We start from the raw sequence: 144179 nt of genomic DNA, 5'->3' as shown, positions 1-144179 counted from the left end.
TCACGCACAAACTTGACCATATCTTAGACCTCACTGTCATGTTTTTTCTTTATAGGCCTCTAATAACTTCTTTGCAATGTACTCTCGCATCTTCTTTCATTCACTAAACGTACTACTCTCCATTGCCACTGAGACTCTGATAACTTAAGCACAGATTATTAAGAAACTTGATTACAATTGACCCCTTGATACTACAGTCATCTAATTCTTTAACATCTAAAATCTCACCACTTCTCTCTTAGCAGATGGCCTCATTTCAGACTTTATTAAGGATATTGAACTCCCTAACTATCCTGCACCTCAGTTCTCCAAATGGTGACCATTATCTATATCTACTCATCCATTTTCACCTTCACAGGAACAGAAATCTTTCCTTTTATCTTACTGCTCCACCACAGTTATAAATCCCAACCCTTTTTAATTCCTGAGAAACGTTCCTTCCATATTTATCTAATTTTTCTTAGTAGCTCCAGTTTCTCCCTGTTCACTGGGTCCTCTCTCTTTCTTCAGGCTTACCTAAGTCTTCTCTCATCTTAAAAACAACTTTGCACTGAAATTATCCCTTCTATTCTAAAGCTCTCTCTCTCTCTCTCTTTCTCTCTCTCTCTCTCTCTCTCTGATCCTATGGAGGCATTTAGACACATACCATCTTGCATTGTGGCTTAAATTTTTTTTTTTTTTTTTTTTTTTAGTAATTGTTTCACTCTACATATTATCCCACCCACCACCACACACAGATACAAACATGAGGACACATATGTTCCTTAGGGTGCAAACTCTTTGCTTCAGTATTAGGAACAATTTTATTCACTCTGGACACATCCTTTCAGTATCAAAGACCTGGAAATATGAACTATTTACAACTCTTTCCTGGGTAATTTCCACTGCTTGCTAACTGAATTCTCTGTCTCTCGCCACTCTGACCTTCTTTATTTCTACAACACAAATATCTGTATTTCTCTGTTGCTATAAAACAAAGTTCATCTCTTTAGCCATGATATGCAGTCCTCTAGCATAGCATATAACCTCTCTCAAAAATGTAACCCGAACACTTCTTTCCAGTGTACTCCATGTCCTAGTCATATCAAGCTATTTGCTTTTTCTAAAAGCAACCTGCTATCTTTTTGTTTTATTTTCATGCTTTCTACAATCTGATCAATCTACCTGAATGTCCATTCTCATCTCTGCCAAGTAAGCTCCTATTCAGCCGTTAAGACCTCTCTCAACTATTATCTCCCTTGTGATTTTCATAGGCATTAAGGTAAATAGACACATTCTTGTTCCTTCTGTTCCCATGGCTCTCTGTTAGCATCCTATATTTCTGCTATCATAATGCTCATCACACTTTATAATAATTACCTAAAAATATATGCCTTACCTACCAGAATGCAAGCAGAGACAGTCTATCTTACTAACCATTGTATCATCAGCACCTCAGTCACTGCCTATCACATAACATGCAGTATAAGAAGACCATTTGGCTGAATAGAAGGAATAAATGAATTAGCTGTATTCATCTATATATGTCTTCCACTTCATCTACTACCTACAGAATTGTTCCAGAGCAATAGCTAGTGCTCTATAAAAGGTTGCTGAGTGGATAGAGGGGTGAATAAATGAATGAAATCTTCCACTTTCCTTTGTCTAGGTTTTATCAAACCACCTCCACCCTTACATTTTAATTTATCATTAATCATTAAAATTGGTAAGACATTGACCTCTCTTAGCTTTATGCACCCCTGACACATTTTAAAAATCTGTTAAATATCATTTATAATATATATATAAGTCTATTTTTAAGATAGTTTACTTTTTATTGTTATTATATCAGGGCATAGGAATAAATTAAGCATAATCTTTCACTTATGAACATTATCATCACTGGTCATTAATGCCCTTTCGAATTTTATTTATTTGCTTATTTACTGAATATAATTCTATGAACCCATCAAATCACCTAAGAACAGAATATTACCAGTAGCTCATATCTATCTCTGTATTACTTCTTATTCCACTCCTCCCATTCCCCACTCTGCCAGAGTAACCTCTATACTGAATTTTGTTTTTATCATTCCCTTGTTGGCTTTCTTCTAGTTTATCACATATAGATGTATACTTGCCTTTGAACTGTATAAAAAATATGTCGTATTGCATATATTCTGGGAATTCCTTTATTCCTTGAGAACTATACTATGAAAAATCAGCCAATTTCTGTTTTTCTTATAGTTATAATTTCTCCTGGAATGGTTAAAATCTATTGAATTGTAATTGTATTATCAGTTACAGGAAGGCAATGCCTCCTGTCTGAGAAGTCTGAGTCCTCTTAGACATGTGAGTTCTAAACACTTACACAGTGATACAATTAGTATATTTTTAGATTGAGATTTAAGAAATGATCTATCTAGGCTCTGAGCACATTGTCCATTGATTTATCTTTTTTTAAAAACGCATAAAATTTCAAGCATATGAGTCTGCAGCTAACTACCCACATACATCTGGGATTACTCTATGGCTCACTAACAAGAACACATTCTCTTCTTGTCTAATTTGTTCATTCAAGAAGCATTTATTTAGTCTACATACTGTGCTCCTAACACTGATTATAATACCAGTTACTCCTTCTGTTTGGTCATTTTCCTGACTTATCTTTTAAAAACCAATCACATAAAGCATAAACTTTTCTTATCAGAAACCCATGTGCAGTGGTTGGAATATAATTCTTACCAGCCAATAAAAAATCACTTTAGCATGAGACAAAAGCAGGGGAAGCAGGGGCAAATCTTGGTGAGGTGCAGTGAGATTAACTCCAAAGAGGTAGAAGGCAGATGAGTATAACAGGCTTTAGTACCTGGCTCTGCCATTTTTTTATCTGAGTATTTTTGAGCACATAACTGAAAACTCTCTGTACCTCCCTTTGTTCACCTGTATAATGAGACTAACAGGAGCACTGACTTCACCAGGTTGTTAAGAAGATGAAATGATTTAATATTTATACAGTTCTTAGAAAAATGTCTGTCACATAATACAAGCCATTATAAGTATTTGTTAGGTAAATAAATGATTTTACTGATATTTCATATTTGCTTACTTCTAACTTTAGCTGCATTTTGATTCCCTCTAATAAAAATAACCATAACAGTCTGCTGGCATTCTGTCTGTGAGAATCTTTTCTGTTGGAAACCATATACAACATGACAACTCTGATATAAGACCCTGTTCTAGGTAATTATGGGTTGGAATTTCATTTTGCATATATGCAAATTTCAGGTGAGGACATTATGCTGACCTAATTCATGCATGCAATTATGCAATGAATATTTATTGAAGTCTTTATGCAAGGAACTGTGCTAGGGCTTAAGCAAATATAAAGATAAATCAGACATGGGATTTGACTTTGAGCTGCTTACAATCTAGTAGCAGAAATGGCACATAGATGTCATAAGAAAAGTGAAGGTAAATTGTTACAAGAGTTCAAGAAAGGGAAATATTTTACCCAGATAGAGGTACCATGAACTTCTAAGGAGGATGAAATTTAGGTAGACCCTGAAGGGTGAGCAGAAGATGCAAAGCATAAGAGTATTCCATTGTGGTAGAACGCAGGATTGTATAGCTGGGTGGCAAGTTATTTAACTAAGTATGCATCTAGTATAGGCAGTAAGAATAAATAAGGCTAAAGGATAAACTAAGACTAAATTATGATAGTCTACCATTATTAAGGACACATTGTGTTCTGAATATGTAATTGTATTTAATCTTCTCAACGCCGTGAATAGATACTAATATTATCCTATTTTATAGATGAAGACACAGAAGATCATAGAAGCTAAGAAGAGCCCTAATTTCTCACAGAAGCAAGAAGGAGATCTGGGGTTTTGATCAGGTCAATCAGAGACTAAAATCTGAGCTGAAACCAATAAACTTACCATCTGGAATTAATTTTGAATTAAGATTTTTCATTTCAACTTTTCACTTGTGTTACAATTAAAGCCCAAGGTAGGAAAGATTTGGGTTCTAAATAAGTAAATATTAAAATTCCTGATATGCAAAGAAATGCTGTGTGGGAAAAGGCAGAAGGTCCATATAAAAGGAATGTGTATCTGAGATTCTTTAATTGCCGTGAACTCCTTGCAGACTCAGATGGAAGTTGCCATGCAGCATATTCCTATAAAGAGAGAATTCTTGACACTGATACCTGTGGAAGGGAAAGGAAGACAGGAGAACTGGGTAGAAGAAACTGTTCTATAATGAAGTCTCAGTAAAGTCCTCAGCCCTCCTCACAGGTGCTCTGCCACCGAGATGGCTTTTTACCTTTGAACCAGCTTGTTCACAAGTGATTGGATAAAATCCACTCCTACAAGGGAGTATGACCTTTGATAAGACAAAGCTGTTTAGTCCAGGCATCCTCAAAGATGGCTGATGTGGTGGGGGGCTGTCTGATAGCAGCATTCCCTAGGAATAAGTCCTTCATTTCTGAAGAAGGACCTTCTTGAAGAAGGATCATCACAGCTTCCACCAAAGGAGTAGATTAACCTCCAAATCTCAAAGACTTAATCCAAGAGAAGTTAATTTCTCTCTCACATAAAGTCAAGTTGATGTTGGGCATTGGGTGTTGCTCTGTTTATGCCAACATTCAGGAACCTAGGGTTATTCTACAGGTGGCCTCCATCACCTTTAAGGCCTCAGCACCCTCTTCATTCAACCAGCAGAAGGGAAAAGAGAGAGAATAGGATCACATAGAAGATTTCCATAAATCAAGGCTAGAAGTGACATCTATTGGTCTTGCCCACATTCCAAGGGACAAAATTCAGTCACTCGACCATACGTACCCAAGAGAAACTAGAAGTGTAGTTAATCTGTGGACTCAGGAAGAAAGAGAAACAAGTTCTGAAACAACTTGCCAGTCTTTGCCAAAAGAACTTAATAATACTAATTTTTCTGTTTATTGTATGAAGCAATGTGACTTCCAGTCCATTCAGTGTGGAATTCAGCATACATGGAATTCCTTAGTAGTGAGTTCCATCTCTGAGATCAGGCAGGCCTAAAATCTGACCCAGACTTAGACAGAACTTAGAAAATGTGCAAGTACATGATAACAGGGTCAAAATGATTGACCAAAGGTGTACCTTTATTGTTGTTGTTTATCTCAAGTCACTGTTTTTCTTTCCCCAACTTTCTCCCTCTAAAAAATAATACTTTAAAACATTCCATCTGTTTACAGTATTATTCTACTGCAAAGATAATCATATTTTTCTTCTTTTGGTTAGACTCTTTAGAGTTTGGGGCCAGGAGTCTAGAGGAAAACACCAGCAGTTCTTGCTGTTAGAAATTACAATATACACTATAGAGAATTCTTCAGTGAATAAAAAGCAAGTAGTGGTTTTCATGGCAAAAACATGGTAGATGCCACAATTTTATATTCATAAAATTTCAAGTTTTTAATAAACCTTCATCCTAAGCCCAGCAGGAAAACGAATGCATTACTTACTTTTTGGATTTATCTCAAACTCAGATAGGCTGGCGTATAATAATATATCATGTCTGTGTGCTTATTTTTTTGAGCTGTTCTATACAGCCTCTTCTCTCCCTCACTTACATTGCTATATTTCTAAAATAACATTCTGACACCTTTTATCCTCCATTTGTATCATTCTAGCACTTACCTTTTCCACCTGCAGCATGAAGTGTGTATTAACAAGTGTAAAACATCTGGGGATTGTTTCATACATGGGAACCAGCACTGCACTAAAAGCAACTTGAAAACCTCAAACTTATTACTGTTCTTTCTGTCTGACTAAGCTTTAAGGTCAAACACTTTAGGTTCATCTATTGCTAGCTTCTAAACCCTGAGTTTAGGGACAAATCATTTTACCTTTATACTTTTCAGTTTTTTTCATCTGTAGAATGGGGGTAATGGTAATGTGATATTGTGATTTATAATGAGAAATATATATGTGGTCTTTGTCCCTAAAGCTCCTAAAACCATTGGAATTTCCTGAGTGATGAGAGATATAAAGGTGTCTTTCGTCATGTTAATGAGGGGACCTTTGGAAAGCACCCAAGGATGCAGCCTGGTTGCCAGGCACACTGGGAAAGGGCAAAGAGGCTCAGTGCCCTTTCCCCATACATTGCCCTAGGTATCTCTTCCATCTGGATGTTCTTGGGTTATATCCTTCTATAATAAGCCAGTGAGCTAGTAAATAAAATGTTTCTCTGAGTTCTGTGAGCCACTCTAGCAAATTAATCAGAAAAGGGAGTCCTTGGAACCTCCAATCTATAGCCAGTCAGTGAGAAGCACAGGTGACAACCTGGACTTGAGAATGATGTCTGAAATGGACAGTCTTGTAAGACTGAGCCCTTAACCAGTGGAATCTGATGGTATCTCCTGGTAGATGGTGTCAGAATTGAGTTGAATTGTAGGACACTGAGCTGGTATTGAAGAAGTGCTATTTGGTCTGGGAAAAAAAAGAAAGAAAAGAACCCACAAAACAAAAACAAACAAACAAAAACCCTTCCCATGACTCAGAATTGGTAGCCAGGATCTTTTAGTTTAACCAGCCATCATACAGAGCTGTTGGGGATTATTGGTAATTAACACTCATTATGTGTTTGGTACTGTTCTTAGTGATTTATTTATTTAATTTTTACATACCAAAACTGCACGAGGTGAAGCAATTATCCTCTCCCACCTCTCCCATTTTATACATGAGAATGTGATTCATAGGAAATTTAAGCAAGATCTTACTGTTCGTATGGGTAGGGTGACAGAATCTGAATCCTGCCGGTCTGACTCCAGAAATTACACTTTCAACCAACACCCTATATACTGAGTATTGACTCAGGGTCACTTAAAACATCCCTGTTGGGCCAAAACCACTCTGCTTTACAGAATGGCAAGCTAAGTGACATTCATGAATTATTGATCCTAGACCTGTGCCTTTGCTTAATTCCTTGAGTTGATATCAGCAGTAGTAAATCTAAGTGTTCAAAATCCTTTAATTCTCCAAAAAAGATACTGATAATAACAATCCATACAACTAATATTTTACCAGCGGACTCAGTTTGTCCTCCTAGTAATTATTCTGTATGAATCCAACAGGTAATTTTAAGATTGCTTTCTTTAAAATTTAACTAACTTAGTGAAAACTATATAAATAATGCTGTAGGGATAACAAGCCAAATTAGTCACATTAAAAATCTCTTTTTTTTCAATGACATAAAGGAATCTTACAAGAACTGAAGTTTTGAGTGAGAGAATTATTTTTTGCAAAATACAATTTTATTTTCAAAGTACTCTTTGGGACTCCTAAGAAGTGAAAGATAAACTCCAACTCTTCATTTAAAAGTCATTTTTCAAAAATTAAGAAATTGGTGGTGTTATTTATTTTTGTTATTAAATAAATCATTCTTTAAAATAACTTTTTATATTTATATAGCTCACTTCTCTAAGATACTCAAACTAAAACACTCATACTAAATTACCCATGAAAAAGAACTTGAACATGTGACATGACAAAGTATTTAAATTTAGAATTTCACTGGCTAAATACCTCAGAGACTTTATGGGACTCCTTATTTGATGCTGGCTCTGGGGAAAATTGGAATGAAATATTGTACAGTAGTCACAAGGAGGAAAGAAACCCTGGCTCTGCTTGTTTTGAACACCTATGTGCTACATGGAACCCACTGCTCTAACCTGTAGGATTGGGACCAGGAGTTATTAAGGGAGAATATCTATCCTCTTGAGTGATGTACAGTGGCTCACCACAAACCTTAACTGCTGCTATGGATGTTGGCCACAAAGAAGTTGCTTTGCTGTCTTCAGATATCCTATAGCACTTTCATTCTTCATATTAAAATACTTACTGCATTCTGCATTCTATCATTGTTTGTGAGCCTCCTATATCTTCCCTACTACATTAGAAATTCCTGAAGAAAAGTGGTCAAGCCTTCTTTATCTTTGAGTCTCCACAACACCTAGTAGGTTCTCTTCATTTATTGAATGAATGAATGAGTGGATAGATGGATGGGTGGTCTGTGCACGCCTGTAGAGGAACAGTCCCTAAAACTCTACTCCAGTCAAGTTATGCATATATTTCCAATACATATGGAGTCAGTATATTCATGAGCTGGAGACTGTGAGCTGATTCCTGATAACCAGCACTAGATACCATTTATTGAGCAGCCCTATTGTGTCAGGCAATGTCTGGATAATCGTCACAAAATTCTTTCCAAATAAGAACATTATCCCCATTTTGCTAATGAAAAATAGATAAGAGGGTTAGGTAACTTGCTCACATACAACTGGTAAACAACAAACCATGGTCTAAATTCAAAGTTTGTGTGGTCTTAAAAAGTCATTTTAGGGAACAGTTTTTTCCTCAGAGTACATTATTAGTATCATCGTATTTTATAATGTTAATAGACATAATATACGCAGTGTCAGTGAGATACCTCCAGACAATAGGAAAATAAGTTCTATGATTCCAAACCATTCTTTTCTTATCTGCAATTAAAAAAAGTTTTTTTTCCTTTCTTTAATACTTTTCCTTTTTTCTCAGAACTCAGGGTATCACTTGTGACTCCTCCTTTCCAGAAATATATGCAGAAGTTTTACTAGCCAAATAAGAAAGTCTAACTTATCAAACTGTGCTGTATAAACTGTATTAACCAACTACAGTGTATAATGAGGCTTTTAGGCCTGAGGCTGAAGTGGGGTTTCCTGTCCCCCTCCTTAATTGAAAATAGACTCAAAGAACAGGCCCAACCTGACTTACCTGTCATTGCCAACAGAGCAGCTGACACTCAGAGGAAATTGCAGGGAAGATTCCACTGAGATATCTATCCTTCCTTTAAGCCAACCTAGAGAGCCTGCCATACCAGGGCTCAGGCAGTGAAGAGGGCTGTGGCAGAGTAATTCCCACTAGTAAACTTTATTTCAGTGAAATTCTTAAATCAGGAGGAATCCGATAAATCACTCCTTTTCCCTATGGAGAGGAGTAAGTAGGCGACAAAGAGGGAGGCTGTAGGTTTTGGTTTCAGTTCCTTCCTTCTGGGGCACAGGAATCAGAAAAGGGAATGAGAAGTTCACTCCCTACCCCAATGCACATAGCCTATAATACTAATATACAATCTGTTTTATAATTCGAATCTTGGTTTAGATGTCACCTACTCTGGGAGGCCTTCTCTGAATGCAAAATCTAAACCAGCTCTCACTCCAAATCACTATTGCATTGGCCCCATTTTATTTCCTTCATAGCATGAAGGAAATAAAATTATTTTGTTCATAACTTATTTTGTTCATATGTTTTTTCCTTTGCTTACTGTCTGATTTTTGTCATTAAAATATAACCTCCACAGAGTAGGAGTTTTTCTTCAGGGATTTTAACAGTGTCTGGCGTCTAATGAGTATTCAATAATTTTTTAATGAAAAAATGTGCTCTTACTCATATGCCTATATATTTGATCTCATCACTGAGACTGCTTGTTGTTTTATGGGTAAGAGCCATGTCTTAAACTTCTTTTAATGTACCAATAGAATTTGCCACTTGGTGAGAATTTAATAAACATTTGCTTTTGTTGATATATTTGTTCAAGTTTTTCCAACAACTTTTTTTGATGAATTCACAGAGTTTCTCCATTAACTACTAAACACTTTTCTTAATAAGAGAAATGTCTGATAATTTTCACTCAAACTGACAAGTCTGCAGTTAAAGCATAGATCACTGGAAATAAATGGATTTCCCCAGGCCACACAAGTCTTCTGGGAAGAAGGACATTATTGAGTTTCTCTTAAGAGAATAAATAGCATTTCATGACTTAATCTCACCTGTTATTATGAGATCATAGACCTATGAAACATCTCCCCAAACAACTAAAATGATTTTTTTTCTGATACGATCTAGGTGGGTTTTTTAAATTAATAAGCTTTATTTTTTTAGATTTACAGAAAAATTGGGCAGAAAGTATAGTTTCCATATATCCTCTACCCTATCCTTCTGTACAGTTTCCCCTTCTATTAACATCTTGCTTTGCAGTGCTGCAGTTCTTACAATTGATAAATCAATATTCATACAGTATTATTAACCAAAGCCCATAGTTTACATTAAGGTTCACTCTTTGTGTTGTATAGTTCTATGGGTTTCAATAAATGCACAGTATCACATATCCACTATTTGCAGTATCATACAGAAAGTTTCACTGCTCTGTAAAAATCCCCTGTGCTCTACCTATTCATCCCCCGCTCCTAGATAGAATCTAGGTTTTGAGTAATGTTTGTTCATAAAAATCTATTGTCAGCTGGCTTCTCCTTTCTTCCCTTGTGTTATCTTCCCTCAGGCAGGTCTATGGTCACAGGCTGCCCCATACTGCAGACATCTAAGCACCGATGTGTGGCACGGCCTGTACAGCAGAGCTCAGAGAAATCCTGGTAATCTTTAGGATATAAAAGCCACCTTGTATTCCATGCCTCTGTCCTTTCCTTGTGCTATATTTTGTTACATATGGACAAAAGTGGTACTCTTATCCCCCGGTATCTTAAAGAATCTTCAGTAAAATCACTTTTTCAGGTATTACTTGCTACACTTTCTCTCCCTAGTCTTGAAAGACAAGTCTCATGGGGAAAGAGTCCAGTGATAATTCTAAAGACCTTGACATACTGAGCAGCAATGGGGTTTGGTGCTAGAACTCAGGGCTCAGCAAAAGTTGTCTACAAAGGGCCAGAGAGTAAATATTTCAGGCTTTGTGAGCCTCATATGCCTGCTGTCACATATTCTTTGTTTTTGTTTTGTTCTGTTTTTCGACAACCACTTAGAAATGTACTAATGCTCTTAGTCTGAGTCCATAGAAAAACAGGCCACAAGCCATATTTGCCTGTAGTTTGCCAAACCCTGCTCTAGAGTCGGACCAATCTGTCGGGTCTGATTGCGGTTTGATTCTTTCTCTGTCACTAACTAAATATTTACCAGACACATGTCTTCCTAAGTTTCCTCATTTTTTAAAGATGGATAATAGTTCCTACCTTAATAGGATAGAAGGAAGATTAAGCAAGATAATGCTTATAGAGCTCTTAGCACTATGCCTGACACTTGGTAAGCATTCAATAAATGTTAATTACCGTTATTATCATTTCTCAGAAGGACATGTCCTCCCTGACTGCTAGGTCTTTATTACTGACCAAGACTGTCTGACTCCATCTGCCTTTAGGATAAATTCTCTTCTAGGACTTTCCTTGTTCCCTCATGCAAATTGAATCTGATAAATTCTCTTCTAGGACATTCCTTGTTCCCTCATGTAAATTGAATCTATATGGACCTTCCCATCCATCTGCCAAATATGGCCAGATATGTTTAGTTCCATGGAATGTGATAAGATATAGGCTAAGACCCCCTCCTACAAAAATGAAAGTAAATACTAATAGACAAGATGGATACCACCAATTAATACATGTGTGGCAAATTATCTAATAATGAACGGACTAGTTCAATTATGAATACCCCAACACTTGAATGAGCTAAGTAGCATAAATATCCAGGTGAGTTACAGTTAAATCTCATTACATTTTCTTGCTGAATTTAGGTACACCTAATCAGTTTCCAGAGAGAAAAAGACATTTTTTCATTTTTTCTTGGTACAAACTGCAGTTGTTCAATTCCACAAATATTTATTGGACATCGATTTTGTGAAAAGCATTGAGCCAGGCATTATAGGGGAAACAAAGATGAGCAAGACACAGATCTACCTGTAAGGAAGAAGAAAAAAAGGTGAGTGCACAGACAGGCATGATAAAAAGTGTCATAGAAGTACAGGACTGAGGTATAAGAGAACACGGTCAGGAGTTTGCATTGTTTCTCTGAGCAGTCAGAAATGGCTCCAAGTAACTTTTCAGCTGCATTTTAAAAGATGGATAGGATTTCAACAGGCTGAAATTAAATGATAGGAAGAATGGCTTTTGTTAGAAAATAACGAGAAGTACAACTGACCAAAGCACAGGGATCATGACGGAGAGTAGTGAGTGTGGAGACTAGAATTAGAACAACCTGAAAATGCGTGAGTGTTCATCCTGTCCTAACCCCTTACGTCACACATGAGGAAGCTGCATCTTAGAGATTAAGCACCTTTCCCATGTTGCACAGCTAATGGCTGAGCTGAGATGACCCTCAGCAGCCCAGCTTCCCAGGCTGGCTCACTTTCCATTACCTAATAGTTGAGAACACATAATGGATGAAATTAAATATCATACTCAGGGGCTTGGTTTTCCTCTGTTAGAAGTGACATGACACTGACAAATTTTGAGCAACAGAGTATCCTTGTCAGGGATGCAAAGGTCAGATTTAAGTAGCACTGTGAAAGGGGGGTTAGAGAGGAAGAGGCTGGAGGCAGGAAGACGGGCAAAACATCGCTGACATTGCTCCTGTCTGAACCAGGGTAGTGGCACTTGAATGCCTTGGATGGGACAGATAAGAGGGGTACTGTGAAAGGAGAATCAAACAATTGGGAGGAAAAGTAGAGCAGGGAAATGAGAGGAAGTACTAAAGAGCAATTGCTTCTGCCCTGAATCTCTGTGTTATTGTGTCACTACAAACCTAACACATTACCTGTTGGTACATGGAAGAGACAGAGGAAAGCTGAAATAATTCTGTACTCCATCCCAGACCTGCTGCCAACCCTTCACGGTGTCTAGCAAGTCACTTCTCTGAGTTCTCATTGTCCCATTCTGTAACAGGAGGCCTTATCTGGATGATGTCTGATGCCCCTTCCAACTCTCATGACAATGGTTCTAAATCTCAGATGCTAGAGGAAGCACAGGGGCCGAGGGTTGCCAGGCGGAAATATGCTTCCACCTGGAACAGAACTAGTGCACACGTCTTTAGAGTTGGAGAGGCACAGGTTTGAGGAAGAAGTTGCCCTCCTGTCTGAGCTCAAGGAGAATCCTGCTTGGTTGTTTGTCATCCTCCCTGAACTCTGAAATTGAACACATGGCTTGATGAGGTGGCAGAAGAGGCTCCAGAATGATGCACCTTAGCAGCTTGCCCCCATACAGCAGGGTCCAGAAATAGCACACTCCGTGCAGAAGGCTGCCCTGGCGCATGCCCTTCCTGATGGTTCACTCAGCAAGTCTCGGTCACCTGCTGTGGCAGGTAGTCAGGCTGGGAGCTGTCTGTCCCCAGCGCCCTGGAAAAGGCTGTCTGTGAGGATGCCTCACTGAGCACAAGGCTTTCTGAGTGCTGGGGAAGACCTTTTCCTTTTCACTCCTTTATGCGTAGATTGATGTCAGGAGCCTGTGACTAATCAATGCTTTACACCCAGCCCCCGTATCCACTCTGTCAAGTCACCAACCACAGCTCCAAAAACACATTCCCCCGAGTAGTTTTTCTGCTTCTGAGACAATGCAAGTGCCCTATGGCACAATATGACTGATATATCTTTCGATTTCAAATAATCAATTATGCAAAATGCTTCATTAACGACAACTACTAGAGTCAACGGCCAGGGTCATCGCAATGTGGTTCATCTGTGCTTGAATTCACTGACCCCTCCCACTCTCCTTGTCAAGAGATATCAAGGAACAGATTCATCAGGAATAATGGCCAGATGTTTGCTTGTTAATGATCCTACCATAATCAGAAATGCAATGACCACGGGACGCTTAATCTTGTCAATTTTTGTGACAGAAAGCATACTTAATTTATCATCAGCTTTGCAGAAAACAGAGCTTGTGTGCATCCAAACCAAACCAGAAAACAAAATAACTAGGATTTAGTCTTATTTACACTATGAGCCCAACATAAGCTTTGCCTAGTTTGGCCAAATTGCTAGTGTTTCTTGCACAGCCTAAAAGCTTAGCGTCTGGGACATGGACAAGCAGCTCCCATACCCCACTCTAAGTGCTAAGCTGAGCTGAGCCGAGCGTTATGCTAAAATGAGCTCTAATGGGATCGATGCCAGGCTCTTCAGTCTGGCCTGCGATCTCCATCAGTGCTCGGTCTCACCTGCATGGTGTGGAGATGCTTCACCTGCTCTGCTACTCTCAGTGCTCATAATCACTTCTGTGTGGAATCATGTCCTCCACTGTCTTCTCTGGCACCTAAACATCCCACAGACCATGAAGGTCCTCTCAAGGTGTGTGTGTGTGTGCATGTGTGTGTGTCCCCTCACAGGGTATTCTCAGCTAACACTAACCACAGTGCACTTCTCTTCTCCAAATATGAATGTGCCTACAGCCTACATCCTACCCAATCATGCTGTATGCTGCGTCATCAAGTCAATGTATACAGTGTCATCTGGTTGTTTCCTGTCGTATTTCCCCAGCTGAATCAGGCAGGGTCTAAGTGAAGGCCGTCTCATAACTTCCACAGTTGCTGAATTGAGTGAAGATGGAAGAAATCCTCATAGAAGCAATGAAAATTATAGAAAAGAAGTTAGAATCTGGAGTCCAGAACCATGTTTGAAATTATAACTCAGCCTTCTACCAGTTGTGCAACAGTGGGCAAATTATTAAACCTCTTTGAGCCTCAGGTTCTTTGTGTATAAAATGAAGTTCTTACAAGGACCAGGAAAAATAATACATGTAAAAAGTCTGGGACAGTGCCTGGTACGTAGTAAGGACCCAATAAATGTCAGTTCCCATTTCCTTTGTGAGTGATCCAATAAAGAGACCAGAACCTAGAATCTCAATCTCTCTCTCTCTCCATCTCTGTCTTACAAACTCTCGCGTGCTCTCTCTCTCTCTCTCTCAAACACAATCCCCAGCAGTTCATACCTATGTAAGAATACTGTGAAGGATAAAGAACCAACAGTTGTTGAATCCAACAACAATATAAAAAGTATACATTTGACCTAAGGAAATGTCTTATTTTAACATCATCTCAATCTTCTCAGTTCAGAAAGGAAGCAAACACACAAAATTGCTGGAGCCATGTTGTGTCTTAGTCAGCTCAGGCTGCTGTAAGAAAACACCATAGACTGGGTGATTTCAACAACATTTATTTCTCCCAGTCCTGGAGGTTGGAAGTCTGAGATCAGGGTGCCCGTGAGGTTGGGTTCTGATGAGCCGCTTTCTGACTTGTATACACCCACCTTGCAGTATGCTGACATGACATTAGTCCCATCATGGGGCCCTCAACCACATAACCTAACCTAACCCTAATTAACCCCAAAGGCCACACCTCCAAATACTACCATATTTGGAATTAGAGCTTCAACATATGGATTTGGGGGGGGACACGCTCTTTCCACAGCACACGTTATGTAGGTAACGCTCATAAAACTGCAAAATGTAGCCACCTCATTACATTTCATGACTCTGAAAGTGTTATATGGTTATTTTTAACAGTAAGCAGTCACTTTATTGGTTTATTATTTGTTAACAATATTGGTAATATTTTATCAATAAGAAGCAGAAGTTGTTTCTACAACCATAATTTATAAACTAATACCCAGGATGCCAAAGTTTTCTTTGCAGAGTCAAACAAATTAGGAGGCTCCTCTAATTTAGTTTTTTTTTTTTTTTTGCGGTACGCGGGCCTCTCACTGTTGTGGTCTCTCCCGTTGCGGAGCACAGGCTCTGGACGCGCAGGCTTAGCGGTCATGGCTCACGGGCCCAGCTGCTCCGCGGCATGTGGGATCTTCCCGGACCGGGGCACGAACCCATGTCCCCTGCATCGGCAGGCAGACTCTCAACCACTGCGCCACCAGGGAAGCCCTCTAATTTAGTTTTTTAACTAAGTTTCTGTTCCAGAAATAATAGGAACACAATAGACAAAGAGAGAAAAAGAGAAAAAATAGACTGAAAAAAATAATGCAGTTCCATGCTCTCTCATTACCTTTGGGCAATGATGTCAAAATACCTCAAAATGCCTCAAAATGCTATGGTCACTAGAACAGTTTGACTGAAGCAGCAGAAAAATAGCATTTTATCCCATGTGTACTCTGAGTATGAGATTATAGCAATGTTGAATGTTCTAGAGTTCTCCAACTTCTGAAAACGAGAAATGCCCCTTTTACTCTTCCCATTCAGTTTACCTAGCAAGCCACTGAGAAAGCCTCCTCTCCTCTTTAGCCTTATCTTTCACTGGCTGGTGCCTATTTAGTGCTCTAGTTTTATCCATCTTATTATTGTCTCCGATCAAGGCAGCTCTCATGGAAGTGTTATGATGAAGGGCTAGATGCTGTGAGAGAGACAAGGGGGAGAAGAAGGATGAGAAGGAAGAAGACAGAGAAATTGCTAAATACCAGAAAATATCTGTATGTGTAAAACATCAAAAACACTAGAACTGCAGCAGGGGTACATAAGAGGAAAGAGATTTTACACCAGAGATCTATTTATTTGGCAACTTATTATAAAATGTTATTATGAATTTTTTGATTATGCATTTCCAAGCTGAAATCAATGTTTCCATCAAATGACATTACCCTTAATGGATATCTACAAACCTTATCAACAGCAATGGTATTAACTCAACTAGCTCATCAGCAGTTGACACCTGTATCTGTCTACTTGCTCATGCCAAGACATCTGTGAGTCATCCTTGAGCCTTGCCTCTCTTTCATCCCGATCACCTCCAATTCCCCACCAATTCCTCTCACCTTTACCTTCCAAACATCTCTAATTCACTCAGATTTCCCATGTCTTCACTTTTACCAGCCAGGTCCATCACCCTTCACAAAGACTTGTCCAGTGAAAGTTTAACTTCTCTGTACATCTATTCTTTCCCCTCCAAATCCATTCTCCAACAATAGCCAGAATGACCTCTATAAAAGGCAAGTCTGATTATGTCACTCACTACACTCAAATCCCTTTAACTGCTTCTTGACATTTTTTAGAAAAAAAAATCAAAATTGTTAACAAAAACCTAGAAGTTTCTGCATAATCTAGCCACTACTTGCCTCTGCAACTTTTTCTTTTCTCTCACTCTTTTCCTCTCTCACTCGGCTTCTTCTCACTGACCTGCTCTCTTTTCCTCAAGCATGCCAAGTGAGTTCCTATATCAGTCCTTTGGTTCACACTGTTCTCTCTGTTTGAAGCACACACCACCAGCCCTAATCCCTTTTATTTGGCTAACTCCTACTGATTCTTAAGTTTTGTCTTAAATGTTACCTTTTCAGGGAGACCTTTCCTGACTCCGGAGTTTAGTTTAGGATCCCTCTTATATTCTCTCATGGCATTAGTTACATTTTCTTCAAGACACTTTAATTGTAGTCATATAGTCACATGTATGATTTATTTAATGTTTGTATCCACCACTCAAGTCTAAGCACCATGAGGGTAGAGACTGGCTCTTTTTTTGCCGTCGTACCCCAAGCTTAGCACAGCATCTAGTACATAGTGTCAGTGCTTTGTTTAATTAATTCATGAATAAATACAATTTACCTCTCTTTAATCAAGCAGCTATGTTCCCACACAGCCATACTTCTGTGCTAAACAATGGCTATCAGTTTTGAGCACTTACTTGTGTGCCAGGCATGTGCCAAGCATGTCACATACCTTCTGTTTATGGCAATTCCATAATGTAATGCAGTTATGATCCTCATTTTATAAATAGGACACTGAGCCACTCGAGGTCACAGATTAGTAAAACTGAGATTCAAAGCAAAGCCATTCAGGCTCCCCTGGTCAGTAGTGTTAACCAATTCACTATACTGTTCCTTTGCAAGAAGAGGTCAGTTAAACTTTGTGGGTGGGGAGAAGGATTGAGAAGCATATGTTTTGTCTTGCTCTCTGCTGTTACTGTTTCACACCAACCAAAGGATAAAGTTTTTCTCTGTGTTTGTCATTTCCATTGACAATTACTCTTAGCGTACCATTCTGCAGGGAGAAACTGTGCTTCCAGTTTCCAAAGGATATTAAGGCACAGGCAGGAATGAATTATAGCCTGTCTCTTCCAGCTATTTGAGTTTGCTTGTTTTAAATATGAACACATAGGATTTCTCCTTTACTACCCTCAACACTGGTTACCCTGCTTGGCATCCTTTTTGGCCAAAGATTGTGGATAACAGAAACAGCAGTATGCATGTGGCAGGATTCACACCAGGGAAAAGGAAATAGGGATATTTCCAAAGGAAATTAAACACACCTAGCTTGGCTTTAATCAAAATAGTGAATGTTGTTTAATTACTTTTGTAAAGAGCAACCAACTCTCCAAACATAGGATTATCTCAACCTGCAAATTTATGCATTAAAAATCCTGGAAATAGCCAACTCCTCTGTCTTATAAATATACCTTCAGGCCTTTGCTCCTCCAAAACTGTTCCCTTGGGGACAAGTCTGTTCCCTGGGTGATAACTGATGGATCCCTTCATGACGTCACTCAGATGATAGCTTTAATCTGAAGAAAGGCTTCAGTTTCTTCTGAGGCATTAAAAACAGGATGCAATCATGGCTCTCCCGAGGATGAAAAATGGAATTTTCTTGTAAGCAAGGAAAGGCCCCATTCTGTGCTAAAACTTCAGGAAAATGCCCGTAGAGTTGCTTTGGAGAAATATTTCCATGCTCTTGTCCATTCTGGCTAGTTCTGACCTATGTCTGAGCTCTCAGCAAGGAGGAGTGAAATGTCTGCATTGCCAGACCTGTCACTAGTGAGTGCAATTTACTTAGCCTCCTCTCATCACTGAAGTGACAGTATTTCATAGTCCTGGAGAGAATCTTAAGACAGCACATCCTGTTAAGCCAATTTATGGAAGAGAGCCTTATTTTTTCTGTTAATCTATTTTTGTGGGAGGCTTCAACAGCAGTCAATAATACTTTGGTGTTTCTTGTTTATTTCTAAAAATGTTTATTATCCCTGTACTTTTTCTGTCTATTAAATATCAGGTGTTTCAAGGGGAAAAATAAAGCAATTAAAAACTTTGAAGGAAGCCAAAATCATTTTTACAATGCAATTATTTTTCTCTGATTTCCTGCAGATGATAAAATAGCCTAGTCCACAGGGGAGGGAAAACAAAATTGATGTCCACCTAAAACTACTTAATGTTTTTCACAGGAATCATTAGGAGGCAACAAAATATCCTAATGCTACATGTCCATTTTGGTCACTGTTCTGAGAATCCTATCTTATTTTATTGAATATTTAGGTAGGAAGGCACCTGGTACATATGTTAGCTTTCTAACTTAAGCCTTTCAGATCACAGTTGAGATTTTAACAGCCTCTTTTAGATGCCTTGATGTAACTTCAATCATTACTGACATTAAAAACAGGATTTTAAGAGTTCATGAGTGCCATATTAAAATGTTAAATTTTAGTTATTACAAAAACTTATAATCTTATAGCCACAGATGAATATATAAATAGTCTACCCAATAAAGGTTTTAATACTCCCATTCCACTTGCATATCAAGACTGTTGACTATTCCAGGTTTGGGTTTTTTTTTTTTTCAAAATCCTGCAATAAGTAATTACCTGCCAACTTTCTCTTAGTGTCTTCTAAATGAATACTCCAGTGGGACAAAGAAATACAGGGACAAAGAAATATAGAGACATAGTGGCAATGGAAGGAGAATTGTGAATCCAGAAGTGAAAAAGAGAAGACCCTAAATTCTAACCCAGATTCTGTTTCTCATTTCTTTGGCCATTTTACTTTTAGCCATCAGGACTTGGCTGTCCCCAGATTATGCTGTGAGGGCTTTACTATCTTTTTTACTTTATCACTCTCTGGAATATCAATGCTAATATAATACTTTGACTATCCAATTGTGAAGACAATGACTTAGAAGCAATGTTTTGATAATCCCACATTATGAGGAAAGAATACGTTTTATCTTGGTTTTCACTCTGTTGATGTTCCCCAAAGTCACAACAGTTATTAATAGACAAGAATGATAAAGGCGACCAAGGAGAGCACACAGAGACATTCTTCATCATTTACTTACCATTAATAGGCATACAAGAGGTACCTAATAAAACCTTTACGAGTGAACATATAGAGTGGGAAGGGGGAAGGGGGTTTAAAACTATAAATGACTATGGCAACTTCCACCTCCTGAGAAACCAGCATCAATTCTCCCTGAAACATCACAAAACACATTGATGAGCCTTTTGGTTGTGGAGGAAAGAAAATCTTAGAGGGGAGAAATGAGAACTAAATGATTTCTGAATGATTAAGTACAAGCTTGGGTGTTTCCAGGAGGATGGGGAAAGTGGAACATATTGGCAGAGAGAAAGAGAGATGCTCAGCAAGGTATGAAAATTTGATCCGATTATGGGTGGGCCATGGGGAGTCACCCAGAGGAATTTTTACAATGTAGCAAAATCTCAATTTTAACTTATTTACATACGGCCTGCAATGTAATCATTGCCCACAAACTTCAGTGAATGGAGTTCGCTGCTAAACACATAGCCTTGGGTCACTGATAGCATGGGATGAGGAGGACCACAGTGTTAACCAGTTGTGGGGAGCTGCTGGAAAATAGCTGCAACATATTTGTGATGATGAGAGAACCCACAAATAAATGAATTCAATGGTGGCAGAAACCCGGAGCCACTAAGGGAAATGTAAACCACTCAAGTCATCTCATAGAAATAGAAAAAGACATTTCAAAAGTCAGGGTACTCCCACATATATCTGTGTTACTAGTTGTACCAACATCACTTTCTCCTCTTTTAAATATATTTCCAGCCTTCCAGACATTGGTAGCACAAGTGGTATGTAAACTACAAACATGAGAAGCAAGCCTGTACTACATAATTTTTGTTGGCTCTATTTAATTGTGGAGGTTTGGTGGTTGTTCAAAACTTTTTTGTCTGTTTGGTTTCATATATCTCTTGAACTGAATAACAATTTTTGAGCTCTGTGATCTCATTTAATACTCACAACAGGTCTATATAGTAGGTATCTGTAGCTCCATTTTTTTAACTGAAGTATAGTTGATTTACAATACTGTGTTATTTTCACGTATACAGCAAAGTGACTCAGTTATACACATATATGTTTCTATTTTTTTCAGATTCTTTTCCATTATAGGTTATTACAAGATATTGAATATAGTTCACTATGCTATATGGTAAATTCTTGTTTATCTATTTTATATATAATGTGTATCTGCAGCTCCATTTTACAAATGAGAAAAATGACGTTCAAAAGTTAAGTAACTTGTTCAGGAGTCACATAGATAATCAGAGACAGTGTCAGGGATTGAACCCATGCCTACCAGGCTCCAAGACCTAGGTTATCCTGTCTTTCGAAATGAGCTCAAAAGAAAGAGTTTTATCGTTCTGGAAAGAAAAACAATGATGTCCCCCTTGAATCAGTCTCTGGTGCTGAGAGGAAGTTGGTCTGTGAAAAAGAGACCTTGGTGCAGATCTGTCTTATGGGGGAAATTATGAGCCTCACTGGGGTCACAGATAAAGAACTCCAAGCCTCTTCTGTAATATCCAGGTTGCCAAAAACCAGTTGGAATAGCCCTAATGCATGTAAGATGGAAAGGAATTTAGCAATGTGGGCAAGATCACCTTTCACCAACCTTGAGGTTCACGGTGTAGGCCTCGTTCAGATCCGACTGCAGTATTCACTCCTCTGTGTCTGTTTCTTCATCTGAAAAATGGGTGTTGTAATAGTGTCTACCTCCCAGAGTGGTTGTGAGGATTAAAGGAAATAATGCAGCTAGGTTACCTGGCATATACGCATCAAATAAAGCTAACAATGAAGATGATGATGTATAACAACATCACTACTCCGGCTGAAATGAACAAAAGTGTCCTGGATCCTACTATATAGATTTTGCTTTCTTTTAATTAAAATTCCTTCTGATATGTTTGATCAGGAGTCTTTATAAGGAGATAACAAAAGACATTTTAGTAAGAACTTTGTTTCCGTATTTTCTATGATGGCTAAAGGCAAGGAAACCCAATGAAGAAAAAAACAGCAGTGGTTGAGGGCCCGCCTGCCAATGCAGGGGACACGGGTTCGTGCCCCAGTCTGGGAAGATCCCACATACCATGGAGCGGCTGGGCCCGTGAGCAATGGCCACTGAACCTGCGCGTCTGGAGCCTGTGCTCCGCAACGGGAGAGGCCACAACAGTGAGAGGCCCATGTACCGCAAACAAACAAACAAACAAACAACCCAATCCAAAAATGGGCAGAAGACCTAAATAGACATTTCTCCAAAGAAGATATACAGATTGCCAACAAACATATGAGAGGATGCTCAACATCACTAATCATTAGAGAAATGCAAATCAAAACTACAATGAGGTATCACCTCACACCGGTCAGAATAGCCATCATCAAAAAATCTACAAACAATAAATGCTGGAGAGGGTGTGGAGAAAAGGGAACCCTCTTGCACTGTAGGTGGGAATGTAAATAAATACAGCCACTATGGAGAACAGTTATGGAGGTTCCTTAAAAAACTAAAAATAGAACTACCATATGACCCAGCAATCCCACTACTGGGCATATACCCTGAGAAAACCATAATTCAAAAAGAGTCATGTACCACAATGTTCACTGCAGCTCTATTTACAATAGCCAGGACATGGAAGCAACTAAGTGTCCATCAACAGATGAGTGGATAAAGAAGATGTGGCACATATATACAATGGAATATTACTCAGCCATAAAAAGAAACGAAATTGAGTTATTTATAGTGAGGTGGATGGACATAGAGACTGTTATACAGAGTGAAGTAAGTCAGAAAGAGAAAAACAAATACCATATGCTAACACATATATATGGAATCTAAAAAATAAAAATAAAAAATGGTTCTGAAGAACCTAGGGGCAGGACAGGAATAAAGACATAGACTTAGAGAATGGACTTGAAGACATGAGAAGGAGGAAGGGTAAGCTGGGACGAAGTGACAGAGTAGCATGGACATATATACACTACCAAATGTAAAATAGATAGGTACTGGGAAGCAGCCGCATAGCACAAGGAGATCAGTTCGGTGTTTTATGACCATCTAGAGGAGTGGAATAGGCAGAGTGGGAGAGAGACACAAGACAGAGGAGATATGGTGGTGTATGTATGTATATGTATAGCTGATTCACTTGGTTATACAGCAGAAACTAACACACCATTATAAAGCAATTATACTCCAATAAAAATGTTAAAAATAAATAAATAAATAAATATCAACTGAGTCTTTCACATTCTACAGGTAATGGCAGCAAAAGGAGCAGGTTACTCTTAATTTTTATTATACCTTAGTGGTTTCAGTTGTACAACTGTTTGAAGAAAAATGTACTCCAAACACTGTAACTCTCAAAGGACCATGGACTTAGGAAGAAATGTTTCCTCAGTGAGTAGCATTGCTTTTGAGAGTTCTCTTTTGCCAACCTCGGAAAATCATAGCAAAATCCAAGCTAATTAATATAAAGAAAATAAATGAATATCTCTATATAAGTCATGAAGAGGATGAGAAAAATGACACCTATTTTCTATCTCACTGACAAAAACACTATAAAAAACTGCTGGCTTCTAGGTGTGTTTAATTAATTGGAAAAACACTGAATTTTGAACAGATTCCTCTGTCTGCTGAAGGCCACATTTTGCCACTTAGAAATATAGCTGCTAACGTGAATTCAAGCAATGCACTCAGGACTATCACAATACCTTGTAGAAGAGACACAGTGGTCGGTCTCTTTGACAGATGGACTCCAATTTAGCCATCACATTCCCAAAGGGTTAAACCACAGTGACATGTTAAAGGGGGGAAAAGGTACTTAGGAAATAATCAATTTTCACTGCTGCATGCCACTTCTAAAAGGTTGTTACTGTAATAAAATTAGGATGCCACTTTATTGTTGCAGTGAAAGTAATTTTATTTACTGTTTCAGTCAACACATACACAGAGGGCGGTGAGAGCAATCAGCTGCTGCACTTGTTAGCTCACTGATTAAATATGTTGTCACCTAACTCTGAACTAATTAAAGGAAATTGAAGTTGTTTGTGCATTAGCCAACATGGTATTAACTTTGTTAACTGAGGTTTTTGAGTTTGCTTACTCTTTTCTCTGCCATATTTTTTAAAATCACTTTTCTTTTTCACTAGCAATTTCACCCAGAGTTACCAAAACCTGTTAGAGCTATCTTTGAATCTTTGGGGTGTGTTATTTATAATAGCTATAACATCTCTTGCCATTTGATTGTGGAAGAAACTCCAAATAAAAAGCACTAGAGAACTATGGAAACCAGAAATATAAAATTAATTAATATGTTTTAACTATGTTTTTTCCTACAGGATGCCTCTATGTGTGAGTGGACCTATGAATTTCAATAGAAGCAAACTTACAGATGGACTTAAGGAAAATCATCAAGTAGCTGACCCTATGGATCAACCTGAATCCTGAGAGCTCTGTAACTCCACTCCCCTGGCATCTCAAATCCACTGCCTGAAAATATCATAGCCAGTGGTATTGCCACTGTTTATATTCAGTAACCCCATAATCTAGCTGTTCCAGTAACCTAAAGTTGATCTGTCTATTGCCAAAAGCAGATAGATTTCAGTAGGCTGTTTTTCCCAAAATGCCAGCTCTGCAATATTTATCCATTGCTTTGTTTATTCTTTATGCTGGTGGAAAAGCAACTTCGGGGCTTCATAGATACAAAAGAGAAAGTTTTTGAAGTGCTCTAAAGGAAGGGGACAGAAAAAAAGAAACAGAAAAATCTAGAACAAAAGTTGAACTACCTTGCTGTACCAAACCTGCTTCACTAAGTTTGCTTTCCCAAATGAGAAAATACCAGTACTGTACTTTGTATTTATATAATGCATTTTACTTTTTCAAAGTACTTTCACCTACATTATCCTGTGGAATCTAGGAGCTAACTTTTATAAATGGAAAGGACATAGTGATCCTAGGGTGCTTCTAGAAGTTCCAAAAAGCTGTCAGGTTTAATTAAAGGAAAAGTGTCCAGAAGAGAATCAAACCAGTGCTAATCAAGCAGCATGCAGGTTATCAGGAGAAGACAAAGCCTGTCCATTAAACGATTGTGAATTCAACAGCTTAAGTAATGTAATAGCAATTCCAAGCAGGACTAAATGTATGGGGATCAGCTGGAACCACTTTTAAGCCAAGATTGATTGATTTATTCTTCACAACACCAGCCAGCCAAACAAATAAACAAAGGTTTTTCAACTCCCACTGCTTATATGGATTTTAAATTCATTGTCTGTATCTTATCAGATTTTGAGAATTATAAAGCCGGGAGACAGACAACCTGGGAACAAAACTGGGGGAAGAAGGGGGTAATGGTTGTGGATTTTAAAATGCAAACTAAGCTACATACACAGTAAGAAATAGTAAGTGGAAAAAAAAATTAGTACAGAGCGTGAGCAAAACATCCTTCCCCTGCATCAGCAGACGGATTCTCAACCACTGCGCCACCAGGGAAGCCCTTAAGTTCATTTTTTTAAGAATTGCAAGTCTATGAATTAGAAAAGAAGTGCCTTGGGCAAGTCATTAGCCAAGATTTTTCTCTAAGATCTCTTGTAGCAATAATAGATTATGATTCTGTGAAGACACCTTGAAAACATGGTTTATCAGCATCTCCATCTATAGTAGCATGTAGTTGTTTACTTTGTTAGTCATTAACAGAAAACAAAATGACCAGTTTATTTAAAAAGAAAGAAAGCAAGAATATTCTCAGGGGCTATCAAATCCATTTCTAAACTTTCATTGGATCTAGACTCAGAATTTTCCATGAGTTTCCAGACACAGTCCCAATATACTCTGGTGGCTTGCCCTTGTTAGCTGCCAACTTAATCCATCAGCTGCTTTAACTGAAAGCCCTGGAGAGCTGAGGCAGCCAAAGGTATTGGACTCTCCCAGCACAACTGAGGAGACATCCCCTCAATAGCTATGGCGACATGGCCCAGGATTGCTTTTTCACTAAAAGGATGTAATTGCTAATGTAGTTATTGACTTGATGGATCTGTCCCAGCTTAGCTTATTTCATTAGGGCTGTTTCCTCAGCCATTTTAGGATGAAATTTCCTAGGTATCTTAGTACAAAGAAAATGTCTGTCTTCCTTTTCTCCTTTTTTTCAACATCTCATTATAATGAGATGTTGTTTTTTAAGGGCTCACAATGTAATAAGCACTATATAACATATGGTTATGATCCCTCAGCAGTTTATAACCTAAATATGCCCTACTGGTGAAAGAAGCCTTCATATGTGAGATCCCTCAGATGGCTACGAAAAGCTTTGTTGCTTTCATGAGTCAGTTATTTTGGGCCACTTATGGTTCATTGATCCTCTTAAACAGTTGCTTGATCATTTCCTTGTTCATCAAAATTTGGGCAACGCCACCAGAGAAGAAGTTGTAGCCAAAAGGCTTGGATTTTCCTCTTGCAGGGTATGAGTTTTGAAGTTATTTCTCAGTTTCAAATGAGAAGACCAAACCCTTTCATTTTCATCTGTTAGCCAAAGAAAGATCTCAGTGATAATAGTCATCAAAATTAGCTCATAAATCTAAGTCTAAAGTATGTTCACTGCAACAGCCTAGGAAGTTTGGTTTCTCCAGAGATGGCAGATTGCTTTGATCCAAATCTGAGGAATAAAACTACTCATTATAACTCTAAAGATAGTATTTCTTGGAAGGGGCAAAGAAACTGAAATAAAACAGAAGACTTGTACAAACTCAGTGATTTTGAAATCTACATTCTCTGGATTGAATGGCAGAGCCCACCTGCTTTGAAAAGGTGTGAAGTGGTGTGTGAGTGAGAGAGTTAATGCCATCCATGCTTCTCACCCTGGCCCTTGCCACACTGTAATTAAAGTGGTGTCAGCCATCCTTCCACTATAAACCTGTGGTATGATTTTCAGAGGTTTATGACTCAACCATAAAAATTCACTCTAGGCTGAAAACTGGCACAAGGCAGTGAAACTTGAGAACACAATTTTTGTAGAGAAAATCATTTTAGCTCTTTTAAGGTTATAGAAACTTTGTGGGGTTTTCTTTCTTTAGTTTTCATGCTCACATAATGAAAATAAATCTGCATTATATATACAAATTTTCTATGAGTTTACTGAATTTCAATAATCTATGGTGGTTAAAGCTCTACAATATTTATTTTTATACCTGTTCCTACCCCTGAATAGAATGATTTGATCAAGCAAGTGTTGGAACTTTGCAGAGTGTGAGTTGGAAGAAAACACAAGAGGGCATCAGATCTAATCCCTTTTCTCCATGCAGTTTCCCTGATGATGCTTCTTTTCTTCCTCTAACGTCCTTCTGCACATTACTGATAGGTTAAGACTAATTTCTTCCTTGGATTTCTCAATTATTTTTTCAAATCTGTAACACTTCCCAGAAGATGGCATTACCTATCCTAGTTGAAAACAAAAGGAAATTCTACTATTTTTATAAACTGTCTCTAGAAGAATCTGTGTTAGGGAGGGTAATGTGATGGCTGCCTCAAAGGCCATTGACCAAAAGAGTTGGTTGGCTATTATGGATGGTAGAAAACATCTCTCATTGGGAGGCAAGAATCTATCCTGAAGAATGGAATCAGAAGAATAGATGTATTTTTCAGATGTAGGAGTTACAAACCTATTCTTGTAGCAGTTTCTTTAGATAAAACCTTTTTCAAGTCACACATTATTAGATGGCATTTGCTTCATATAAGCTGTCATTTTAAAAAGATCCATTTATGAATTCAAAATCTCCTCCCTTGAAACAGCAAAGATTGTTATTAACAACAAAAAAAGACGAATTCATTGTTTAAGCATGTTTCTTTCTCTATTCTGATTGAAACTCTAAACACAGTAAAAATACTAGGCTTACACTATATACAGTATATTCTGCTTTTGTAACTTACTTTTCTATTTAATAATAGTAAACATCTTCCCATTCCATTAAAAAAAAAGCTGTAAACAAAGAAATCCAGTCCTAAATCTGTTCTCTGATGAACTGTACATCTTTCCATATTAATGCTATTTTAATTCCATTGATTTAAAATAATTTGGAAAGTAAAGAATATACTATGGAAATCCTTCAGAGAGAAAGAAAAATATTATTTTATTTACTTTAAAAGATGAATGAAAAAAAAAAGATGAATGAATTCGAAGAAATGAAATACAGTTACTATTTAATCAGCATCTATTTTGTGTCAGGCAGTTTGCTAGGCATTTTATGTTTATATATTGTGCTTAAGGAAGACAAAAAAATTCCAGTTGAAGCTGATGTTTTCTTTCTCCAAGAGGTTAAAAGAGCCTAAATCGAAGGGAGGATGGGGATGAATGAAAGCACCAGATCAGAGTAAAATTCAACAGTGCCTTTAAAAAATGCTCTTTCTTATATTCTGTGAGTATACATAACATATGAACCAAGGCCACAGGCAGAAAGCATGGACTGTCCTCAGAAAGCACACAGGAGAAATTAACCCCTATACTAAGTCAATCAAGCCGTAGGGCTTACAGTGATTTATACTCTCCCTATAAGTATGAGGGCAATGAAAGAAAGTGTTCTTACATTCTGGCTCCCTTTGTAAAAGCTGAATATCTCCAAATGGCAGAGTTCCATCCTGACTCATAATTTTTTAAGTTGAGCTTCCTCTCCCAGGAAAAGAATGGAATATTCCAGGTGACGAGAAGAATGACTAGAGGAAACTGAAGGTGTTTTTGCTTGTGTGCAGCAGGCAAGAAAAATGTTTCCAATGACCCAATTTAAAGGACTATAACCTTGTAGGACATAAAGAAGACACAACAGCCTGTAGGACAAGTAGGAGTTCTGTGATCAAAGGTGAAACAATTCAGTCTGACATCGCTCTGACTTTGAGGCCGAGACCACCAACAGAGCGTGCTTGGCAAGCTGCACTTAGGATGCTTGCTCAAAGAACAGGCTAGCCTGGAATCCAGAGCATGCAAAAATTGCTGATTGGCGGCTGTGATTTTCAGCCACATCAGCACACACAGGAAGGAACACTGTCAACTAGCCCCTCTCTAAATGCAATGAGCAGGGACGGAAAATGAACGTACCTTTAAAAACTAAGGGAAAATCCTTCCCAATGAAGAATCTTTGAATCGCAAAGATACTTTTTCCTCCCAGGATGGAGTTGGGCCTTTGTTTGTTGTAGTGTTTTTTTTTTTTTTAATGCACTTATAATAATTTGCCAAATGAGAATATAGACTTTACACTTTCACTTTCATATTATTTTTCTAATACAGAAATGTACTTGATCAAAGGCTGTATTTTGAGCACTTCTGGCTTTCATTTCAATCTGAAGGTTTGGACGGGACAGAATTGAGGTATAGGTATAGCCTCCTTGTATTCTGAATTTTTTCATCATTCCTGAAATTACATAATGTCTTTCAAGTAAATTATTTGTGAGATAATAGGCACTAATAGATCAAAAATACTTTTATATCTTTAAGGTCTTTTTTATTCATGGATCAATTTAGATTTTGGATCATAATTTATATTTTGGTGTTCAAACCATAATTAGGGCAGTTGCAAATTTGTAGAGGAGCTCTGAACTGATCTTTTTTTTATGGATACCAGCAAGAAGAAATTATCATTCAATTATTTGTGCCTGAAACTCTTCAGTTCACATTGACTGAAAAAGCTGCCCAAATTCCTAAACTATCTATTAACCCCACTTCCCTGAGTCTAATCTCTTCTCCCCATTTATGCTCACAATGTCTTACAAGCTGGAAAGCAAAAGTATGATGTTACGAGCATGATACTTTACCCTCTGTGATATTGTCCATTGTCTATGCTGAGCACTAAACCTGTGTGCTTCCTCTTCCCCATCATGGATCACAGACCCCCCTGCCCCCCCACCCCATACCTGGATCCCTGGCATTGAACTTCTCACCTCAGGCCAGGTTCCCTTTCTTGGTTTCTCTTTCCAATCCTTATCAAAACTTATTTTCTACAAGTTGTCACCTTGGAATAGACCAGAATAAGTAAATTATCACCTAACTAAGACTTACCCTTCAGGTCTCTCACTAAATTCCACCTGGAACCTTCCCATGAACTTCAGGTTGGATAAACTCTTCCTAGTGTACACATTTAAGAATTTTGTCCTTTGCAGTGTTCACGGCAATTATCATCATATAACTCTTTGTATAATCACCTGCTTATTGTCTATCTTTCCTACTCTTCTGTAAGTGCCTGAGAAAGGGAACTGGTGGCCACAGCTCCTGGCACAGTGCCTGGCAGATTGTAGGCCCTCCTGCAATATGCATCACTCCTGTAAAGTCAATAGTCACCGGAGATCTAATGTATTATTCCTCACATGGAGTATTTGTCTTTTAAAGGGAGAGAAGGGAAGCATATTTATTGAGTTCCTTCATGCACCAATACTATGATAGGCTCAAAAGCATCACCTCATTGGTCCTCTTAGTAACTCTGTGAGGAGTAGATTATTATTCTTATATAAATTCCTTATTCAAGGTCCCATAGCAGGCTAGTGTTTCAACCCAAATCTCCCTGACTCCTAAGTATTTTCACTACAACTTTCTTTTGTTCTCAAATAAAATAATCCCTGTGATAGAGTATACAACATTCCTTTCTGAAACTTCATTCACGTTACAGAGGTGATCTTTTATGTTATTTATGAGCTTTTAACTGGTCTCATTGCCTGCCCTCCTGCCTCCTAAAATCCTTTGTCTACAACCAGAGTAATCTTTTTAAAACATAGAAAAGGCATGCTACTCTCCTGCCTTAAATCTTCCAAGTTTTTCAGTTCACCTAGAATAAAGTCCAAATTCCTTGCAATGGGCAGCAAGGCCCTCTGTGATCTGGCCTCTGCCTACTTTTCAGGCCGCGTCTCTTACCACAACTCCGTTTGATCACTATGCCTCAGCCATGCTGGTCCTCAATTTTCCTAGACTACACCAAGCTCATTCCTGTCTTAGGACTTCTGTGCTCTTCTCTCCTGAAATTCTACCGTCCTGGCATTCTTATGGCTGCATCCTTCTTGCCAATCGGGTCCCAGCTCAAATTTATCTCCTCAGGAAAACTCCTCTGACCCCCAGTAAACTAGCACCACTACCAAGACCCCTATCACTCTCCACCATACTTCCCTGAGATATTTTGTCATCTTGCCAAGTCAAATCTTCACCAAGCTAACTCTTACCATCCAGGCTTCACCCTAAACGTCACTTCCTCAGAGAAGCCATACCTAAAACTTCAGAGAGGGCAGGTCCCCCAGCTGGAGGCTTTGAAAAAGCTGTACTTTTTTTCTTTGCTAAAATTATAATCAAATAATGGTGTTAACCCTTTTAACTAACTGATATTATCTTGCTTAATTTTTTGTGTGTGATTTCCCAAACATAACTATGAATGAAAGCTCCATAAGAATAGGGATCTTATGTGTCTTTTTTACTGAGGTATCTCCCAGAAATAAGTAAGTAGTCCTTTTTTGTAGAATTTAGAGTGTAGGAAACAGATTTCAAATAGTCACTTAAAGTAATTATTATTTTAAGTAATTATTATTATTATGTGTTATATATAATATATTGATAACATAATTTGTGTTATTTATCATAATTTATTTATAACTATATAAGTACAATTATTTTAAGTAAACATTTATTTAAGTGTTTTAATTATTTAAATACTTTAAATTAGTAATTTAAAGTGTGATGGGAATTACAAAAGATAAAGCACAAAGAAGCGTGGGGGCCTGAGAATAAAGGTACCTATTCTAGTCTAGATAGAGGAGAGGTCAAGAAAAGCCTTCCAACCAAGTGATGGTTATGCTGAGACCTGAAATGTAAGTGGGAGTTAGCCAGGCATGGAGTGGAAAGTGGGGTGGGATGCTGAAGGGAGAATGTAAGACTAGTCCAGGCATCTATAAGCAGATGTATGTCCTATACTCCAGCCCAGACATCCCCTTACTCTCTGTCCCATTGCCCTGTCCTCTCCTCCTCATAAAAATCACAACAATCTGAAAATACATTATTTTCTTTGTTTATGGTTTGTCTCTCTAAACCATTAAAAGAAAAGTTCCATGACAGCAAGGATTTTGTCAATCTTGGTTACCACTAACTATACTTGAGTGCTTAGGACAGTGGCCATCATTTAGGAGGTGATTGATGAGTGACTTTTAAATGAATATGTGAAGGTCTTGAAGCAGTAAAGGTAAAAACAAGGCACTAAAAGAAAAGCACTAAGTCTGTGACATAAGGCGGAAGGAGATAATAGCATCAGATAATCTGGGGTTGGGGGGCAGGTGGGTAAGCAGAGAGCAGAACTAATAAACATGTTAAGGAAGATGGACATTATCCAAAAGTAATGAAAAGATATACATTTTAAGCAGCTGTGTTATATGATCAGATATGTGATTTTGAAACATCACTGTAGCTAAAGTGTAGAGAAGGGATTGAAGAGGAGCAAAACTAGAAGGGCAGCCAGTATTGGAAAATTTTACAGTTGTCCACATGAGAAATGACAGTCTCTTGGACCAGGGTGGAGGCCATGGCATAGAGAAGAGCAATTGGATTTAAAAAGTATTTGAGTAATAGAATTGAATTGATGTAATAGATAATTGGATGTAGCAAGTGAAGAGAGAGAAGACAGCATTTATTCCCAGCCTTGAGTCATAGATGAATGATGGGCCATTGCCTAAATAGGAAAATCACTGGAGGAGGAACAAGCTTCATGCACAGGGTGAGAGCTCAGTGACTGTGCAGTGGATGGGACTCTGAGACTTCCTAGTGGGTGAGTCTAATAGGCAGGTGGACAGACATGTCTAGGGCTTAGGTAGGCAGGTCTGACTAAAGATAAACACATTCAAGAGTGATCTACATTATTGTTGGTTAATGGGTTGCTTTCGCTGTCGCTGGGTATCCATAAGGTTCTGCAACCAAACTGCCTGAATTAGAATCCTGGGTCCCCTCCACTTTTGTTCAGTGGTCTCGGCCAAGTTACTTCTGCAAGCCTCAGTTTTTTCATTTGCAAAATAAAGTTAATAAAAGGACCCACAGGTTGTTAATAAGCCAACCCTCACAGTGTTGTTTTGAAGGTAAAATGAGATAAAAGAGGTAATATGCATAAAACATAGCCTTGTATAGAGTGAGCTCTTAATAAATGTTAATGATCCGTAGCCATTATTAGCCTTTCTGGCATTATAAAGGCCACCAAGTTCGTGAAATTTTGTTAAACACTATAGACATATAATGCAAAGCCAACAGAGTCCTACAGGTTAAACATTTGCAGTCTTAATCTAAATATAGATCACACAGTTCAAATCTTCAACAATATTGATGCCTAAATTCCTATTTACAAGCTGATGCCTTTAACTGACACCACTTTTGACATGTACTATTCCATATTTATTCTGTTTTCAGATTATACTTTTTCATCTTTGGTAAGTAGTTACTGGACTATAAATACACATTACTTAAGTAAGGAATCATTGATAGGAATCAAAGCTACATATTCTAAATCTCTGTCATAATTATTTTTCCTGACTAATCAATGAAATAGTATTTAAAATGTAATATTATACTTCCTAGAGATACATGCCGAAATCTGCCTCTGAATAAGTGGTTCCCTTTTTACCTATAGTAGATAAGATATATCTAAAAACATAAGTAACTTTATCAGCTATCATTGTCTCGCTCCTGTTGTTCATCAGACACTATAGAATGGGATTGAAACTAAGTGTAAGTAGAGACAGAGATGTGTGTGTGTGTGTGTATACACACACACATTCTCATGCACATACCTATATACATATGTACAGAGTAAATTAAAATACAATGTGAGTTATAAAAATGGAATGATTTTTAGAAGATAATGAATCTTTGCCCTGGAAGGGACCCTAAAAATCACAGTCCAGAGGCCTCATCACACAGATTCAATATCTGAAGTCCAAAGAGTTGGATGAATTGCTTGAGATCAGGCAACGCTGTATGGCCTAGTCATGATAAAATGCTGATCTCCTAACCCCTAGCCCAGTATTAGTGCACTATTAACAGATTTACTATTGCATTTTATTTTAAATTGATTCTGATGGAATCATAAATACGTCTGTTGTGCTCACCATTCTGTATCTCTACTATAGTAGCTAAACAGACTCAACCCATAGTTAAACTGATTATCTCCATCTCCTTTATTTAGCCATATATTATAGTGTTAAAAATAAATAACCCAAGATAGACAATTAAAAGATTCATACAGCGAGTCATTGTCTACAAAAGACTTGAAAATAAGGCTGACATCTGTTACAAAGAAGGATTAATTATGTATTACTTTGATGAATTCTGGTTCCATTTCCCATGAGAACAGTTGGTAAATGTACTGTTCTAATTAGGGATTTGGATCAAAATATCATTTCCAATCATGAAGCTTATTAAGATTTTTATTAATACTATCAGTTTTACTAACTATGTGTACCACACAGGTATATATGATAAGCACAAATACTTTTCCTCTGGTGAAAAAACAATCTTATAAATGGTGTAACATTTATAATTGGGGGTTATTGATTTAGGGCTATACTGCAGCATTATAATTCCCTTTTATTATAGCATGCTTTCTTGATATGTTATTAAAGATATTATGTTATTAAAATCTCTTAAGATCCTACATAATGAGTGACATAAAAAGCAAGGCTATGCCAAGAGGTATGGCAGACAAGGCTTAAGTCATGGGCTTGTAGTCTACATGGAAGACTAGTTCCTCCAAAGCATTTTCAAAAGAAAGCACATGCCATGCACCCCACCTCTCATCTCCTATTTTCTTTTTACCACCTAAATCCACTCACGTGACTTGCCCCACCTCCTACAGTGCAGCATTGGGAAGGCAGTGTAAATAACAGGAAGAACACAGAAATTAGCATATGGAGTCCTGGGCTTAAATACTGCCTTTACTACTTACTAGCTCTGTCTTTAGGCTAGTTACTCAAGCCCTACACTCCTCCTATCTTCATTTTGTCATTTATCATACAGGGATAAATTATGATGATAATACACTCATTTCTCAAGTGTTGATGTAAGAATTATATGAGCTAATTTATGGGTATGGCATACAGTGTTACTCATTTAATACTTATCAAGTACCTCTCTTAGAGTTTGTGAATAGTTATTACACATTTTCAAAAAACGTACCAAGCCACTAACGGGTGGGAGGAAGTTAAAATAAAAACATATGTATTTATGGAAATAAATACTAAATTGCTTACAGATTTCAACTACATACTTATTTTTAATGAAAGTTTGATTATATTTTATGAAAAAATTATCTTAATCTTACTTAGAACAACCACAGAAAATTCTCTCTTTTTGAAATTTTCATTATAATGAGCAGGAAGTTAAAACACCTAATCATCCCACTAAATGATAGACATTTAGAAATGTTAGTTACATGGGGAAGTCTGCTGTCTTGTAAATGCATCCTCACTTCCACCACTGCATGTTGTCACCTCAAAGGACAAGACGGTATTGGTGGCTGAGATGGAGGGCTTAGATGGGAGAGTGGTATTTGCTGGATGGATTTTCATAGATGGAAAGGAGGGAGTCTTGCAGGAAGAACATGTTTGTGTTTCTGGATAGGAGGGTAATTAATAGTTCATCTTTAAAAAAAAATAATCTGTTGAATGTACATCTTAAGAGAGAGTAGTTTGTGAAAAGGGAAATAGGTTCAAAAAAAGTTTAAAAATTAGCTCCTTTACATATGTGTTCAATCTAACTTATATTCATATTTTGACTCATATTTTTAAATTTCTTAAAGCAAATTTGGAATATCTTTAACCCAGTAGGCCAGGCAAATATCCAAAGTATCAAGTGACAAGAAAGTTTCAGGAAGCAGCAAACGTTACTTGGCCTATCCCTTTAGAAATGTTACAAGTAAAGGCAGCTACCCCAAATCTATTACCTACTTGTCCTCTGAGCCTGTGGTTGTTTTTAACAGCTTCCATGCCCTCTGTCTCAGCAGTGAGCTAAATCTTTGCATGAGGACCAACTCAGAATAAAATTTTTAAAAGATGTATGTAAGACCCATTTTTATAATTCAAAATGAAGATAACTTTTATAGAAATCCATAAAGACATTTATTCTTACAGCTTAGATTACTTACTTTATTGAAGAGAAGAATGCCAATGACAAAAAGCGGCATTACATTTTAGCTACTAAAATCTTCATATCTAGACATATTTCAGAAGTAGCAATAAAGAAACAGGTCTTAGCCTTCAAACTGAACATACATTGCAGGACATATCTCAAAGGTAGTTAGGCTTATACCTTATACCATACAACTTATTGCTACAAAGTCTACATCAGTCTATTATCAAACGTCCCAAGCCCAACTAGCTACAATCACTCTCTAGCAAACTGCCATTGTTGTCCCCTTCTCACTCGCTTGAACTGCTCTGGCAAAAATCTAAGCTAAATTAACCTAGTTATCTGACTCTAGGCTGTACCCTTGAAGCTGAGCACCAGTGAAGAGATTAAAACAACTGAGTAGGGCTTCCCTGGTGGCTCAGTGGTTGAGAGTCCGCCTGCCGATGCAGGGGACACGGGTTCGTGCCCCAGTCCGGGAAGATCCCACATGCCGCGGAGTGGCTAGGCCCGTGAGCCACGGCCACTGAACCTGCGCGTCCGGAGCCTGTGCTCCGCAACGGGAGAGGCCACAACAGCGAGAGGCCCACCTACCGCAAAACAAACAAACAAAAAACAACTGAGTAAATTTGAATCACTGCATTTTTATGATCATTAACCTCTTCTCCTAACAGAGGCCTTCTGCTCCTATTCTGAATCCCAGGTTCTCTTGTTTTCTCAAGGAATTTACTTCTTTGGTTATTCTTTCTCTCTCCTTCATCTTAAACCTCTCCTCTTAATTGGAGTATTCCTAGTAACATACAATCATATTCTACTGTTTCTGATCTTGAATAAATAAATAGAAGCATCTCATCTCCCAACAGTTACTGATCTGTATTTCTCTTCCTCTTTGCATCCAAAACTTTTGAAGAATTTTCTTCTTGCCCTGGCTTTCCTGTTTACCTTTTTAACTCACTTGAACCTATCATCTGCCTGCAACACTGCATCTAACCCACGCTTGCTAAAGTTAACACTGACCTCTATAACGGATTTTTGAGCATCACCCAATTGGCCACAATTTCTCAAAACACAGACTTCATTGACTTCTTGGTGCCACATTTCCTCCTACTACTTTGGCAATTCTTTCTCAGTCTCCTTTGCTAGCTACTCTTCTTTAACTTTTTAGTGCTTGAATTCCTTGGGTTCAAACATTGTAGTTCTTTTCTTAGACTCTCTACCTAAGCGTTTCAACCATTCCCATGATTTTAAAAACTGTGTTCCTAATTGATATTGCCAGTTCTGAACCCCTGAATGACAGGCTCATATCCAGTTAAATACTTGACTCAGTCATTTACATGCCTCAAGGTTGTTGCCAACCAACTTGTTCAATACGGAACCCTCACTCTTCCTTCTACTATCCTTCTCAGTGGCTTTCCGTTTCACTTAGAATAAAATTCAATCTCTTTGGGCTTCCCTGGTGGCGCAGTGGTTGGGAGTCTGCCTGCCAATGCAGGGGACACGGGTTCAAGCCCTGGTCTGGGAGGATCCCACATGCCGCGGAGCAACTGGGCCCGTGAACCACAACTACTGAGCCTGCACATCTGGAGCCTGTGATCCGCAACAAGAGAGGCCACAATAGTGAGAGGCCCGCGCACTGCGATGAAGAGTGGCCCCCACTCGCCGCACCTAGAAAAAGCCCTCACACAGAAACACAGCAAAAATAAATAAATAAGTAAATAAATTTATTTTTAAAAATTCAATCTCTTTAACATGGCCCCAAGGACCTGCATGATTTGGCTTTTGTCAAGATCTTCAAACTCATCTCATGTTTCTGCATGGCAACCTCATTGAAATAGTTCCTAGAAAACGCCAACCTCTTGCCTGCCTCAGGTTTTGCAGGTGTTATTTCTTCTGTTTAGACAGCTCCTTCACTTCTCCCCACTCATCAGTCAATAGTCTTCACTTGACTAAAATCAACTCCTCTATTAGGGTTCAGTTCAAATATTATACCACGAACTCTCCAATCCAAGTTGGCTCTCATTCCCCAGCTGCTAATCTCTCTCATAGAATCCAGTTAATTTACTTCATAGAAGTCATCACAGTGTTTAATTATACAATCATGTATATGTTTATGCCCAACCCTCCTAGTAGATGATAAACTCCATGAAGCAGGGACACTTTCTGTTCTATTTACCATTGTAACATACTGCCTGGTCTATAGCCAGGGTTCAATATGTGTAAGTCCTTGAACCAAATGAATAAAAGTTCATTACTGGATACTTAAACAAATTAAGCTATTTAATCTCTGTAATGATTCTACATATAATGTCCATGTGTATTAGAAATATAAAATATTTAGTATTTATTTCTCATATAATATCTAAATTTACACAAGGTTTATGACATGATATAACTACCTAGAAAGTTTTCCGATTTGCAAAGTGTCTCTATTTTGTATTATCGTATTTGAACTTTCAGACATCACTTTTGTTAGCAGATAACACAACTGAGGCTTAGAAAAGTAAGAGACTTGCTAAAATTTACATTTCTAGTACGATGGCAGATCTTTATGTCAAATACTCTTCACATTATATTATATTATTACATAATTATATAGTAATTACATATTATATTATTGCTCCAAGACTAAAGTATAAATCTTTGGAGAAATGGGCAGAATCACAACTTTAATTTGCCATTTATCCCCTTGAAAGACAATCACAAAACACATTAACATTGATGCCATTAATAAGATTGTATAACCAAATTTACCATCACCCCCCATCCCTCAACAGAATACAATGCTAAATAACTTTGGGGTCAACATGAAAACATTCGAAATGATTCTATCTCGAGACAAACTATACCATCTTGGCTTCCTGGTTCCATCCACTGATTATTATAGGGTAATGTGGTACGAGAAGTATACCCCTAATTTTGAGGTAAGGAAGATGATAAGAATTAGAGCTGCCTAGACCTATCTATTAAAACACTGTCTTCCACAAACCCATCCTCTCATCAGTAATCCACATATTTATTTTAGTAGTTATTTTCCAAGTTTAAACATACAGGCAGCAAAATCCTATTCATATGGCAATGCAGGCAGGTTCTGTGACATTAGCAAACAGAGACTCACATGGAGCCATTTCTCAAAGAATTATTGCTTTATTTTTATTATCAATGAGAGCAATAATAGTAATAGATAACATTTACTGAGTACTTGCAGTGGTTAAAGCACTATTTTAGACTTTTTAAAGTACTACTCTATTTTATTCTCAAACCACTCTTTAAGGATATATACTAGTTTTGCCATTTTGTTGACAAAGTACTGAATCTCACAGATCATAAAAAACAGACTTCAAGATTGCTCAGCTGGTATGTTGTGGGCCTGGGATTTGAACTTAGGTTTACCTAGTTAAAAATCCATTTTCTTTACATGCTGGCAATATTGACCACACTTTGTCCTTTTTGATTAGCTAATCGTGGCTTCTTTATCTTCAAAGTAGTGATTATTGTTCCTTTTCTGGGTATCTAATGTTTTTCCTAAGAAACTTTTAAAACCTCCACTAAGAATGGGTGTGAAAGACAATAAAATGGTAATCATGTGAGGTGAAGGATGTGTTAACTAACCTTATTGCAGTAAACATCTCACAATATATACGTGTGTCAAATCATCATTGCACACCTTTAACCTTACACAATGTTATATGTAAATTATATCTCAATAAAGTTGGGGGAGGAAAGAAAAGAATGGGTAAGAGACATGAGCATGAAATCACAAAGAGCATGAAATCCCATTTTTTCACTTACCAGCTGTTGATCTTAGGCACATTATCTTACTTCAATAAGCCTCAATTTCCTTGTCTATAAAGTAAGAATAGAAATAATTATAAGCTAATTCATGGGATTCTCATGAGAAATAAATAATGCCTTTCATGAACCAAATATGCTCCCCAACCCATAGATATCTATAGGTTATAGTTCTTACCACATTTTAAAAAGTTTTTTTGCATATTACATTAGCATTTATTAACTGGGTGACTTTGAAAAGGTTCCATTTCCTCTTAACTAAAATGGGGATTATAATATTATCAACTGTAATCATGTTGTCCGAGTCAAGTTTTGTTCAAACTGGGATAGTTCAGAGAATGAAAAAAGGCTTTTCAATAATTTAAGTAATATAAATGTTGAGACAGTCAATAAAATTGGTTTCACTTATATTGGTAGATCTAGAAAATAGTTCCATACAAAAATACTTTATTTCTAAAAAATAAATAAAATATATCTGTGTACTTTAAAAGAAAATGAAATATTTATAATGGTTACCTGAGCATTAAAAATAACATCACAATAATTATTCTTCATATGGTGTCACATAATTTAAGCACTTCCTTAGCTACCTTTATCTCATATCACTGCTATTATTTCTAAAACATGTTTTTTAAATATTAATTTAGTTTTAGTTTTTCATTATATTATCTAGAATCTCGTTAAAATTACATATTGTGGTCAATAAATTTGATATTCATGGTACCTCCAATTGACTTTTCTATGTAGAATATAAGATTTGAAAAAAACATGAGAAAATATTCAGTCTGTGAGTGCTGAGGAATGTGGTATATTCAGAGCAAATTCTGCTAAATATAAGATAGTCTGAATTATATTTTTTGTATTAAATGTGGAAATATTTCAGCTCAAACATTTTCAGATACTATCTTTTGCCTCCATTCAAAGTAAAAATGTTCAACAAATTTTTTATAATTAAAACTTGTCAATGATTTGACTCATTTTGAATGTTTTACCAAATTTGCATTCTTCAAAATCATTGATCCTCTCAATTTCATTTTATTATAATACAGAATATAAATTTATTCAAGTAAAACCAGAAGCTTAATTCAAAGATTCTTCACACCAGGTCAGATATTCCAAAAATACAATTATGTATATTTACATTATCATCATTTAATTTGTTTAATTGTTTCTTCTGTAGGGATAAATTTCAGTGTCTACCTGTTTGCATGCTTTGTCTTTAATAGTTGAAGTTCCCTCCAAAGCTTCAAAACTTTAAATTCCACTCTTACTCTATGATTAAATATTTCCAATTGTCTTTTTAACAACATGAAATATTAGAGAACTTGACTACAAAAAAAAATCAATAGAATTGTAGGACAATTACACAATCATTTGTTATAGGCTCAGACATATCTAAAGTTAAATTTGTAATAGGCCATAAGAAGAGAAAAGACATATTGCCATGATGATGTATGTGTGTTCGATACCAGCCCCCAAATTTTGTAGTTCAGTTCTCTGTATGTATAGGATATTTGCAAATTTTGATAATTACAGCTTGTATTTCAAAAAATATTATTATCAAAAAGTGCAATACAGTAACTTGTTTGGATTATAAACTATGCATTACCGTAACAAATTTCCTGCACATGTCTGCACCATGAGTTTCTTAATTTGTGAGGAAGCCATTTTTTTACCATACATTATAGAGTAATGTAATATTTGTAGTCATATTATCACCATGAAAACAAACACATCTTCAGTGTTCACCTTTAGAAATCAATTAACAAAGGAGTTCAAAGTAATGTCAGATGTTTCACTTTCAATATAATGAGCTTTCTCTGATGGTCTAATGGGGGTGCCTGTGTGTGTGTGATAAGTTGTCTTTCTACTGCTGCTTTCAAATTTTTCTCTTTTTCTTTGACTTTTGTCAATTTAATTATAATGTGTTTTGGTTTAACTCTTTTAGGGTCCAACCTATTTGGGGTCTTTTGATCCTCATGAATCTGGATGTCCATTTCCTTCCTCAAGTTTGGGAAGTTTTCAGTCATTATTTCTTTAGATAGACTCTCAGTCCCTTTCTCTTTCTCTTTTCCTTCTAGGGTTACCATAATGCATACATTTATTCTATTTTGTTGGTATTCCATAAAACCCATAGGCTTTCTTCATAGTTTTTTTTTTTCTTTTTGCTCTCCTGACTGGATAATTTTCAATGGAAATTGGAAACAAATTTTTCCTTCTGCCTTTTCAAACTTGCTGTTGAAGCTCTCTTTTGAATTATTCAGTTCTGTCATTGCATTCTTCAGCTCTAGCATTTTCATTTGCTTTGTTTGATGGTTTTATTTCTTTGTTAAACTACTCATTTGTTCATGCATGTTTTTCCTAATTTTGTTTAGTTGTGTCTCTGTGTTTTTTGTACTTCGCTGAACTTCTTTGAGAGGGTTATTCTGAATTCTTTGCCAGACAATTCAATGGTCTCCATTTCTTTAGCATCAATTATGGGAGCTTAGTTTCCATTAGTGGTGTCACATTTACCTGATTCTTTGTGATTCTTGTAACCTTGTGTTGGTATCTGTGCATTTGAGTAAACAGTCTCCTCTTTCAGACTTTACAGGTTTTGCTTCAGCAGGTTAAGACCTTCTCCAGACAGCTTATCGTGGGGATGGGTCAGCTAGCAGTATCTGTCAACAGATGGAGCTTGCTATTGGGATCTCTAGTTGGGTGAAGTCACTGCATTTTACTCTTAGGCTGGGGGACAGGCTGCCACTGGCTGGGCTCCACAGTTGAGTAGGCCTTCTAGCTGGTTTTCATGTTCAACCAGTGCCTCTGGGTGAGTTCTCTAGTTGGACAGAGTTGTTGGCTGTCTTCCATGTTTGGATGTGGCCACTATCTGGGCTGTTCAGGTGGGGCCTCAGGCTGTCCTCCCCAACTGGGATTTAGGCAGGGCAGCAGGCTGGGCTTTATGGTTGGGTAGACCACTGGGTTTGTTCCACTGTTGGGAGAAGTTGTGGGCTGGATTTTCTGGTCAGGAGGGGCCATTAGCTGTACCCTCCAGTTGGGTGGGGCTGGTGACCTTGCTCTGGGGTTGAGCAGCATCACTGTCCTGGCTTCTTGGTCAGGTAGGGCCACAAGTTATGCTCTGTGATTGGGTGGGGTCGCTGACTGGGATCCCTGCTTGGGTGAGGCCACAGGTTGTTCGGCAGTCTCTCAAGGTCATATGCTCTGCTCCATGCTTGGTAGGGTTATAGGCTGATTTCTGCACCCTGGTGGTTCCATAGGCTGAGGTTTAAGCCTCCTCGGGGTCTTTTCAGGCCCCCTGGTTATGCAGGGCCAGAAAATATGCTTAACAGTTGGGCAGGGCTGTGGGTTTGGCTCCCTGCCTAGGAGGGCCAGAGATGTCTTCCATAGCTGCAGAGTGCTGTGGCCACGGTTTCCAGAGCAGTGGATCTGGATGCTATGCTTAACAGTTGGGCTGGACTGTAAATTTGCTCTCCCACCTGGGCATGGAATGTGCTCCAAGGAAGAATGGCCCTGTGCTGGAGATCCAAATCAGGCCAAACTGCCAACTGAGCTCACTGGCCTGACTGGTCATTGGCTCAGCTCTGCAGATCTGTGGAGCTGCTGGCTGGGATCTCTGCTCAGGCGCTGCTGCAAGCAGGAATGCATTCTGCCAGGATGTGCAGGTTATCTGCCTCTATCTGAATCCCAGTAATTGAGCTCTGCAGATTCTTCAGGTGATCCCTGTGAGGTAGGATCTAAGTGAGCCTGCCAGGAAGCGTCCCGTAATGCTGGGGAAGCTGGATATCCACCTAGTATTCTCTTTTTCTCACTGGAGAAGCATAGGCCCAGGGTGGGGCTTCTCAGTACAGCACTGTGCCCCCTCCCAGGAAGGGGTGATGTGGTCAAAGTGAAACTGTTCCTCTTGTTCTTCTAAGGCATTCATTCTCAGTCTTTGTTGTCCAGGAAGTGCTTCAGCCTCACCTGGGCTCTGCAGTTTCACAATGCAGTTTCACATATACACAAATAGAGTATATGTTGTTTTGTATCAGCTCATTTCCTTTTTTGAGGATGAAAATACCTTTCCTCCTTGTTCTGATTTTTGTTTTGCCATTGAAGTCAATATTGCTTTTGCTAATTCAGATTTTAAATCAAATTCTGATTTCATTTAAAGCATTCCACACAATATTCACGACTTCTTTCTCTTTTCATGTACTCTGTTAAAATGTCTAAAAGAACTGTGGTCTATGGCAAATGTTCAAACACTGGGAAATGATTATGAACATTACTGAGTTGTATTCAAGTACCATATTATTCAGATAGCCTAGCAAGGCAATAGCACTACATGGAATCACATGCCAAAACTACCAATTTAATGACTTATTTCGTTTTCAGAACTTGTTTCTTGGAATGCCACTTATATGTCTTAGAACACCACCCATGAATTTTGTGTAATGTATTTTATAAGTATAAACATAATTTTTATATTTTTTTGCAAGAATGGCTCACCATTAGCAGCAGACAGGGCCAAGAACATACACTTAAAAAATGGTAACAACTGCAAGCATGACTGACTGATGAGGTCATGACCATTTCTATCATGTTCCTGTCCCTTTTCCTTCAGGCTGAATGCCTGTCTTTCAAGTGTCCAGAATAGCAGATCTCTAACATCACTAATTCTCTGATTCTACGATTATCCAATGACCCATTTCAGTTAACACATTACACAAAGACACAGAAGTAAACATTAGCTAACTTGCCATCTTTCCTGAAACAAAGGATGAGATTATACATTTGATTACAGATTTATTCCACTTTCAGGGTAAACTCCAGAAGAGTTTGCTTAGGGAGACTACACATTAGTCTATTCTGGAGGTTTGAAAGACTGGATAAGGCCACCATTTGAATGCTTCTATATTGTATCAGGAAAGAAAACCAAATGACCTTGAAGCCACTTAGAGCCTTAAAATACTAAGGTTTTGATGCCAGAGATTAACCCATTAAGCCATCACCACTGGCTCTAAGCATTCTGATACTCTGAGGCTGTACTGCTTGTGGCTTAGTTACTGCAGAAAAAAGAAAAGTCAGATTAAGCTGTCATCCAAAACAAAAATTAACATATGCACCTAATTGGCTTAGGTTTTATCATTCTTGTAATTCATATAATTACAATCTTGTGTCTATAGAAAATATGGCCATTATTTTTAAATTACTATTTCAGAAAAGCAAGTTATCAAGATTGAAGTTGTGACAGAAGGGAAATTCATAAAGTGTACAGAAATTACAGATAAATTCAAAATGGGAAAATCAGAATATAAGTAGGAACATATTTTCAAGTTCTTGATATGCTTGGCCTCTATCCCATACCACTAATTATTTCTCAGCTCAAATGGGCAAAATTGTTAGCGATTTACTCAGCAATAGGTGAAAAGATATGTTTCTTTTTTTCTTTCCCTGTGGAAAATTGTCTGCATTGTACTGCAATGCTGAGCAAGTTCTTCTTAGCAGCATGTTTCCTCAGACATTTTATGGCAGCTTGGGGAATATTAAATGTATGATTAATAAATAATTACAACTATGCGTCCTATCTTCAACTCATATTCAAAAGGAATTTTGACTGTGTGAGGCATTTAAGAGTAGTTCTGAATACAATATATTTATACATTTTAATTTAGATTTATTCCAGAGATAAAGGACAAATATTTACATATCTCATACCTACTTTACATATAGAATTATTTTAACCATTATCAGTATACAGTCACCTCCAGGGAGAAATGCAGTAAAGAATTTAGCACCAGGAAAACATAGCAAACAACAATTTAGGACAGAAGGTAAAGACCATTGTGAACATGGAGGATCTGAAATTAGAAAAATAATTTTTTAAATTAGGTGGAACGTAATCACTCAGCTGGAATTTGTCTAGATTACCAGAACAGGAGCCTTTTGTTATTGCTGTGGAAAGTGCTTTCAGGTGCTTCATTAACAAACCAAGCAGAAAATCCCATTTCAGTCTTATTCACCACCTCTCTACCTGAGAATACAATACAATATGAGCTTAGTTTATCTATCATTGTGCAGTGATATGATACTGGAATGATTACATCACCGGCAGCAGGGTATAGTCATGGTGAGCCTAGGTCTTGAATTTTCTGGAAAAGTCCCAAATTCCTACTTGATCAATTCTCTGTGTTATCTTTAGGTTCCAAAATTATGATCACTGTGACTATGAAACCAAGAGCTGTGGCTGATGAGAAACCCTTCTAGCTCCAGCTCAACCACTCAATGTGTGCTGCAGAATGTTTCTTAAGCAACTTGGGTGGCAGTCCCTACCCCCCCCCTTTATGCAAAGGCATGAGTGGAAAAATGCCAAACAGCCACTCATTCCATGGCTTAACTAGCATTATGCAGGATGGCCTGGCAGTTAAAAACACACTGGTACCAGTGTAATTGGATTTGAATCCCAGCTCTGCTAATCTCAGTTCTGTGTGACTCCTGGCAAACTAATTAATCACTCTATGCCTCTGCTTCTTCATCTGTAAAATAGGCTGATGACAATAGCAATTTCTCATGGAGTTGTTATAGTGGGCTTTGATGAGTTGATATACATAAAATACCTACCAGGGGGTGGAGCGTGGGGGAAGGAAGGAATGGGAGTTTGGGATTAGCAGAGGCAAACTATCACATATAGGATGCATGAACAATAAGGTCCTACTGTATAGCATAGGGAACTATAGTCAATATCCTGTGACAAACCATAATGAAAAAGAATATGAAAGAGAATATATATATGTATAACTGAGTCACTTTGCTGTACAGAAGAAATTAACACAACATTGTAAATCAACTATACTTCAACAAATTTTTTTTAAAAAAAGCACCCAAGACAAGCACAGAACAGTAAATGTGATAAGCATAATGGTTAAACACATGTGAGAAAGGACTGCATATGTTCAAATCCTCTATTAATTCAGTTGTTCAGCAGTCATTCCCTCTTTGTACTCCAGCTCATAACACCTTCAAGAGATGGGTTTTGTTCTGTATAATTATGAGAAAGCAGATTAGAGAGGTTAAGAAACTTGCCCACAGTCTCATCTGACACCCAATATTTATATCCTTAATATGTCTGATTTCAAATCTGTGCTCTCTAAACTCTGCTTCCCCAGGGTCCTCAGAGATTTTGCAAGATGATTATTACCTTATTATAATATGTCTTGGTCCCAAGTTCACTGTCTGCAAAACTATGTAACAAGCATGATTTTTGGACATGGAGTGATTGAAAAGCAATGTGTCTGGTTTACTTTCTCACAATAGAGAATAGCAGTTAGAGAATCAGATTCTACAGCAAGACCTCCTGTGTTCATAATATCAGCTCTACCACTGTCTAGATGACCTCAGGCTTAACATCTCTGTGCTTCAGATTTCTCTTCTGTTAAATGAGAATAATAGTACCTAATTCAGAGGGTTATTTAATTAATTAATAAAAAATAAAGCATTAGAATAGTGCCTGACACATAGGAAGCAACATAGAAATGCTTCTCATTTATATACTTATCATTACTATTACTACTTGGGAGGGCTGGGATGAGTGGGAGAAGAGACAATTAATGGTACTATACCGATAAAATCATGGGTATATACACATATATACCCCACAGAAATGGGTAAATGTGTTTTCAGCTTTCATTCAAACAGAAAGTCACTCTTCTTGTCAAAGGGATTTAAACCTCCTTCCTCACAAACCATTGGTTTAGTGTGCAGAAGGACGTTGATTCCCAAAGAAGAGACACTTAAAATGCTCAGCTCAGATACAGACAGCTGGGGATTATACAGGTCCAACTAACAATAAACAAAAATATTGAAAGGAGGCAAAGCCTTCCACAGAAACTAGATGTTAAAGAGTCAGTATCTAACAACTATTCTTTGAGCAAGTACATAAACAAAAATCTCAAATTTAGTGGAATAGGTCCCACTGACCTGGATAAATGAGAACAATGCCATGTACAAAAGGAGGTGAAGACTGGCACAGAGGCATCCCCTTGGCTACCCCTGTTCAAAGCTTATCATAACCAATGAATGAAGAGGAAAAGGAAATTGATTCCAGAAACCTTGTAAAGCCTTGAAATTTTGTTGTAATGGATGTAAACAATATATAGTTCTTTGCACAGAATGTAGCCTTAATTTTTTTCCATATTTATAGAATTCTAAATATAAAAGTCCCTTCAGGGATTGTAAAAGAGAGTTGCCTGAAGTGGCTGGACCTCCACTCTGCTGTTAAATTTGAGAATCTGGTGTTCAGAGTGTACAAAATAAGTAGTACTTACAATATTTTCTCTTAATAAGTCTTATTTCTAAGTGAGGTCCTCTTAGATTTGTCTTGGTAGGGTTTTAGTTTTCCATTTGCTTTTTCCTTTGTTTTCAGTAGAGGGAAAAACTTGAACAGATTTGTTGAGAGCCTCAGTGAATGGGTCACTAAGAGGATTATAGATTTTAATAGACTCTTCTCTTGCCTTCCCACACAGCTAGCTATTTCCCAAAACCCTAAGTTTGAAGGATTTGAAATAGACCTTTAAATATTATAGAGCTGAATCATCAAAGGGTTTTAAACCTGCCACTGGATGAAGGACAGAAAGAAAGGACGATCTGATCTAAAGCCATGAAGTCTTAGCACTGAGGATGGTTCCCCTGGAGCAGAACAGAGAAAAACAGGAAAGGAAAATGCTTAATTGAACCAAAATAGGCTACTATGACATACATGAAAATCAAAGCTTTAAAATGACAAATTAAAATAAAGGGTAAAGAAAGTAAAAATGGTGTTAACTTTCTTTCCTGGAGGCTGCTAACTTATCTAGGGCAATGGATTTCAGATGCTAGAAAAAGTGCTAGTCCATAATGATGTTTTTAATGGTCCCCTACAAAGTGAGGACAATGTGGTGAGTTTTCTTATTAAGTGTACTTTTTTAAATTTAATGGATTAATCCTTATTCTGGGAATGTGTTCTACCTACATTTTTGTATTAAAATACACTTTAATTGGAAGAGATGGTGACAAAATATGGTAGTTTATTTGTTCATTTCAATGCCTTAAGGATTAAAATTAAAGCCCACCAACACTACATTACCCACCCACCACCCTCAAAAAAAAATCTGATCTGTGAAAAAAAAATGTCTGAGACCCAACAATCTGAGTCAGTTCTATTCTAAAGGGTGGATTAGAATTACGTTGGAAGGGGTTTCAAAACACTGGCCCTCCCTTGTGCTGTGAGCTCTCAGAAGGAAAGTGGAAGGAGTGAGAAGGGAGATGTGTATTCTCATATAAAATTCTGATACAGACCCTAATTGACATCCACAGTTCTGAAGTGAGAATACTCAACTATCATCCCTGGAAGACCCATATCATTTTACTTTTGTATTTTTCTTGAATTTATTCACCTCTGTGGACAAAAGACAAGCAGTTTACAATGGATTTTCCTAAATAAGAGGAATAATAGAAAACAAGTTTCTGTTTCCTTGTTTTCAGGAAACAAGTTTTTATGCTCCACGTATAAAAGATCCTTGAAGGAGAAACTTCAAGGAAACAGCAATTTCTTTTCATGAAGAAATCAGAATATTAAGGCTCTAGGGATATAACAAATATATTCTTGACTGTAGTGGCAAGCTAAATAAAGTCCTTGAGCTAATTTTAATGGAAAAATTTCAACATACAAACCGAATAAGTAGACATACTCTATAAATACATATTTCTTGAGTTCTAAAAAGCTACATGGAGGAATGCTAAAACACATATTCAAACTGTGCAAGATGGGTGTAAGTGTAAAAGTAAATCCAGATTTCTTTAACACTATGAAGCAAAATAAAATGTTTAAGATACTGAGTTCCTCTCTGTCCTTGAGGAGATCAGCCTAGTATAATCCTTTTGCTCCAATCCAGCTAATTTCCTCACTGACCTGTATATTAAAAACAAATTTACTTATTTAGTGATCAATTTCCATGAAAGGCTTTGCCTCCTTAGGATGTTATTGGAACTAATGTTATATACCCTTACCTTCCCCTCACTCCACCCTACTGCCAGCACAAAATATGTCTCAAGCTTCCTATGCAAATCCTACTCATGCTCTAAAGCCTATTCTGTTTATACAAGCACTGAACACTTAGCATGTGCCAGGCACTTGTGAGGCTCCAAAAGCCATAAAAAGCAATTAGAGGTTTTAAGGAGATTTGTGTTTTAGGTGAGGAATATGGGTTGGAAGAAGTCTTGAATAGAAACAGGGAGATTCTTTAGGAAGCTATTATAATAATCTAAGACAATGATTATCAGGGTGTGGTCTCCAAATCAACAAAATCAGAATCATCTGGCAACTTGTTAGAAATGCAAATTTTCATGCCCTATCCCAGACCTACCAAATCACAAACTATAGGCTTCATTCCAGCAATCTGCACTGTAGCAAGCCTTCCAGGTGTTGCTGATGCCCAATGAAGGGTGTGAACACTGGCTTAGAATAGCAGTGGGAGACAAGATTAGTGGCGATTGCTTTGGAGAGCAGAAAACACTATTTCCAGCTGTTACTTAACTGAAAGGCATGATAACTGACTGATTAGGTGACAAAGAAGAAGTGAAATAAAATTTCAAGGTTTATGATTTGTGTGATTGATGCCTAAGGGAACCTTTCAGAGATACATAAATATATGAAAATATCAGATGTGGGGTGGTCAGTATAGAAAATAAATGCTCATTTTACCTTAGGTTGTGTCAAATCTGAAATTTTAGACATTCAAATGGACATGTCCAGAATGGTAATATAATAGAGAGATCTGAATATAAGAAGAAGGATTAAGATAAAAGTGATCTTAGGAGTGTGATTGAAGTTGAAGAACTAATGAAAAACAAGGGAGCAGAGGAAGTCACCCAAGGAGATTATGAGAAGAGAAGGAAACTAAAGATGGAATCTGGAAAATGCTAACATGTAAAGAATAGATGGTGGCAGAACTTGGGAGAGAAAAAACATAATCATGGTATTTTAGAAATTCAACAAGGCAAGAGTTTTAAGAAGGAGGAATTAACAGTTTTAAATGTTGCAGAGAGATTAAGGTAAGGAGAGAAATATATGCATTAAATTTGGAAATGAAGACAATTGTGACTTTGCTAAGAGGAATTTCAATGGTGATGAAATGAGATTACAGTAGGAGAAAAAACTTAATGAATTAGGATTTCTGGTTTCAGCCACAACGTGTAAACTGTTTAGAATTCATTGCTCTTATCCTTACAACAACAACAAAAAAGTTGGACAAACTGAAAAGAAATGACTTTTCTTGGACCCATCAGAGAACTGACCACCACACCTAGTATCTGGAGAGAAGGTTCATCCAAGAAAAAAGAAGCCAGATATTCTTACCTGAAGTAGAAGCCATTGCAGACATAAACTGATAGGAACACTTAAAAGGTAATTTTGGCAGATTGCAGGAGGATGAGTATGGACTAGCGTGAGTGTGAGAAACTCCTAGGACCTTCCAGAATATCATATATGTTCCTTCCAGATGATGATCCAACAAAGATCCCTCCCTGAATCAGTCATGGAGAGTGTTTTGATCACTTCCTCTTCAACCCAGTGGTGAGGGAGGGATTCACTCTAGGATTATGGGAATGGCCAAACTCACAACAGCTGGCACTGGATAAATGAGCTTGACAGCAATTTATGAGTTACATATAGTCACAGCCCAAGAGAGGACACTACATGCAATGCAGGAATACATGGGGGTTTCACTTGGGAACAGAGTGAACAAGCAAGGACTGTGGGAGACAAGCTTTATAGTAGCAAGAGGATGAGGTGCACCTCAGTATCTACACGAAGATGTGATTGGCTTGTTTGAGTAATTCTGCAATCTGGCAGGGAACTGAAACCCACTACTCAGGGATAAACAGGACCTGTGTTTGGTCCATTTGATAAGGAGGGTTGCTAAGTAGGGGTTTTATCAAAGGGAGCAGAGTGAGGAGGATGTAATAACCAAGTTTTCTATTTTCTCTATTTGATGCTTTGACACCTGGGCCTTGCTGATTCTGGAAGGATTGCCTCTCCCAGACTAGCCAATTCCTAGAGATAAGAAAGGACTTGCCTGTGAGCATACCTTTCATTTGCAAACCAACAACGAATCCAGAGCCCACACTCCTCAATTCATTCTACTTCAGGCCATTATTCTCTTGCTCTAATCACCCCAGGACCAAGTACCAGACAATGAGGAATAGTCCCTATACACCCAAGTCTGCTGAAATTATTCAAAGTAATCAATTCTACTGTTTACCCTGCAACACCTGTTCCTTCCTGTGGAAACTACAATAAAGACTCTTGACAAGTTTTTTTCACTTGTTTTCTCTGTCTCCTGATCGACTCTGATGCTTCCCCATGTGGTCCTGTGTAGTGTGCTGTGCCTCCTGTTTCTAGGGATCTGTGAGTATAAAAAGTTCTTCCTTCATGACAGTCATGTCTGTGTCATGTGTTTATCATACTTGATTAAAACAAATCCCAGCTACCTTTAAAACATAGAGGAATTTGGGTTAAGACATTCAAGGTCCTCCTGGTTTTACCAAATACAAGACAGCACATAGTTTTAATTTTTGGCCTTACATCTCAAGCAGGGGAAAGAATAATCATTGTGAACTCTGTCCAAAGCCTTATCAGAGCAAATACTTATGCTCCAGAGGAAAATATTTGGCCAAAGCCTATCCCAGTTGGGGTAAAGGCATTTTCCAGTCCTATCTAGCCTTCCTATCTCATAAAAAGGGGGGAAAATTTTTCAACAGGAGTCAAGATTTGAAGAGAATAGATAGGGAAAGCTAAATCTAGAGAAAGGAGTAGGCAACAGAAGGAAAAACAAACAAAAAAAGCTATACCACTAGAGAAATTCTTGTAAAAGTCATAAACCTAAGACACAAATCCATTAAAACACCAAAACTTAATTGTATGATTATAGAATGCCTCTCTCCCCCATACTTCACCATCATACTAATAGGGCTCCAGTATAGAGACAGTGGATTACAGCTGAAAGAACTGCAAGATACAGGCTCTCTCTGAGAAGGAGGCATTAGGAAATCCCAAAGTCAAGAAGGAAGACAAAAATGGGTCACCAGAGAGGTTGAAGCCTCTGGCACCTATAGCTACAAAAAAACATTAAACACACCCCACTCCTAGCCAGATCATCATACATCCTCACACTGAAGTACCTCAATTCATATTACCTGATATGAGATGTCCAGCTTTGGGCAAAAAATTATAAGGCATGCCAAACACAGTAGAGAAAAACAAACAAACAAACCCAGAATGAAGAGACAAAGCAAATATCAGAACCAGACTTGTTATAACATAGATTTTAGAATCATCCCATAGAGAACTTAAAATAACTACAATTAATATGTTAAGGGATCTAATGGTGAAAGTAAACAAACAACTGGGTCATGCCATAGATGGAAACTCTTACGAAGGAATCAAAAGGAAAAGCTACAAATAAACTTTGTAACAAAATAAAGGGTGTTTTGATTGGCTCATCAGTAGATTCAACATCGCAGAGGAAAGAATCATTGACTGTGATGATAAGTCATCAGAAGCTTCCCACACTGAAATACAAAGAAAATAAAGGAACTTAAAAAATAGGACAGACATCTAAGAAATGCAGGACAATGTCTAAAAGTGTAACTTAGGCATAGCTGGAATATCAGAAGAAGAAGGAAATAAAGCAGTAATGTATTGTAACCCAGAGTATAAGGTAGAAACTAACACAACATTGTAAAACAATTATACTCCAATAAAGATGTTAAAAATAATAATAATAAAGATGAATATTTCAGGAAAAAATAAAGTAAATATCCATGAATCTATACTGATATGAATAAATAATTGAATAAATTAATAATTGGGGGGAAAAAAGATAATCTGTCCATGTAGAAGAATTCCAGATAATTGTATAGATACTCCAACCTCAGGATAATGGATCATAATACCTCAGTCCTTAAGAACTGGCTGTCCATTGAAACTTTCTTCCAAAGAGCACACATGTCAGTAGGATAAAACAGATTTTCTATAAATTGTGCTAACAATTGGATATTCATAAGCATTAAAATAAATTTTGATCCATGCCTTTCACCATATGCAAAAATAATTCAAAATGGATCTTACACTTGAATGTAACACCTAAAACTAGAAAACTTTCAGACAAAAACAGGAGAAAATTTTGTGACACTGGGTTAGGCAAAGTTTCTTAAATATGACACCAAAATCACAATCTATATAAAAAACATTTTATAATTTGTTTATAAATTCAAATTAAGAACTTTTGTTTTTCTAAAAATAACATTGAAAAATGGAAAGACAAGTCAGACTGGGAGAAAGTATTTGCAAATAATATAACTGTTGAAACACCTGTGTTCAGAATACACAAAAACTTATAATTCAATAGTAAGAAGAAAACACAATAGATTAAACTTGGTAAAAATATTTTGAATAAGCCCTTTACCAAGTTAGATATACAAATGACAAATAAGCACAGGAAATAATACTCAACGTCAAAATACACTCAATCACAAAAAATACCACTAAAAACCCACGAGAATGAATATAATCAAAAGGGCTCTCCAAAAGTCAGCAAGAATGTGGAGACACTGGAATTCTCATACACTTCTGTTAGAAATGTAAAAATGATACAACCGCTCTGGGAAAAATTTGGTAGTTCCCTTAAAAAGTTAAGCATAAACTTACCATACAACACAGCAATTCCACTCCTATGTATCTCTCAAGGTAAATGAAAAATATGGCCAAAGACTTGTACATGATGTTCATAGAAGCATTATTTTTGATAACCAAAACCTGGAAACAATCTAAATGTCTATCAGCAGATGAATAAACAAACTGTGGTATATCTGTACAGTAAAATACCTCTCACAAATAAAAAGGAACACACAAGCAAAATATGTAAAACAAGAAAGAATTCCTAAACACTATGCCATCTGAGAGAAGCTAGATACAAAACTACGTATTGTACACAGCCAATTATTTGGAATTTCTAGAAAATACAAATCTATGAAGAAAGTATCAGATCAGTGGTTGTCTGGGGCTGAGAATGAGAATAGGGTTAACTCTAAAAGGCATACAGGGGCTTTTCGGGGTGAGAGTATTCTAAAACTAAAATATGACTACTGTATATATTTAATAAAACTCAAAGAGAACTGTATACTTAAGATAGGTAAATTTTATGGTCTGTGAATTTTATCTCAATAAAGCTGTTTTTCTTTTTTTTTTTAATCTTTATTGCAGTATAATTGCTTTACAATGGTGTGCTAGTTTCTGCTTTATAACAAAGTGAATCAGTTATTCATATACATATGTTCCCATATCTCTTCCCTCTTGCATCTCCCTCCCTCCCACCCCTCTAGGTGGTCACAAAGCACCGAGCTGATCTCCCTGTGCTATGTGGCTGCTTCCCACTAGATACCTATTTTACGTTTGGTAGTGTATATATGTCCATACCACTCTCTCACTTTGTCACAGCTTACCATTCCCCCTCCCCATATCCTCAAGTCCATTCTCTAGTAGGTTTTTGATAGGGATTGCAGTGAATCTGTAGATTGCTTTGGGTAGTAGAGTCATTTTTACAATGTTGATTCTTCCAATCCAAGAACATGGTATATCGCTCCCTCTGTTTGTATCATCTTTAATTTCTTTCATCAGTGACTTATAATTTCCCACATTCAGGTCTTTTGTCACCTTAGGTAGCTTTATTCCGAGATGTTTTATTCTTTTTGTTGCAATGGTAAATGTGAGTGTTTTCTTCATTTCACTTTCAGATTTTTCATCATTAGTGTATAGGAATGCAGTAGATTTGTGCATTATTTTGTATCCTGCTACCTTGCCAAATTCATTGATTAGCTCTAGTAGTTTTCTGGTAGCATCTTTAGGATTCTCTCTTTAGTATCATGTCATCTGCAAACAGTGACAGCTTTACTTCTTTTTCGATTTGCATTCCTTTTATTTCCTTTTCTTCTCTGACTGCTGTGGCTAAAACTTCCAAAACTATGTTGAATAAGAGTGGTAATGGGCTTCCCTGGTGGCACAGTTGTTGAGAGTCCGCCTGCCGATGCAGGTGATACGGGTTCGTGCCCCAGTCTGGGAAGATCCCACATGCTGCGGAGCGGCTGGGCCCGTGAGCCATGGCCACTAAGCCTGCGAGTCCGCAGCCTGTGCTCCGTGATGGGAGAGGCCAAAACAGTGAGAGGTCTGCATACTGCAAAAAAAAAGAGTGGTGAGAATGGGCAACCTTGTATTGTTGCTGGTCTTAGTGGAAATGCTTTCAGTGTTTCACCATTGAGGATGATGTTGGCTGTGGGTTTCTCATATATCGCCTTTATTATGTTGAGGAAAGTTCCCTCTCGGCCTACTTTCTGCAGGGCTTTTATCATGAATGGATGTTGAATTAGTATTTTTAACTTCATTTATTGTGTTGTTCATTGTTGTTTGGTTCATTTTTAGTTCTTCTATGGCTTTGTTACATGTTTCTTGCATTTTGTTTATTCTCATTCCAAGATTTTGGATCATCTTTACTATCATTATTCTGAATTCTTTTTCAGGTAGACTGCCTATTTCCTCTTCATTTTTTTAGGTCTGGTAGGTTTCTATCTTGCTCCTTCATCTGCTGTGTGTTTTTCTGTCTTCTCATTTTGCTTATCTTACTGTGTTTGGGGTCTCCTTTTTGCAGGCTGCAGATTCGTAGTTCCCATTGTTTTTGGTGTCTGTCCCCAGTGGCTAAAGTTGTTTCAGTGGGTTGTATAGGCTTCCTGGTAGAGGGGACTAGTGCCTGTGTTTTGGTGGATGAGACTGGATCTTGTCTTTCTGGTGGGCAGGTCCATGTCTGGTGGTGTCTTTTGGGGTGTCTCTGGACTTTTTATAATTTTAGGCAGCCTCTCTCCTAAGGGGTGGGGTTGTGTTCCTGTCTTGCTAGTTGTTTGGCATAGAGTGTCCAGCACTGTAGCTTGCTGGTCGTTGAGTGAAGCTGGGTGCTTTTGTTGAGATGGAGATCTCTGGGAGATTTTCGCCGTTTGATATTATGTGGAGCTGGGAGGTCTCTTGTGGACCAGTGTCCTGAAGTTGGCTCTCCCACCCCAGAGGCACAGCACTGACTCCTGGCTGCAGCACCAAGAGCCTTTCATCCACACGGCTCAGAATAAAAGGGAGAAAAAGTAGAAAGGAAAGAAAGAAGGAAAGAAAGAAAGAAAGAAAGAAAGAAAGAAAGAAAGGAAAGGAAGGAAGGAAGGAAGAGAGAAAGAAAGAAAGAAAGAGGATAAAATAAAGTTATTAAAATAAAAAATAATTATTAAGAAAAAAATATTTTTTAAAGAAAAACAAAACAAACAAACATACAAAAAATGGACAGATAGAACCCTAGGACAAATGGTGAAAGCAAAGCTATTCAGACAAAATCTCACACAGAAGCATACACATACACACTCACAAAAAGAGGAAAAGGGGAAAAAATAATAACTCTCGCTCTCAAAGTCCACCTCCTCAATTTGGGATGATTCATTGTCTATTCATGTATCCCACAGATGCAGGGTACATCAAGTTGATTGTGGAGCTTTAATCCACTCTTCTGGGCTGCTGGGAGAGATTTCCCTTTCTCTTCTTTGTTCGGCCAGCTCCCAGGGTTCAGCTTTGGATTTGGCCCCGCCTCTGTGTGTAGGTCGCCTAAGGGCGTCTATTTTTCGCTCAGACAGGACGGGGTTAAAGGAGCAGCTGCTTCGAGGGCTCTGGCTCACTCAGGCCGGGGGGAGGGAGGGGTTCGGGTGCGGGGCAAGCCTGCGGTGGCTGAGGCCGGCGGGACGTTGCACCAGCCTGAGGCTCGCCGTGCATTCTCCCGGGGATGTTGTCCCTGGATATTGGGACCCCTGGCAGTGGCAGACTGCACAGTCTCCACGGAAGGGAGGTGTGGATAGTGACCTGTGCTCGCACACAGGCTTCTTGGTGGCGGCAGCAGCAGCCTTAGCGTCTCATGCCCGTCTCTGGGGTCCTCGCTGTTAGCCGCGGCTTGCACCCGTCTCTGGAGCTCCTTTAAGCACTGCTCTTAATCCCCTCTCCTCGCGCACCAGGAAACAAAGAGGCAAGAAAAAGTCTCTTGCCTCTTCGTCACGTCCAGACTTTTCCCCGGACTCCCTCCCAGCTAGCCGTGGTGCACTACCTCCCTGCAGGTTGTGTTCATGCCACCAACCCCAGTCCTCTCCCCTGCGCTCCGACAGAAGGCCGAGCCTCAGCTCCCAGCCCCGCCCACCGTGGCGGGTGAGCAGATAAGCCTCTCCGGCTGGTGAGTGCCGGTCGGCACTGATCCTCTGTGCGGGAATCTCTCTGCTTTTCCCTCCGCACCCTTGTTGCTGTGCTCTCCTCCGCGGCTCCGAAGCTTTCCCCCTCCACCACCCACAGTCTGCGCCCGTGAAGGGGCTTCCTAGTGTGTGGAAACCTTTCCTCCTTCACAGCTCCCTCCCACTAGTGCAGGTCCCATCCCTATCCTTTTGTCTCTGTTTATTCCTTTTTCTTTTGCCCTACCCAAGTACGTGGGGAGTTTCTTGCCTTTTGGGAGGTCTGAGGTCTTCTGTCAGCATTCAGTAGGTGTTCTGTAGGAGTTGCTCCACGTGTAAATGTATTTCTGGTGTATCTGTGGGGAGGAAGGTGATCTCCACGTCTTACTCTTCCGCCATCTTCCCGATTCCTCAAGCTGTTTTAAATATAGTGAATATTTGCTAAGGAAGCAGAGGTTGTACCACCTGAAAACTGACTATGAAAGGATAGAGATAAGGCATTAAATAATAAGTAAATAGGCTTGATAGGGATTTATTTTCCCTTATAAAAATGAGAACTATTTGAGCATACATAGTATAAAGGAGCCAGTAAAGAATGGGAGGTTAAAACGTAAGAAAAAAAATTATTGGATCCAGATCCTTGAAGAGCTTTCAAAAGCAAGTAGATGAATTTACTGAGGATAAAAATGATTATTTCATCCTCTGTGATGGGAGAGAAGCTGGAAAAGATGGATGAAGTTAAAGATAACAAATGGTGGTGATGGGGCAAAAAAACAGCAAATTAAGAGTTCTATCCTGGCAGAGTTAATTCTTACTTAGAATTAAATAGGAAGAATATATTCCTTTATTGCTCAGTTTCCTCCTAATGATTGTGAATTCTTCAATTAGCTAGTATGAATATGTAGTATTCTTTCTAGCTGAAATGTACTTATAGCTGTAGTTATAACAATAAAACTTAGCAAAAATAATCTTCAGCATCAATCAACTGAGAGGTGTCTACAACTGGGCATCTGCATATAGAAGAGTTTAGAAAAGCACCTGATAGCAATTGAAGAAGAAATTGATTAGGATCTATAGGATTGCTGGGAACTTGAGGCTCAGCTGACTTTGTTTTGTTTGTTTTTTTAAATTTATTATTTATTTGATTTATTTGATTTTTGGCTGTGTTGGGTCTTCATTGCTGCATGCGGGCTTTCCCTAGTTGCAGGGAGCAGGGGCTACTCTTTGTTGCAGTGCACGGACTTCTCATTGCAGTGGCTTCTCTTGTGTGAAGCACGGGCTCTAGAGCGCAGGCTCAGTAGATGTGGAGCACGAGCTTAGTTCCTCTGCATCATGTGGGATCTTCGCAGACCAGGGATCGAACCCATGTCCCCCTGCATTGGTAGGCGGATTCTTAACCACTGTACCACCAGGGAAGTCCCGTGATTCAGCTGACTTTGGAGGCAAAGAGTAAATAATTGCTTCCATCATTCTGTTAGGTATTTTCTTCAACTCTAACCCATAGCACAAGGTAGACAAGAAAAAGGTGGTGGTTAGGTGGATCCACTAATGCTCCTGCAATTTACCAAAAGATTTCTCTACAACTGCTTTAACTCTGGTTGATTGCTCTATCTTCCTCACCTTTCTCCCCAGCTGGCCCCCACTTCAATCTACCAGCTCCCAGTCCCACCTGCCACTATATTTTACTTTGAAATCCTCTACATCTCTCCTCTGTTGGGAGTATAGTGAGTAGGGAAGCAATATCTTAGGCTTCCTTGGAGTTCCTGCATTAGTGAGAGCATTTAGTCATGCTTAAGATTTGTTAAATGGGAAATAATTTAAAATTATTATGGAATGATTACCACTAAGCTATTTGGAAACAAAATATTTTCTAAAATATTAGTGATAACCATGTGTGTCTGATCTCATTTTTAATTTGGGTTCTTCCACCAAAGAGCTGGATGACATTGGACAACTGACTTAACATCTGTGAGCCTCCACTTTCTCATCTGTAAAATGAATGGGTTGGCTTAAATACTTTAAAAAATTAGCAAATTTTTTCAATTACAAGTGAACAAAAGGACTAATGCTAATTGTTCAAAAGCCAAAATAGGTAGACAGTTATACAAAGAAGAGAGTCATATTTGTTTATTCCTGGATCTACTATTGCAATTTCATGGCACAGAGAATCAGAGTTGTAACACTATTCTATAACTGGATTGTTCTTCTAATAATTGATTTTTAATGTAAGTTTTTGTAGCATTTGATGTTGTTGGAAAAGAAAACAGTTTCTAGGAGGAAAATGTCAATTTTAAAACGTGTACTGACAAAAAAATACATCAAAATCTGTATAATTTCCTATATCCTGTGAAATTGAAAATGACTACTTAGAAAGACAATTACACTCATGATAAATCTCTCTTTCACGTACATGAAAAAAATAAAATTTTCATATACCTCTCTAATATCTTAATTTTAACTCTTTTGTAGCTAAATTTAAATATGCTTTTTTACTTGATGTTGTAGCTAAAAATTATATATGGAATTAGGTTGTTTTTCTCTGAGAAAGATTGACCCAGGATGATAGTGAAAGATAAGGAAATCTTGTCCATAGTAGAAAAAGATTAAAGAAAATCTAGTGAACTGCTTGAAGAAGTAAAACCTAAGCTATAGTGTAGATAAAGGTGGAGGTAGTTGACTTATTTGAAGTGGAACCTAAAGCCAGAGGTAGAAATTATGGATATATAACATAAAGAATATTTTTTTCTAGTCTGCACTGTACCACAATGAAGCATATCATTTCAGGAAGGAAGTCAGCTTTGGGGACTGGGATTTGCAGACAAGAACTGTGAGACCAGCTACCAGAGAGATTTTAAAAGGGATTCTTATGGTAGACAGGAAGTTGCAGTTTCCTTTATAGAACTCTGATTAATGATAAAGTTCATGACTAGAAAACTACATAAAACCTAGTGATCGCATAAGATTGTAATATAAACTTTCTCTTTTTTTTGTACCAGAAACTAACCAATTGTTTCATCCAATAAGTGTTTAATAATTATTTACTATGGAAAAGTGAATTTTTTATAAATGTCATGTAGAGGATTGACATTAATATCTACTAAATCTTAACTCTTCACTACTTGCCAAGCACTGTTCTAATGCTATGGATTTACTAATTGAATCCTCACAACAACCATTTGAGGTATTACACTATCCTCTTTTTACAGCTGCAAAAACTAGGACCCAACGATATTAAGAAGTCCACATAACTAATAAATGGAAAGGCCAGAATTTGAATACCAATGGAATGATCATGTATCATAACTTCATTCATTATAGTCCTTTCATATAGTTTTTACTGGCCATCTTTTTTCTAATGATGTGTTTATTCTCACATGTGAAAGTAAAAAAGGGAGCAGGAAAAATTATCTCAGCATCTGGATCACTGTCTGCCAGCTCCTTTGACAAACTTCATTAATCTTTCAAAATCTTCCTCCTGGGTATAGGATTTTTCAATTAACTAACATGAATACAGAGAAGTGTCTTGACTAAATGAAGTTTATTTATACCTGCAGTGTTACAAAGCAGTATGGCAAGATGATCTTTAACATCAATCAACTCTAATCCCACAAAATAAAATATCATATCTACTAAGAAAGACCTTTTACAAACAAAAGTTGTCACTTTCCTTTGTTTCTAACAAAAAAAGACTGAACTGGTAATTACCTGTCTACTTCAAAAATCTATTTTAAAGAAATAATCAGAATTATGGACAAAGATTATGTAAAGTATATTATTTATAGTTGTAAAAATTCAAAATTATCTAAATGCCCCCATAGGAGGGTAAGGGTTAAATAAGGAATTGTGGATCTATAAATCGATTTTCATCTATCCATTGAAAATCATGTTTTGAAAAACAGTCAATGGCATCAAAAATCATTATATAATATTGGGGGGAAAGGATCCCAATACATACAAAAAATGAATTTGGAGCCTACATTCCAAAACATCATCAATGATTATATCTTGATTGTGTGATGATAGGTGATTTTAATATTCTTTTTAATGTTTCTGTTTTCCAAATAATCTAAAAATATACATACTAAGACTTTTGTAATAAAAAATCTATATTATAATAGAATTTCACAGTTGCTTTTTGAATAATAGGATGATATTTATACCTCATATATTTTCTGGAAATGAATATATGTATGGAGTATTTTATGCAAACATATTTTAACATGCTATTTCATTTAATTGTTAAAAGAAAACTATGGGTTTTCCACTTCCAGCCCAGATCAAATGACATATATTGGACTCACCCTCCTGCCTGAACCAAAAAGCTGGGTAAAATACATGAAATACTGTTTTTTTAAGACACTAGATATCAGGCAATGAAGGATATTGATCCCTGAGGGATAGGACTCAAATGAGGTTATCCATTAAATTTTCTCAGCTTAGTGCCTTGAGAGGTTTCCCAGCCATGACACAGGGTGGATAGGAGGAGCCCAGGTGAAAGACAATAATTTCCTGAGGTGAAAACATGGATTTGTGAGTCCAGGGCATACAAAACTTCACAGGACAGAGCACTTTAAAAATGCTACACAGAGCAGGAACTCTACAGACCTACAGTGTGTGAGAAAACTCCCTAAGCCCTAAGAAGGATTATAAGGGACAGTACCAAACTCACACAAGGTTGGATACTGCCTGTTCCCATGAGTCAAGCTGGAAAAACATCATAATTTATAGGGCATTGGAAGGAGTACTCATAAGGATTTTTTCCTCAGTAGTGGAGGAAAATTAGCCCTGAACTAAATGCTGAACTAAATGCTGCTCTATCTCCATACAACAAATCTTAAAAGCAAGACTGAAAGGATGAAACAGTTTCAAGTAATTTTATTGCACTCCAGAACACAACTTAAGAATATTTACAGTGATACAAAAATGTTCAGCACACAATGAGGTAGCATCTACAATGTCTGGAATCAATTTTTTTTTAAATAATAATGGCCTGCAAAGAGCCAGAGAAAAGAACTCATAATGAGGAGAAAAATTAATTAATCAAAACTGACCCAGAACTGATACAAATGTTAGAATTAACAAAGACATTAAAACAGTTATAATAACTGCATTCCACTTGTTCAAAATATTAAATAGGAAAATAGGAAATAATTAAAAGACTCAAAGTGAACTTATAGACATGAAAACTACAGTATTGATAAGAAAAATACACTGGATGGGATAATTGGCAGATTAGAAAGTAAAGACATAGCAACAAAACTATTCCTAATGAAACACACAGAGGAAAAATGAATTAAAAAGACTGAGTACAGAGTCACTAAGCTGTGGGAAAAATTCACATGACCTGATATACACATAATAGGAGTCTCAAAGCAAAAGACAGAGAGGGAGAGTTATAAAAAATTTCCCTCCAAAATGTCCAAAGTTTTCTAATTTTTTTGAAAATATCAATCCATAAATGCAGTCAATTCAGTGAAACTCAAGCACAAGAAATATGGAGAAAACTACACAAGGCACAAAATCTGATAAAGAGAGGTTAAAACAGTCAGAGAAAAATTACATACAGAAGAACAAAGAAAAAGATGGTAGCAGATTGCTCATCATAAACAATGCAAGACATGATTACATGAGTAGAGTTTATTATTTGAATATCTTGGAAATATAATTGAGAAAACAATGTGTTATGGGATTTATAATATACACAAAAGTAAAATTTATGACAAAAATAGCACAAAGGTCAGGATGGGATGAGTGGAACTATTCAATTGTAAGTTTCTTATATTCTATGTAAGGTGGTCTAATATCACTTGAAGATAACCAGTGACAAGTTAAATATGTATATATAAACCTATAAATCCTAGTGCAAACACTAAAATAAAAAAGAAGTATAGCTAATAAGCCAAAATAAATTAATACATAATGTTTACTTATTCAAAAAGAAGGAAAATTAGCAAAAAAAATAGAGGGAACAATAAAAAAAATATCCAGATGAAAAATTTAAACTTGATTGAAACAATAATTACAGTAAAAATAAATGTTTAAGTGCCTCAATTAAAAGGCAAAGATCTATGAAAATGATAAAAAATGTAGCAAGATTGATCAGGTACAAATAAGAAAAACTCATATTAACTATATCAGTATTGAGAGAAGTCACATCCACAACAAATTCTACAGATATTAAATGAATAATAAGTGAATATCATGAACATTGTATCAATAAATTCAACAAATTAACTCAAGGGATTTAAACAACCCCCAATTAAAAGACAAAAATTGTTAAATTGGATTTTTTAAAGCAAAACCCAACACACATCTTATGTATAAGAAACTCAGTTGAATATAAATAAATTAAAAGTAAATTTAAAAATAGATACCTTGGGGGCTTCCCTGGTGGCGCAGTGGTTGAGAGTCTGCCTGCCGATGCAGGGGACACGGGTTCGTGCCCCGGTCTGGGAGGATCCCACATGCCGCGGAGCGGCTGGGCCCGTGGGCCATGGCCACTGGGCCTGCGCGTCCAGAGCCTGTGCTCTGCGATGGGGGAGGCCACAACAGTGAGAGGCCCGCGTATCGCAAAAAAAAAAAAAAAAAAAAAAAAAAAAAAAAAAAAAAAAAAAAAAAAAAACTGGTCAATACAATCAGCATTCTTTCCTGCCTCTATCTTTTCCCTCTCTTCTTTTTCTTCTTTCCCTCTTTTCCTCCTCCCAAACCTCCAGACTTTGCTCGCACTCTGCGGGTGCCATCGCGTAGAATTCCCTTAGGGAGAAGAAAAGTATTAAGAAAAAAAAAAAAAAAAAAAAAAAAAAAAAAAATATTAAAAAAAAAGAATAGATACCTTGGTATAACTACTCAAAAGAAAAATGAAATGGCTATATTAACATCAGAAAAAATATACTTCAGAACAAAGAAAGATATCAAAAAGCACACAAATATTTGGAAACTAATATACACTTTAAAATAATCCATAGGTTAACAAAGAAATTAAAAGGGAAATTAGAAATTATTTTGAGCTGAATGAAACATCAAAATCGTGGGATGCTGACTATCTGGAGAGAAATTTATAGCACTAAACACCTATATCAGAAAAAAAGGGTTTTAACCAACTGCCTCAACCTCTACTTAAGAAAATGGAGAAACAGATAAAATAGATGAAAAGAAAGAAGATGAAATATAACAATGAACAGTGTGGAAAATAAATAAAATGGAACAAAATGACAAAGAAAAACCAATGAAACTAAAAGCTGGTTCTTTGAGAAGGTAGATAAAATTGATTAACCTATAGGTAAGCTGATCAGGATGAGGTGAGAGAGAGAGAGAACAAATTCTCAGTATCAGGAATAAAAGAGGTAACATTACCATAAATCTACAAATATAAGAAGAATAACAAGAAAGTGTTACAAAAATCATTTGGCCAATATATTTACAACTTGGATAACATAGACAAATTTCTTGAAATAAACTACACAAACAGACTCAAGAAGAAATAGATAACAAGTAATTCTATATCTATTAAATAAACTGTATTTGTAGTGAAAAACTTTCCAAAAAGAAAACTCCAGACCCACAAGTCTTCACTGGTATATTCTACCAAATATTTAATGAGGAAATAATATCAATTCTATACAAACTCTTCCAGAAAATCAAAGAGGAGGCAAAACTTCTAGAGTCTATGAGACCAACTTTTCCCTGATAACAAAACCTGCCAAGGATATCACAAGAAAATGAAACTGCAAAAAATACCCCCCATGAACATAGATGCAAAAATTCTAAACACAATATTAGCAAATCAAATATAATAATAATATATAAAGGATAATACATAATAATGGGGACATCCCTGGTGATCCAGTGGTTAAGATTTCACACTTCCAATGCAAAGGGCACAGGTTTGATCCCTGGTCAGGGAACTAAAATCCCACATGCAGCGTGGTGTGGCCAAGAAAATATAAAAATAAAAAACAAATAAACAGCTGTTTAAAAAAAATACATCATAATGAAATAGTTGTCCCAGGAATGCAAGGTTGGTTTCACTTTAGAAAACCAATCAATGTAATTCATCACATTAAACTATTTTTTTAATCCATATGATTATCTGTGGTAAGCCAATATGATGCTCCCCATGATCTGACCTCAAGAAATTCACCTCTGTGTGTAACCCCCTGACTTTGAGTGTGAGTAGGATCTGTGACTTGCTTCTGATGAATAGAAATATAGCAAAGGTGAAAGGATGGATGTGATTATTACAGGTGATTACATCACATACGATTGTAATATCAGTATTGCTGAAAGACACTCTTCCCTGCAGGCTTCAAAGGAGCAAACTGTCGTGTTGTGTGCTGCCATATGAAGAGGGCCATACAGAAAGCTGCTGAAAGTAGCTTCCATCCAACAGTCAGCAAGAAACTGAAGCCACCAGTCCTCCAACCTGCATGAAAATGAATGCTTCCAGCAAACATTTAAGTTTGGATCTGAATTTGAATACAGATCTCTCCTGAATCATGCTTCACATCAGACTGCAGCCCCGCCAATACCTTGACTGCAGTCTTGTGAGAGCCTGAAGCAGGACATTAAGCTTAGTAAGCGCTATCTGTGCTCCTGATTCACAAAAATTGTGAGAAAATAAATATGTGTTGTTCTAAGTCACTAACTTTGTGGTAATATTGTTAGACAGCAATAGATAAACAAAGCATTATCTCAATAGATGCAGGCAAATCATTTGACGAAAACCCAACACCATTGCTGATGCTTAAAATCTCAGCAAATTAAGAATAGAAAGCAATTTCTTCAACCTGGTAAAGGGTATCAACACAACACCTACAGATAGCATCATTCTCAATGGTGAAACACTGAAAAACAAGACTGTCCACTCTCATCACTTCTATTTAAGATTTTATTGGAAGTTCTACCCACTGCAACAAGACAAGAAAAAGAAATAAATGGCATCCAGATAGAAAAGGAAGAAGTAAAACTGTCTTTATTAACAATCAACATGATCATCAATATACACACAATACCACTTACATTATCATTCATAAAATGAAATGGATTTCAGTATAAATCTAATAAAATATGTACAAAATCTACATGAGGAAAACTATAAAACTCTGATAAAATAAATCAAAGAGAGATAATCCCCATTTATGAATAGGAAGACTTAATATTGCCAAAATGTCAGTTCTTCCAGGCATAATCTATAAATTCAATGCAATCCTAATCAGAATCTCAGCAAGCTATTTTGTGGCCATCAACAAACTGACTCCAAAGCTTACATGGAAAAGCAAAAGACCCATAATAACTACAGTAGTATTGAAAGAGAAGAACAAAGTTGGAAGACTGACACTACCTGACTTCAAGACTTACTATAATGCTACAGGAATCAGGATAGGATGGTATTAGCAAAAGAATAGACAAAATAGGTCAATGGAACAGAAAAGAGAGACTAGAAATAAACACATAGATCCACACAAGTATAGTCATAATATCAGTCAACTGTGACAAAGGAACAAAGGCAATAAAATGGAGCAAATATAACCTTTCAACAAATGGTACAGGAAGAACTGGACATCCATATGCAAATATATATATATATATACATAGACTCTAAACACAGGCTTTAAACTCTTTGCAAAAATTAATTTAAAATGGATCTACACCTAAATGTAAAACACAAAACTATAAAAATTCAAAAAGATAGTGTAGGAGAAAACCTAGATGGCCTGGGTATGACAATGGCTTTTTAGATACACCAAAGACAAGATTAATAAAAGAAGAAAATTAATAAGCTAAACTTTGTTAATATTAAAAGCCTCTGATATGAAAAGTACAGTCTCAAGAAAATGACAAGACACTACAGACTGGAAGAAAATATTTGGTAAGACATATCTGATAAAGAATTGTTGTCCGAAATATACAAAGAACTCTTAAAAGTCAACAATAAGATAAACCCATGCACCTATGGTCACCTAATCTATGACAAAAGAGGCCAGAATATACAATGGAGCAAAAACAGCCTCTTCAATAAGTGGTACTGGGAAAACTGGACAGCTACATGTAAAAGAATGAAATTAGAACACTCCCTAACACCATACACAAATATAAACTCAAAATGGATTAAAGATCTAATTGTAAGGCCAGACACTCTAAGACTCTTAGAAGAAAACATAGGCAGAACACTCTTTGACATAAATCTCAGCAAGATCTTTTTTAACCCACCTCCTAGAGAAATGGAAATAAAACCAAAAATAAACAAATGGGACTTAATGAAACTTAAAAGCTTTTGCACAGCAATGGAAACTATAAACAAGATGAAAAGACAACCCTCAGAATGGGAGAAAATATTTGCAAACAAAGCAACTGACAAAGGATTAATCTCCAAATTATACAAATAGCTCATGCAGCTCAATATCAAAAAGCAAGCAACCCAATCAAAAATTGGGTGGAGGACCTAAATAGACATTTCACCAAAAAGGACATACAGATGGCCAACAAACACATGGAAAGATGCTCAACATCACCAATTATTAAAGAAATGCAAATCAAAACTACAATGAGGTATCACCTCACACCAGTCAGAATGGCATCATTAGAAAATCTACAAACAACAAATGCTGGAGAGGGTTACAATGTCCCTCCTACACTCTTGTTGGAAATGTAAATTGATACAGCCATTATGGAGAACAGTATGGCAGTTCCTTAAAAAACTAAAAATAGGACTACCATGTGACAAAGCAATCCCACTACTGGGCCTATACCCAGAGAAAACCATAATTCAAAAAGACACATGCACCCCAATGTTCACTGCAGCACTATTTACAACAGCCAGGACATGGAAACAACCTAAATGTCCATCAACAGAGGGATGGATAAAGAAGATGTGGTACATATATACAATGAAATATTACTCAGCCATGAAAATGAATGAAATTGGGTCATTTGCAGAGACATGGATAGACCTAGAGTCTGTCATACAGAGTGAAGTAAGTCAGAAAGAGAAAAACAAATATATATTATAGCATATTTATGGAATCTGAAAAAGTTGGTATAGATGATCTTATTTACAAAGCAGAAATAGAGACAAGACATAGAGAACAAATGTACGGATACCAAGGGGGAAAGGGGGGTGGGATGAATTGGGATAGTGGGATTGACATATATACATTACTGATACTATGTATAAAATATATAACTAATGAGAACTTACTGTGTAGCACAGGGAACTCTACTCAATGCTCTGTGGTGACCTAAATGGGAAGGAAATCCAAAAAAGAGAGGATATATGTATATGTATAGCTGATTCACTTCACTATACTGTAGAAACTGATACAACATTGTAAAGCAACTATACTCCAATAAAAATTAAAAAAAAAAAGAAGAAAAGGAAAAAAACGAAATGGAGGCCCTGTCAATTTAAAATAAACTGCTTATGGACTTTTTTCATTTTTAAGATTTTAATTTTTAAGTAATCAAATGAGCCGACCTTTTATTTTATGGCTTCTATGTCTTGTGTTTTACTTATTAGCAGCCCTATCTCAAGTATTTTCATATATTCATAAATCATATCTTATTTCATCTGCGTATTATTATGTTTAAGAATACTCTGTAATGACCTATATGGGAATAGAATCTAAAAAAGAGTGGATATATGTATATGTATAACTGATTCACTTTGCTGTACAGCAGGAACTAACACAACGTGGTAAATCAATAATACTCCAATAAAATTTCATTAAAAAAATTTTAAAAAGAAAACAAGCAGCTCAATTTAAAAATGAGTGAAAGATCTGAACAGACACCTCACCAAAGAAGACGACATATACATATGAAAATATGCTCAACATAATATGTTTAGGTAATTGCAAATTAAAACAATATAATCCACAGAATGGGAGTAAATATTTGCAAATGATGTGACCAACAAGAGATTAATCTCTTAAATTTACAAACAGCTCATGCAGCTCAATATCAAAAAAAAAACAACCCAATCAAAAAATGGGCAGAAGACTGAAATAGACATTTCTCCAAAGAAGACATACAGATGGCCAAGAGGCACATGAAAAGATGCTCAACTTTACTAATTATTGGAGATATGCAAATCAAATCTACAATGAGATATCACCTCACACCAGTCAGAATGGCCATGATCAAAAAGTCTACAAACAATAAATGCTGGAGAAGGTATGGAGAGAAGGGAACGCTCTTGCACTGTTGGTGGGAATATAAATTGATGCAGCCACTATGGAGAACAATATGGAGGTTTCTTAAGAAACTAAAAATAGAGCTACCATATCCAGTGATCCCACTTCTTGGCATATATCCAGAGAAAACATAGTTCGAAAGGATATATGCACCTCAATGTTCATTGCAGTGCTATTTACAATAGCCAAGACATGAAAGCAACTTAAATGTCCATTGACAGAGGAATGAATAAAGAAGATGTGGTACACATATACAATGAAATATTATTCAGCCATTAAAAAAATGAAATAATGCCATTTGCAGCAACATGGATGGACCTGGAGATTATCATACTAAGTGAAGTAAGTCAGACAGAGAAAGACAAATGTCATATGACATAATTTATATGCAGAATCTAAAAAAAAATGATAAAAATGAACTTATTTGCAAAACAGACTCACAGACTTATGGTTACCATGGGGTAAGGCTGAGAGGGAGAGACAGTTGAGGAGTTTGGGACTGACATGTACACACTGCTGTATTTAAAATAGATAACCAACAAAGACCTACTTTATCGCACAAGGAACTCTGCTCAATACTCTGTAATAACTTAAATGCGAAGAGAATTTGAAAAAGAATAGATACATGTATATGTATAACTGAATCACTTTGCTGTACAACTGAAACTAACACAATATTGTTAATCAACTCTAATCCAATATAAAGTAAAATTTTTAATAAATAAATAAATAAATTTTAAAAGTATTAATTAAAAAAATAATGACACACCACTGTACACCTAATAGAATAGGCAAAATCAAAAATGCTGACAACATCATTGTCGTTGAGGATGTGGAGCAACAGGAACTCTCATTCATTGCTGGTGGGAGTGCAAAATGGTACAGCCTCTTTGGAAGACAGTTTGGCAGTTTCTTACAAATCTAAACATACAGTAGTCGCCACTTTCACAGGGGATATGTTCCAAGACGTCGAGTGAATGTCTGAAACTGTGGATAGTACTGAACCCTAAATATAACATGTTTTTTCCTATACATATGTATCTATGATAGTTTATAAATTAGGTACAGTATGAGATTGACAACAGCTAATAAGATAGAACGATAATAATATACTGCAATAAAAGTTATATGAATTTGTTCTCTCTCTCTCTCTCTCTCTCTCTCTCTCTCTCTTCCTCTCTCTGAAAATATCTTATTGTACAAAGTTAATGCCTTTTTCATCGTAACTAAGCACTTACCATGGATTGTGGCCATAACTTTTGCAGCTTGAGGTGCAAAAGCAAAACTAGCATGAATTATTTTTCCTTCTTCACCATTTCATGAGTAGAAGATTTGTTCTTACCAGAGATCTTAGCAACCTCAGCATACAATTTTTTTCTTTCCCAAGAAAGAAGCTATATCATAAAGGCCATGAATATTATGGTTAATAGCAATAAGAAGCCATTAAGAGATCTTAAAAAGGAGAATGAAATACTGATATTTTTGCTTTAGAAATGTCATTTTTGACTATGTCATGTGGAACAGATAGGGAGGGTAGGATTGGAGGCAAGGTGACAATGAGTTAAAAGGTTTTTCATAGTGGATATATGAAGAAAGTGACAGTATAATTGATGAGGAAAATTTTAACAATATGACAAGACTTAGTCACTGTGTGTGGGGGACAGGGTGTGAAGGAAACAATGTAGGCAAGGATGATAACAGGTTTCTAATTTGGGGAAATAAAGCGTGGCATTGTCTCTAAACTGAGATAGGGAACACAAAATGAAGAGCTGGTTTGGGAGCAAAGATCATTTGCAGCCTCACTGAATTTGAAATGTCTTCAACACACCTAAGTGGAGAGCTATCCAGTAGTCAGTGGACATGTGAATTGGAAACTCAGGGATATATCTGACAATCATCAATACATACAATGTACTTAAAACCATAAAAATATATGAGAAAGCCCTGGAAGAATGTGTATGGTTAGAAGAAAAGCTGGTAAACAAACCTCAAGAATATATGACTAAGAACTAAGGAGGAGGAAACTCATTTTTAATCATCTGATTCCTAAAGTTTTGAACTTAAAAACTGCCACTATTTTGTTAAGCTACCAAAGACAGATATTATGTCTTATGTGCTTATGTTTGATTATTATTTTTAATTTATTATAAAATATGTCAGAGATTGCATGATTATATTATTTTTTATCCATTTTCCAGTCAAGTATATGTTTGCCATTACAAACCATGCCACTATGAACATTCTTGTACATGTCTCCTTGGGCACAAACACAAGACTTTCCTTAGGGTATATACATAGAAGTTGGGAACATAAGCAAAAGTTTCCTTAGGGTATATATCTAGATATAGACTTTCTAGGTCAAAGGTGTATTGGTCAATGTTCAATTGTAGGAGACAGAAATAAACAAGTATTTTAAGGAGAGAAGTACACAACATAGAATATTAAGTGCTTGCAAAATCAATGAAGGGGCTAAAGGAGTAGGCTTCAGACCTCCCAAAATGACTCAGAACAAAGCCACCAAATGAACCCACCAGAACTTCACCTTGGCTACAATCAGGAAGGTAGAAAGTCAGGAAGACACTACTGAAACTGTTGAGTTGAGGAATAAATCACTACCGCTGTGAGCCCGGGATCAAGAAACCATAGCCTCTGAACTACAACTATCTGTCAACTCTGATGAAACTAGTGACCTGACATTCACTGTTACTGCAAGAAAAACAAAAACAAAAACGTTGTCTGTATGACTGCCTGCTGACCAAAACAGAAGTTCAGGACTTGCCCCCATATCATTTCTATTCTCTGAGTATTTCCCAACTGTATTTAATTAACATAACCTAATGTGCTTCTGGTGTTCTAACTTCATGAGAGTCTGAGAAACGTTGATTTTAGCTCTCAAACTTTAACAGAACAGCACAGTAGACCAACATGGGAAGGAATGCTGGGGCACCTTCACTGTATCCACCGCATAGTATCTGTGCACCTTATACTTGGCCACACACTGTGAAATAGATCTCTGTCTTAGTTAACTCTGGATGCCATGACAAAATATAATAGATTCGGTGGTTTAAATGACAGAAATTTATTTTTCACAGTTCTGGAAGATGCGAATTCAAAGATCAGTGTGCTAGCCTATTTAGTTCCTGGAGTGAGAGCTCTCTTTCTGGCTTGCAGACAGCCCCCTTCTTGCTGTGACCTCATATAACAGAGCTGTTGTATCTCCTCCTCTTCTTTTACGGACTCTAATCTCATCATGGGATGGAGGGGATGGGGGAAGAGGGGGAATCCTCACCATCTCATGTAAATCTAATTACCTCCAAAAGGCCCTACTTCCAAATACCATCACATTGGGGATTAGAGCTAAAACATATGAATTTGGAGGAACACATGCAGTCCTTAACAATTTCCTCTGTGGTTTTATTAATATGTATTCTCACCACTAGTGTATGAGTGTGTCCACTGTTCAACATCCTCTCCTATGATTAGTATTTTCAAAGGTTATTCTTTTTTTCATTTTTATCAATGTAATAAGTGCAAAACTGTATCTCATTCTGGTTTTAATTTGCATTTTTTGATTACTAGTTAGGCTGAACATATTTTCACTTGTTTGTTGGACATTTTAATTTCCTTTAAAGTTTAGATATCTTGTCTTTTTTTTATATTGAGGTGTTAATCTTTTCTGTAATGATTTATGGGAGGTCTTTGTAAATTCTGCATCCTAATCCTCTCCTGGCTATATGCATTGAAATTATCTTCTAGTATATGGCTTATACTTTTACTTTTCTGTTGTTACGTATGGCATCTCTTTGTGATATACTTTTTTACATTTTAATTTTTATGTAGTCAAACTTAATTTTTTTCTCTTTATAATTTGTTCTCTTTGGGTTCAATTTATTTTACTCCTCTCCTTAGAACTATTAAAAAATACTTTAATAGTTCTAAACATATAACCTTATAACTTCTTAAAGTTGTAGAGATTTAATTTGCACAGTAGGTTTTATTAATCTTCTGATATTAACTTGTGGGTATGGTGATAGATAGGAATCTAATATATATTTTATTCCTTATGGGTCATCATTGTTTGCACACCATTTTTTCCAACTAGATCAACTTTCCCTACTGTTGGAAATGCCACACCTCTCATATGTCAAGTTTCTGAGTCTGATTCTGAGATCTCTATTCTGTCAACTGTTCTATCCCAGTACTGCACAAAACTGTCTTGATAGCTTGATAATTTTCCTTACCTTAGAGTCTATTTTGTCTGATTTTTATATACTAGCTTCATTTGTTTAATAATTGTTGTACATTTTTTATTCTTTCACTTCCATTTTTTCTGTGTATCTTTAAATATGTGCTCTTTTAAAAAATAACATATAGTTAGATTTTTAAAAATTCAATGTCTGACAATTTCTTTTTCAACTGTCATGTTAATCCATTCACATTTATTGTGATCGTAGATGTTGCTGAACCCGAATTTGTGTGCCTGATGTACAGTGAGGCCAAACAAACTGAAACTTTGGAGTTTGGAACAGAGAAAGGTTTATTGCAAGGGCCAGGCAAGGAGAATGGGTGGCTTGTGCCCAAAAGAGTGGAACTCCCTAGTAGTTTTTGAAGAAGAGGTTTTAAAGAAAAAATTGGGGGTGAGGGCCAAGACACAGGATGTGTGACCTTCTTCTGACTGGTTAGTGGTGAGGTAACAAGGTGATGTCCCCAGAATCTCACCCTTCTGGTTCCAACCAGTCTGAGGTCTATTGCTTGTGGTCAGCACGCAGTCACTATCCTTTACCTGGGTGGAGGTGGTCTGTAGAACAACTCAAAGATAGGCATCAGATTGTTATCTATATCCCTTCAGGAGGAACTAGGAGTCCTATGACTCTATTTTCCTATTAACTGCTTGAACCTGCTTTTTGGAACTCAGGGAAGGCCTAAGAGACTAAAGCCTTTTTTTCCTACAAACAAGAAACAGGGGACACAGAGGGGCTTTTGTACTCTGGAGAACCTTGCAGGGTCCTGCTCACTTTCAATGCCCTCCCCTTTTCTTTGATACTCCTCAATCTTGAGGGGAACAGGTGTGGGACAAAAAAGGGAATCATGTTTTGGATAGAGAGGTTAATCATAAACTCGGCAGAGGAACTCAGTTTTAGGGGGACTCAGTTTCATAGATATATTTGGATATATTTATGTCTCACTTTATTCTTTCTATTTGCTTTATTTCTATACTTTGATATTTTTCATTTCCCGACTTCTTTTGGATTCATCAACTTTATTTTTTATTATAATTACAGTTATTCCATCCCCCTCCTTGTTTGGGAGTTATTCCCTCAATTTTTATTATATTAGTATTCACAATCCTCTTTAAGCAGATTGACATGTGTAACTGATTATTAAAATGAGACTCTTTCTCTCCTGGAGTATCAGCTTAAAACACAAGACCACAACCAATAGATGCAAGTGGCCTCCATATGAAAAAACAAATAAGTTAGATCATTTGTGAATAACTTGCAAAGTTGGTGACACAAAACTTGTTGTACTACCTCATAGGCTACCTCCAGGCCATATGAGATAACACTGAGGATTCATGGGACGTAGATTAGAATTGGAAAGCTTATTGGAAGATGTCTTTGCAGTGCTATTCACTTTTTCTTTGCCCTATCTCCACCAAGCCAAGAGAGATGGAATTGGGAGATGCTCAGAGGAACACTTGGAAAAGTAACTTGTACTACTTGGAGTTTGGGGGTCACAAAGCTGCTGGCATCTGACTCCCTCCTGGAGACGTCTAAAGGTGGATACTGTGTGGATCCACCTTGACAGCAGGGCAAGTGAAGTGGGCTGTGGTGCAGCAAGCTGTCACTTGGCCTCCTGGATCTGTGGAGAACCAGACATGCACTGTTTTTAAGCAAACTTGTCTTACACAAGACATCCAAGAGTGACAAAGTACCCCGACAGAGAAAAATCTGTATAGGATGAACTACCAGAAGGCAGAGCTTGGAGGCAGCAACATAATCCACACATGGAGAGAGCTTTTCCCATATTAGGGCATGAGGAGGAGTTTCTCAATGAGGAGGGGTCCCTGAGAGACCCACAAAAAAGCCACATTAGAGAAAGAGTCAACATATATGTGTCTGTTACACAGAAGGCCCAATACCTGAGTAAACATTGGAACCTGAAAAACACTGGAACTAAAATCTAAAATGTGATAATAAATGTTTTATTACACTAAAAGGCATCAATCACTCTAGCCAACATGAAAAATATGGAAAAGTTCATTGGAATCTAGTACTCCAACTATTTCTTGCTTTTGTCTTTCTTTGTCCTAGTTACCTTATTAAGGGTGTATCCATAAACTATAAACATCAAATATTCTACAGATGATATGCAGGAAATTGTCTGTTTGTCAGTATATTTGTAAAGGTTCTGTCAAGACACAGGACTGAAGTCTGAAAGCTTTATCTCCCTCTTACAAATTTTGGTCTCTCTCTCAGTAGAGGATTTGCTTGCCAGCCTGCACATGAACTTCTCTGCCTGTTCCTGCTGTTTGACTCTTTAGTGTTTGGATCTAATACCTCTGTTCATTGCTCAGAAACAAGTCCTTAATTGGCCAATTTACCCTATCATAATAAAGCTGATGTTGGGAAAGATTATTATAGCCAATAGCCAAGAGCTGACTGCATCTTTATTTTAATTATTAGTGTGATTGTGGGCTGCAAATACTGAATAAAATAAACAGGTAAATAAATAGATGCTTTTTTAAAAGCCCTCCATTTCCTCTGTATTTCTTAAATCGCTAATGGATTCTTTGATTTTCAACATGAAGAATATCCAAAGAGCGGAGAACACATGATGCTCCCTACCACTACACACTTTTAGAAATTAAATGTGTACCCCTGCATCATTTGGCTGAGTCACTGATGGAGGTGGGGGGGAGGAGAGTGCAAATTGTGTGGCCACCACGAGCAGCAGCCATTACCAGCCAGTCACCATCTCTGCCAAAGCTCTGTTTCTTCTTTAAGACTCTTTTCTGAAATCTGAAACTCAATTGACATTTGCTAAAGTGTAAAGCTTTCACTAAGCATTGGCTCAATTTTAGTGTGAAGTCTAACTCTCCAAATTATGTGTGGATCTAGGCTAGATTCCAGCTTCTTATATTCTATCTCTATCCATCCTCAAGAATCTTCCTCACTACCACCATCTCCTTATGGGGGAAACCCGTTGGCTTGACTTATTCCTTCTTGTCTAATGTACAAGAGCCAGGTGGCCTTCTTCCCAGACTTAATCTGTTTGCCAATTCTTTCTGTCATCCTTTGAAGAGGACAAAAATAGGGGAATCCTTTCTTCTTGCAACTTTGGAAATGTTTGGGTTATTTTTATAAGAAGGTCAGAGTGAAGATATCTGGGATCTCTAAATTTTCTGTCAATCCTCTGATTGTCCCTGTAATTATTTGGAATCAAGCTCTACAACAGCAGTGTATCTTTGATAAAATTTTAAAACTAACAATGTAACTAGTTTTTGAAGTTTCACTTATATTTAAAACATTAAATTTGAAAAAGAGCTCCAACCAAGTATAAACTAAAAAATTTTCAAAACTGTTTTTATTCTCCTAACTTGTGTGATTTGTAATGAGTGAAGATTAGAAAAAAATTAAAAATTATTACTTTAAATCGTGCCTACCACCCAAGGACAGCATTAAAACAAAATAGACACAAAATGTCAGCATTAATTATGACACAGTGATTCTGATTGGTGACAAGTTCAGGCAGGTATGTTAAACAAAACCAAAACAATTTTAATTTAAAAAATTATTTTTCCTTTTAAGTACAAATAAAATTTTATTTTATAGAAAAAAGGTAATGCTATGCAATTTTGAAACACAGCTGATATATATTTGGCACTTAATAAAACTTAAACTTTGTAATAAAGGAATAATTATTTGAGCTTTGATGTTTTAAAAAAAGTTTTTTTAATGGAAGAGTAAAATACTAACACAATGAGGTTCTCCTCCCAGAAATTTGCTGGGAGATTTGATTGCCATCAGCAAATCAAAGATTCAGTCAAAATCCCTCTTTCTGCTTCCAAAGAAAACAATTATCTAAAATGTTTCTATAATTCTCAAATTGAACTAACTGCTTCTCTGCTCTGCTTCGCTTATCTAACTGGGTCTGAGTCACACTTCTCTTTTTCATTTTCCAAACCCTTAAGGCTGACTGGTGTTTCAGGCAAGGAGAGGTCATGGCATGGTAACAAAAAGGTCCTTCCTCAGGTCACAGGTCAGGACTGGCACAGTTCTCCATGTGATAACTCAGAAATCTAGATGTCTTTCATCTTATAGCCATGTAATCGAGAACATGCAGGCTCTAAGGTCACCACAGCAGGAAGATACAAGGAAGAGGTGGCTTACGGGCTCTACATCCTGCAAGGGGTACACTCACACTTCATTGGCTAGAACCAACATAGTCAAGGAAGGCTGGGAAGCGTGCATGGGCAGTAGGTAGGCGCTAACCATTTCTGACACAAACGTGAACTTCTGCAACTACACTTCCTCTTCTTACCTGAGATTTTCTAATGCTACAGTTTTGCTCACTATCAAAGAACAGTATGTATGGGGGGATAGGGGGGTGGCTTTATTCCAATCTTAGCATCTCTTGCTCTTGGAGTACATTCAATTTCCCAGTAACTTGGTAAGACAGTTTTTAGTAAATGTTTATTCTTTCAGGATAATTTGGGTGGGGCTGAAGACAGGGATGGGGTAAGTTTCTTGTCAGTAGAAGCCTGGCTGCCTCTTTTGGTCATGGACAAAGAGAATGGCATGTGGGGTTCAGGCATAGAGGGGCTCTTTTTTTTTTTTTTTTTTTTTTTTGCGGTACGCGGGCCTCTCACTGTTGTGGCCTCTCCCGCTGCGGAGCACAGGCTCCAGACGCGCAGGCTCAGCGGCCATGGCTCACGGGTCCAGCCGCTCTGCGGCATGTGGGATCTTCGCGGACCGGGGCACGAACCCGCGTCCCCTGCATCGGCAGGCGGACTCTCAACCACTGCGCCACCAGGGAAGCCCGAGGGGCTCTTTTAATTTATGTAAAGAGTTTGTCCCGTGAGTCAAGCTCTATGGCTGCGAGAAAGTTAAAAAAAGAAAAAGTCCTGACGTATCCATTCAGGATGCACCACTGTAAGTCTACTGCATGTTATTACTTGCCAACATATATGTTTCATGTTTTAATAAATCACGAAACTGCCTCTGACTCACTTGGAAAAAGTAGAAAATAGTTATCATGCTCTGTCAGAGGGTGAATTCTCATCATCCAGCCTAGCGACCAGCTTAAGCAGAAATGAATATGAAATTGCCAATACAGTACTGGAGGAAATGTGTACTTGTCTATTAAAAATGTCTTCACATCATGCAAGCAGCACACACAACCACCAATGGATGATATTCAGACTGAGCTAAAATAGGTGTCAGTCCAAAATGGAGAGAATACAGAGAGAAAACAGCAATAGCAACACAACAATAAAATGGCTACAGGGTGAGACCATGATATTCCCTAAGCAGGTTAGGCCAGGTGGTTTACCTATGCAGATAATCATCATTGGGGACTTTGGTTCACATCTAAAAGATGAGCAAATTGATAAAGAATAAATCATAGTGAGGAAGGCCCTCCTTCTACATGTAAAAGAACCCATGTAATCCACTGGGCTGCAGGAATCGCATTAAGTAACAACCCTGAAAGATGTTTCAAAATACACTATGGCATCTAACTAGTTGGTTTAGTTTGGTTAGCACTGGAATTCTTAATGGAATCCAAAAGGATAAAGTGATTAAACACACATACACACACACACACACACACACACACACACACACACACACAAACAGGAAAGGTTATACATCTAGACTTAGTGGTCCTTAAGCAGGGGTGATTTTTCTCCCCTAGGGGACATATGGCAATCTCTGGACACATTTTGGTTGTCAAAACTATATGGATGCTCTTGGAATGTAGTGAGTAGAGGCCAAGACACCTGCTAAACATCCTATGATGCGTAGTACAGCCTCCCATAGCAAAGAATTATCCCATTCAAAATTTCAGTAGTGCTACTGTTGAAAATCTCGATGTATACATTAATAATGGTTTCTCTGGGTAATAGAATTAATAGTTACGGTTGTTTCTTCTTTGTGCTTTTCTATATTCTGGATTATTTACAGAAGTAGATGTTTGTTTTGTATTGTTTTGTTTTAATCAGGGTAAAAGACAATTCTATTTGGGAAAAAAAGAACAATTATTTTAACATATTTGAATTACTTTGAATGAATTTAAATCTAGAGACACTTTATTCAGAAAATCTTGGGAACATTAATTGTTATAGATAGATGATAGATAGATAAATAAATAGATTTCTATTATGTGACCTTCCAATTCCAATGAATTTGTATTGTCTCCACTCTTATAGCCGTTTCCCAACTTTTCAGAATTGCATTCGTATAATTCTAAAACTGAATTTCCGGGCTTCCCTGGTGGCACAGTGATTGAGAATCCGCCTGCCAATGCAGGGGACATGGGTTCGAGCCCTGGTCCGAGAAGATCCCACGTGCCGCGGTACAACTAAGCCCATGCGCCACAACTGCTGAGCCTGCGCTCTAGAGCCCGTGAGCCACAACTACTGAAGCCCGGGTGCCTAGAGCCACTGCTCCGCAACAAGAGAAGCCACCACAATGAGAAGCCTGCGCACCACAACAAAGAGTAATGCCCACTCACCACAACTAGAGAAAGCCCATGCGCAGCAACGAAGACCCAATGCAGCCAAAAATAAATAAATAAATTTATAAAAAATTAAAAAATAATAAAACTGAATCTCCTATTCATTATTCTTACAATAAGCCCACAATGTGGAAAGAATTCAAGTGTCAAATGGTGGCTGGCTAGATCAGTAATTAGGAAAGACAATTCCTCATAACCTAACCATCTTGAACATTGTAGGGTATCTATCATCTCTGTCCCCCAGCCACTGAAATGCTAGTGGGGTCCCTTCCATTCAGTCATGTAACAATAAAAAATGCCCAAATACATTTCCAAATCAGCGAACCCGGCTGAGAACTGCTTGACTAGGTGGTTTCTGATGATTTCTTCCAATTTTATGAGTCTTTGATCTCCCACATACCAATAGAAAACCTCTCCTAATTCTTTCATTTCAATTAGACATGTTCCTCAAGTAGAGACATCAAGTTTCCCAGACTTCTCATGTTGAAGGAATGTCATTTAATAGATATACTTGGGTTTTAATAAATTAAACCAAAGTAAATTCAAGAGAAAAAACAAAAGATGATAACATAAAGGTCTAAGTGCAACCAGTGAACTAAATGTTTATTAATAAGTGTTGATTTAGTATGATTGCTAAGAGAATTTTCATAAATTTGACATTTCTCTTTACTGTTACTATCTTGAATTTCTGCCTGATTGCCTCTAATTTTCAAGTTCTAAAGTAATTGTTATAAATAGCCAAAATTTCCTAATCTCCATGAGATATTTTCATACAATTGGTCAGGTACATTATTGTCCAAAGAGTTACTTTCAGCAATACTGCTATAGGATATCATAACTAAATTTTTTCTTCTATCTGAGTAGAATACAGCATCTAAAACAAATTTCATATTTCAAAATTTTACTTGTTACAAAACATTAAGATAAATTTTTATTCCATGAGGAGGATATATTTTTTAGACAAATTGTAACTGCATAGATATTTAATGACCTTGAATTTATTTTATTAAGGTACAATAAAATCCTTTCCAAGCTCATCTTTTTCACATGTCAGCTGACATGTAGGGGAAGCAGTGAAAGGCAAAAGGAAATTTGAGCACCTAAATTGAGGAACTAGATGTATACTGAGCTGAGATTAGGAGGGGACCAGCTTAAGCTACAGTTTCAAGCAAAAGGGAAAAAAAAGAAATTGAGAAATCGTTCTTAAAAGAATGGACTAGGAAGCAATGAAGTTGCTATTTAAGTCAATAGCAGTGGCACACTAGATTATTAGGAAGTTAATTTGATTTTAATTCAAAAAGACTTGTGGTGTTAGGACTGAAGTCCACAGTTTTCAGAGGCATATAATTTAAATTCTTTTAAAGTTATAACATACAGGACAGAAACTATGAATAATTTAAGAAAAAATTACTTGTTTCTTGGATTAGAAACACTTTTACTGAGGACTGTACAGTAGCCTTTCTTTTTTTAACTTTTTATTATGGGAAAATTCAAATATAAACAATAGTAGAGCATTTGTATTATGAACCCTCATGTATGTATTATCTAATTTCAACCATTATCATCACAAGGCCAATCTTGCTCTTAGACTATGTTTTAATTTTGGCTAATGCCTATCTTACTGGATAAATTTAGAAGCAGCTTTCCCAGAAATCCTGAACAAAGCCAGGATAATGTCTGGATTTTCTCTAAAGAATAACTTCAGAAAGATTAAGACTCCAGATAAAGACATCAAATTTCACACACCCATCTACTTTTTATTTCTCAAAATACTCCACCAGAATGACAGCAAGTAGATTTTTTTTTAGCATTATCCCACAATAACTTGGGGCACAGGAACAAGGACAACAGCAATAAGGTTCGGAAGCTGGAACAGGTGGAAGAGGAGTATACAACTGAATCCTAAATGGGATCTTGGCAAAGCTGAAAGCTGATCCCACTTACATCCCTGAGTCTCTGAAGAGTTTTAGGAAAAGAAATCTCCAAATCCCAGAATGCCAACAGCCATCCTTCATCTCCACGCAGGTGAATGGAGGATCATTCTCTGCAGAATCTGACCAACCTAAGGTAAAAACCCTAAAGATGGAGATGTCAGTGTCTTCACAACTAAACTGTTCAACCACATCATCTTGCAGCAAAGCACATAGATGGTTAACTTCCCTCACAGTTTCAGAGTTTCCAATCAGAGCTTTTCAACCCCCACTTTTGAATATGAAACAACTGAGTAGTACCAGGCATCTGAGAAAAAACAACCAACATGTATGTGGGATCTTCGCGGACCGGGGCACGAACCCGCGTCCCCTGCATCGGCAGGCGGACTCTCAACCACTGCGCCACCAGGGAAGCCCGAGGGGCTCTTTTAATTTATGTAAAGAGTTTGTCCCGTGAGTCAAGCTCTATGGCTGCGAGAAAGTTAAAAAAAGAAAAAGTCCTGACGTATCCATTCAGGATGCACCACTGTAAGTCTACTGCATGTTATTACTTGCCAACATATATGTTTCATGTTTTAATAAATCACGAAACTGCCTCTGACTCACTTGGAAAAAGTAGAAAATAGTTATCATGCTCTGTCAGAGGGTGAATTCTCATCATCCAGCCTAGCGACCAGCTTAAGCAGAAATGAATATGAAATTGCCAATACAGTACTGGAGGAAATGTGTACTTGTCTATTAAAAATGTCTTCACATCATGCAAGCAGCACACACAACCACCAATGGATGATATTCAGACTGAGCTAAAATAGGTGTCAGTCCAAAATGGAGAGAATACAGAGAGAAAACAGCAATAGCAACACAACAATAAAATGGCTACAGGGTGAGACCATGATATTCCCTAAGCAGGTTAGGCCAGGTGGTTTACCTATGCAGATAATCATCATTGGGGACTTTGGTTCACATCTAAAAGATGAGCAAATTGATAAAGAATAAATCATAGTGAGGAAGGCCCTCCTTCTACATGTAAAAGAACCCATGTAATCCACTGGGCTGCAGGAATCGCATTAAGTAACAACCCTGAAAGATGTTTCAAAATACACTATGGCATCTAACTAGTTGGTTTAGTTTGGTTAGCACTGGAATTCTTAATGGAATCCAAAAGGATAAAGTGATTAAACACACATACACACACACACACACACACACACACACACACACACACACAAACAGGAAAGGTTATACATCTAGACTTAGTGGTCCTTAAGCAGGGGTGATTTTTCTCCCCTAGGGGACATATGGCAATCTCTGGACACATTTTGGTTGTCAAAACTATATGGATGCTCTTGGAATGTAGTGAGTAGAGGCCAAGACACCTGCTAAACATCCTATGATGCGTAGTACAGCCTCCCATAGCAAAGAATTATCCCATTCAAAATTTCAGTAGTGCTACTGTTGAAAATCTCGATGTATACATTAATAATGGTTTCTCTGGGTAATAGAATTAATAGTTACGGTTGTTTCTTCTTTGTGCTTTTCTATATTCTGGATTATTTACAGAAGTAGATGTTTGTTTTGTATTGTTTTGTTTTAATCAGGGTAAAAGACAATTCTATTTGGGAAAAAAAGAACAATTATTTTAACATATTTGAATTACTTTGAATGAATTTAAATCTAGAGACACTTTATTCAGAAAATCTTGGGAACATTAATTGTTATAGATAGATGATAGATAGATAAATAAATAGATTTCTATTATGTGACCTTCCAATTCCAATGAATTTGTATTGTCTCCACTCTTATAGCCGTTTCCCAACTTTTCAGAATTGCATTCGTATAATTCTAAAACTGAATTTCCGGGCTTCCCTGGTGGCACAGTGATTGAGAATCCGCCTGCCAATGCAGGGGACATGGGTTCGAGCCCTGGTCCGAGAAGATCCCACGTGCCGCGGTACAACTAAGCCCATGCGCCACAACTGCTGAGCCTGCGCTCTAGAGCCCGTGAGCCACAACTACTGAAGCCCGGGTGCCTAGAGCCACTGCTCCGCAACAAGAGAAGCCACCACAATGAGAAGCCTGCGCACCACAACAAAGAGTAATGCCCACTCACCACAACTAGAGAAAGCCCATGCGCAGCAACGAAGACCCAATGCAGCCAAAAATAAATAAATAAATTTATAAAAAATTAAAAAATAATAAAACTGAATCTCCTATTCATTATTCTTACAATAAGCCCACAATGTGGAAAGAATTCAAGTGTCAAATGGTGGCTGGCTAGATCAGTAATTAGGAAAGACAATTCCTCATAACCTAACCATCTTGAACATTGTAGGGTATCTATCATCTCTGTCCCCCAGCCACTGAAATGCTAGTGGGGTCCCTTCCATTCAGTCATGTAACAATAAAAAATGCCCAAATACATTTCCAAATCAGCGAACCCGGCTGAGAACTGCTTGACTAGGTGGTTTCTGATGATTTCTTCCAATTTTATGAGTCTTTGATCTCCCACATACCAATAGAAAACCTCTCCTAATTCTTTCATTTCAATTAGACATGTTCCTCAAGTAGAGACATCAAGTTTCCCAGACTTCTCATGTTGAAGGAATGTCATTTAATAGATATACTTGGGTTTTAATAAATTAAACCAAAGTAAATTCAAGAGAAAAAACAAAAGATGATAACATAAAGGTCTAAGTGCAACCAGTGAACTAAATGTTTATTAATAAGTGTTGATTTAGTATGATTGCTAAGAGAATTTTCATAAATTTGACATTTCTCTTTACTGTTACTATCTTGAATTTCTGCCTGATTGCCTCTAATTTTCAAGTTCTAAAGTAATTGTTATAAATAGCCAAAATTTCCTAATCTCCATGAGATATTTTCATACAATTGGTCAGGTACATTATTGTCCAAAGAGTTACTTTCAGCAATACTGCTATAGGATATCATAACTAAATTTTTTCTTCTATCTGAGTAGAATACAGCATCTAAAACAAATTTCATATTTCAAAATTTTACTTGTTACAAAACATTAAGATAAATTTTTATTCCATGAGGAGGATATATTTTTTAGACAAATTGTAACTGCATAGATATTTAATGACCTTGAATTTATTTTATTAAGGTACAATAAAATCCTTTCCAAGCTCATCTTTTTCACATGTCAGCTGACATGTAGGGGAAGCAGTGAAAGGCAAAAGGAAATTTGAGCACCTAAATTGAGGAACTAGATGTATACTGAGCTGAGATTAGGAGGGGACCAGCTTAAGCTACAGTTTCAAGCAAAAGGGAAAAAAAAGAAATTGAGAAATCGTTCTTAAAAGAATGGACTAGGAAGCAATGAAGTTGCTATTTAAGTCAATAGCAGTGGCACACTAGATTATTAGGAAGTTAATTTGATTTTAATTCAAAAAGACTTGTGGTGTTAGGACTGAAGTCCACAGTTTTCAGAGGCATATAATTTAAATTCTTTTAAAGTTATAACATACAGGACAGAAACTATGAATAATTTAAGAAAAAATTACTTGTTTCTTGGATTAGAAACACTTTTACTGAGGACTGTACAGTAGCCTTTCTTTTTTTAACTTTTTATTATGGGAAAATTCAAATATAAACAATAGTAGAGCATTTGTATTATGAACCCTCATGTATGTATTATCTAATTTCAACCATTATCATCACAAGGCCAATCTTGCTCTTAGACTATGTTTTAATTTTGGCTAATGCCTATCTTACTGGATAAATTTAGAAGCAGCTTTCCCAGAAATCCTGAACAAAGCCAGGATAATGTCTGGATTTTCTCTAAAGAATAACTTCAGAAAGATTAAGACTCCAGATAAAGACATCAAATTTCACACACCCATCTACTTTTTATTTCTCAAAATACTCCACCAGAATGACAGCAAGTAGATTTTTTTTTAGCATTATCCCACAATAACTTGGGGCACAGGAACAAGGACAACAGCAATAAGGTTCGGAAGCTGGAACAGGTGGAAGAGGAGTATACAACTGAATCCTAAATGGGATCTTGGCAAAGCTGAAAGCTGATCCCACTTACATCCCTGAGTCTCTGAAGAGTTTTAGGAAAAGAAATCTCCAAATCCCAGAATGCCAACAGCCATCCTTCATCTCCACGCAGGTGAATGGAGGATCATTCTCTGCAGAATCTGACCAACCTAAGGTAAAAACCCTAAAGATGGAGATGTCAGTGTCTTCACAACTAAACTGTTCAACCACATCATCTTGCAGCAAAGCACATAGATGGTTAACTTCCCTCACAGTTTCAGAGTTTCCAATCAGAGCTTTTCAACCCCCACTTTTGAATATGAAACAACTGAGTAGTACCAGGCATCTGAGAAAAAACAACCAACATGAGAAACTGAGATCAAAATAATCAAACAGGAAAAACAGTTTGGAGTAAAAATGGATACAGAGTAGAGAGAATGCATTAAAAAAAAAAAAAAAAAAGATCATCAATATCTTCCGAGAGTCAAAAGAAGATATCAAAACCATGAAACAAAAATAGACTATTGTTTTTTAATAAGCATTTTTAGAGCAAAAAGAGAGTTATTGGAAATGAAAATAACATATGATAATAGAGATGCAAAGCTCAGATAACACTGAATAATACATAGGCCATAAATGGAAGCAAAAAACTTAAAAATAAAAAAATAAATGTGAAATAGGAGAAAAAAGATAAGAAAATGAGAGGATTAGTCTAGGCGATCCAAACTCCAAATGATAGAAAGAAAAGAACAGAGAACACTGAGAGAAAAATCATCCGGGGAAATAATAAAAGAAAATTTCTCAGAACTGATTGAGAAGCCCACCAAGTGCCAGCAAAAATGGCAAAAATAAAGCCATCCCACATTGCCATGAAATTTCCAAACACCAAAGACAAGATCTTAAAAGTTTCTGGGGGAGGGTGAAGAAAGAGTTTATACACAAAGAAATAGGAATCAGAGTAGCCTTGGATTCTACACAGCCGTATTCCAGTAACTCACAGATTACTGTACAGGACAGCTCTGGATAAAATTCCCTAGTCTTAATAATATAAACACTGAAATCTGCTCCAACCAGAACTATAATATAGCTATTCTGAGAGGATGAGAGTTAAGTAGGATGAGAGAGAAAGAGAGAACTATGGAAATAAGGGAAGACAGAGTTAAACCCTCCTTTTCCATAGCAGGGAGTCAGTAGATAATGCCAAAAAACCCGAAAAATCAAAAAGTAACAATATAAGCATGTTAGTTAGAAACAGGAGGTTAATACCACACACACACACACACACACACACACACACATACACACAAACACACACACATACACACTCCAGATAGATAGAGAGATAAACAGATATTTTAAAAGATGTGAAAGTGATTTCTCTGAGGAGGGGAAAATGGATGAAGGAAGGAAGAGGAAGACTAATGTTTTTTCATATCAAATCTTATTTATTGTGAGGTGGATGGACCTAGAGTCTATTATGCAGAGTGAAGTAAGTCAGAAAGAGAAAAACAAATACTGTATGCTGACACATATATATGGAATCTAAAAAAAAAAAGGTTCTGAAGAACCTAGGGGCAGGACAGGAATAAAGACGCAGATGTAGAGAATGGACTTGAGGACACCGGGAGGGAGAAGGATAAGTAGTGAGAGAGTGGCATGGACATATATACACTACCAAATGTAAAATAGATAGCTAGTGGGAAGGAGCTGCATGGCACAGGGAGATCAGCTCAGTGCTTTGTGACCACCTAGAGGGGTAGGATAGGGAGGGTGGGAAGGAGACGCAAGAGAGAGGAGATATAGGGATATATGTATATGTATAGCTGATTCACTTTGTTATAAAGCAGAAACTAACACACCATTGTAAAGCAATTATACCCCAATAAAGATGTTTTTTAAAAAATGCAAAAATAAATAAATAATCTTACTTATTGAATTAATTTATTTGATTATTTGATTCTTAAAATTATTTGTTTACATTTGAGGCATCTATAATTTTGATTAAAATTTTTACACTGCAACATTAACTTAAAAAAATAAAGCCTTGTCCAATGTTTTTGTGTTACTCTAAGTTGATATTTGTGTAAATTTCATTTGGATATACTCCTCGTATAATCAAAACACCCCATTTTCTAACACTTCCAAGTAGCCAGCATTTCTCTGTGTGTGTGAGAAAGCTGCCACAAGGTTAATTTGAGAATAAGCTTTGACAAAAGTTATGAAAGTGAAACAGAAAACAACTGACCCACATAGTGTTCATTACCTCTACTGAGCACACAGATATTTAATTAGCTAAATGTGTTGACAAAGTAAGACCTTCCCGATGGCTCAACAGTTTTGCATCAGAAGATCCTACAAAACACTGAGATAGTTAAATTGTTGGATTGCTTACAGTCAGGTTCTTATATCTATGTATGCTCTGTTTCAGGAGCAGCTAAAGAGCAAGATAGAGCTTTAAAAACCACTAACAGGCATTCATGAGATGATAATTTTCAGCCACTAGAGACTTAACACGAAAGGATAGCAGTGACCTGGCCACAACCCTACTCTGGGTTATGTGCTGAATGAGAAGCAGATATCTGAACCCTTTGTGGTTAAATCATGTCAAATCATTTATTTCCTCTACCTAATTTTTAAATTACCAACATATTACTAGTAGGTCTAACCATCTCCATGTATACCAAGACCCACACCCTATTTCTCCCCTGCCACCATCACCACCACCACCATAAAATACTAAAAGTATAGACATCTGGAGATGAGTAAACTGTGATATAAGTCATAGGGAAAATAATGTATTGAAAAGCATGGCTGCTTCTACTTGGATCCCCCATTTTGGAATATGTCTGAGGTGACATGAGAACAGTGTGTTTTTTAAAATAGATTAATGTTTTAATATTTATTGAGTGCACATACTAAATCATAAATATGCACAGAGAAACTTCCTTCTACATACTTCAAAAGAAATGCAAAGATGTCTAGATGAGTTAAAAAGCAGGGCACAAAAATAACAATAGAGAGCTCCCCTGGTGGCACAGTGGTTAAGAATCCACCTGCCAATGCAGGGGACACGGGTTCAAGCCCTGATCTGGGGAGATCCCACATGCTGTGGAGCAACTAAGCCCGTGCACCACAACTACTGAGTCCGTGTGCTACAACTACTGAAGCCTGTGTGCCTAGAGCCCGTGCTCTGCAACAAGAGAAGCCACCGCAATGAGAAGCCCGCGCACCACAACTAGAGGAAGCCCGTGCGCAGCAACGAAGACCCAATGCAGCCGAAAATAAATTAATTAAATAAATATATTTTAAAATTATTTTTAAAAAAGTAACAATAGAATACTTTATTATTTCTTTCACCAGACATTCCAATCATTGATGTTATACTGGAAAACATTAATCATCCTAAACTGTATCTTTATGTTAATATTTAAGTTAATACAATCAAAATCACTTCAAATAGTTTATAATTTATGTAGTTCTCTTATGACTGGTTTAATCTCCTTTAATTTTTTAGACTATTGCAAGCTCTGAGCAATCAACAGTAAAAAAAAAGAAATGAAATAAAGTTGATTCAGAGTGCATCCCTTTTAATTCTTTCATGGCTTGTTTTTCAAAAGGTAGTAAGCTATGTTCATCTAGTTAAGCCTCATTAGTTTACCATTTATCTGTGTGATAAAAGTCAGGTCTGTGGTTTAATGTATATTTCTAATTTCCTCATCATTTAAAAATTGTAACAGTCAGGGTTACAACTGGGGTGATCAAATTATCTGACACTGGATGGGGAGAGTTCTAGGTTTTTTTATTTCTTTAGGTTCAAGTAAAACAGGAATAGTCAAAGAACCCATACAGGCTCTGAAGAGTTACACTTTCACTTGACAAATGCTCACAAACTAGTCTTTTCTATAATTTATTTTGTAGCTCTGTCCAGATGTAGTAAGGGGAATACAGTTGATCAATAAAATATCTTTATTGATCACTTATATAGATTATATCTATCCTCACCTGTTTTCCATTATTCTTCTAAGATTTCTGACAGAAGTTCAGCAATATCGTTTTCAAGTGTCCTGTTTCCTGAAATAAAATTTGTCTGGATCAAGATACTTAAATAGTGTAGACTGCTGAAGACCTCAGACACTACATAGAGGACATTTCAGAGGGGCAATGAAGCTAAATCATTATGCACAAACTCTTGTCAACCATTAGTTGAAGGCTTTCACAAGGAGATTAACTCTCAATTTGTCTTGCCTGCCCCTCATAGGCTGAGAAGTCTTCACCTCTTCAAAGAATTTGGGTTTCAATTCCCTTTCACTAATATTTGTTCTACTCTTTTTATTCAAGGTAAAGATAGTTTTTCTCAGCATAGAAGATAGAAGCAATATTGGTTCTATTTCTTCAGCATTGGAACATACATTTCTCCTATTTTTGTTTTTCTTCCTTTAGCTCCGAAGACAGCCATTTAGGCTGTCTACAACAATTTTCATACACCTTAGTTTATTCTCTATTTTATAGTTATTTGGTTTATTCATATTCATCCTTACCTGCTGCTCCTCAGTTCTTATTTTGCCAGGTTATTTCTAAATCTGACTCAATCTGAGAACACCCATCTTAGGTGGGTTTCCACGAGAAGACCTTGAGCAAGGTTATGAGTGAAAGGTCTTCTTAGGAAGCACCCATAGGAGATGGACTAGATGAGACAGGGAAAGGAAGTAATTCAATGCAAGGTATGTTACAAAGCAGGATGCCACTGTGAACAACAGAAGATTAGTTCTGCTGAGAAACTTGGGAAACTTCATAGAGTCCACCTCAGAGGACCAAGAAAGCTCACTTAATATACACACTCTTGTCAACAATTAGTGAAGACTTCTACCAAAGTAATTAAATCTAAAAATTGTCTGGGCTGCCTGTCGCAGGCCAAGAACTCTCCACCTTCCTCAAAAAAAGTCTTAGGCAAAGAGTTGCAGGTATTTTCAGTAGGAAGCTCTTGGGTCAGTTCTGCAAGCATGGGAACTGTATGAGTTCGGTGGATATGGCAAGGATACTGACAGCATCTGCTTCTACACACCAAGATGACTAATACCTCTCTTTATAAAACATCCATTTTTATTTTAATGAGATCATTCTCTATATCATTGTTAGAATGTGTTTTTGAAACTCCAAATCCTATTAAGCCATCCTCTATTATATTCTCAGATCACAGAAGCCCACTATATTTCCTTCCATTTTTGAAAGCCATATCTTTAGTGTTGATGGTAAGCACCTGAGTGAGTCAATTACTCCTTTCTCTCATTACTCAAGCATGATGATGCCACCGCTTCACAGCTTCAGCTAGTGGACAAGGGTCTCAGTAACCTCATCCTTAAGTAATATTAATATTTATTTGAATTACGATAACAGTAAATTTATTTATTAGGTTGCAAAGATCAAGGAGGTTAATATAAGTAAAATATTTACCATTGTTCTTACAAAATAGTAAAGACACTAGTGTTAGTTATTATTACTATTATTACTGTTAATTGCTGATTTCTCTAAACACTTCTTTAACTTCCACTTTTTCCTTCTTAATCAAAGTTACCCTGAAAAGTAGCCCCCTTCATCTTTAAAACATTCTAGGACAGGGTTTCTCAACTTCAGCACTATTAATATTTGGAGTTGAGTTAATTTTTGAAGTGGGGAATTGTCCTATACATTGTAAGGTATTCAGCAATATCCTTGGCCTCTACTTACTATATTCCAGTAGCACCCTTGCCACAAGCTATGGCAACTAAAAATGTCTTTGGACATAGTCAAATATCCACTGGGGCTGGAGATCAAATTGTTAGAAGAAAAATAGTATGTGACATATAAAAAATAGTCAATAAATATTTGTTGAAAGAAAGAAAAAATGAAAAGAAAAACAAAGAGTGAAGGAGGAAAGAGGGGAGAGGGGGGAAGAGGAGAGGGAAAGCAGGAGTCAAAGAGGAAAGAGAGAAAAAGAGAGGGATGTCCTGCAACAAATGGGAAAAATTTATCCTAAGTACTGACTTTTACTGAATGAAAATATCAGTAGATGATCTGACAGCTAAAGTCCCCCAATGCTGCTACCATATATTGCCTCTATGCCAGTTTTATAATCAGATTCAGGGATATAAAACCCATGTTCTTGACCTGTGCATGCAGTCTTCTGTTACTTATATCATTTTCCCCTTTTACTCTGTATACAAATGTTCTCCAATTTGCCTCAACCTTCAGGTTCATGAGTTTTTATGACAGGTGAATGTTGTCTTAACAAATGACAATACTTGATCTCTTCTGCTGAGAGCTCTATTATTTTATTTTTTTTAAAGAAGATGTCGTTGGTAGAAGTTTATTAATTAATTAATTTTTGCTGTGTTGGGTCTTTGTTTCTGTGCGAGGGCTTTCTCTAGTTGTGGCAAGCAGGGGCCACTCTTCATCGCGGCGCGCGGGCCTCTCACTCTGGCGGCCTCTCTTGTTGCGGAGCACAGGCTCCAGACGCGCAGGCTCAGTAGTTGTGGCTCACGGGCTTAGTTGCTCCGCGGCATGTGGGATCCTCCCAGACCAGGGCTCGAACCCGTGTGCCCTGCATTAGCAGGCAGATTCTCAACCACTGTGCCACCAGGGAAGCCCAGCTCTATTATTTTTGAACATTCTATACCTGGCCCTATCCAACATGGTAGCCACTAGCCAGTAGACTTAGTGTGAAAAAGATAACATAAAAAAGCTGATTAATAACTTTTTATTTGATTACTTGTTGAAATGATACTATTTTGAATATATTGAGTTAAATAAAATATATTGCTAATATTAATTCACTTGTGTCTTTTTACTTTTTTTTTTTTTGCGGTACGCGGGCCTCTCCCGTTGTGGAACACAGGCTCCAGACACGCATGTTCAGCGGCCATGGCTCACGGGCCCAGCCGCTCCGCGGCATGTGGGATCCTCCCGAACTAGGGCACGAACCAGTGTCCCCTGCATCAGCAGGCGGACTCTCAACCACTGCGCCACCAGGGAAGCCCTTACTTTATTAATGTGTGCCCAGAATTAGCCAAATTGTGAAGTTGAGGGCACATTCCTCCGGACTACCGCCTGTGCCCAAGACTTCTGACACAAAATGTGCCCAAGACTTTCTTACATCAACTGCAAGGAGTTAGAGTCCAACTAAAAAGTTAGAGGGAAAATTGCTCTCACTTCAAGCACTAACTGCAAGTTCAAGGGGTTTCCAAAACCACACTCAGTTTTGATAATTCACTAAAAGGAGTCACAGAACACACTGAAGGCTATTATACTCAGTTATGCTTTTACTATAGGGAAAGGAAAGAAAGTGAAATCAACATAAGAGGGCAGAGTCTAGGACAGTTCCAAAAGCAAAGCTTCCATTGGTTGTTGTCACAGGATGTATGGCAATCCACAGAGAGCATTGCCAACCAGAGGAGTTCACTCAAGCTTTGGTGTACAGAGTAGCCAGCCTCCACTCTGAGACTATGAGGTGCGGCTGGTCCCATCTTAAGATCTGATGTGGCCAGCCCCCACCCTAAACAAAGACATAGATGGTATGACATCAGGTATTACATAGATAACTCCTACAAGCAAGGACAAAAGCTAAACCTCTCTTGGGGTAAAGCCAGTGTGGCTACACTATTAATGTGACTACCAGACAAGGTTAAAATACATATGTGGCTCACTTTATAGATCTATTAGACAGTACTTATCTATATCTTCCCATTACCAAAATTCTTGTAGTCTATCCTACTATACTAAATCGCAGTAATATCATTAGATTCCTATAACTAAGCTGTGCCATCTTCTGTCATCTTAAGTTTTGGGGTTTGGGGTTTTTTTTGTTTATTGTTTGTTTGTTTGTTTTTTCATTTTCAGTACGACCTATTGGGAACTTTCTCCATTGTTATTCCTCTTTCTAGGTTAGTTTAGGATAACTGAATATACTTACATGCTTTAGAATCCCTGATTTATTTTCAGCTGATCAACCTGACAGATCTCTTAGTAAAAGAATTTTACCTTGGAGCTCCATTTTTTTCCCATAATAAGCTCATTGTTTTGGCACTCTTAAACCATCATCTAGGAAAACGCTGACATCATCTAGCAACCAAGTTCCTAATTGAATATATTCTCCTTTCTCCTCCATGAAGAAAGAGCAACCCAGTTCTTCACAGATCCTAGATATGCTCTCTAGGTTTTTCTCAGAAGTTTTATTCATCCTTTAAAAATAGTAAAATCAGAATTATGTTCAATAACTTTCACAAAGTCTCCTGTGTAACTGCTTCAAAGACAAAGTTCTCTTCCCAGTTAGCCATTTCAGGAACACATATAACTCTCTCTAGATCAATACTTGTTGATTGGATATAAAATTTGGAGTTTATTCACCATTTATTCAATACCTGTGGTATGATATTAAGCAAGAGTGATAAAAAGACAAGAGAAAAAGTTCTGCTGTCTGTAATGGAAACTTGACCAAAAAAAAAAAAAAACCCTAACATGGCCAGTGCATTTTAAGATCATGACAGCAACCTGAAGACAGACCAAGAACTAAGCTGCTCAGTCTACAGACTATGGATTCCCTGAGGCATTTATTTCACACTATTATTAATCTACACCTTGTCAGAAGAGAAAGAAAATTATTAGTTTTAATAAGACCTCAATTAAGAAATACCCATTCTTAAAGAATGTATGCTGCAGCAATGGGTTAAAGCAACACAATTAGCTATGTCTTTGCAACTGGGATTTTTAAATCCTGGCTCTTATGAGGTGAAAATGGGCCATTAATTATATTTAGTTTTGGTTCATCTTCTTATATTACTCCATTCTGTCATGGGGCATATATCAATTAAAATGTATGTACGTTGTTTTTATGAACACATTAAGTGAAGATGACAATCACTAATGTAAAACCAAAACAACTAAGTTGTTCTGCTGTGTTTAGCTCTGGAGGTGGGCACTGTATGAGATTCTGCAGCTCAAGCAGTTCTGTTGATGGCTTCCTGTCCCTGGAAAAACCACTGAGGATGACTCTAATAGATGTTACATTTGCACATATGTTGTTGGTTGCCCCTTCCTTCACGCTTATTCTACCTTAGCTGACTTTGAACATCTGTCATAATTTGGTTAATAATAGTAAATACTCTTATGCAATATGTGATGCTACAAAGCACAAATAACTAAAAATTCATTATGCAGCTGAGATTGGGGAGATAGTCAAACAGTATCAGGGACCACCTCATTGTAGCCATCTTGGGCCAGATGAGGAGTTAAGAAAGCTGAGTCCTGACCTAATAATTCTCCTCCTTTACTGAAAATCTTATGGAAATTTCTTAACTTTTCTGCTTCAATCATTCATCTGAAAAGAACAGTTATATCTGTTTTGGTTACTTCAGAGTGATTATAAACAGTAAATGAAGGGTTTTTTTAAAGCATGTTAAAAAGATTTTAGTCTCTCACAAGTCTGTACAAAAAACAGTTTCCTTAAGGTTTTATTGACCACAGCCTTGTTTTTAATTTCCTTAACTGAGATGGTTTTTCCATACCACCACACAATAATCGGTGCCTTTCAGGGAACAGGTTTGAAATTTCTATTACTAGTTCATAAGCCTGAAGTTGTCTTCTGAAACAGAAGTCATAATGCTTTTATCACCCATCAAAGGATATTAAGGCAGCAGTTAAGAATCTTCTCAACTGTGCATGATAATCAGGGAAATCTCAGAGATTTGGCTGCAAGTAGAGACCACAAACTGTTTCAGGAAACTTTTTATGTTTCTTCTTTCTTGTCAACAGGTGGTTGTACTTTTTCCTTTATTACTAAAGCATTTCCTGACTAATAGCTATATTACCATCAAGTGGTAAAATAATCATCTTCTACCATTATTCAATGCTCACGGATGTGCTTTCTGTTGTTGACTCATTGCAAATTAACTCAATGGTGCTGAGATTAATCACCCAGACCTCTTTAACTCTATTTAGAAAAATAGGGATTCCTTGGGTTTCTGTCATTGGCACCATGAGGAACCCAACATAACCTTTACATCATTTATAGTTCTCTGTAATTGCCTTAATAGTTCTAATTAGTATACTGGATTTTGTTTTCTAGAGCTTGCATATTTTTAATGGTTTGCTCTCTTGTTAAACGGTCTAAATGACTTTCCATCAAGACCAACTGCCAACAGAGGCAGACTGCATATCAATAAAAAGACTTCTAATCTCAGAATATTTTTCCCCATGATTTTAAGTCCAAATATTTAGTGTTGAGCTTTCACCAATTACAAGCAAATAAGCTGCATTAGTAGTGAAATCTCAGATCTCTTAAGAACATACTTTGTATGATTTTAAGATTAAATATTTAGAAGTGAACTTTCAGCAATCTAAGGTAAGTGTGCTCTGTTAAAAATTAAAATGTCTAATGTTCATTCAAGAGATATTTTCCAAATACAGTCAAAATATTAAATAATAATAATATACATAAAAGCACTTCAAAGTGCTTTCATAAGCATTATTCATACTAATCAATCTTAAATGTTTCAATAAATGGTGGAATATACATCCTTTAAAGATTCTTATGTAGAGATAAATATTCTCTTTATGTTTATTTTTAATGAACATTTTTACAGTTCTTTACAAACTGGGTAAAATGTGGTGGGAATTCTGATGATTTACTTAAAGGAAATCATTTGATTCCGTATGTTGCTACAGAAAAATAACAATCAAAAAGATCATGGAAGATATTCAATGGGAAGGAATCATACCATCTATCAAGATATGATATATGGTTACTTTATTTTTAAAAAAAAGATAAATCAAAAGCTGCTCTCCATAGATCAGATATTTTGGGAAATAGTAAAGTAAAGGAAGAGAACCCAGAAGTGTTTATACATTAAAAACTCAACACACTCAACTGACAAATGTTTCTGGAGTGTTCATTAGGTGCCACACTGTTTTAGATCGTGGAGATACATCAGTGAACAAAAAATAATCTCTAATAGATTGCAAATTATATCCTAGTGGAAGAGACAGCAATAAACAAATACATACGTATAAAATAAAGCTTGAGGTAGTCCTATGTTCATGAACAAGAGGAAGATACAGGGCTGCAGAGAGGAGACACTCTTTTAGAAAGGCCACCCAGAAAAGACCCAAGAAAATAAGAGATGAAAAGACATCTGACTGAAGTAAGGGAGAGAGACATGTGGATACCTGGGGTCAGTGCATTCTGGGACAAGGAAACTAGTGCCAATGCCCTCACAGCAGAGTGTTCAGCAGAGTCAAGGAACAGAATTGAGGTACCTGTCACTAGAATACAATGCAAAATCCCTCTTTTATTAGAGTTCATGTTATAATGACTGTTAGATTTCCACACCCTGGTTTGAAATGCCTCGTGCCCAATACGATGCAAAAAGAGAAAAAGCTTTCAACAAAATGCATAAACAATGAGTAAAAATCAATATGATCAATATGTGGACTACACTTATGTTAAGGGAAGAAAAACACAACTGTGATTTATAAAACAAAAACAAAAGCACTGTGGATTTTTTCAGATGTCCTAGAAAGTTATTTAATTATATTTTCTCTGTCAAATTAAAAATCTAATTTACATTCCATATGAAAGTGAAAAAAATGCTTACAAATCCAATTACTCCTTGTGGGGAATTAGAATACAGACCACACAATCTGATAAAACTGGACTTTCATTCTTAAACTCCCTTAGGCATTATTAATAAAGATGCTCTCTTTTGAGGTATGTGTTTTATAATAACAGATAAAAGGCCCTCACCATATATTTTTGTCATTGGAATTTCCATAATCCTGGATTTTATGAAATTAAACCACTTTTATTTTGCTTTTTTAATATTTTAGTTTACATAAGTGTTTGCTATTTCTATAATAATTTATACAAATTTATTCTGGCATGGGGGATGGGTAGATAGATAACTGCTAGATGGATTAAGGTATGTATGCATGAATTTTATGAATATATTAATTGGGAATGATAATTACTTATTCAAAACCAAAATAATTAAGATATTTTTATGTTTTCTGCTCTGGAGGTTAGTTTTTTATGAGATTTTCTCTGTCATATAATCTAAACTATATTTATCCGTAAAGTGAGAAGAAAACAAACAAACAAAAATCTACTACTTAAGAGTAGAGCATAGATATTATGTAATTCTGACTCTGCCACTTACTAGCTGTGTGACTTAAGCAAGTTACTCAACTTCCCTGAGGCTTAGCATTCTCTTCTGTAAAACCAAAATAATAATTTCTTATTGTTTTAATCATACACTATCAAAATCCATGGCACAGTACCAGGGATTTAATAAGATGCTTAAAGATTAGCACCTATTTTATAAGTAGTAGTAGGTTTTTATTATCATCATTATTAGTACTAATCAATTATGTCTCACTTTGTTGGTGGCAGTACAAACAGTCTATGTCCCAGGTGAAACTGTAATATGTACTTGACCCTGCCAGGATCTACTGGCTACTTTATAGAAAGACTTGCTCAATCTTGTACTCTTAACTTACCATATGGCAGATGGCAATCTGTGATAACATGACTCCTGGGAGTTATGCTATGTTGCTACATCATTGATAGTGAAAAACAATGGCCAATACCTGCAGAATTATAAGCTCAGTGAAGGAAAATATGGAAAAGGTTATTCTCACAACATTTTGGTATAAGGATTCTATTATAACATAAAGGAAATTTTACTTACTTAATGCCCCTGTCCAGCCAATGTTAGCTGTATACTTTTATGACCCACCTTTGAGAAAATCACATTAACAAAATACATAATTATAAATTATATAACACTTCTTAAAGAACACTTATTAATCAAAATAGCATTAAAAACAATAATACATATATGCACAAAGCCCAGGATAGACATAGAAATTAAATATATGTTAAAGGTGGCATCTCAAATCCATGGGGGGAAAGAGGCTGTCCAAAGAAAGTTTCTGAGCCAACTTGGTAACTGTCTAGAATAAAATGAAGTTGGTTCAGTACTTCACAGAGAAAAACAGGATAAATTTCCTACTTTTCAGGAAGCAGCCCATACATTTAGTGTAACACTCTGCTTTCCCAGAGTCCCCAGGGCCATCAACATGGGGTCAAGACACAGCATATTCTGAATAAGATCACCCCCAATCCATTCAAGATCAAGAGACTAAAACAACACCTACTAGGACTTCTAACTCCTTAACCAGAAACTCACTCTCCAATTTAAACTCTTAAGTCCTGAAGAGGATCTCTGCCTTAAATACACTCAGGGACTTCTTCATTAGGCCCTTTATCCCTGTGTATGGCCATCACCACACTCTTAGAACAGCTACACTCTAATCACAAGAAGAACACCTACATTATCTTTTCTGTCTCATTTTCCCAAGCCATCGGATTGCTGAAATTTTTCCACTCTACCCTCTGAAATTCATGGTTCCATTATCAGTAAAATCATCTTCCCTTCACCTTCTTGAAATATGGCTCTCCCCTGTGGACACTACTTTCCCTGAAGCTCTTTCAAGTGGCAGCTGTTTATTCACCCCTAACCCCAGTGTCACTGAGCTGTAAATGAGGTAGATGTCAGCCTTGGTCCTCATTGCTGCTTTCAGACCATTCTCTCCCTAAAAAAAAAAAAAAAAAACAGCTTTCAATAGATTGTCACCAGATTATGTCACTAAGTATTCCCTATTTTTGCTGACATATCAAATGTTCTGGACCATTTTCCCTAATTTCTCAAAAATTTCAGCCCCTGAGTCACTGTCTCGCTCTCCACATACTACTCTTTCCTTCTTTTACAACGATTCAATAAACATGCTATAGTAGTTTGCTAGGACTGCCATAACAAAATACAAGAACTGGGTAGCTTAGTAAGTAGAAATTTATTTTCTCACAGTTCTGGAGGCTGAAAGTCCAAGATCAAGATGCTTACAGATTGATTTCCTCTGAGACCTCTCTCTTGGCTTACAGATGGTCGCCCTCTTGCTGCCCCTTTCACATGTTTTTTCCTCTATGCACAAACTCTCTGATGTCTATGTCCTAATCTCCTCTTTTTATAAGGACACCAGTCAGATTTGATTAGCGCCCACCCTTTTGACCTCATTTTAACTTAATTATCTCTTTAAAGAACCTACATCCAAGTTTAGTCACATTCTGAGGTTCTAAGTGTTAAGGCTTCAATATATGAATTTTGGGGAAACACAGTTCAGCCCATAACACATGTGGATGATCCATTTTATACTCTGTCTTTTCTTTTCCTTGTTTTCACCTCTTTTAATGATCCTGTCATTAAACATATATTCTTTAAATATATATGTCAAATTATGCCATTTACCCTATCTGAGCCACCCACTCTCAAGATTACACAGAAGCTTTGTTATAGCTGCAACTCTTTTATTATCTCAATTTATTGCTTCCCATCCTCTGGTGAGTCCTCTTTCCAGCCTAATTCTAAAATATCTTCGTCTCAGTAATTCTTCAACCCCAGTAAAAAGGATACTATTACCTTTGCCCTGCCTTTCGATGTCCCGATTCCACTCTTCAGCCTGCTCCAATTATTCAGTGCCTCTACCCCTTCTCCCAGTTCATTGAACTAATTTGGAAATGCCATAACCCTGGTTAAATCCAACTCTCACCATTCTGTACCTACATTCTTAAAGCTGAACAAAACTAGTCTTACTTTAAATCCATGACCATGAACCTCAAGTGGGCCCTTAGTGCTACCAGCACACTTATGGTTCTTGTATATTCACTCCCCCACACTCCAAGATGACCATAACACCTATTCTTTCTTCCAAACCTCCAACACTTCCTCACTCTTAAAGCCCTTGCTACTTACTTCACTGAGATAATTAAAGATTCAAAAGATCCGGCACCATGATATCTATGTACCTGTGTCCATCTAGACCCAGGTAGAGTCTGTCTGCCTTCCAACTGGCATAGATAAACCATCTATCTTTATAATCTAAAGCCAGTCCCCCTACTTGTACACTAGGTCCCGCCTCTCTCACCTAAGTGAGGACATTAGTTACCATTTTCTGCCACTATCTCTTTTATCATCAAACTCTTGTTCCCTTCTGTACAATCTCCATCAGCATACACACAGCTATTATTTATCCCAAATTAAAACAATAATTTTTTAAACTTTCTCTCAGCCTCACTTTCTCCACCAGCTACCATCTCATTTCTTTCCCCCTTCTTAACAAAATGCCTTGAGATTTCTCTAAACTGTCATTAATTTCTCTCTCCCCATCTCTTTTAAACCTACTCAGATCAGGTTTTCATCCCAACCACTTTATCAAAACTGCTCTCAACAAGGTCACCAAAGATTTCCACACTGCTAAACCTTGTGGTCAATTCTCAGTCTTCATCTTCCTTGATGACTACTATCAGCAACATTTGACACATTATCTTTATTGGGGTTCATGGATACTATACGTCTTGTTTTCTTCCAAACTTAATGGTCATTCCTTGTCAACTTCTTTTGCTAATTCTTTCCCTTCTTCTCAAAATAGTAATAATGAAGTGCCCAGGTTAGAGTCCTTGGTCTTCTTCTCTCTATGCTTATTCACTTGTCTCATCATCCAATCTCATTGTGCTTATTCAACGTCACCACTCAGATGCCTGTTAAAAAACTAAAACAAACAAGTCTACACTGAACTTGAACAGATATTATATCTGTGCCCCACCACACAAAAATTTCTCCACCCATATTATTTTCATTTAGATTGATGATAACTCCAATCTTCCAAGGTCAGGAAAGTCATTAAGTCATCCTTATATCCTCTTTTTCTTGTCCTTGTATCCGATCCATGAGGAAATTCTTCTGGCAAATCCAACAGACTGTATCAATGTGACCACACTTCACCATCTCCGCTGTTCCTACCCTATTCTCAGGCTTCATCATATCTTTCTCGGAATATTGCAGTAGATTTCTAACTGGTCTGTTTCTTTCCACCCCTGCTTTCCTGTAATCTGTTCTCAACACAGCAGTCAAAGTTACTGTTTTAAAACATGTCATGTTTGTCACTCCTCCACTCAAAACTCAGCAATGATCCCTCATTTCACTTAAAATAAAATCTAAAGTCTTTATAAGGGTCTAGAGAGCTTTAGATGATCTGATCCCTGTTGTGTCTCTGGTTTCCTTTCCAACTATTCTCCTCATTCATTGTACTCCAGTCTTATGGCTTCTTGCTCTTTCTCAGGCATGCTCTTAACTTAGGGTCTCAACCTAGAATGTTCTTCTCCCAGAGATTTGCATGAAAGTCACTCACTTCCTTCCTGGCTTTACTCAGATGTTACCTTTTCAATGAGGTCTGCAACAATCACCTTATTTAAAATTGCAACTTATGCCTGCCACTTGGTATTCCAGTTCCCCTTAACAAACTTTATCTTAATTTTAATAGCATTCATCACTTTCTGGCATACTATATAATTTATGTATTATGTTGTTTTGGGAGTTTTTTGTTTTGTTTTGTTTTTTTTTAATCTATCTCCTTCCCCTAGAGTGTAAACTCCACAATGGTAAGGATATTTGTCTTGATCAGTGATACATCCCAAGTACTTAAAATAGTTCCTAGTACATGAGAGACACTCAACAAATGTGTTCAATGAATGAATGAACAAATCAAACAAAAATTTAAATGTTAAAAAGATGAAATTATCAAATGCTGGAAGAAAATTGTATGTTGGGTGGGGGGTTGGTGGGTAGGTGGGGTGTATAGAAAAGCTCTTTTTATTGTATCTCAAAACCTTAGATCCATAAAAAGATAAGTAAGTTGAATAAATGAAAAATTAAAAAAATATTTTGTCGAACAAGACAACCTAAGCTAAGACAATTCTCAAATCACTAGAAACAACATTTATCTGTGATTTTCATATCACAAATAAAGGTTAATCCTTGTAATATATAAAGAGCTCCTAGAAATTGATAAAAAGAAAATCTAACCACCCAACAGAAAAATAGGTAAAGGCTAGGAACACACAATTCACACATAAATGGAAATAATAATGGCTTTTAACTATATGAAAAGATGCCCAACTGCTCTCATAATACAAATTAAAACTACTCTGGGATACTGTATTTACCCATCAGACTGATAAAATCCAAAAGCATTTTATGGACGAGCTCACAAATTGCTGCTGAAAGTATAAACTGGTATAAATTCTTTGGAAGGCAATTTACCAATATCTGACAAAATCACAAGTGAATAGACCTTCTGACCTAATAATTCCGTTTCTGGGAATTTATTCTATATGAACCTATTTGCATGTGTATGACATGAGGTCTGCAAAAGGTTTATTCGTTGCAATACAGCATGCCCTAGTATAATGCTAAAAACAAGACAAATGTTCATCAGTAAGACTTTGGTTAAATAAATGATGATCTCTCCATCAAATGAAATACTATTCAATTGTATAACAGAATGTGGCACTCTATATTTCGATGGTAAAAACTCCAAGATATAATATCAAGTGAATACTGCAACAAGCAGAACAATGGTATCTTGTGTTTAAAAAACAGAGTAATAAGAAGATACATAAACATCGGCATTTGCTTACATGTATAAAAACAAACAGTAGAAGGATATATAAGAAATTAATCAAAGTAGTTGGAGTAAGGAGGTAGGGACTGAGAAAAAGAGAGGAAAAGGTAAGACTAAGACTTTTCATAGTGTATCTTTCTGCATTTTGTACATTATTTTTGAACTATGATATTGTATTATCTATCCTAACAACCACATGTTAAAAAATAGTTGCAGAAAAATCTCCTAAGAAAATCATATCAGTACTACATCATTGAAACACCAACTAACTTCATTTTATAAGCACCTTGACTAAACACTTTATGTATACCAAATATGAAAACAGAGAAAAAGAACATTTCTTCATTTTGACTCCAGGAAGGCTGTGGTGAGGGAGGAGCAGGGATTGGTAAAGAATTCATTACTGTTATTTATTGCATACTGAAGGCCTGCAAACATGTCAGGAATCCAAATAAAACAAGGCAAGAAACAGTATTAGCATCAAAGACAACCACTGGCAGTGAGAAGTACCACTTGCAGAATGAATAAACAGGTGTATAGCCACTTGAAGTTTAATCTCCACATACTAGGAACGAACAGATAAATAAAAGAGAAGCCTTCCCACTGAGACCAAGAAAAATTGGACCACAGAGCAGTAACTCAGCACTGTTGTTGAAATAACAATCAAGATAGTGGGTAATGAAAACAGGAAGAAAACATAGAAACCGGAGGCAATCCTCCTTATATTTAGCATCTATTAGTTCCTTTCTATGTACAGTTCAAGGCCCTCAGATGAAGAGAGACCTCCATGTCAATGCTCCCACCTATGGGTCCAAAAGTAGTGAGTACCGCTTTTGGTACTTTGAAAGATCAAAGGATTTTGAAAGATCAAAGGAGTGTAACCAAATGAACTAAAAGTAAAATTGAAGACATATGTAAGAATGAATGGAATTGGGAGTATTCTGCCTAAAGAAAAGAAGGGTAAGAGAAAAGGGGAGTAGAATCAGCATCAACAAGAACACATTTGATTACCAACCATTTCAGACATTGGGAATCAGAGAATAAAAATAAAACACAAATACTCCCTTCAGGGAGCTTAGGAGATAGGACATACACATTAAAACCAAGTTTATAAACTTGTTGCTTGAGAGTCAATCCAGCACAGAAATATATTTTATTATAGAATGCTATGTCAGTACTAAAAATGTTAGGCAATTTCATATAAAAATCTGGATTTTCAGCTTCTTTTCAAAAACTGGGGCACAGAGGATTGCCAAGTGTTGAAAGAAGGAACTGTTTCAGGTACACTTCAGGGATGTATTTTACACTGAGAAAAGAGGGAGCACCATGTGAGAGAAACCACCAGGGGCTTGGGGCCTACAAAGCTTAGAACAAGATGGAGTACAGTGTTGAAGCATATAGGAGTCAGCTTGGGATGCCATAACAAAATACCATGGGCTGGGTGGCTTAAACAACAGAAATTTATTTTCTTAAAATTCTGGAGGCTAGAAGTCTGAGATCAGGGTGCCATCATGGTCAGGTTCTGGTGAAAGCTCTTTTCCTGGCTTGTAGATGGCCCCCTTCTTGCTGAGAACCCACAAGGGGGAGAGACAGCTATCTCTTTTCTCTCTCCCTCTTCTTATAAAGCCATTAATCCCACCATGAGAGCCCCACGACCCTCATGACCAAATCAAAGCCTATTTACCTCCCAGAGTCCTCATCTCCAACTACCATTACATGTGGGGTAGGGGTAAGGTTTCGACATACGAATCTGTGGTGGGGGGGGAACAAACATTCTGTCCATACAAGGGGCCAAAGTAAACCATTTTCTGGATAAGAAACGCATGTTAATGGAAGCCTGGTTGGAAGAGATATGATTTTTCAATTATCTCTTTTCACTCTTTTGTACTTTAAATTCAGTGTACTTAAAAATCTTTCTCCACTCAAAACCTCACTCTCTAACTTACAAATATTACATCCCCAAAATCTCATCTTAAAATCCTTCTAGAAAAGGTAATGTATATTCCATTCCATACCAATTACAGACATAAAACCATGAGGTCAATTTCACAAAGAACATAAGACAATTTGTCTTGCTAATTTACGTTTACCTTTCATGAAAAAATAAATATTTTTAGTGAGCAGAGATTTAGAATCTGGTCAATAATTTGATATACAAAGTTAATTAATTAATTTAGTGATGGTAAATTCACTCAAATGAGGTCACAAGTTTTACTTTAAAATTAATTACCCGTACACCTTCTTTAACAATACGGAAGCATTTCATTTATTTTTCAAAACAGCTGTTAAGTACTTAATTTTTTTAAACATGCTGCTAAAAACCTTCTTTTGCCCATAAATTCACCATATTTACATTGCTATTATTCCCCACTTCAGTGCCTTCTTTTGAAAGCAGGTGGCTTGTATTTCATAATTAGCAAATACTAAAATAGATCCTCAAAATGCAACTTTGTCAAGCTCCTAAAAGAAAGAATTTATATCAGAATATGGTCCAATCCATATTGGTGATAGCACTGATAAAAGTCAGCTCTATACAGAGGTGTTGCTCTCTCATAGCTTTGCATACCCAACTCTCCCTTCACAGGTCCTTAATGTCCTCATCCCTAAAGCTGGGTCTGGAACCAGGGTTAGCTCTGAAAATGCAGGAGAACAATTTGTCTTTCCTATGTTAGCCCAAAGGAGACCTCATAACCTACGTGAACCACTCTGTAGATTTGAGAGCCACTTATCTGCCATAGCTCTACCACTTACTAGCTCTTTGGTCACTTACTCTCTCTGAACATCACTTCCTTAATCTTCAAAAGTGACACAATAATAACGCCTGTTGCCTAGAATTATTATAAATTAAATTCTTAGTACAGTGTCCTACAAAAAGAAAGCACTTAATGCAGGCCAAAGAAGAGACAGATTACATGAATTTACTCTCTCTCCTTCCTGAAACCATATCATAATAGAATTGTTTTCTTTTGTTTTGTTTTAAGACACAAAGCCACAAGGACAAAGAGAACAGAAGAACAGAGAAAGGTAAGAAAAGTTTAGAAGTCAGAAAAGCAAATGATAACTGACTAATGGTAACTGACAGCAGAGCCAGGAAGGTAAAATGCAAAGCAGGTAATGAGGGAAGTGAGAAGCAACCCCATTTAACACATACAACTGTGCCCCCCACACCCCACCCCTGCCTAAGGTATAGGTGAAAATAAAGCCAAAATACGAAGATTGATGAAAAATCTTTCTAAGAACCAGTTATCCCACCATTATAAAACCAGATAACCTGTGTGATAGTTTCTCCCCAGAAGACATTTACATCCTTAATGCTGAGACTTCAGGCTTCTTACCCTTGTACTTCACAAAAGTGGAAAGCCAGGCCTATAAATAACATGTCAAGAGACTGGAAGAGCTTTCTCAGAAGAATCTGACCTCTACCTTGAAAGATAGGGACCAAAACAAACAAAAATGGAAAAGGCTTCTCAGAAGAAACAGAAACTATGCAGGAAGAAGAAATTTTCAAGATATTACTAAGACCCTCAGTAATATAATAAAAAATAATGCATCTGTGAAAAAGAGAACAGAACTCTATAAAAAAAAAAAAAAGGAGCATCAGGAAACAAAAGAGAGCTTTCCGGTCTCCTCTCTAGACAATAAACACAGTAGTTAAAGCATGAGTACACCCCTTGATAAAGATTTCCTAAATCAGCAATGCTACATGAGTGTTTTGGGCTCTGACATCTAGGTTTCACATCCTTTCTTTATATGCATCCTCCCTAACTCCCTGTTCTGATTTAGATATCCCCTATCTGTGCATTCAACATGCCCTGTGCATACATCTTTCACAGCACATACACAATATACCTTAATTTCTGTTTGTTTGTCTATCTTCCATAGGAGGGTGTGAAGTTTCTCCAGGGAAGGGACTGGATATCACCAACGCATAGCATAGTCTCTGGCATATTAGTAGGTGCTCAATAAATTTTTTGAGTGGATAAATAACTGGATGGGAGAACTGCTGTCACACCAGGTTGGTATGTCCCCAGGACTGATCATTCCAAAAGCCCATTATCAGTTTTGCTAGACTCCCACACTAAACTCAGACATGCCACTTAACAGAGAGAAAGAACCAGAAAAGTGTTTGAGTAGAGGAAGAAGGGATGAATGGGATCCTCCCTTCAGTAAAGAATGCCAATTTGAACAGATAATATCTAATTATATACAAAAAAAACCCCAACTCTATGGAGCACCTATAGAATTGTGCTTCCAGTTGCAAAGGCAACTACTCTATTACTATAGTTAAACTCCAAATAATCCATTTAACAGTGGTCATATTTGAAGTTATTTTCTTCTTTTTGCTTCTGACTTTTCTGATGTGTTTTACAGTGCAAAGGTATTACTTGGATAATAAAAACTAATTGTACATGAATAAAATATATAAAATAATATGAACTCAAATCAATGCTGAAATATATTTAAAAATTCTCACCTGTTTATGAAATGTACTTTGAACCAACAATGCATAGGATTCACTACATTTGCCCTGGCTCCTCTCAGATCTACAGAACAAATATCTATGCAAGTGAGACCCAGACATGCATATTTCTTACAAGCTACACAGATGGTTCTGATGCTCAGGCGGGTCTGAGAGTCATTTATAGAACATATGAAGGCTCATTAGAGATGTATGATCTTAAGCCAAGAACTAGGACTCCACCAAGTAACTGCATTCAGTGACTTCACTCATAACTTGTAAGTGGCAAAGTAATCATTAGTTGAGTAAGAAGAGGGGTGGAAGGAGATACATAAAGAATAGGATTTCTTGGGGTGACTACTGAGCACCGTTTAATCCAGATCCAAAGTATCTATTAAGTGAAGACAATGGGTAAGATAGGATTTATCAGGCTTATTTCAAGTTTATCTTGCTCTTCTATATTTCTAACTGCTAAGCAGTAATTTCTTAGAGGATTACCTCCATTAAAAACCCAACCTCGGGGCTTCCCTGGTGGCGCAGTGGTTGAGTCTGCCTGCCGATGCAGGGGACGCGGGTTCATTTCCCGGTCTGGGAAGATCCCACATGCCGCGGAGCGGCTGGGCCCGTGAGCCAGGGCCGCTGAGCCTGCGCGTCCGGAGCCTATGCTCCGCAACAGGAGAGGCCACGGCAGTAAGAGGCCCGCGTACTGCAAAAAAAACCCAAAAAAACAAACAAAAAAAAATCCTCATCCTTTTTGCTAGCAATTCTTTCCAAAGTATATAAAAACCTATTTCAGTTTTTAAGAAGCTAATCAAATGGATATTCGAGTTCATTTGCTTGGTGTCCTTTGCTAAGAGTTGACACTCAAATAAGGGCTTATAGCACATGCATTTGAGCTACTAACCATGTCTGCTAACCATTTATCTTCCTTTGTTTTTTCTAAACTGAAAAGCTAAAATTCTGTTAGCCTGTCACTTTATTTTTATTCACTATATTACATTCAAATATCATCACTATTATATTAATGTAATAGATGATCTCTGTAATTGAATGTGAATACTATCACTTTGTACCCTTCTAGAGTTATTAATTTCCGTGTATTCATTGTATTTTCAAATATGGCTGCACAGTAAATAATACAACATAAAGAGGCTTTAACCTATTCCCAAAGTGTATGTATGACAAGGATATAAAGCCAGTGGTGTATTAATTTAAAAGATAGATCAACCTTATCTTGTAAAAAGAAGATAAAGGGTAGTTCTGTCATTAAAGACAACCATGCTTGAGGCTGTAAACCATACTTGAGAATATAAAGACAAGCCTGGAAACATGTGTTATATTTTGCTTCCTGTCCTTGAAGAAAGTCAACTCAATGGACATTTTAAAAACAAACAAAAAAAACAGATTCAATCATTCAGGTATTTCCTCATGTTGACTAGGCTGAGAAAGCATAAATTCAACAATAAAAACAACAATAATTATAGTATCATTTTATAGCACTTTACAGAGAGCTTTAATATACATGAAGGTGAAAATTAATTGAATTCTTAAGCATGGCCATTACGCTATCCAGATATCCTAAGGCATATAAGTGGAAAACCTAATGGTATTCATCTGAAGAGTAACACAGTAGTACCTCAAACCAGCAAGAAAATTCAGAGTGAAAATTAAATATCTGCAGAGCCATGTAGGGAAGATAATTTGAATAATACAAGAATTATCCTCAAGTTTTTGAGAAAGGGACTCAGCATTGTCTGCCAACCGTAGACAAACCTGGGTTAAAGGACTACCAAGTAGATTTTGAGCTCTTTGTACTGATGCTGGTCTGCACCCTCTGGAGTTTCCCCTGGTGAAATCTGAAACTGGCCCTGCCACATGGAGGACAAAGAGAGACTGAAGAGAGGCAGACCACTGCAGATTGGTAGGCAGCAGGTTAAAAGGCAAGGGAACTTATGTAAGTGGCTCGTCTTGGGCAGCCGCAAGGTGAGTAGATCTCCACACCTGCCAGGCAGAATCTTAAGGTTTATATAGAGACTTTAATGGGGTTCAGTCACATACACAGTCCAGATGGTCTCAACAATACTTTACTCTCTTAAGGCTTCATCCATGAAATGGCTCCGGCTATGGGAATGGTGGGCAAAATATACATTTCAAGGACAGGGGAGGGGTGAGGAGCCTCCAATTGCCCGAATCCAGCTTACAGGTCAACAGGCGGTCACATCCTTTCAATGACCTCCTCCAACACTCCATCCCTCGTAACCGGCTCTTACAGGTTCACACACACCCCTCTTCTGTAACGTGCCCTGAGTGGTCAGCAAAGGGTTTCACCAGCAGGGAGGTGGCTCATTGGGTGGCTCTCTGGCTGCATTGGAGGCAGATTCCACAGTAGCCACATGGGCACATGCAAGAGAAAACACAGAAAAAGGTAATGTTTCTCGAAATAAGTAACAGTTTTTTTCACCAAGAGGCCCATGATCTGAACCTGATTTATTAAGTCCCATAGGCTGCAGGTCAGATCCCTCATAACACTCACTTGTGTATTCATGTGATTTAATAAAGATGATGCCTTATCAGACTCATCAGGTATGAACACACAACATTCTATTTGGATAATGGCACAGGTGCTTCCTCTTGAGACTGTAATAATGTCCAAGGCCATCCAATTTAGGAGGACAGCATTTCTCGTTAGAAATATTTCACTGTTCAGTAAAGACGGGCTTTGTCAGCTATCATTTAAGCCTTGCTGGGTGAATTCAGTAAGGGTTTCTATGTGTGCTATAATATCCTCCTGGCCAACAAACGGAACAAAGACGGCAGCCAAGTGATTGTACCAGTGGAAAACAGAATATGCCCATCTGGCCTTGAGGAGAGGGGGTTTGACAATTTTTGTTACTTTGGGGTGGATTCTCCCCTGTGCCCAGGGAAGACCTAGACAGAGCACAGTGGCCCAACCACCCAGGTGAAAGCCATGGCCAAAGATTTGCGCCACACAGCCACTGGGTTCCATTCGGATTCCCCAACAAATACCTGGCTGTCACTACCAATGATCGCCAAACCAGTCACTATCCTTTCATGTGACAGCATGACTACACAGTTCTGGTGAGATCCATTCCATATTCCTGGTACAATTGGGTTGGTTCTGTTTAGAGTGATTCATCTGTTCCCAACATAGGGGTGCCTGGGTTCAAATGTCCATGACCCAGGGTGAGCCACATGAACCCATCCCAAATCTGAGTGTAACCACCCACAGCTCTGGTGGTGGTAGTTTTAGGACCCTTCTGGTCAGCAGAGTGATGGGCTGCCTGTGTAGTCCGATTGACAGAAAAAGAATACCCATGCCAAGTGTTACTGATATTCAAGCCACAAGTCAGGTCTCTGGATGAAGTATTGGTTGATACTTGATTGGTTGATCAAGTATTGCCAGATGAATTAAGAGTACTAGTCCTAACTTTTTCTACCTTAATATACTGCTTTAGGGCCTTCTAATTCTCTGCCTGGAGTGGCAATGCCCACTATGGTAATCCTGATGAGCTAAAGAAGGGCAGCTTCCCACAATACCCAACAGTTGGATTGATTCCTTTGTCAGGCATACTAGTGGGCCCACTGTAAAAAGGTATTTCCATTAGGTGTCCATCCTGTGGCCAGACAACAGAGTAGCAGCAGAAGCCTAAGGCCAAAATGACAGATTTAGTAGAAACTTGTATGGGAAGATCTTCCCCTTTTAAGATTTACACTTGTGGACTAATCCTTAGATGTTAATGTGACTGCAGCTTTAAGAATTTGACCTGGTTGTACATACCATGCCTGTTGGCCAGAGGAGGCAGACCCATCAGGCATGAGGAGATGGGCTTGGTGTGGGGTGTGCCAGATCGGGACTCTCATTTTTCCCCCTCTTTCAATGGTACATGTTCCATTCCAGGTATAGTATGTTTCAATAGGTCCAGCTTGCAGCAAGACAATAGGATCCCAGTGGAGATTGCGTAGTTACTCCTCACCCAGAGGTATGAAGTAATTCACACATCCCAGTGGAACTTCCCATTGCCAAGGATAATGTCTTTCCCAGGCATGATGGAGCTTTGTACTCTCAGCAGCACAGCACAAAAACCACAAGAGAACCAAGGCAATAATTGTCTTCAAGACTTCCAAACCTTTATGGCATTGGGTATTTGGCAAGGATTCCCAATCTGGCATATGGGGCAATATGCCCTATAAGTTGATCATTCAAATGTATTAAAGCCTGGGATAGTACTTTAGTCCACCAGACCAAGGCAGTTTTACCTATTAGTAATGTAATTTGCTGGTTTACTATTTCATTTTTCCTTTCTACTAACATAGCAGCTTGCAGGTTATAGGAGAGGTGGAACTTCCATTCAGTGTCATAGTCTTCTGCCTAGTCCTGCATATCATGACCTTTGAAATGTGACTATTCCACGGGAGTATCCATATGGTACTCAGCTTCTCTGATCCCCTAATGGTTGCAGCCTGGTTTGCATGGTGACAGGGGAAAACTTGAGTTAGGCCAGATGTAGTGTCCACACAAACCAGGGCATATTTAGAACCCTCAGTCAGAGGAAGGAGGCCAATATAATCAAAATTTGTCAATCCCTCACTATTTGGGAACTCCAGTGAATGGCCCCAAACTCTTTGGTAGTTGCCTTGGTTATTGTTTAGAACACACAGGACATACTGTTAGTACATGAAACAAGCCACTGTATTTCAAAGGCAATTGGGCATCCTTGAAAATATAACATCACACCCCAGCACTAGAGTGGCCACTCTTTCTATGCATCCAACCTGCTGTATCGGCTGAAGGGTCAGTTGTTAGGGATTATACCAGAGCAAGGGCATCAGCTTCCTGATTGCCAAGGGGGTGTCAGTGCCTTATGAGACAGGATGTGGAAGACAGTGAGGACTACTTCAGGCTCTTGCAGGCAAACCCAAATGCTCTCCATACATCCTGACCCCACAAGGGCTTATTCACAATCATCCACCCCTTGGCTTCCCATTGTCCAAGCCATAGACAGGGGTTGGCATACAGGGTGCTCCCCTGATGCAAACAGGCATGCCATTAAGTCAACGTGGGAGTTTAAGCCATGGCAGAGATGGGTCAATGGAACATATTCTCAACCTATCTCTTGAGAGAAAGGGAAGTTCTTACTATGATATGTTGTTCCTTCATAGGAGGCTCTGCCTGGAGGAGTGCTGTGTACACTGCTAGGAGTGTTGCTCTATGGGGGGGTCTATCAGGTTTCTGTCCCCTTCTAGAGCTGAAACCAAAACCTAGGGGTACTCTTTTCTGTTGTTATTGCCACAGTGCCCAACCCATACCTTCCTAAGTCACAGATACATCTAACAACTCAAATGTTTGGAAGATGCCCAGAACTTTTATCTGTTTTATTAGTATTTTTGCCTTCTCAAAGGTGACTTGTTGCTCTGATCCCCAGTTCCACATGTGCCCTTTCTTTAGCAGGCAGTATAAGGGATGGAGGCAGTCAGCACAGGAGGGAGTAAAAGTCTTCCAAACCTCCCACATCTACAAAGGCTTGCATTGCATGCTCTTAGGGATTGGATAGGCTTGCATCTTGTCAATCAGAGCTTCTGGGACAATGCACATCTTACCTGACCATATGACTCCCAAAAACTTTATGGTAGTGTCTGGGCCTTTACTTTTTTGAGGGTTCACCACCTATCCTCTAGGTTGAGCCCTCCTACCTTTGCAAATGGCACGCTAAGTTCTCCAACTTCTTATCCTGCTCTCCCATCTTGACTGCCGGCCCCAAAGCTAGCAGAGTAGTGGACAACCACACATCCTTCTCTAACCGCAGCTCTTCTTCCTGCTTTCTAACTCAAGCTTCAGCCTCTAGTTGGGCTTCAGTGGCCAGCAACCTGTCCACAGTAGAGGTCAGCCCCCTGCACGGCCATTCGCTCCCCTTTTTTGCCACAGTAGCTGTACATTCTGTACACACACACAGTCCACAATCATCTAACATATGGGCCACCCCTTCCCATACAGAGGTCAATGGCGAACTCTGGATTTCCCCTCGGGATGTCTCTTTTTTATGGCTCATTTCTTTGGTCTCCTGGTTGGCTCACCAACTGTTGGTTCCTAAACCTGGGAGCTACCCTGGTGGAACCTGAAACTAGCTTCCTACACAGAGAGTGAGGAGAGACCAAAGAATCAGGCAGATCAATCCAAATTGGTCATTGGCATGTTTAATAAGCAAGGGAATTCACATACAAGGTTTGTCTTAGGTGGCCACAAGGTGAGTGGATCTCCACACCTGTCTGCCAAAATCTTAAACTTTATATAAATGCTTTAATGGGGTTCAGTCATGTACACAGTACAGATGGTCTCAACCTTACTTTCTTAAAACTACATCCTGGATATTGCTCTGACTATGGGAACAATGGGCAGAACATACATTCCAAGTGCAGGAGAGAGTATAAGGAGCCTCTGATTGCCCAAGTCTGGCTTATGGGTCAACAGTCAGTAAAGTCCTTTGAATGACCTCCTCCAACAATTGTGAGCTCCTTATGGTGAAAAAAGAGACTGCTTCCTCCTCTCTTTCTTAAAGCCCAGCACAGAGCTAGATATGTAGGAGCTCAACAATATTAAGTGAATAAACCAAATAATTCTTTTTCTTTAAACTGAACTTCACTCTATTTTTTCTTTTTATTGAAGTATAGTTGATTTACAATATCATTAAATCAATTAAGGTTCTTATATACAGTCAGTCTACTACAGCTTCACTTACAATCCCCACACCACAACTCTTCTGAGTAAAACACAGGAAGATATTAGATAAAAATATGATGTCTAACTTGCTTTTTTCCTTTGATATATAGAAATAGAGAAGCTGCAGAACGGAGATGGAAGAAATGAGAAGCTCGGGTACCTCCTCTATGCAAAGTCATCCATAGGTATAGTATAGTATGATCCATTGTGGCTTTAGAGGGAGCTGAGAACTGGACACTATACAGCAATATAAGTGAAGGAAGTACTATTATGTGCAATCACATGGATCAATTACAACACACATATATAGAGCAAAATGATCTAGACCTATGACAAGTCAGCCTCTTTTTGCTTATTTTCTGATCTCTAAAGGGATTAATAATAATACCTAATACAGAGGTTTTGTGAAAATCGAGTTGTCTCTGGTACATAGTAAGCAGGAAATAAATGTTAATTGTCATCAAAATAATTAATATTGTGACTATATGTATGATGCTACACTAAATTGTGGGAAGATAAAGGAAATTGGTTCCTGTCTAAAAGGAATTTACAATCCAGTAGAAAAGATAAATAAGTGATGGACATAACTGCTATGTGCCTTGGTTTTCCAAACTGAGAAAATAGGGATACTGATAACCACCTCATAGGTTTTGAGAATTAGAGATTATTCCCTAAAATATAAACTCCATAAAAGCAGAGACTTTTGTCACTGAATGTTTTATGGTATTATCAGGATACTTACCTTGGGAAAGGGAAAAAGTACAAGACTGGAGGGACACAGGTACAGTTATGACACTGGTAATGTTTTATGTCTTGATTTGGGTAGTGGGGCTACAATGATCATTCATTCTGTATGTATATTTGTATTAGTCAGCTTTGTTTTTTGCTGCGGTAACAAATAACACCAATATCTCAGTAGCTTGCAACAACAAAAGTTTTTTGTTTCTTGCTTCCATTACATGAGGGCTGCAGTCTACTGGGTTCATTTAGGCTCAGCTCAGCTTGGCTTCATTCCAGGAGTCTTCTCTTCTTGGACCCAGACTAAAAAAGTAGCCACTACATACACTATATGTGGTATGTTTTTTTTTCACATGGCAGGGCTCAGAAACTCAAGGGTGACTAAGGCAAACTGTGCTGTATTAAAATCTTTGGCTTAGATATGGTGTACAGCTTGTTTAAAACTGTTTCTGATCTATTTGATCTGGTCATCTCCCCATGTCATGAGCCATACCCATAGTTCTCTGAGACATTGAATAACTTTAAGATATTTTGCAATATCTATCAAACTTTAGTGGGAATACACCCTTGGTCTCTTTACCCGGAGCTATATTCTTCAGCTGAAAGCATTATTTAACAGATGTAATTGAAATCCCAAATCAGTTGATTTTGAACTAATCAAAAAGGAGATTATCCTGGGGAGGTGAGAGGCAAGGAAATTATTTGGAATAGGACCCTCCCTGAGATAAAACAACTTCTTCTACTAGTCTTGAAGAAGTAAGCTGCAAGCGTTGTGAGAGAGCCTGGGAAATGACCCTGCGGCAGGGAACTGCCAGCAGCTTCTAGGAGCTAAAATACCCTCCATCTGACAATCAGGAAAAGAGGGAAACCTCAGTCCTATGGCTGCAAGGAACAGCAACCACATGACTGGGAGAGAATCCCAAGCTCCAGAAAGGACTAAAGCCAGGCAGACACCCTGATTACAACCTTGCAGAGGTTCTGGGGAGGCAGTGCCTGAACTCCTGACACACAGACACCATGAGATAAAAAAAATGTTTGTTATTTTAAGTGGCTAAATTTGTAGTAATTTTTTTTACAGCAGTTGGGAAAATAATAGGCCTTCCATTCCATAATCTCTACATGGCCTCACGCTGGTCCTAGCAGTCTTCAGATTGTCTAGTGCAGTGGTTCTCAAGTTTCAGTGTTCTTGGAATCTCCTGAAGGACTGTTAGAATAAAACCTGCAGAATCCCAACCTCAGAGATTCTAATTCATTAGTTACAGAGTGGGGATCATGACTGTGTGATTCTAACAATTTCCCAGGTGATGCCGATACCGTTGGTCTAGAAACTACACTTTGAGCATCACAGGTCTACCATGACTACATTACTTCTATGCACTTTAAATGCCCTCAGTTGCAAAATGCTGTGAGAACGTAAGCATCTGATACAAGCAAATGGCTGGCTTCCTTTCATATTAAAGGTTTTCATAAAAGAAAAAAAAAAGAGAGAGGAAGATCTTATTGAATGTTACTCATTAACCGTAATACCTGATTTTCATTAAGCTACCTGATTCTTATTACTCCTGGGGCAGGTGTGCAAATGCTTATTTCCATAGATGCACCAATACATTACTTTTCCCATATTATAATTTACATTCCTGTTTTTCTGTACTATTTTCAATATAGTGGCCTGATTTATAGCAGAAATTGTTAAAATGTCATAACCAATATTTACACTTGAAATTGTTAAAATGCCATATTCAATACACTAAGAGGGCTCAGTAATTTAAACTGAATCGCTAATTATGGATTAAATTCATAATATCCCTGTTGTCACTACTGAAACAATTCAATACACACATTTTTAAAAAGAATTACAACTACTTATAATAATATCATCAGGGAGCTATGAATTTGCTATTCATCTGTTTTAGTATTAGGTTAATATTTGGGCCAATATACCATGGATCTAAAAGACATTACACACATCAAGAAAGTAACATATACCTAGGCTTTTTATGTTTGATGTTCCAATTTGTTTAAATACAAAAATCACCACCTTTTGTGTTCATTTTCTATAAAGGATATTTTTTTTGACAGAAGTGCCTCTTTCTATGCTGGCAGCTTCCAAGTAACTGCACCATGGCAAGAACTACATCATTTAATGAATATTCATGTCAAAGAGATATTTATAACATTGTTCGTCATTGTTCCTTTACCCTTTCCCAACACACACTTTGAGAATTATAATTAATTCTTGAAATTCTAAAGGAACAACCTTCAACTCTTATACTAGGCTTTTTTTTTTAAACATCTTTATTGGAGTATAATTGCTTTACCACGTTGTGTTAGTTTCTGCTGTATAACAAAGTGAATCAGCTATATGTATACATATATACCCATATCTCCTCCCTCCGAAAAGACAATCCTCAGAATGGGAGAAAATATTTGCAAATGAAGCAACTGACAAAAGCTTAATCTCCAAAATTTACAAGCAGCTCATGTAGCTCAATATCAAAAGAAAAAACAAACCAATCCAAAAATGGGCAGAAGACCTAAACAGACATTTCTCCAAAGAAGATATACAGACTGCCAACAAACACATGAAAGGATGCTCAACATCACTAATCATTAGAGAAATGCAGATCAAAACTACAAAGAGGTATCACCTCACACCAGTCCGAATGGCCATCAACAAAAAATCTACAAACAATAAATGCTGGAGAGGGTGTGGAGAAAAGGGAACCCTCTTGCACTGTTGGTGGGAATGTGAATTGATACAGCCACTATGGAGAATAGTATGGAGGTTCATTAAAAAACTAAAAATAGAACTAACATATGACCCAGGAATCCCACTACTGGGCATATACCCTGAGAAAACCATAATTCAAAAAGAGTCAAGTACCACAACGTTCATTGCAGCTCTATATACTAGGCTTTAAAACACACTTTTAAACAACAGACCTTCAAATTAAAGAGGAAAAGAAATTAGAAATATGTATTTGTGGGAGGAAATCACATCAGGACCCAAGGTAAAATAATACAAGAAAGAAAGTTGATAGTTAAAAGCAGTATAGGGCTTACCTGGTGGTGCAGTGGTTGAGAGTCCGCCTGCCGATGCAAGGGACACGGGATCATGCCCCGGTCCGGGAAGATCCCACATGCCGCAGAGCGGCTGGGCCCGTGAGCCATGGCCACTGAGCCTGCGTGTCCGGAGCCTGTGCTCCGCAACGGGAGAAGCCACAACAGTGAGAGGCCCGCGTACCACAAAAAAAAAAGCAGTATAATACTTTACTTAAGTAAAAACAGAGACAAAAACATAAGATTAATAGATAACATAACATTAATACAAAAATATAAGCTCTTTAGGGGTAAGGATTTCTTTTTTTTTTTTTCTTTTTTGCGTTACACGGGCCTCTTACTGCTGTGGCCTCTCCCGTTGCTGAGCACAGGCTCCAGACACGCAGGCCCAGCGTCCATGGCTCGCGGGCCCAGCCGCTCCGCGGCATGTGGGATCTTCCAAGACCAGGGCACGAACCCGTGTCCCCTGCATCGGCAGGCAGACTCTCAACCACTGCGCCACCAGGGAAGCCCCACGGGGTAAGGATTTTTGTCTTTTTGTTTATTGATATGTCCCCTGTTTCTAGAATACTTAGTGCAGAGTAGAAGTCCAGAATGTTTGTTGAATAAATGAATGATTGGATAACTGCATGAATGTGTGTGATGCAGAAATCGACCATGGTTCTAACAGTCATACAAAACACATCTATGATCCTGTGTGTACTCAGGACTGCCAATCTGGAATGTGCAAATGGTTCAGATTCCAGCACAATATACTAGATTCTTAATATAAAAGTGAGAAATAAAAAAATCTTGGCGTTCAAATGTCCATTGTCTAGCATGGAAAAGCCATATATACAAATAGCTTTGGTACAAGAGGATGAGCTTTGGTACAAGAGGATTGGGCCACAGACTGGTTGAAAAGCTACCAAAAAATGATAACATTTGAGGACTACCTAAAAAGATAAGTGAGAGGACAAAGCAGTACCATACTCAAAGCAAAGTTACAAAAATATCAAAGTTTCTCACATCTGGGATTATCCTAAATTTGATCTATATCTGGATTTATCTCAGAGTTTACCAGAGTCAAATTGTCACACTGCACTACAAAAAACAAAACTCTCTTCTCCTTCCCCTATGAATAACAATTTAATTGCTTCCACAACAGTCTTCATTGAAGACTATTAAACACTCTATACATGTCAGGCTCTGTTCTAGTGCTGGGAACTACAATAATGGGGAAACAAAAGTCCAAGCCTCCTGGAGTTTATATTTTACAAAAAACAAATAGACAAATTACATACACTCAGCTAATAATAAAAGCTATGAAGGAAATAAAGTGTCTTGAGTTAGAAAATAGTATTTAAAGTAGCCAGGGAAGGACCTTCTTAGGCGGTAGTATTTAAGTTGAGGCCTGACAGATGAGGAGCCACTGAAGTGAAGTGCTAAGAAGAAAAACAACCTCGGGCTTCCCTGGTGGTGCAGTGGTTGAGAGTCCGCCTGCCGATGCAGGGGACGCGGGTTCGTGCCCCAGTCCGGGAAGATCCCACATGTCGCGGAGCGGCTTAAACAAGAAAAACAATCTTCCAGGTCCTGGAAGAGCGTATGTATAGACTTAAGACAGAAAAAAGGTGGAAGGCCCTGTATATCTTGAGCCCAAGAGGGAGCTGGGAAGAGAAGTATGAGATAAGCTGGGAAGTTACTTGAAGTTACTGGATTGTTTCAGTAACTGGAAGAAGTTACTGGAGAATGACATGGTCCAATTTAGATTTTTAAAAACTCATTCTTGTAGCTTTGTGGAGAATGTATTAGACAGGAGTATGACTAGAAGTTGAGAGATCTCTTAGGAGACTGATTTCCATACAAGCAAAAATGGGAAATTAGACTAGGGTGTAGGCAGTGGATAAGGAGAAAAGAGGATGGACTCAGATATATTTTGGAAGTAGAACCAACAAAACTTATATTCAGATATTTCTTAAAAAAGACCACAAGTCAGTGAATTGGAAATGGGGTAGAGGAGTCAATGCGTCTAAAAGAGGGAGGAAAGATTTTGAGGACAGAAAGAATGGGAGAAGTATACACTAATCAACAGCCTAGAAGTAATATATTGAAGCAGTCATATTTTCAACTCTAATCCCATGTCCTGCTCTGGGCCTCTATTTTCTTAAAACAAGATATCAAACTGGGCAGAGAGGAAATGCTCTGAGGATTTTTAGCCTTAAATGGCTGAGCCCAGGCCACCGAAAAAAGATAATTTACCCAATGAAAATAATGGAGCAAGATTTAACTAAAATCATTAAGAACATTTCTCACTCTGGCTGCACAAACTCCCTTGGTAGCTTTTAAAACTGTATGTGCAAGCTCCACTGGAGTGGTTCTGATTTAATTAGTTTGAAGTGGGACACAGGCATAGGTATTTTTAAAAAGCTCCACAGAGGATTCTTATGAGCAGCCAGAAAGCCCTGAGTTAGAAGTACAGCTGAGGATGACAGGTCAATCAGCCTATTTCATTCAATGACAGATTAATAGAGAGAATGGGGTGAAGGAACTTTTCCCGCAGATAAGGAATACAGGCTCATTGGTTTAAAAGACATAGTTTGAGACTACGAGAAAATAAAAGTCAATTTTCCTCGTGTGATTTTTTTTAAGCTGGGAGAAAATTTTTTCTCACCTTACTTGTGAAGAACACAGACACCCATATAGACATCACATGTATTTTAAAATGTATTTTATTTCTGCTATGAACAACCAAGAGGAAAGAGATTAACAGCTGATAGTTGACTGAAAGGAAAATGAAAGAGGAAGAGGGGAGTACCAATCTCACCCAGACAAGGAGACACACAGAAAAAATGAGTTGAAGCAGAGAAGTGATCACAGGGGATGAAGGATTCAGTTACCTCTGGGGGAAAAAAAATAATTGGTTACCAGAATACACCTGGCAATGGGTTTCACTGTATCACACCACTGTTGCTTTTCAACCGCTCCTTGGTTTGAACCTTTCCAAGATTTAACTCTTGAATGAGCCACAGAATTACCAGAGCAGGACTAAGAGCCAAGTAACCATTCTGCTAAAATAGAGACTAGAAACTTAATTTTTCAACTGCATTGAAGACTCTTTGTTGCTGGTGAATGGGTAACTGAAGGCAAGAGTAGTTATATAGCTTGCCCTAATCATTCCATTAATTTGTGGTCTCACTGGAATCCGAACCAGGGTTTTACACCGTTGGGTTTTTACTTTGTTCCATTTACACCTTTGCATCCTAACTCCCCTGAGAACTTTGTTCCATTTACACCTTTGCATCCTAACTCCCCTGAAAACAGAGAAGAAAAACATGTAGTGCAATTTCCAAATCTCCACATTTGGAGAGCTCTAAGAGTTGCAACTGTCCAGATGAAGCGGTAGTGTATGAACGGTGCCACCCAGATAATTCTGTGTAATAAAAAATCTGGGAGTTGAGTAGACATGACAGAACATGGATTTATTAGTTTTAAGTGGGCGTGTCCACTTCAGGAAGGGAGTGAAAGCAAAAGAGAATCGAGGATCTAAGGGAAGGAGGAGGAACGTAAAAAATCATAGAATATGCGTGCGGAGTGGTGGGAGAGGGATTCCACGACACCAGAGCAACAGGTAAAAAAGCAGTGTTCAGCTCAGAGGCATCTGGCGGGCACTCGCCCGGTGCCCCGCCAAAAGCGGGCGCCACGAGCGCGCACTACAAATACCAGAAGCGCCCGCTTCCTAGAGCTCGCGCCGCGTCGCGCAACGCACGCCGGGAGCCGGCCCGAGCCGCCAAGATGTCGCAGCCCAAGAGAAGAAAGCTTGGATCGGGGGGCGGCGGCGAAGGAGGGGAGGGAACTGAAGAGGAAGATGGCGGAGAGCTGGAGGTGGCCCTGCCACGACCCCGGAGGACTCGGCGGGAGCGAGACCAGCTGTACTACCAGTGCTACTCGGATGTATCGGTCCACGAGGAGATGATTGCCGACCGCGTCCGCACCGATGCCTACCGCCTGGGCATTCTGCGGAACTGGGCAGCGCTGCGGGGCAAGACCGTGCTGGACGTGGGCGCGGGCACCGGCATTCTCAGCATCTTCTGTGCCCAGGCCGGGGCCCGGCGCGTGTACGCGGTGGAGGCCAGCGACATCTGGCAACAGGCCCGGGAGGTGGTGCGGCTAAACGGGCTGGAGGACCGGGTGCACGTCCTGCCGGGGCCAGTGGAGACGGTGGAGTTGCCGGAGCAGGTGGATGCCATCGTGAGCGAGTGGATGGGCTGCGGACTCCTGCACGAGTCCATGCTGAGCTCTGTGCTCCACGCGCGGACCAAGTGGCTGAAGGAGGGCGGTCTTCTACTGCCGGCTTCCGCCGAGCTTTTCGTGGCGCCCATCAGCGACCAGATGCTGGAGTTGCGCCTAAGCTTCTGGAGCCAGATGAAGCAGCTCTACGGTGTGGACATGAGCTGCCTGGAGAGCTTCGCCACGCGCTGCCTCATGGGCCACTCAGAAATCGTGGTGCAAGGCCTGTCCGGCGAGGATGTGCTGGCCCGGCCGCAGTGCTTTGCTCAGCTGGAGCTGGCCCGCGCCGGCCTGGAGCAGGAGCTGGAAGCGGGGGTGGGTGGGCGCTTCCGCTTCAGCTGCTACGGCTCGGCTCACATGCACGGCTTTGCCATCTGGTTCCAGGTGACCTTCCCCGGAGGGGACTCGGAGAAACCCCTGGTGCTGTCCACCTCGCCTTTTCACCCAGTCACGCACTGGAAGCAGGCACTCCTCTACCTGAACGAGCCTGTGCAAGTGGAGCAAGATACGGACGTTTCCGGAGAGATCACGCTGCTGCCCTCCCAGGACAACCACCGTCACCTACGCGTGCTGCTGCGCTACAAAGTGGGCGACCAGGAGGAAAAGACCAAAGACTTTGCCATGGAGGACTGAGCGTGGCTTTCTCTCCCAGCTACCTCCCGAGGCGGCCAGACCTGCGCGGTAGAGGCGGAGGGGGGTCGGAGGAGAAAGGGAAATCTCACGTGCAAGTAGGGGACATTATCTTCCGTCTCCCTTTCCCCTTAGGGCTCCTGGGGAGGGAGAATAACTTCAGTCTCCCTTCGAGGAGATTCTTCTGGCGATATTTATTAAAAAGTGATTTCGATCCCCCTCAACGACCGAAACAGCGTGTTTATTAATGGCCCTTTAAGCCTCAAAAGCTCGTAGTACCAAGCACTTGTATTTCTTTTGTTTCATGCAAAAAAGGGGGAAAAAAGAAAGAAAATGTCAGTTTGTGAAGGCTCCATGCACATCTCAGACACCTCACACCCTAAGTCTAAAACCAGGGAGGGGGTGAAGGGGTTTATAATTAGACTCCATAAATCTCCAATATGAGTAATATCTTTCCTGAGCCATATTCCCTCCCTTCCCAGGTGCCTCTAGACTACGGTATTTCTTTCTCATTGTTTTTTAAATAAATTTTACTACTGGTAACGTGGGAGAGGAGAATGAGGACAAAGTTTAAATAACACTTCCTTAGCGTGCTAAAGTTGATGAACACCTTACTCCATTAAGTGAAGTTTTATTTCACTTAATGGAGTAAGGTGTTCATCAACTTTAGCACCCCAAGGAATTGTACAGCACACCTAAGAAATCTAGAAGGTACATTTAGGAGAAAAAGACCTGAAAGATGGTGAAGTAGTATGGATGTTTTGATTGTCTTTACTCTTAAGATTTAACCAAGAAAATGTTCCATAATAAAATTTTTGTGTACTGCTTAAAAATAAGCTGATACAGGAGGTTTCTTCTGATCCTGACCCAAGGGTTTATTTATCATCATGGGTGAATTATTTAAGCTTACTAAATTATGGAAAATATTTTCTCAGCTAGAAAATTAAACTCCCTCATTCAGAGGGATCATGTGATTTGGCCTACTTTCATCAAGTGAAAGTTTTTTAGTGTGTTTTGGGGGCTTGTTTTTTTCTTTTTAGCTCAGCTTAATGTGAAAGTTATGAATTTAGGAAAATCATTTGTAATGAAGTGTGAGTCATGTTATCACATTTATTTTTACCAATGTTTCCCTCCTTATCTCTGTGGCAAATAAAGCATTGGCATTCGCTCTATTTTTATAGATGAAGTAAGTCTTGTGTACTGTTTGAGTTATAGATTTCACCTTTTTTAATATTCTTAAAAACAGTGTTACAGCCCCTACAGAATATAGCTTAAGGATAATTCAACTATGCTTAATGTATGGTTTCTTCATACTAGTAGCTTTTGTATGCTAGTAGAAAACAGGTGTGAAAAACTGGTCTTCTGAAGTACTCTAACGTAGTTCTGTTATTTTAACTGAGTTTTCTCCTTTATTCATTGCTTATTAAAATATTCAAGTATGACAACTAATTTTCTAAAATTTGGTATCAACACATGAGATCTACCATTATGAAGGGAAACATACATGTACAAAATCATCAACTTTACAAGATCCTTGAATAGCAAGTAATACATTTATAGTTGTCACCATGTTGATGTTAGGATAGTTAGCTCATGTAAATGGTACAGTCATAGCAAGCTAGGCCTGGTTTAAGCTAGAGGTATAAATTACTTCCTTATGTTAGGGTCAACTGTAAAGTTGAACATTTATTTAGCATTTTAGTGTACAGTTTTGAGTAGATTTCTGGTGTTTGTTTTAACTTCCTATAACAATCCCTTTGCTGTATGGGTACAGTATTGCCAGTATAAGCACACAAAGGGAATACCAGTTAAAACTTTGGGTAACTGTAGAAGTAAAAGGTAAGTATTTCATAATTACACAGAATTTAAAATTCTTATTGTTACTGTTTCCCCAAAGTAAGACGGATTGTCATAAAAATACAGCTAAAGCCATTAGTCATGTGGCAACATAACACAGTGGTTAAAATCTTGGACTCTGGAGCCAGACAGCTCATGCTGGAATCTAGGCTCCACCACTCTGTGTGACTGGGCAAAATATTTAACCTCTGTTTCTTCTCCAGTGCTGTCATGCAAATGGTGTAACAGTCATACCTGCCCTATAGAAATGTGAGGATACTATGAGTTAATACATGCAAGCACATAGTGGCTGGTACATACTAAGATCTCAATAACTTCTTGCTGTTGTAATTGCGGGAAAGTAATATGCAAACCTGGAGCATCTGGACACATAGAAAATGTGATTCAGAATAAATTAGTCAACATTTTGATTTTTTTACAGGTGTTGTTTGACAGTACGAGCATGGCCGTATATGACGAGCAATGTATGACACTGGATATCAGACGATCCAAAGGAGCCTAAGCCCTGAAGTGAGGATTCTTCCAGAAGGATGAGGTTGTGAGATGCACCAACATTCAGGCACTGTCCAAGCTCTGTATGAACTGGTACTGATTGCTTAGGGTCATTTGGGTCACAGGAAGAAACTACCAGCCCCAAGGAGAGAAAAACATGGTGAAGTCCTACCTGCTTTCCTCAAAGAGCTTACATTTATTTAGCACTGTGAAACTTTCCAGATATTTTCATTAACTCAGTGGACCAATGGACATTTTATTCGGTATACAATATAATGGTCATTGTGATAAGTGCTTAGGATATAAACCAGTAAAACATAGTTTCTCCTTCAAATAGGTATGTTCACAGGATAAACCAGAAAGTAAAATAAACAAAAAATAATGGGCAAAAGACTGGGTGGTGTAGGTGTTAGGGAGGGCAAATAATTATCTTCACCTTACATACTAGGAAAAAAGAGTTACACAGATTTTGAAGGATTTAGCCTAAGGTTACGTAACTAATTCTTGACAGTTTAACACAAGTCTTTCGATTCCTAACCCACAAAAGACCCCTTAGATTAAGGAAGTCTCCCTGGAGACCTGTCTCACAGGCCTCAAAGAGCCACCACCTTCAGTATATAGGATCTTCACGTTGACAAATAACTAGGCACTCACGAAGCATTCCCTGTTCCCATTCCCCTAACAGAGCTAATCAAATGTGGCACTTTCTGAGGCTCCCCCAGGGGACTGAATCCTCAACATAGTAGCAAAGGTAGACAAACTCTGCCATTCTACTTGGTACTTGATGCTGGACAGCAGAGAGACATCTGACCAGGCGGTCATTCATTTAATGGTTTAATAAACACCAACTAACAGTTAAGTAAGCAGATCCTACTCTCAAAAAACTGGGGTATGGCATGGAGTAGAATTACCTACATCAATAATCTGCATTCATTCTTTATACTGGAAAGATTTCATTCCAACTAAATCTTACCCCTGCTGAAGCAAGGATAGGAAGCCAGCCCTCTTATCAATTTCATTCTTAAAATTTCGCCCAAGTGCAAAAATACTCCTTATCATCACATAGATTATGAGCTCCTCAGAGAAAAATTTCTCTATGGTGTTAGTTCTAAAAATAAATCTATGTCCTCTATATAACTGGTTTGTTTCAGCTAACGGACACAATATTTTGGGTAGATGACCCTTCTCACACTGGCTACTAGAAAGTTGAGCCAAATTTATAGTTCACTTGCGCTTTTTGTTTTTAGCTTTATATCTGGCTTCATTTCCATAACCCAGTTTTTTCTTGATTTGTCCCTCTCAATAAATATTAATGTTTTGTTGGAATTTATGTATCTTTGTTCTCTTCTAATACTTTCTGGCATTAAGATATTTTCCTCCTTTTTGGAATACCTGCAATAGTTCTGAGGGTGAGGAGGTTGGAGAAAAGGCCAGAGGACCCTGATGTACGCCCCCTTTATTTTCTATGAAATGTGATGTCCAAAGTTGTTCATATGGATGGAAAGCTGATTGGATCCCATCCTTTTAGCCAACCTACAGCATTTTACACTTTGTAGAATCAAGATTTCTGAATGTGTGACAAACTCAGACATGTAGACAATCTTGAGGAAACCTTGAATATTCTGCAGCTCTTTGTAAGCCTAGAACGGGCCCTAATTGCATCTTAAACACAACCGTAGAGTTGTTGATTGCCAAACCCCTTCCAAAAGCGTGTGAAAATAGTTTAAGGTGATGATAAAGAGGAAGGAAGGACATAATGAGACTATTTCTCATATATCATATGCGCTTGTAGGGAAAGATTTGAAACAAAGCATCTAAACCTAACAAAACACAAAGAGAATTTTCATAAAAATTAAGATATCAACAGTAGCATTGGAATTGTGCTCCTTGGAGAGCTTTGATAATTAAATTCATCATTATTGATAGTAATAACTGGGGAAAGACTGGTGAGATTTCAGTTGGATAGCTTTTTAACTCTAAAAATGATCACTTAGAAATTTAAAATACATAGATAGAACTGGGGGTGGGGAAGGCAGAATTCCTCCTCTTTCTATAGGCTGTCCCCTGCAAGGACAGGAAGGACAGAAAAAGGAAAGTGAGATGGAAAGAATTCCTCCCCACACATTTTTAAATACTTTACAGGCATTCCTGCAGTCGCGTGATATATGTATTTGTAAAAACCTTCACATTCTGCAATATTATACACTAAAAATAAGGAAAAATTAGGTTGGGTGGACCATCACAATCTATGAAATTTTGTAACCAAGAGCACTAAGAACACTAATTCTAATAAAAATAGTAGCAGTTTAAAAAGATGTTAACCCTAATAAATAAACATTACAGTAAATAAGATAGCTTGATGAAAGAGCGTAAGGAAGAGTTACAGAGACAAAACAATTGCACAAAGATGGGGAGAAGGCTTAATAAACCTTTCTAGGACATAGAGCATGTGGCTGAACAGAGCCAAGAGGAAGAAAGTAGGGTGTGACATATTCCTCTGGCTAGCTGCATTTACTTGTGTATGTGTACTTTGTGTTCTGTGGGTGCTACCTGGTGGTGTTAAATATTAATGATGGGAATGGTCACATATGAATCAATCAACTTCCACATTATGTTTTGACATTGTTCCTCTTCTTACCAATATCATATGAGTTCATTATTTTACAAAAACGCACTGTAGCACAACATTCTGTCCTTTGTTTGATTTCCAGAAATTATAAATTCCATTGGGTTTATGGATCTTTTCAATGTGGGTTTTTTTTAAAGGAAAATGGAATGGAGTGTAAGACTTACAGGTGGCTGTAACCACCCTTTAGCATGAATCTATTTATTTTATTATTTTGGTCACCAGGAAAGATTCAATAGGAAAGGGGAATAGAAATTCTGGCCTGTGTAGAGTGGAAGGAAAATAGTTGAGTATTCAGAAGGTGGTTAGATAGTGGGATTGAGGATAATCAGTATTTTTCTAGAGCCAAAGGTAGCATAAAAAATACCTTGGGGTCAAAGAGACCTGAAAGTTAGGAGAGAAGCACTTAAATAAAGGTTAGGATTCCCATGCATACACTTTGCCTACATCACAATATCCTTAGGGTAAGCTTTTCTGAAGTCATGGGCTCAGAACATAGCTAAGATTATTTTGATCGATTAAAAATAATTGCTTATTTTGTTACCTGTCTTTAATCTCTCCTTTAAGCTTAGATTCTAAACTTATTCAAAGACTCTTCTATGTAAGAACTTCCTAATCGTCTCAAATTTATGAACAAACCCTTCCAACCTCCATTATCTCAAGTGATGTGCAGCTTAGTAATGGGTGGTATGGAGTGGGGTGACATTAGACCTTTTTTAAAAAAACACTTGCAGCTTTGCTCTTGGTGAAACTATTATATTTAAGGACAAAATGCAGGGCTTCCCTGGTGGCGCAGTGGTTGAGAGTCCGCCTGCCGATGCAGGGGACACGGGTTCGTGCCCCGGTCCGGGAAGATCCCACATGCTTGCGGAGCGGCTGGGCCCGTGAGCCATGGCCGCTGGGCCTGCGCGTCTGGAGCCTGTGCTCCGCAACGGGAGAGGCCACAACAGTGAGAGCCCTGAGTACCGCAAAAAAACAAAAACAAAAACAAAAACAACAAAGTGCAGAGTTTTAACTTTAACTTATATATGATGTTAGAGAAAGGATTAAGAACCCCAAATGGTAAAATAATTCATTTTATGCACTCACTAGAGCTAGACTTTTACCAAGAATTTCTATAAAGATAACAAACTCCTTATTTTAATGCAAACTCACTCTACCATTATTTATCATCTGGTGAATTATAAAAATAGGAAACATTTAAATGGTTAAGTATATACAGTAAAAGAATTAAAAAGAGGACTTGGAAAATCCACAGATTAAATACACAGTTCCTGAGGGACTGAGAATTTACCCTAGTTAGAATAATTAGGGGAAAACAGAGAGAGAATGACAGCAATTACAACAAGGGGATTTTTATATGAAATAAAATTAGAAACTAGCAGGAAATGTACAGTTTGTAATAAACAGAATTCAATATTAGCTAGCTTTGCTTAAACCCCAACCAGGGGAATTTCATAGAGCCCATACATTATTATAAAATAGGTTCACATATAAATTAATTCCATGGTCTTGGGTCCAAGAAAAAATAGGCTTCAGGATGGTGCTCTATGTAGTTAGAAGACAGAACAATTGAGTTGCTCTAAGCAATAAGACAAGATTCTTAAAAGTAAAACTAGACCAATAAAGGATGTGGTCATTGCACCACCCCCATAAATAGTGATGTTATTCAAGACATTAAAATGATATATTATTCAGTGCTAAAATATGTGATATGGTTGTTAGGGAGATATAATTTTTCATTTTTTGATTCATTATCTGATTTATACCAGATGTTAAAGCATTCATAGGGACACATAGTGAAAGTAGCATATGCTGAAACTTTATGCCAAATGATATTCTAATGCACCAGCTACGCTTCTCAGCATGTAGAATGTTTTTATGCAGTAATGGCATATTAATCATAGTATGCAAAATCCCATTAAAATCAATGATGTATTAACTTTGTTTACTTCATATGAGTCATACATAATAAAATAATGTTCTGTAAAGAGTGGCTTTCATCCCAAGGAAAACTTCATATCATAAATTTTCATGTAAAAGAAACTTCTTTCGTCAGACATGCCACAGCATACATAGAGATAAATAGTCATGATACTTACATCAAGCATCTTTATTAGTTTTTAAATAATTATTGAGTGCCTAACATGCTAGATGCACTTTAGGTACATTATTTTATTTACTCCTTGAAATAGCTCTGTAAAGTAGTTCTATTATCAATCCCATCTTACAGATGAGAAAACAAAGCATGGAGTTGGGTGAATTGCCCAAGGCCACATGGAGAGTAAGTAGCAGAGCTTGGGACTCATCACCTAAACTCTGAGCATCTAAACTACTACACTATATATCCTGTCCATGATGCCTGTGTCCTCAAGAGTTAAGGTGACTTCAGTAGGCACTTAAAATAGACTCGTCACTGTCTTAGACTGGGATCTTGTAAAAGTGTTTATCAGGAAGTATTCCCAGAAAATGCTAGAAGGACAGCTGGGAAGCAGGACTAGGAAGGGAAGGAGATCTGGCTAACATGTGATATTAAGCCAAGTCCCAAGAAAGGGAACTTTGTCTCAATCCTGCAGAGATGCTCTGGAGACAGCATAGGTTACACATGCTGCTCCCTTATTAGGGAAATGTGTGACCTATGCTGTCTCCAGAGCATCTCTGCAACATTCAAACCTTTTCACCCATCAGACGTTGGCTAATGACTGACCCTAGAGGGACATAAATTCCTAGGCACTTCCCAGCTCTCATGTGGGCAGGCATAACTGTTTCCACAGCCTAAGGGCAGTCCCCCAGCTAAGGGTGGACAGTGCAAAAGGTTAAGAGTCAAAGTTCTGGGGGAGCAGATGTACCCAAAAAAAAGGGAAAGGATACAAAGCCACAAAAAGTAGAATAAGCGGATTACTGATAGGATATTGCTATTGTCATAAATATCCATTCTAAGATTCTAAATAGTTAAGACACATTTGTTTTATGTCCCTCTTTATCATCAGATTTTTTAAAACTGCATGAATGAAATACAGATATATTTAGAAGGAAAAAGTTGATCTCCCATTCCTCCTAGTTTAGAATGTATCTTTCTACTATGTAGACTTGTACACATATTTATGTAGTTTTTTTTTACAAATATGTAGACATTATTCATATTACTCCAAAAATTATTTTAGGTCAAAATACATATCCTGAATATTCCTTGAAGTCAGACAACTTAGTAAGAGTAAATAAAAATGTATAGTATACATAATCTGTAATTTATTCAACCAATTTTCTATTGATAAATAGTTGTTTGCAATTCTTTGCTACTACAAATTATACTTACCCTTCTTTCTATTCTCTTCCTAAGTGATCTCATCCAGTCTCATTACTTTAAATAGTGTACAATCTATATGCTGATGACGCCCCAATTAGTATTGTCATCCCTGACATTTCTACTGAGTTTCAGACTCATATATTCAACTGCTCAATTGTCATCTCCACTTGGACATAAAAGGCATAACCTAACATAACCAAGTATTTTATATATAATATATGTATAATATATAATTATATACATAATTTTACTATATGTGTATATATCTCTAAACATCATATTCTTAAGTTTTGCTTGTTTGTTTTTTCAGAACTGCTATATATTTATCGGATGTATTTTTTAAATAGCCAGAACCTCTCACTACCCTCTATCCAACTTTATCTTTAGTCAAGAGTGGATATGCTCCCTGAAAACATGATAACAGCATAGATCATCACATCAGATCATGATCATCGGTGAGTGTTTATTAATGCTTATTATATGAGAGTACTATTTTTGGTTTTGGTATATCAAGAAGCATAGGACAAGGTCCCTATCCTGAAGGAGCTCTGTCTGAAGTGGAGAGCAAGCATCTCAACTTCTTAAAGACAACTAGTATGATAATATAACATACTTTCAATAACAAATGAATCACAGAGACAATTGCTATTATAAGAGTTTGGTCACTGCACAATGGGAGAATCAGAGCTTCTCACTGAAAATGGAGGAATGGAACCACATCTTGCTGATTCACAATCATGGCAAGATCTCCCTGAGGGACTTTCCACCCAGAACATTCTTTCATTAGACTGCATGTTCCACTCTCTCTCTCTCAGTTCTCAAGTGTCACCTCAGAGTAGCTTTCCTTGATTACCATGATGAAAAGAATCCTCTTTTCTACCACAGATACCATTTTCCCCTTGTTATCTGAAATTCAGTTGTTTACTTGTGTATAGTCTTTCTCACAACGTAAGATTCACAAGCGATGAAATCTTGTCTCTCTCATTCATCATTGTCTATACATTGCCTGAAACATTATCTGGCACAAAGTAGGTATCCAATAAATATTTGTTGAGTAAAGGGACCTTGTAAATCAAATGGAACTTACATAAGAGGACAGAGTAGCCATTCTAGGCAAGGACAATGGCTTGAGAAACAAGTGCTCCTTAGAGAGTTATTTGCAAACATGATCCATCAATGGCTTTCTACTGTCTACACGGAAATTTTAGTAATACCTGGGATACTGATAATAACACTAATGGACAGTGCAAATGATTCAGCTTGACACTATTAGAATAATTCCTAGCCAGTTTATAGCCATTGAGCCTTCTCCTAGGTCTCCCAGTTTTTCCTGAGCACACAGAATAAAGCTTGTCAGAGGAAGTTGGTTGAATCTCTAGAAATAAAATTTTGCAAGGCATTAGACAAATGAAAGTGTTGATAGGACTTACAGAATGATTGGCTTGTTTTTCAGGATTTCTATGAACAAAAGAGAAAGACTAAAATTTATGACAAAGAATGAAAATAAAACCAAGGTCTAATTTGTTAAAGATTATGAAAACTTTTTTTCCAAGGCTATATTTTGACAAGTTTAGTCAGATTTTTCCCCAACTACTGTTTGACGAGTATCTGCCAGTCTTCTCTTCCCCACCAGGCCTCAGTGGACAAGATCCTACAAAACTGCCAAAAGGCCACTGAAGGAATTACAGACTGCTGTGCTCTTCATTCACTGTCATCATCCATGCTGCCCAGTCTATGCCATGAGATCACCCCTGATCTTGTCCATTTGCATTAGCATGAGTCTGCATTTCTTCCTTTGAGGAAGGAAAGGAGCAGGATCTTCTCAATTACTGCTCTGAGTGGGTAAAGCTCATTAAAGATATGTTTTATGAGAGACTACAGTAAGAGGCAGCAACCACAGAGTGAGGCTACATACCAATATATTTTGATAGGATTTTACTAAGAACCATTTTGAAAAAAATTCATCTATTTTAATAGTATCTATTTTTTTCATCAAGAAAGCAATGCAAGGTGATCACAGCAAATTTCAAACATGAGAAAAAATAACATATTACCCATAGTTTCACCCCCTAGAGTATTTTCCATTCCAACTTTTATGTATGCCTGTTTTTGAACTTTATAAAAATAGCATCCTGCTGTCTTCTACAACTCTTAATTTACTTAATTGTCACACCACATGTTTATCTTCCAAATAGCACTATTACCACTTGAAATTATTTTATTCATTTCTTTACTTCTATATTGATTTTCTCCAAATAAAAATCTACATTTTATAGAGAACAAAATTATTTTCTCTATTATGCACTCAAGAAATTAATTAATAAATAAATGTTAAATTAATATCCTTATAAATATCACCTCATATACTGGTATTTTCATATCTTTAGGATAGATTTCCCTAAGTATTTTGCTTATTTTCAATTCTAACAAATTCTGGTAGATTGCTTTATGAAAGGTTGTCATAATACAGATTCCCACCAAAAATATCTCAAAAAGTCTGTTTCTTGATACCCTCACTCACCTAGATTTTATTGATCTTGTTTTTTTAATCTTATGGGTAAAAATGCTAGCTTCTTATGTTTAATTTTATTACCCTAACTTCTAGCAGTTGAGAATCTTTCCTTATATTCATTGGTCCTTTGCATTTCATTTTCTGTGAAGTTACTGTTTATTTTACCAATTTTCCTATTGAATTTTACAGGTATTGGGAGGATCTTTGTTAATTAGGAGTAGTCTATCATATGTGTTATAATTCATTCATTTAATTTCCTTTACTTCATTAATTTTGGGTCACTCAGAACTTTTCCATTTTAATGAATCCAAATCTAGTAGTTTTGTAATTGCTTCTGAGTTTCTTTTCTGACTAAGAAGATTTTTCCAAATTGAAAGTTGGGGAAATACTCCCAAATTATCTTTTATTTTCATTATTTAATTTAAAAATTTAGATATTTAATTCCTATTTAATTTATGTTTTGTTTTTTTCCAACTTCAAGTAAGAATTGTTTTATTTTCAATGTAAAAGCATAGAATGCACTTTATGCTACCAGAGTTCACTTTTAGTGTAAGTTGGATCAATGTTTTTCATAAAATATCTCAGCATTTCAGAAGTATGAAAAAGTATAAGTTTAATAATAGATTACATGGGAGAAAGAGGGAAAGCTACATAAAAGAAAATGCATGGAGAACAGCAGTAGATAGATTTTCAACAAAAAGAAAGGGAGAGAGAGACAGTTTGGAAAGTCAAAAAATGCCCAGAAGATAGATACAGAAGAGTCAAAATGTCTGAGAAAGAAAAGAATCTAACAATATGACCAGCAGTGTAAGCAAAATTTATCATTATTAATACTTTAGATTCAAAAAGTATCGTTTTGTATCAGTTATTTTCCTGCCTAAGCCAACTCTGATGCAGTCTTTTTAATGATGGGTAATTGTTTCTAAGATAGTTTGACATACACTATTCTCTTAAATTAAACGATTGGTTATATTCTTAATGCTTGTATTTATTATTATTTATTCTTAAAATTAACATTTTATTTTAAAATGTACAATTTTTAATATTTTAAAATTTATTTTAAAATCTAAAAATTTATTTTAAAATTTATGAATACTGTTTTTAAACTTCAGATGTTTACAGATTTTTAAAAGTTTCAAGATAGCCCTGAAAAAAGAAAATATTAGATAATTGATCCAAATAATATGCAGTATTAATTTCCAGAAAGAAAACATTAAAATGTAGTTGAATTCATGTTTAAATGGTATGAATAAATGCATCCTGTGGGCCTTATTTCTGCACACATAAAGGTTTCTTTCAGTGAGATTATAACCAAGACTGAAATTCTCCAAACAAAATGGGATGAGTATTTTGATACTGAGTCATTTGGGTTATGCTTCCAATGTCATTTTTTAAAATATATAGAAAAATTACTTTTTTATGATATCAGTTTTCTCTATATTCAACTGGAATATTTTTGTCACTACAAGGAAGAATCCATGAGCAAATTTCCCCTAATGTGAAAGTTTCTTTCTAGGATTAAATTTGATCATCAAGGAATTTACCCATTGGGGTCCATTTTGCATTCAACTAATTTGCCTTCTTAATCACATATACATACATGTGCAGACACACGGACTTTGTAGAAATACTTGAAACAGACCCAGAAGGTAACATCTGCTGGGTAAATGTGATTCAGTTCCTGAGAAACATGATGGTATCACCCCAGTAAGCATCATGCAATTCCTGGCTCCTTTCCTTTGCTCATGCTGCCACCCTTGCCTGTCTAGAATGCCCATCTTGTCCCTTTTCCTTTGCATGTCCAACCTTTAAGATCCTGCTTCAGTTCCACCTCCCATTCTATTTCCTTTTCTTCCCTGATGGAAGGAATCTCTTCACAATCTCTCATCATACTTTACCTGCTTCACTCTTTGGGGTCTTACCTGTGTCTGCTTTCGTGTAGTTCTGTTGTCCTGGAGGGCAAAGAACTTTCCTTATTCATCTTTACATGCTGCACCTTGCCTAGGATATAATATTTGATTGTTTTTATTCTATAACACTCTCTGTTTCTTCCTGTTCCTCATAAGGGAAGAGTGTTTTTGTACTTTAAGGCACAGTTCCTGGCTTAACTGATTTTACAAAGGGCTTAGATGAACTTGGCATCCCATATGTTAGAAAATTCTATTACTAAAAGGAAATCAAAATACTGTATCCCAAAGAGAAGACAGTATATTTTTAATTGAACAATAACTTTGAGACTAAGTTCTGTCTGGCAAAAATATATATATATATCTATTTATAAAATAAAATTGAACATGTTACTGTTCCTCAAATAAAACCTTAACCAATTTACAACAAGTTTTCCTGGGAAGAAATTCATCCAAAACTGCAATGCATAAGCCAAGTTCTGCTATAATGTGTTAAAATTGCTTTAGTATAATGTTTGTGGTCCATCCATATCTAGTCTATCCATTTGAAATGTAACATTATTATATAGTGTAATTATTTCCAGAAACCTTAAAATAGGAAGTGTTTTTAATTAAACATTTGTCTCACAATATATTAAATGCAGGTCACTTTATCTCAGAAATATTAGGTAATATTTTAACTAGATCTTGACAAAAATGCATTAAATCTATTTTTTAAAATGTTTTATTACTTGCAAGTTTCAACCTGATGTGATTTGAAAATAGCCAAGTTATAAACCCCTGAAAATTGGAGTTTATAATGGAAATACTGACAGACCCTTAACTTTAGGACAAATGTGCTGCTGTAATAACATTTGCTGTTGCCGCCTGAGTCAGTGTTGCAACATGACTGGGGTGCTAGATGTGGTATTTCAAATATGAAACTGGTTGAATACTTGCTGAGATATTCTCCCATTTCTAAAATTTTAGAAAACTCATTTCTTGTTTTGGGGACACCTTTTATCTCAAAAGTTATTGTAATGAACAAGATGGAGGCCCTATTTTCTACTTCCTACAATATCTCCTTGATTATCTCATCTTCCCCCATGGCTGTTTTCCACAAAGGCTTCCTGTCTCAGTATATTGCACCTCTATCCACCAGTTAGTTATTCAAACCAGAAAATTAGAGGTCAGTCTTAACTCATATGACATCTTTGGCACATTTGATTGGCTGTAAATACTGAGGGCTTTACTCCCAAAATATATTTTGAAACCATTTTTTTTTTCATTTATTTTTGGCTGTGTCGGGTCTTAGTTGTGGCAGGCACATGGGATTCTTGTTGAGGCATGCGAGTTCCCTGACTAGGAATCAAACCCACGTCCCCTGCACTGCAAGGCAGATTCTTTACCACTGGTGAAGAAAAGTTCTTAATATTTATAGAATTCCAGCAAATAAAGCAGTAGAAATGATAGAATGAGAAAATCATCATTTCGCAACCCACAATGAAATAATAGATCTCTGCAATGATTATCCATAGTTGCTAAAACCAGGGTGGGAGTGGTTAATGGAGAATTTTATATTGAAGGAATCAGGCTGACATGCTCAGAATCAAATGTACTAATCACTAAAATTGGGAAAACTGTTACTATGTGTCTTAAAACATGATGAAAGCAACAGGAAGCTTACTTGCCTAAAATATTGAATCTGAATCTAGTCAGCCCTCTAGATTTATGGAAAGTAAAGGGAATGAAGGAATAAGTTAACACCATGAAGAAGCAACCAGCCAAATCCAGAATCTGAGAAGTCTACAGAAAAACAATGGCCTAATTTCTCCAACAAATCAATGTTGTATGAAAGGCAGTGATGATGGGGAGGGGTGGTTTTATAGACTAAAAGAGTCTTAAGAGACATAAAAACTGAATGCAATGTGAGTACCTAACTGGATCTGATTCAAGGGACCCATTTGTAAAAATCATATTTGAGGCAATAGGGAAATTCAAATATGAATTGTATCAAAAATATTAAGAAATTATTGTTTACTTTTTAGGTATGAAAATGGCAATGAGGTTATTTCAAAAATTGTTCTTATCAGAGAAACATAATGAAGTATTTGTGGGTGAACTGACATGATACATGGGTTTTGCTTTAAAATACTCCAGGAAAATAAAAGGAGAGGTGAAAGAAGGAAGAAGATCAACATATACTGGTAAGTGTTTTACCAGGGTGATGAGTACACAGGGTTCATTATACTATTTCCTTTATTTTGTGTATATTTGAGATTTTCCCTAAAAGATCACTTTTAGAAGGCCATTTAGGTTCTGCAGAAAAGAAAGATAGTAACTTGGCAAAGGTGGCCATAGTGAAATATACATATTTGAGATATTTAAATTAATAGGAATTGTTAATTAATTGGAGGAAGAGGTTAAGGAAAAAAGAGAAATCAATGGTGATTCCTTGGTTTTTGGTTTGAGAAACTGCATAAATAATAGTGCCATTTACTGAATTAGTTTAGACTACAGAGAAGCAGGTTTGAGGATGGATTAAAAACCCAATTTAATTTCCGACACTGAGACCTGTATTAGTTTTCTATGGGTGCTGTAACAAATTGCCACATACTTAGCATCTTAAAGCAACACAATGTATTCTCTTACAGTTCTGAAGGTTAGAAGCCCAAAATCAATCTCACTAAGCTAAAGTCAAAATGTCAGCAGGGCTGATTCCTTCTGGAGGCTCCAAGGGACAATCTGTTTCCTTTCCCTCTCCAGTTTCTAGAGGCTGTCCTCACTCCTTGGCTCCCTCTTTTCTCCTGCCTCCATGGTCATATCACCTTCTCTGGCTTTGACCTTCTTTTCTCCCTTTTATAAGGACCATTTTGATGACATCGGGTCTACCAGGATAATAATCTAGGATAAGATCCTTCATTTAGTCTCACCTGCAAAGTTCCTTTTGCCATGTAAGGTAACATATTCACAGTTCTGAGGATTAGGACATAGACATTTTTGGGGGCCATTATTCAGCCCATCTCAAGGTCTAATATATCTGAAGTGCCTGTTAGGTATCCTAATAGAAGAGTCGGTTGGATAGTTAGATATGAATGTAGATGTCAAAAGAGAGAACTGAGAGTCTAAATTTGGGAGTCAAGCATACAGGTATGACTTAAAACCAAGTAATGTTTGAGTCTGAGGAATTCCAACTTTAGAGGATGGACATCCCAGATGACTTGAGAGTGAAGAGTTCAGAAAGCTAGGCAAGCATTACAATCAGAAAGCTAGTTCATGTAGTATGGAGAACTATGTTGATGTGGCTGAGAGGTCAAACATACAAAAAGTATGCATTGCATTTGACATCATAAATAAAATTAGTAAACTTTACAAGAGGAGTTCCAACTTAGCTGAAGTAGAGTGAGTTAAAGAATGAAATGGATCCAGTGAATAAAGACAATGTATTTGCAAAGCTTCACTGTGAAAAGCAGTGACATGTGCGAGGTTTAAAGGATGATTTGGGGTGAAAAAAGAGGTGTTTTCTCTTTCCTAAGAGAGGAGATAAGAGAACATGCTTGTTTGTTGATAGAAATGATCTAGTAGAAAGGGAAATATTGATAATGAAGGAGGAAAACAGAAGGAGGGAAATCCTTGAAAGGTGACAATGAAGATCCACAGCAAAGGAGGAAGACTTCATGGGAGAAGAGTACTTCTCTGGGCGTAAAGAAGGGAAGGCAGGCCAGATGCACACAAGTAGAGGCTGGCAGGTCAGTTTATGGAGTTATCATGAGGCATATCTGCTTTGATAGCTCTCTTAGTCATGAGAGTTGCAAGTGGAGTGGGGGAGACTGTTGGTGAGGGAAGGTCTGAGAATTTTTCCACCAAGAGAAACTGTGAAATTCCTTTTAAAGGACCAATTTGCCCCTGAGAAAAAAAGGGGAGTGGGGTGGGAGGAAGCCTTCCCCTGTGATAAGGTGGATTTGAGGGGGGGGGGGGCAGTTTCATAAGTCTGATATTTATAAACACATTATTTTAGTGTGATAATTAAATTATAGTCAAATATAATAAACTAATTGAATAGAAGAGAATATTTCTTTTGTGGTGATACAATAGGACTTATGTTGCCTTCTTGAAATTCACCACTGCAGTATGGATTTAAATATTCAACATCTTTTAATGAGTTGTTACATACTTAAAAGTAGGTAAAAATGCTAGACTCTCTCTGTAGCCCTAGATGAGCATTGTCCCTAAGCGGTGACATTAGTTAACATCCTAAAACCCCATAAAAGTAGCTGTTTTATCCCAATTAAAGTAGGACAGTCATTTCAACAGTCTTGCTTTCCAGACAGAATAGTATTTTACGCATCTTCTCCCAAGCCATAAGCAAATGATATTTCAATGGCTGAAAGCTCAAGACTGCCTAGATTCAAACTCTTCTCAAACAAGTATCAGAAAGGCAAAAATGTATTGTTCCTGGGCTAAAAATCCTTCATCTCCATCTTGAGGTTTAGGACTTTGGGTTGTAAGTGACAGCAATGAAGAATTGGTGTATTTAAACTCTTGAGGGATATCAACCTTTGGGAGTATCTTTCAATGCAGAACCACAGTTTTATCATAGAATGGGTATGTGTCTCAGTCTGTTCCCTTTGGAAGGAATGAGAGGTATGAAATGGTTATCATAGAAAAAGAAATGACTTTACTGGGAAAGCATAATAGGATTGTTTGTTAAAATACAATCAGTTCTCAGAATGGGAGAAATTCTTGCAAATGAAGCAACTGACAAAGAATTAATGTCAAAAATTTAGAAGCAGCCCATGCAGCTCAATATCAAAAAAACAAACAACCCAATCCAAAAATGGGCAGAAGACCTAAATAGACATTTATCCAAAAAAGATATACAGGTTGCCAACAAACACATAAAAGGATGCTCAATATCAGTAATCATTAGAGAAAAGCAAATCAAAACTACAATGAGGTATCACCTCACACCAGTCAGAATGTTCATCATCAAAAAATCTAGACACAATAAATGCTGGAGAGGGGGTGGAGAAAAAGGAACCCTCTTGCACTGTTGTTGGGAATTAAAATTGATACAGCCACTATGGAGAATAGTGTGGAGGTTCCTTAAAAAACTAAAAATAGAACTACCATATGACCCAGCAATCCCACTATTGGGCATATACCCTGAAAAAACCATAATTCTTATATGTATATGTATAGCTGATTCACTTTGTTATAAAGCAGAAACTAACACACCATTGTAAAGCAATTATACTCCAATAAAGATGTTAAAAAAATAAAAAATAAAAAAATAAATATAGAACCAAATGGATTTCCTGACAGAATAAAGGTGGCATGAGACAGAGGGAAAATAATAATAATACAGTTAGGTTGCAGTTTTCAAGAAACATTTTTGTTGCTTTAATTAGATTCACACAAATAATCTGCATTCTTGATTTGATCCAGGAAATAACTTTATTCAAGGGTATTAGCAAACTACCCCTAAGGGATAAAGAAAATTGCTTCTAGAAGTGGTTAATATCAACTACATATTGATTTTTTACTAATTTTGTTTTAATAAGATAATACCTGGCTATATCTCTAAATTCTAGATGTGCTCTACTGTAGTTGCCTGTGTACCACAAATGACACCATTAATATTTTGCAATGCAAAGCTCTTCCATAAATTAAAAAAAATAAATTATTCTTACAACATTTCCTTGAGAAGAAACCAAGTTTACTATTCCCATTTTCTGAAAATGAAAGTAAAGCATAGACATTAAAAAGTACTATCCCCGGGCTTCCCTGGTGGCGCAGTGGTTGAGAGTCCGCCTGCCGATGCAGGGGACACGGCTTCGTGCCCCGGTCCGGGAAGATCCCACATGCCGCGGAGCAGCTGGGCCCGTGAGCCATGGCCGCTGAGCCTGCGCGTCCGGAGCCTGTGCTCCGCAACGGGAGAGGCCACAACAGTGAGAGGCCCACGTAACGCAAAAAAAAAAAAAAAAAAAAAAAAAAAAGAATGAAAAAGTACTATCCCCAAATCTATCAGGTGTCTTTGACTGACAGTTTAATTATTATGCCACAAAATTTGAATGGTTAAGCATAAAAATGTACAGTAAGTAGAGCATTTAGGAAATCATTGAATGGAAGCTCCAATTCCACCTGCTTTGTCTTTGAATTCACTTCAGCAAGACTCAATTCAGTTAAACAAGCAAGCACTGAAGTTTTCTACTATGATTAAAGCATCTAAACTTATAAGAAGGCAAAAATATCAATTAAATGATCATTTGAGACCTGGACCCAAGACATACTAGGGTAATTCAGTAGGTAGCTGTGTTTTTAAATTAAAAATGATGGATTGCTATCTACGTTGATGCCGTTAGACTAAACATTTTTATTGCTGTTGTTGTTCTTGTTTTGCTAGTGATAATGATAAGTCTCTGATTCATTGATTTTCAGTGCAACAGACAGAATTGTTCAAAATTCGTCTCATTCAAGAAAAAAATAACTATAACTATATGTTTCATATTTGGCTCTGAATTGGGTAATTAGCAGTCATTACCTTCCCAGTGGGGTTCCTTCCTCCTATACTTCCTTTTTTAAAACATCTTTGTTGGAGTATAATTGCTTTACAATGGTGTGTTAGTTTCTGCTTTTTAACAAAGTGAATCAGTTATACATATATATATGTCCACATATGTCTTCCGTCTTGTGTCTCCCTCCCTCCCAAACTTCCTATCCCACCCCTCTATGTGGTCACAAAGCACCGAGCTGAACTCCCCGTGCTATGTGGCTGCTTCCCACTAGCCATCTATTTTATGTTTAGTAGTGTATATATCTCCATGCCACTCTCTCACTTTGTCCCAGCTTACTCTTCTCCTCCCCATATCCTCAAGTCCATTATCTAGTAGGTCTGTGTCTTTATTCCTGTCTTGACCCTAGGATCTTCATGACCTTTTTTTTTTTTTTTACATTCCATATTTACGTGTTAGCATATGGTATTTGTTTTTCTCTTTCTGACTTACTTCACTATGTATGACAGACTCTAGGTCCATCCACCTCACTACAAATAACTCAGTTTCGTTTCTTTTTATGGCTGAGTAATATTCCGTTGTATATATGTGACAAATCTTCTTTCCATTCACCTGTTGATGGACACTTATGTTGCTTCCATGTCCTG

The 144179-nt window shown here is 37.5% G+C and overlaps 1 protein-coding gene across 1 annotated transcript; it reads left to right on the top strand.

Annotated features, from left to right (window-relative positions):
- The first annotated feature begins 123045 nt into the window (after positions 1–123045).
- PRMT6 (protein arginine methyltransferase 6) lies at positions 123046–126841 on the top strand. Its single transcript, XM_024757498.1, has 2 exons — positions 123046–124435; positions 126616–126841. The coding sequence occupies exon 1, from the start codon at positions 123213–123215 to the stop codon at positions 124338–124340; it is 1128 nt and encodes a 375-aa protein (XP_024613266.1). The 5' UTR covers positions 123046–123212; the 3' UTR covers positions 124341–124435; positions 126616–126841.
- The last annotated feature ends 17338 nt before the right edge of the window (positions 126842–144179 follow it).

Source organism: Neophocaena asiaeorientalis, unplaced genomic scaffold (genome assembly GCF_003031525.2).
Source record: "Neophocaena asiaeorientalis asiaeorientalis breed wild unplaced genomic scaffold, Neophocaena_asiaeorientalis_V1.1 scaffold1037, whole genome shotgun sequence".
Classification (NCBI taxonomy): Eukaryota; Metazoa; Chordata; class Mammalia; order Artiodactyla; family Phocoenidae; genus Neophocaena; species Neophocaena asiaeorientalis.
This window is presented reverse-complemented; position numbering and strand designations above follow the sequence as displayed.

What these genes read in the sequence shown, in the direction of transcription:
- PRMT6 (XM_024757498.1), top strand. Translation starts at nt 123,213, where the DNA reads ATGTCGCAGCCCAAGAGAAGAAAGCTTGGATCGGGGGGCGGCGGCGAA.